This window comes from Triplophysa rosa, linkage group LG6 (genome assembly GCF_024868665.1).
Source record: "Triplophysa rosa linkage group LG6, Trosa_1v2, whole genome shotgun sequence".
NCBI lineage: Eukaryota > Metazoa > Chordata > Actinopteri > Cypriniformes > Nemacheilidae > Triplophysa > Triplophysa rosa.
In genome coordinates, this window is record NC_079895.1 from 24,151,431 (window position 1) to 24,260,547 (window position 109,117).

Sequence of the window (109,117 nt, forward strand, 5' to 3'; positions counted from 1 at the left end):
GTTTGTGATGTCTGTACTCCGAGATCTCCAAACTTAAAACAGTGTGAGGTTTTATGCAGATCAGAACACAGACACTAGGTTTTATTTAACAAACAGAAACAGAACTCAAAAACCCACAAGGGTGTAATCCTGAAAACTGGCTACACTTTAAACAGCAAAAATAACATGACCTATACTGTATATGGCGGTCCCACCTCTGATTGTCTCGGTGCAAATGCAGAAAATGTAATTGATGAGATATGTGTTAGCACAAAGGAAGACGACAGACTGTTAACATCCACAAATGGTAACTTTATTTACAGGTAAGCAAGTAAATAATAAAGGAATCAGTTAAGGAAATTCATAATAGTCCCCGGATTGCAACTTGGCCCGAGTAAAAGAGTTCTTGTTTTTCTTGTAGGTGTTGGCTGACCGGACCTGAAGATGAAGAGAATGAAGATTGAGGATGGATAACCACCCACCCTCCGCCCACAGACCCACTATTTTACACCTTAACTCACAAGTTATCAAACTCCACCCAGGGGTCCCTGGGGTGCCCCAGAAGCTACCCCCATATCCACAGACCACCCCATTTTTCCCCTTAACTTACTATTTTGTTAGACCATGCTCAGGGGACCCCGCCCATAGACCCAATTTTGCTCCCAAACTCACTATTTTGTTCGACTCCGCCCAGGAATACCCAGAGTCCCCTGGACCCCACCCCCCCTTCCACAGCCCCCCTCTTGGGCCACCAACTCATTATTTTATTAGACTCCGCCCAGGGCACCCCAACCCCCCAACCAACAGTTCCCCATTTCACCCCCTAACTCACTATCTGTCAGACTCCTTCCAGGGGTCCCCCGGACCCGCCCCCCATCCACAGACCCCCCCTCATTTTGACCCCAACACATTATTTTGTTAGACTCCGCCCAGAGCACCCCCCTGGTGACCCGAGTGACCGGGCTATGTGAAAGACCTAGGTTCAGGTGATGACTCTGGTCATTCATTTAAATTTCAAGGAACACATATGCTGATAAGGTTATACCTTGAACGAAATGTGTATAATGTACATAATCAGAAAATTTCATTGATGAGATATGTATTAGCACAAAGGAAGAAAACAGACAGAAAGCATCCACAAACTGTAACTTTATTTACAGGTAAGTAAGTAAACAACCAAAGAATCAGGTAAGGAAATGCATAATAGTCTCTAGATTGCAACTTGGCCCGAGTAAAAAAGTTCTTGTTTTCTTGTAGGTGCTAGCCGACTGGATCTGTAGACGAAGAGAATGAAGACTGAGGATGGATCGTGGAGAACACAGGCAAATAGCCAGGTATGAAGCTTGTGAATGATCAACATGTTTATCCACTGCTCCTGTCGTCAGAGTCGTTCTATTAGTTTTTAAAACCACTGTTTTATATATGTCCCATATCTGGAATACAGCTTGTAGGCTCTCTTTACAGCTGATTTCAATTGGTTAAAGTGCAAAATCACTTTATAACCAGATATAAAAATTTGATACACAGAGGAGCAAAAATGGTATCCATCCCAGAATAAGTTTTTCACACACACAAACCACTTCTGTAACTTTTGAATGAACAAAGGAGTCGAGATTAACGTTGTGTGTGATTCAGGCCTAAAGTCAAAAATTGCAATACTCAATGGTGCCATCGTGGATCGTTTCGAGCTTCTGACCAAAATTTCCCCAAAGCTTACTGCTGCCTCTCTCCTGCTGTATGTAGATATTGCCAGGTTAATACTTTAAAATTGTTAGGGTTTGAAGACATTCATTGGTCAGAAAACCTTTTTTCCAATTCAGTATGCCTTTTATATTTTACGGTCTTTTGAATGAAATTCATGTTTACTGTCTCTTAAGAACCTAGCACGAAAACAAGCTCTGTCTGTCCCATCTCCGGATCTTACTAAGGAGAGGATGCAGCAAATTCAATACATTCCATAGAAATCATCCTGCTTTTAATTTAAAAATTAAAGGAACAATGCCTTGGGATAGGCTACTACTTAATATGGTTAGGATAAAAGATTCAATCATCCCTAAAACCTCCCGGAGTAACCGTGGAGATACAGCATCCAAAGAACAGGAGGAGGAAAGATTCATCTTTTTGTAAAACTTCAGAAAGAAAGAGAGGGGAAGACAGGTTCAAATTTAGCCAAAACAAATGGGCATGGATCCATGAAAAACTCACCTAAATCAGATTGCATAATACCTGAACGAATAGAGTCGATTTTATTGACAAAAAAAAACACAAAAAGTTTTCGCAGATTGTAGGTGAGACATCAGGGTATAACAGCATAGAAGGATTTAAAACCTGATCAATAGTGTTAAACAAAATCTTTGTGTTATGAGCATGTTTTGCAATCAGGCTTGAGAAATAACTTTCCCTAGCTGTCTTAACTAAGCGCTGATAGCTAATCATAGTCTCTCTTGATATAATAAGAGACTCTAAGTTTATCCTTCCTCCACTTTCTTTCAGCCTTCCTCCACTCCTGTCTAGATATTCTACTGGCATTATTGAGCCATGGTGTCACATGAAGTTACAGTTTCTTAGTTTTAAAAGGAGCAACAGAATCCAGAATATTGATACAGTGAGTATTAAAATGAGAATACTGTCTCTGAAGAACCTAGCACGAAAACAGGCTCTGTCAGTCCCATCTCCAGATCTTACTGAGGAGAGGATGCAGCAAATTCAATACATTCCATAGAAATCATCCTGGTCAGCTTACCCCAAAGACTAAAAGCTGGGCCAGTGCTCTCAAGGTTTATGGCAGGTTTAGCAGGATCACATGGAAGCAAGCAATCTGGGATGCAACCCTCTGGAACAGGAGGCAAAGAAGATAATAAGAAGTTGGGGAGAGAGCCTGAAAAGCTTGAGAAAAGGAAAGGAAAGCACTTCTGAAAGGGACTTTCTGGTCTGATAATGAAAGTCCATCTGCTCAAGTTATAGCCTACTTATCATTGTCTCCCACTCCAGGAGGGTTGTTGAGGCTCGCGACGAAGTGCTGGAGATGTGCTGCTGTCTGCTGTGTTCTTAGGTGGTCGGTTCGTATTGTGAGGTGTTAGGCACAGCAGAACCTACAGGCAGACAGCAGGATCACACAAAGAGTTTTAATTTACAAGCAGCAAACAACTTCCAAATCCAGTCAAAATTCTTCTGTCCACATCAATATTGTAATAAATAAATAGTTACATTTTTGCTGCTTAGCAAAACATGTTAATCACAAAAGTATATTGAATGTTCTGAGGTAAGACATTAGCAGACTCGTCTCTGCATCTCGGCTGTATAGTCTGTATACCTACACTGTGTATAGACAGTGGTTAACTATTTAAACTGTTTTAAATAAAAACAGCTGTTGCATTGATATTTAAATGAAACTGGCAGCAGACTGACAGTTTAAGGGAAGGAGTTAACGGATGCTCCGGCCAAGCCGTATAGTTTACGTCATTTGAGATGGATAGTCATTTCAGGGCGGAAGTGCATTTTCAGATTTTAACTGAAGATTATGAGGGTACATGAATTTTAAAAAGAAAATGACCCATTGATAAGCTGTTTATAGTAATATAAACGCTGCAATATTTCATGAAAAAATAAGAATTGTCATTTTTAATTTCACTGGGACTTTAATACACGAGTAGTTAACACAAAGTCTGCGTCAACCTTGACACTTAAACATACCAAAGACACTTTCAAAGAAAATAAAATGTATATGTAAATATATAAATATATATAAAAGTTAGACTTTTACCCCGAACGAGTTCCTCAGCGACCCGATCTCAAGCTCGCTTCTCGTTACCCCTTCACCGACATGTTAATTGACAAATAACATTACCCTCACCTACATAGGTGGGTCTAAGCAATTACTCACCCAATCAACAAATTATAATCAAACATGATGGCAGAAACCCACGTTATTACCAAGTGCACATAAACCAAATTTCAACATTGAGAAACTTCTTAAAGGGGACACGCACATATATATATATTTGTATATACTGCTGAACCAAATTAAAGTGTTATGTTAACTTCAAAAATTACCCATTAAGCTTTTAATAGGTGAAAATTATAAAACAAAATATACATAATAAAGAGGCTGACTGTATCCTGTATATATCCTGCATGCTAATTTAATTTATTATCAGATTATCTTCAGTTTTAGATCTTAAAAGTAAAAAGTCAAGCACGTTTCTCTGCCAGCACTTGCTATGACTAGTCACTGATTGACTATAACAACCTCTTTTATTCTTTCCTCTGTTATCCTTTTTATTTAGGTTCGGATTTCTGCTATGTTTAACATTCTTTTCTTATATCCTCGTGAGATAATATTGTATACCTTGTCATTTGTGGATGCAGGTGAGGTCTGAGAGGAGGTAAGAAAGGGCAGAAACCAGAAGTGGGCTAATGGAATGTCATTTCCGTGATTTATTATGGCATTTAGAGGAATGACGCAAAAGAGGCCAAGGCTGTTTTCTTTAATCCACTGTGCGTTTATTCAACCGCCAACCAACCCAGTAACTTCCTCATGACAATTTTCAAGCGTAGGCACAGCCGCCACCTTCTGCTTTTCAGAATCAAATCGAGGTTCTCTCAAAGCCCTGTATTGTGTGGTGTCCAGCCGCTCCTGTGGGCTCTCTCGCTCTCTCTCTCTCTCTCTCTCTCTCTCTCTCTCTCTCTCTCCCTCTTTCTGGGGGGCTGAGTGCATCTAAAAGACTTCATTAAGCACAGCTCTTCCCAGCAGGAGAATGTGGATGCAGGGGGATCTGTGTTCCTCTGCCTGTAAATGTATATTTATATAAATACAAATGTATTAATATAAAATTTTAAATGGATTGTGGAGAGTTAGGTTAATGAGTTGGGGTGGGGTTTGTGGATAGATAATATCATTTGCCCATAAAAAAATAGGAATCAATAGAAAGTCGCCACCAAAGTCGTGTGTGCCTGTGCATTTGTGTGTTTGCTTGTGAAAAGATAACAACTATCTTATGTTCCTCGCTACAGTTTAACAAGACCAGCTCATTTTCTCTCTGCTACTCTTGGTTTCTCATCTATGTTGTTTTTCAACATGTTCAGAACAGGGCTTTTAAACGCTCTAAAAGAGACAAAAAAGACTTATATTGTTATATGTGTTCATATGTTGTTAGTTTGTTATATTTTATTTCTATCCGAAATAGTATCTAACGAATAAATGTAATAATATGAAAATAAATACAGGAATGAATGGTTTGATAAAACAAAATAATTCGTTTTAGCTATTATTGATCTTAGCTTTAACTTTTCTTTTCATTTTTTAAATTGATTTATTATTTTTTGTGTCCATTTTTAATTATTTTTAATTATTATTATTTTTTATTTTTAGATTATTTTATTTATCTTTTCCTTTTATTTTTACATTTATTTATTTATACGTTTATTTATTTTTTTATTATCGCATGTATTTATTTCCACTTTTATTTATTTATTCTTGTATTTATTCTTACTTTTCTGTGTCTTGTATGATAATTAGATGGGTTGGTCTTGCCTACTATTGGTTCAGCGTAGATTGAAGCGTTTGATCTATTACTCTTGACTTGTTTTGGACTAACGTCACGTCACTCACTGATCGTTTGCTTCGTGTATAACGTTAAGTAACTATGTCGGGCGCACAATTAGCTAGAGAGTTACAGCATTTAGCCAATGAAGTCGATAACCATGCATCAAATGACTGTGTGTCATTCAGATTAGATGCATTTATTGATGATTTATTACAGATTGACGGCGAGATAAATGACAAAAGTTCTCCCTCGGTTGTTAGCCTCTTTGCAGCACATTCAAAGTCTGTGCGAGTCAGAGGGTGCTATGCTATGGTGGCGTTACAGTTCAACTGGTGAAAATCATAAAGCACAAAATGTAATAAGGTTTAACTACACAGATGAGCTTGTAAACCGAAGCCGCAAGCTAACGCTTTGTCAAAGTGATAGTTATAAGCAGCCTTTCGGTTAGAAAAAGCGCAAAGATTTAATGTAACATCATGTAAATGAATTGAGACATAGTGAACTTAAGTCACAAGTTAACACGGTAGTAATGAGCATCGTTCTTTCACTACAGGGGCCATCAAATGGAAACCATTCCTTCTAAAAAGACGTGGTTACTAAACGGTACTCGTAAACTACATTCCATAAGAGATAAATAACACAGAGGTCACAAGTTAAAACGGGCATATTCCCTTGATTCATCCAGCTGCATATTGTTGTGTGACATCTTGATATTATTGCAAAGATCCGCAGCAGCTAGCATTGCGAAATAGCTTAGTGTGCTTGTTACCGTAGTGACACGCTGCCTCACTTTATTGTATGGGTACGAATCCCGTGTCAAATCGCTTTATTTATTTTTTCACCTCGCTTCAGCCGTTACGGGCGATCATACCAATAATTTGCAATCTTAACAAGAATGTCAAAATCATGTAACAAGAAAGTCTGTGTTTATTAGACATCTTAATATCAAGTCGTCTTGTGCTTTCAGAATCGACGAATCTGCTGAGGTCGTTCATGCACCTCTTTGGCAGAGGACCTGTAACCGGAACTTGGTCACCACCTTAGCACCCCCTGACTCGCACAGATTTTGAAGAATTTTGTCATTTATCTCTCCGTCAATCTGTAATAAATCCTCAATAAGTGCATCTAATCTGAATGACACATAGTCATTTGATGCATGGTTATCGACTTCATTGGCTAAATGCTGTAACTCTCTAGCTAATTGTGCGCACGCCATAAACGTTATACACGAAGCAAACGATCAGTGAGTGACGTGACGTTAGTCCAAAACAAGTCAAGAGTAATCTATCAAACGCTTCAATCTACGCTGAACCAATAGTAGGCAAGACCAACCCATCTAATTATCATACAAGACACAGAAAAGTAAGAATAAATACAAGAATAAATAAATAAAAGTGGAAATAAATACATGCGATAATAAATAAATATAAAAATAAATAAACGTATAAATAAATAAATGTAAAAATAAAAGGAAAGGATAAATAAAATAATCTAAAAATAAAAAATAATAATTAAAAATAATTAAAAATGGACACAAAAAATAATAAATCAATTTAAAAAATGAAAAGAAAAGTTAAAGCTAAGATCAATAATAGCTAAAACGAATTATTTTGTTTTATCAAACCATTCATTCCTGTATTTATTTTCATATTATTACATTTATTCGTTTATATATTTATTTATTTATACATTCATTTATTTATAATTTTTGCAGGTTTAGTCCTCCATAATTTGTCATGATGCCACTGCCAAAAATGACAAAAAGCAACAGACTGGAAAAGGACATCGGCAAACAAAATAAAGTTTGATGTCTTCTTGGAGGCATACACACATTCCCCAAACCATCCAGTCTAAAAAAACCTAATGGGTTAGGTTGACCACAGTCTGTTCCTGAACAACCATTGCATGTACTTGGCAGTCTAAAACCCGTTATACAAGTGTGGCGTTACAATTTTTGTGTTTAAAGAGAGAGCCACAAGTGTTTCAAATTCAGGAAAGTCTGGCTTCTAAGTTTCCCTGTATTGCTGAGAAAATGCTTTTTTTTTACTTTTCTTTTAGCAAACTGATAATTTGATCAAGAATTTACCTCACAATTGTTGATGAATCGTTGGCAATGTCATTTGATCCAGGTGTTCTTTGGCCAATGACTAACATCAACCACATAACGAATTTGTTAGTGCATTCTTAAACAAATATAACTTTGAGATATTTTTCTAAGATGGAAAGAGATATTGATCTAAAATGATAACTAATTATAAAAAATATTTTTTCAGAATAAAGTTTGTTGAAACATTCAAAAAAACAAACACTAAAGAACTCAAAATTATAAATGACCCATTTTACATTTTGGAAGTTAATTATGAAATGTTATATTGTATGATTTGAAATTGTATGATTCACATATTTAATAATATTTATATCCAAAATATTAAGGAGACATGAGAAAAGAAGACCTACGAGAAGAATGGAGTCAGTACGTCAGAGCAATTGATTTAACAAAGGAGTGTGTCAGCTTGACTTGTGTGGCTCTGGATAATGATCTCAATATAATTTTTCTTCAGATGATTTTGCTCATAGATGGGCAATGACGCAGGAGCCTACGTGAGTAGTTCTGAGGAACCTGCGTGAGCTCTTCACAGCGCATATAATCAGTGTAATGATGCAGTTTAATGGCAGGGAACGCTGGTACCGTCTGTGAGAGTCATTTTCAAGGAATCTCCTCGAGTTGTCAGTGAGACTTTCTGCCTTATTAAACCACGTTGTGTGGGCTGATAAAGTATTGTATGCCTGGTACAGAACATTAGGTCAGTGAATTAATGAAATGTTTATAAAATTGTAATGATGCATGACACCGATACAAAAAAGACGTAACACTTTGACACATTTAATCCATAAGGTCAAAGCTGAATTAAATTGCCTGTGATTTTTCATTCATTTTGCCTTTAATGTCTGCCTGTTTAAACCTGTATGTACAACACCTTCAATTTTAAAGATTAAAAAAAGCTTTTAGTAAAAAAGAAATAAAGTGCGAAACCTAACCTTCAGGCCTACCTGCTGGCAAACAAAAAAACACTACAAATTCGAATACTTTCTATTACAAAAACCATCAAAGTCATTAGCATGTTATTTTATGCAGTGGGGTTTGGGCTCTTTCCCAGTAGATTTTAATGGTGCTTTATTGGTTACCATCTGTAACATCCCAGGAGACAACATTTTACAAGTAGAGACCTACAAAGACTTTTATAGTTTACATTAAAACCAATAAAATTCCCATTATAACCATTAAATCCATTACACTTCCTGTAATGGTTTCTATTGTTATCATGTTCAAAAGTCAATAATTATTATATTAAAGAGTGTTTGAAAAACACATATAACATAGCTGTTTGCATTATAAACACTTTTTTCAACATTTTTATTTGTTTAGTTTCACATGAGGACATTGATTAACACTTAATTGAACAGATGCCATGGAAGTTGTCCATATATTTTAAAAAAAGGATGGAAAAAAGGAAAGGAAAAAGAGGAAAGATGAGCATTATTAAGAGTTTAACATTTTTAGCAGGTCTTTTGATAAATCACCAATAACATCAGACTAACTGAAAAAAACAATAGTAATAGGCAATAGGCCTACAATTATTCAGGATTTATTGTATGGTTTATGACAAATCTGAAAATTAGTTTAAAATTACATTTACAATGTTTTTTTTGGAACCTGATCAAAAAACCTGACAAAATTACTTCAATTTCAGCTATAGCTAATGTTTACATGTTTACAATTCAGGCTGAGTGGGGAAGGTTCCAGTATGACAACAAAGCCAGATTTCCCATAACATGGAGAGGCACAGTGCCAGGAAGCTTCAAAGGAAGAACTAATGACGTTATTGATGGTCAGTGGAAATGGGATGAGGAACTCGACTAGAAGATGAAAAGTTTCCAAAACAGCTTCGACGTGCACTCATGCATACTTGCACATCTCACGCCAGTGTCTTTTTTGTGACAATGTTTTCAGTCGATACAGAACACATTTTACGTTACAGAACTTGGTCAATACCACTGGCCTGTTTTTTTTCATGTTAGACTAATACAACACTACCCCATCAAACTAAGCACGACTTGAAACATAAAGAGATATTACCGCAAAAATAAAAATTCTGGCAAAGTAATTTATCCTTGTGTCATTCAAAACTGGTTTATGATTCTTCTGTGAAACACAAGAAAAAAATATGTTGAGAAATGTCTCAGCAGTTTTGTATCAGAGAGGGTCAATATTGTTACCAATGTTCTTTAAAATAAAATGTATTGTGGTTGGGTGGAAAAATAAGTCATACAGTTAGTTTGGAATGACAGGACAGTGCGTAAATAATGCATTTTTATTTCTGTAAAGCTTCAGAGCACATGGTGTAGAGTTTTTGTTCAATTGTGTAGTAAAAACTGTTTCGGGGTCCATTGATCACAAATGTTCTTTCCTAGCAATTTAAGATACCACTAACAAAACTGTATGCAAAACAAATCTCTAAAATCTAAATTGAACCATTTAGGATTAATGGTTTAATTTTAGGGAAAAAAATCAAATGTGACATGGTACCAAAACATCTTTATAAGAAAGTTATTTTAAGAACATTCTTACATTTTTTAAGTCAACACAAATTTTTATTAAGCAATGACCTGTACAATAAGAAATAATGATATTCAAAATGAACCCTTCATTAAAGCTTCACTAAAACTTTGTTATATAAGAAAATCCATATGCAATCCAGCATGTGTGTCAATTCTTTGACTCAAAGATTAAAGCTTTGCTCTCTACTGGACTCCAGTGGCAAAAAAGACAAACACAACCACTCAGGAAATAAAGCCTTAGTTTATTTGTATCTAGGAATTATTACAGCAATAAATTTAAGAAAACCAAATCAACTGACATAACAGAAGAGACGGACATTCTGAATCGGAGACATCCAGCAGCATGCACATAAGAGTATCCTCACATTCAATAATTCACAAATAACTCCTAAACACAATCATTTTTCACTTACTCCTTAACACATATTCTCTTCACAAGTTTGACTTACAAGAATAAGAATACAAAAAAAGAAAAGAAACGATTTCTGTCTAACACAGAATGGTCTGTTGTAATATCTGGACTGTGACAGGTCCAAAAGCACTTTGTTATTTACACCCCGTTGTATTCTTGAAGTCTTATATACATTAGAATATACGTTTGGTTGGTCAAACTATTGTTATATTTTCTGTCAATTACCAATAATCATGACTGCAAACCTCCTAATATACTACAGACCTATAGTAAATGTGCCAAGAAGAATCAGAACATGATTGGTACAGGCAAAGAAATATTGCTGTTGTAAACTACTGAAGTCACTAGATGGCAATGTAGCCCCAGACTAGACAGGATAGAATCATAAAACTAGGTTCTACTAAACCCAGGGCTATACCACATGCAGAGTTGTTTAAAGAAGGAAATACATTACATTTATAGCATACACAGTCAAAGTTTACTCATCACAAAATGGTTGTTCTTTGACTTTAGATTACTTCATTATGCCAACTCCTTAACAAAAGATATACCAGCTAAACTAAAATGTAAACTCACAAGAATGAAACCAACCGAGAGAGGCAAAAGAAATGCCGGATGACACGTAAAACTGTATTGATAAGCTCTTACTAAAAGGCATAATTCTTAATAAAACCGAGCATGCCACTTGCAGAAATAGTGTGTAAAACAAGCAGCATTTTATCATTCCGTTCTCACATTATTGCAAAAAGAAACCCCTACACATCAGATGTGTGCGTTTTGGTCCTTCACTGGTCTTCAGACAGGGAACATTCAGACATCGAGCGTTCCCTCCTCTCACGAATAGCCACAAAATTCAGCAGATCAATGGCTGTGACAACCCCAAAAACCATCTGCCTCATTGTAGAAGATCCATCGGTCATGTCTGCAAGACAGGCACTGCAATTCAGACTGCTGACACCACCCACTGCAATGACAACATGCCATGCATTTTACTGCACTTTATTTGGTAACACTTTACCATAAGAGTTCAATTTGTTAGCATTATTTAATGCATTAGGTATCACTAACAATTACAGTATTAATTTGTTCATTCATGAATGTTGTTTGTGTCCAAATTATATGTTTTATATATATGTAATTTGTAATTATTAAATTAAGATTGAATAAAGATCATATGCTTTAAAATGATTTTTCACTCATAATTCATGTAAAATAAATGAAATTGAATTGTAAAGTGTTAGCATATTTTGCAAGTCATTGGCAATGTTGAGCAATTAGAAAATACAAGCACAATTAAGATTGAAAAAAAAAATGAAAGCATAACTTTATAATATGCAGAAGCTGGCAACAACACAGATATAAAGCTCAATTTTGCTCATTATGTGATATTTGGCAAGATTATGTAGCAAAGGCAAAGTTCAGTGTGGAGTAACAGCACTTGGCAGAGGATGTCAGGGGGTGTATAATGGCCCTGAACAGGTAAAGAAAGTTTTTCTGTCAGAAAAAGGACAATGATCTAAAGCCCAAGAAAACAAAGAGTCCTGTGTCAGGGCTTAGTGCTGGAACTGATGAATGAATGAAACTATTGTTCCAGAAATGTTGTGCAGAAAGACTTCTGTGTATTTATGAATACAACTTATGATCTTGCTTTTTAATATAATACTTACTAGACCATCTTTTATATTGTTTCAATGATTGGTACTGAACTCTCCATTTTCTTCAGATCCCAAATAAAGTCCAAACCATAACCTGTAACTTATATAGTATGCGTCTTCTCTTTAAAAGTCAAGACTATTCTGCACTTCATTATTTGCATTTCAAGTTTCAAATTGCTGTCCACAATCCTGTTAAAACACATCTGTGTCTATTTATAAATAGCAGCTTCATACTATTACAGATAATTATGGATAACACAGATAGCACAATCTATTTTAAACTTTTTATCATCCAGAATACACAAACTCTGGGTGGTACTATTAACACACAGGGCCAAAATGACACCTGGAAAAGAATATCAAGGACAGCGAAAGGCATGAATTCCAATAAATTCAAAACACATGCAAGAAATGCAGAGGCTGTATCAAGGCGAAAAAGATTGATTAAAAGGAAGCACACCGTTGAGCGATAACTGTTGCGGAGGAGAGGTTCAAGTAACTTTACTTACACTGGATCTGTTCATGAACAACAAGGGCGAAATGGTCCGTCTCAAGAATGCGAGAGAGTTTGCCCAGGTTATCAGTTAGACGCACCTAAGAAGAGAGAGCGAGAAGCTGACTATTAAGGGATTTGATTACCCGTGTTACCACAGTATAAAGGTCAATACAATGTTAATGAATGATATTTAATCACCTGACATCCATTATATAACTACTATTAACGAGTATTTGCTGCTTTTCACAAGCCTCAGTGGAGTCAAGAATATGATAAATGCATTTACTGTATCTATGCAGCTCCAATCTTTATTAAGAGCCAGAGTGGGGAAAGTTTTGATAAGGTTTTCCTCGGTGCGTGTGTGCGTGTTCACCTGTTTAAATTGTTTGTAGAGAACTCTACTGATAGGATCAGATGGTCTGACCTTCCCAGCCAGAACAGATGAGAGCATGTTTCCCAACGTGACCATACCCAGAATCTGCCTACAGAGTGAAAACCAGACACCAGACTGAGCCACACCTTACTTCACTTACCATCTGTTATATCGTTTTGATATTTCTAGCCCAATGCATATATCAAGTTTGGTAGAATATATAAACGTTTGGTAGAAAAACACCTCATTCTTTTGAAACACCTATTTGTAGCAACAAATAAACAAAACTATTCAAATTAATTCAAGCGATACCACTGCAAACTAATCAACTTCTGGAGCAACTGGTTTGTGGACAAATAACCTACCCAGCCTCATCCACCACAGGCGCTTGGTCGAAAGCTTTTACTTTCAGAATCTGAATGGTCTTCTTAATAGACACTGAAGGGAGGACAGTCAGAGGGGCGGAGAGCCGAAGTTCCTGGAGCGTCAGGTTCCACCACCTACAGAGAGAGTGGGGTGGGGAGAAGACCGTAAAATACTTTTTTATAAAAACAGTTTTTTAAATAAAAACAAAATCATATTTCCTAAACCATAACCTTCACACAAACCTGTCCAGATGGGAATCCGCCAAATGCTTTGCTTTAGAAGCCTTTCCAAATATTCGTACAAGTCTTAACAAGTTTAAGACACATCATTCAAAACATTTCACACTCACACCACCTACACATACAGTAATTTAGGAGAGTGGGCATGCATGCCTCTACATTTAGAAACTTTACTGTAGCGGTTTACAGTAATCATTGACACGTGTAAACTACATTTGCTTGTAAATAGCAAGCCTGCTTCCGTGAACAAGTATATGTTGCTGTATGTGCTCACCATGACTTATTGACGACAAGATCTTCCTCTCTTAGAAAGCCCTTTTCACACATCCATTTGTCACTGAGAAATTTAGACCTGGGGACAAACAAAGCATTTAGAGGCAAGTCTAAGGGGATTGTTACACACCCATTTATACGTATATACAGTATATATTGCACATTATTCAACACAGCATCTGATACAGACTAACAGACTACACTACACAATAGGCTCTTGTTGTACACTTCTCACGTTTAGACAAATGTAATTCATCATTCATGCCATAATTCGTACATGACACTGTATAGATATGACATTCAAAACAGGGAATATTAAGTATAACTTTTTATAGTCAATTTCTTTGATTCATGATTAAAGTTGCAGTTCCTGCAAAATCACACCGGCTCACATAGCTCTACTTATGTATCATCATTACTAAAAACTTTGGTTGACTTTAGAGTTGAATGTTGGCTTTAAAAGTGAAAATCCCATTAAAAATGATAGATTTTTAATTATTGTTAACTAAAAACAATCACAGACTGCAGAATGTCACCAAACAGTTAAAAAAAGGATTTTCTAGTGTATTTTAGAACTCTGGTCTTTATATTAAAATATCTGCTTAAAATGCAGCTGTCCCCAAATTTTTAACATATAAATCATGTGGTTCGTGCTGAAATATTCATCAGAAAAATATTGCTCCGATTATAAAAAAATAATCTGACCATTATATATTTATAGAAATATTACACTTATCAATAACTTAGTAGTTTGTAGTGCTTTTCGAAAAGATGACCCAACTAGTTTAACCACTTTAAAAATAGCAAGACGCCAAATGTAGTGTAGAGAAGCTTCAAAAGTAGCGTCACAAATCATGAAGTATGCAATTCTGAACATTCCGGCTGTGTATGTTTAAGTCTATAACAACAAATTAGCATTGTTATGGTTTAATCCACCAGAAAATCACAACACACACACACACAATCACACTAGCTAAGCTAAGTACATTAGGCCGTGTTCATACTTGACTTCATTTTTGAAGCTGCTAGCGTCTGTTCTACATTATAATCCTATGGAGTAAACAGTGTTTTCCAAAAACGTCCTGAGCGCTTTTTTAAACACCAGTGCCGGCATCTTTTCCTGCAGCTCAGAGCGTCTTTTGAGGTTGAAAAAAGTTCAACTTTTCTGGAAAAAAACGCCCTACGTCAAGCTCCTTTTTCACAGCTAACCAATGACAGAGACCTGTCGTTTCCATAACAACATGTGAGGAACGTGATTGGTCAAGAAGGCTCAAGCTCGAAAAAATAAAATGGTGGCCAAAACGCCGTTGGAGCGGTTTTGTATAAATGCAAGTTTAATTTTCACTTTCAACAACTTCTGATTGCATTTCTAGCGAGAAATTAGTATTGTAGTTTTTAAATATGTGATTATTTATTGCGAAGATGCTCTCTGTTTATAATTCAAATAGACTTCCATTACGCTGCCTATCTGCATCTCTGGGGTGCCTTCATGCACAGACGCTGCCCCTGAAGTCATGGCGTTCGGCTGCTATTTGTAACCAAACGCTGCCAGCGTTGTTTTTTTTTTACTAAAAAAAGCACCTGTCAACTTTTTCTTGTCAAAAAAAAAAGTCAAGTCTGAACACAGCCTTAGACTGCTGGGAGTACTGAAACGCACATGTAGTTGCGTATGGAGTCTGGGAGGATCACCACACAGCGCTGGCCTTCCTTCAGCTCTTTAGCTAGATGCACTGCTGCAGACATGGCCGTGCCTGAACTTCCACCTAAAATTAAACGAAAGAAAAATTGTTTAGCCACACACAATATCACACACATAAAGCGTGAGAGATATACCAGCAGTCACATACCGCACAGAAGACCTTCATCTCTGATAAGCATACGAGACATGGCGAAAGACTCTTCGTCTACGGACTTGTACCAACTATCAACCACCTGAGAACGAGCAAAGTCAAGATTGAATATATTTGAAGCTTTTATAGTTTCAGTTTGACATTTTTGTAAAATATTAAAACGCACTGCATCAAGGACTGTTGTGTCTATACAGACTTACAGATCTGTCCAAAACCGTGGGAATGAAGTCATATCCAATGCCCTCCACCTCATACTGAGTTTTATCAGTCTTATTAAGTTCTTCTGGTTCAGCAAGGATGGAGCCTTCAGGATCCACACCAACAATCTGAGGGACAAAAACACAAACAATTGTTACAGAATCCAGGTGTACGAAAGCAAGTGGATTTCTTATGAGTAATGATGAGAAGTATCCAAGCTAAAACGTGTGCGGGACAGAAAAATCTAGTCAGCTTAGAGGAAATTCCTTCTATTGTCTCTGAAATGCCGTTTAGTTCATTCAAGGGAAGGTGAAAGTGCAACCACAGGCAAGTCCTGCTGCTAACCAACTTGCTACACAGTCTATGGATCGTCGGGTACCTTTCAATATCATAAAAAGGCCAAAATATTAAATAAATAAACTGGCAAACAGGAAACTCTCTATTTCTTTGTAAGATTATGTTTTTTTAAGAAATGTTAATATTTTAGAATACTTCACATAGACTTCAGTGTGACATTATTTACCCTCAAGACAATACATGTGTCTGTAGAATTCATGAAAGTGAATCACCTTGATATTAGGGCATTTCTCCTTCAGCTTCCGGGCGATGCCAGTGATTGTGCCACCGGTGCCAGCTCCAGCCACCAGCATGTCTATTTTACCTACAGAAGGCAAACATAAAACACTGCATCAACATGTGATTGGAGCGATCAGGAGAAAGCAACTGACCCAGATATTGTTGTTACCATCACACTGCTCCAAAATCTCCTCTGCAGTGGTGTCATAGTGAGCCAGGGGGTTGCTGGGATTGCGGTACTGGTCCAGAATGTGAGAGTTTGCAATCTCGTTCTTCAAACGCCAAGCCACACCCACATGAGACTCGGGCGAATCAAAGCGGGCTGAGGTAGGGGTTCGAACAATCTCGGCACCAAGAGCACGGAGCACATCCACCTGGTAGCATTAGAAAACATACAAATAAATGAGCATGTATAGAACACACACATCAAATATTAACAAAATCATTACTTTCCATGAAAGTATTCATGAACTCACCTTTTCCATACTCATTTTTTCAGGCATGACAATGATGCAACGATAGCCTTTGACTGCCGCTGCCAGGGCAAGTCCAATACCTGAGCACACACACAAGTTTGTTTTAGTGTTTTAGTGAGGACATCCAATACATTTCCATTGCTTTCATACACATTTGATTACATTATTAAACCCCTAACCCTTACACAACTGATTTGTACAATTTATGTGGAAACTAAATGTTACTATAAATTATTGTTGCTGCCAGACTGGAGGGGTGAGAAGTGGCTTAACTGGTCTTTCAGTATTTTAATCTAAATTATAAAAACAAAATGAAGTAGTGGCATTTTAGCACAGCACAGCATTAAATGCAATCAATAGAAACTTTCGATATTAAATGACAGCGAATAAACACATCTCATTGTGCACATACACACACACCTGTGTTTCCTGAGGTGGGCTCTATGATGGTGTCTCCAGGTTTGAGTAAACCATCTCGCTCGGCATCCTCGATCATGCGCAGACTGATTCTGTCCTTCACACTGCCACCGGCATTGAAGAACTCACATTTACCCACTGAAATAACACATCAGATTGTTGAAATGAACAGTGTAACTACTACAATTCTAAACTTTGCTAAGTGTCCCATTGCTTTTTATGATTAATGGTGGGAGGACACAGCCAGCTGACAGAAAAAAACCAGACTGGTATACAATGCATTAATCTTAAACATTTTTATGAGTATGTGCAGTTTTTTTGGGGATGTGCAACCCCCGACCCATGACCATGATCTGCTAAATGACTAAATGAATGACCTTGCTAGTGCCATGCAAATACTGCAAGTCCCCATTGTAGCGGCAGGGGCAATCCAACCGCACACATCAAATAAACACTTAGTTTATTGAACTGGCCAAAGATGAATCTATTTCACGTGAAATCACTTGACGTATAGAATAAAGCTAATTGAAGCATTTAGATGTAAAATGCTTTACACAATAACTCTTTCAAACAACGCTTATTAAGCCTGTGAGGGGCTTATCTGAAAGCATGCAACACTTTTGACTCAAGACAGCTAAACTCAGCAACCTTCACCAAAACAAAAAGCGGAAAAAAACTTGCCTGCGTTAGTCAAAAAGCATGACTAGGCGACAATAAACCAGGCATTTACAGTTTGTTTCTTTGAGTACATCTCTAATTGTGCGTTTTAACAATTTGACCACATAAAGTATGCACCCACTTTAACGCTAGATACAATAAAAATATCTTTTTTAGTCTACAGTGATAAAGACACTTTTGAGAAAGAACAAAGCTTGACCGGAATAGACCTGGATGATGGCGCCGCTGCTCTCTGAAGAGCTGCTTTGTAGTGGATTCAACGATTTCAAAACTGACACATTTTACAATATCATTGTTATTGAACCAAACAGATTCAACATTTGAACTCTAACTAAATACAATGATTCAAACTAAATACAACATTGTCTATTGGCTTTTAAAAAGATGTGAACATTGAGTGCATAAATGACCAACATTTACGCTACACCTGACTATTTATACAGGTAAAACATAAGGCACTTTCAATAGTAATGACCTTTTCTGTAAAGGTGCTTTATACAATCAATTTGTATAAAGCCCCAATAAAAAAAAGTTAACTAGGGTCATTTTGTAAGCCTTTAGAAACCAAAATAAGATATTAAAATTAATTCTTCCAAGTTTATAATCTGTGGTTCAAAAGAACATGCGACTTAAAAAAAAATTTAATGTCCAGTATATGAAATTTTGCAGCACCTAGCAGCGAAGTTGCGAATTGCAACCAATGGCTCACTAAACCCCTCCCTTTCGAAGCACTACGGTGGCTGACAAAGGACTAAGATGTCATCACAGTTTCACTTCTTTGCCAAAGGAGATAAAGTTTTTCAGAAACCTGTCGAGCAGTTTGTCCGTTTAGGGGGTGCTGTAAAAATAACATAGCGAATTCCATGCTAGGGGACGCACGCGCGTTGTGTGTAGAAAGAAATAGCTCATTCTAAGGTAATAAAAACGTAAGGTCTTTATACACCTCTGAAGACATAGTTATGTATATTAAATTGCCTTTCTGTCAATTAATCCTCGAAAAATTACACATTAGACTTTAAAGACGCTGAATGCACTCAAACGCATGAACTGCAACTCTCTAAGGACAGTCTTGGAACATTCTTCCCACTTTCACGTCCTCACTTGGCTCACACAGACTGAAACCCAACACCTGCATTCCTCAAACCAACCCCTTACTTCCCCTAAACACAGCTCCCCTGCCACACATGGCGACAAATGCAGTTTACTAGTCGCTCTACATGATCACACACTTACGTCCTCATATGACACTTTAGAAAAATATGTTCCATGAAATCAGTGTAAAATGTGTGTGCACCTATACCATACAGATACTCACAGAGCTCACACTTAAGGCCAAACGCTTTGGGAATCTTGTTCATGCGGACCATTGGGGTGTCTCCGATTCTACCAAGAATGTTGGGGAGGATGCTGGGGGGTTTTGTGCTGTGGAAAAAAAGGATACATCAAATTGAGGTGACAAACTACCACAAACAAATTATGGTAAATGTCAACCATAAACCAACCAGTAGTTCATCCCATAACAGAAGTGACTACATGATTGAGTCATCATGACTCTGCGCATTAACCAAGTGATTTACCACACCTTTGTTTTCTCTAATCTTTCCAGGAGTCATTATTCTTCGAAGAACATCTGTTTTTCTTCAGCATGATAGGCAATTCACTTCTTATTTTGATTTGGAATAACAAGGTAATTTAGAGAAGCTGACAACATGGGCATATAAACACTAAACCTATGGGTGTCAATACGAAACCTCTTTTCCTAAATGACAAATAGGATTTCTATGGGTCTGAGCTTACGTTTGAAAGTGGTTGTGGGGCGACTCTGTGGTTGGATCACCGAGTGTCCAGGTGCATCTGCTTGGCAAATCTGGGCGAATCCAATTCCTCTCAATGGTTATTCCCGATCCATTCTCCATATGATCTGTAGTCATACTCTTCGCATGGTGCCCGTTTGTTTCAGTCAGATGGGGTGATTCTTTCATACCTAACTTTTGTCCAGCTTTGCTATTCAAGATGGCTTCATTGTTGACCACAGATTCTTCATTCTCATCGTCCCCATTGGGGAGGACCTTGGCGGCATGTGGGCAGACGGGCACTTCTCCAGCAGACTCTGAACTAGACGGCATGGCTTACCAATGAGAAGAAAAAGAAGTCGGTAAGCACCAGCCTTCTTGTAAATATAATCAAGAAACATTATGTAAAGCCCTGCCCTCCCCATGCATGTAGGTGTATTGATGAATGATATGAAGACCATATTAGAGTTAAAAGTTCAAGTTCTTACGCAATGTTGACGAATCATAACATGCCACAGATGAGCCTGTGTGCCATGAATGTCAAGAACACTTTTATTTGATTTACTCTAACATTTACACAAAACACACAAATGTGCCTTTAAATGTTTACACAGAGAAACAGTAGAGCCTATGGGACAGTAACTTAAATTGGATATTGCTACACACGGACATTATTGCACACTATAGCGCACATGCTTGAAGACAGTAAAAGGAAGAAAACAACCTCCTATCACTTAGAATGTGAACAAAAACACTCGGTTCCTGACAACAATATCTTTTCAAGTAGTTGGGCAGATATCCCAACTTCCTCAATCTGCTCCCGGTGAAAGAGTGGATAAACAGAGATTGGTCCCTAATAAAAAACTATTACTGATCAACAAGACTGGATTGCCCTTTGGGGATATATTAGGTAACGCGTGCTTTATCAATGACTACATTTACATAAAAATATACTAATACAAATCAGAACTTACTATGCAACCTTCATGTACATGCTTAATCTTTATTGCTATTACAAGATTAAGCCAATATTCCAGTTTCTATAAATCTGAATTTGACAGCTGGCCTTGTAATACACAGTGATCAGAATTTTCGAAAAAAAAAGTTTAGCAATTTTTAGGATCCTGAATAAACACTTGTAAAAGATGTAAAGATCTGGTATATTTAATTTCACTGAAAACTACCAACTGGCCTTAAAATCATTGGGTGCACAAACAAATCCAGAGATAGCGAAGTCTCTCTTGGAAACTGAACAGCTGTGTTTGACCACATCCATGTCATACCTCAGCACTGATGCAGTTGCCAAGAAGAGACTTGTGCAATAAACGTATGCTGAAATAAACTCAAACAAATAGTTCAGCCAAAAGGGCAATTTAGGACTGAGTCCAAACATGTGGGGTATTTCATTAAAATCAGGACTAATGATGATCTGTAACTTACCACAGTTAACCATAAAGAAGGAAAAAGATAAACAATGCATAAAGACACACTTCTGCTTTTTACAGACGGATTCAGTCATTTCAAGAACAAGAGGTGATTTCCAGACAGCTAAGAGGATGCAGACTTCGTCTTTTAGTTAGTCTTGACCGTGATTCTGATCCTGAAGCCCCGCAAGCAACTCTAAATGGGTCGTTCGCAAATACACCGTAGCTACATGTGTCCTATGGTGTGACATCACAAATATTTAGAAAACAAACTGTTAATAATATATTATAAAGTAAAATGTCATATGAGAGATTTCTTGTCATACCATAGGATCCATTTACAATGTATTTGTAAATATTCTGAACATACTTTTGCTCATTCTTTTATTGTCAAATTTTGTTATACATAAAGTCTGCAGTTGACCAAAACAATGGATTTTCGGTTTTGGTTATATTCACATGAATTTAGTCCCCAAATAATCCTTTTAATTTTTTGAAGTTACGCGTCAAATATAAGCAAAGTCCTAAGTTTCTTTAAGTTCCATTGTGTTTTCTATCTAACGAACGAGTAAAAGCAGCATGTTTAAATGGCTGTAAAAGTAGTAGCCCGGGTTGGAAGCACGAAAATCATGGTTTGCAAATTCATTCAGTTACTTCTAACTTGAAACCCTCCACCACAACTGATGTAGGTACTGCACGTAAAAAATATTATATTAACGAAGGAACAATTAAGATGACGCAATTTCGGAGGTATTGTGTTCATTGTATTTGCGCGGACCAAGATGCTGTGACGCAGGGGGTCGATTTCATCATGCACGCGATCACCGCATTCCCAATTTTCCCAAAGGCGAGTAAAATGTAACCGCCGTATAAAAAATAAAACTATTTTTCAAAATTATAACGCGCAATACGTATTATTTATTTATATTTAACACGTCATTTTGCTTTAAGGAATCCGGATGTGCTTTTCTCGCACCTTTGAGAAAATATTAATAACAGATTGTTCATGATGGCTTACTGTACAAAACACAAACGGACATCTTTACTCACCTGCGTATCAGATAGATTTGAAGTAACAAGCCGCTGAGGTGCGATTACCCAGACTTGCCTATGCGTAAACGTGAAATAGTCGGCTTGCCAGCTGCTCACATGCGTTAAAGAGCCAAGCATGCGTCCAATCGTGAGACAGTAAACTTTGCGCTGATTGGCTGCTGCTGGGGAGTCTGTTTTGCTCACGGCCAATCATGTGTTAACAATTTAGTCGTGCCCTCGTCTGCGGAAACGTTTAAGCGCAGTGGCGCTGCGCAGACCGATCGGCGTATGACTTCACGGCACCGTCTAGACATGGGAAGACATCTCGCGGTACTTTGATTTCACACCCCGCTCAATCTGCGAAGCGGTGCGTTAACACATTTTTACCCGGTTTCACAGACAAGTCTTAAAGCTAGTCCCAGACTAAAATGAATGTTTGAGCTGTCGAACTGAAAAAAACTCGCCATAAAACATCTTAAAATATGTCAGTGCCATTGTTTCGTGTCAAAATGCACTCCAGTAACGTTTTTAACAAGGGCATTTTTATAAAAGTAACAAATATCCTAATTTAATTAAGGGTTAGTTCTGGCTTAAGATAAACCCGGTCTGTGAAACTGGGCCCTAGTGCCGTTCAGCTATGTATTGAACTAACAATAGCAGACTCTCTTACTCAGATGGACATATCTCGCTTTCTAATGGCGACATTTTTAACGCTTAAGAGAACAGCAATGGTTTACATTTTTTTGCAGAATAAAATTTGTATTACCCCAGGTTTACTTCAAATACCCTGGTTAAACGATATTGTAGTAAAATCACAGTAAATATGTGGTTAATGTACTTACAAATGAACTATGGTTGCTATTGGTTGATTTCATACTGGAATACAGCAGTTTTGTTTTACACAAATTTTACACAATAAAAATACGAAGAAAAATCATGGAAAAATGTTAGAAACTTCCTGTCTTTGACAACTTCACATTAGGAAACATGTGTTCATAATATGTATCTGTTCAAAAATCAAAAGACAAACAAGATCTACAATAAAAAAAACAGACACAATGACAAGTTTACAATCATTACAAAGTAATAACCACTAAAATCACTAAAATGTCTAAGGGGTCTTTTATTGAAAAAGCAAACAGTTCTTGGATAAAGAAATCAGAGGATAAAGAAATCAGGGAATTTCAATTCAACATTTATCACATTTTCATCACGACAGAGTTGGACAGGTCTTGAGGAATGAGTGTAAGCCTCAGAAAGGAAGGAGTTTAAAATCGTCCAGAGCGTTCCCTATCTCTTGACCTCCGCCTCTCCCGGTCTCTTCCACCTCTATTGCGTTCGCGAGAACGAGAGCGCCTCTCACGAGAACGTGAACGAGAGCGATGCCTGTGTAAGAGAGAGAACATTTAACTAGAGCTTTTCAGTTCATGACTTGTTTTTGATCAAGTCTTTAAATTTTACCAGAGATACTATAAACTAAGGCTTTTTCTGTTCGTACTCCATTTCAGATGATAAAGCAAAAAACGGTGGAGCAGCCTTATGCCAGCAATGTGATTATACAAGTTATTAATTCTCAATCTGTAACAAACATTTTTTTTTTAAGTTTTCAGAAAAGACAGACCTCTTTCTTCTGCGGCCATACAGCTCTCTCCTGAGCTCCCTTGAAATTGGCTTCAGATGCATGAAATTGCAGAAGCCACCTCGAGTGCACTCTCTGCAGGAAAACAAATGTACTGCAATCAGCCATAATGAAGCCAGTGGAAATCAAAGTAAACATATTGCACAAAACAGAATATTACTTTCTCACAGTACATTTATTTATGGACATCTAGCATTTTATGTATAGTAGTTATGTATTTTGGCATTTTCTTCCTCCTGATTGTACATGAGAATGTGCACAACGCTCTGCTGGTTATCTGATCACTTACCCCATCTCATACTGTCGACAACAAGCCTCTCTGAAGTCAGTGACAGGAGAGAGCTCAGCATGGATGGGCTGGCCATTAAACCAGCGGTTATTCAAATCAATCACTGCCTTCTCAGCATCTTCTTCACGCCGGAACTACACAGAAAACAGTGAACTTTCAAGTAACTTGCAATACAGTAGTGCTGATATGCTATGAGAAAACCAATGTTTAAAAACACATTTAATAATAATTATTCATAATAATGAACTGGACAAATTCAACCCCAAGTAACATTTCTTTAAAGGGATACTTCAACCAAAAAAGAAAATTCTGTCATCAAGTTGTTCCAAATCTGTATAAATTTCTTTGTTCTGATGAACACAGAGACAGCTATTTGGAAGAATTCATACAACCAGACAGATTTTTCCCCCCATGGACTACCATTGTAGGAAAGAATACAACGGTAGTCAAAAGTGCCCCAGAATTGTTTGCTGTCCTACGTTCTTCAAAATGTCGTCTTTTGTGTTCAACAGAACAAAAAACTGATACAAAGTAATTTTTCCTACTATGGGAGTCAACAGGGGGGCAAGATCTGTTTGGTTATAAGCATTCTTCTGAATATCTTTCTGTGTTCTTCAGAACATAGAGATGTATACAGATTTGGAACAACTCGAAGGTGAGTAAATGACAATTTTAATTTTTGGATGAAATATCCCTTTAACCTAACTGTAAGCTGTTTACAACTTCTATGTGTATTCAGGCATTTAGGCAAGTGTATATCATAATCGCATAAGAACGGTCAGAAGAACTATTAATTTAAAAACATTATATCTGCTGATATGCATCAGAAGTTAGTTCAGTAAATGGACAGTAATGAAAACATTCTCACCTTCACATAGACATTGCCCACCAAGTGATCTCCTAAATTATCACAAACATTCATCTCCTCAACCTCTCCATACTTCTCTTCCATTTCAGTAAACACCTCCTGAAGAATGAATATGTGACATGAGAAAAATAATTTGCAATGTGTTTTAGCATAGAGACAAAACAGTGAAAGTTCAAAGCACAAAATAACGACCAGCATCTATGTGTCCCTTTAACCTGAGAATAGGCAAAATGTTAACAGTGTTTCCCATTCATTGACGAGACTATGGTGGCCCACCATAGTGTACTTTGTTCCCCCACAGTCTTAAAACAAGCCGCATTTTTTTCTTATAACAACAAATATTTCTTTGAATTTCGTTGAATTCTGCACCGTTGATTCGTTGTTGTGCCATTGTTCACAGCTAGACGAAATGCTTCCCCCTCTCTGTTACTTCAGCGCAATGTGGGCAGCGCGTCTACACAACGGAGCTGTACAATATCCTTTTTTAGCGCCAAAAAGCACTCCGTTTAACCCTTTCCACATCGCTCAGATCATGCTTCAAGCTAGAGCCCAGCACGGGCCTCAAATTTAAGCCATGGCCTGAGAAGCTCAGGCCCTAGCCCGGCCCATGTCCGACAGCATATCAGGATTCTCAGATCGAGTCCAACTAAAGCTCGTCATGTTTTTTGTACCTCTGTATTACACAGGCTGTTGCGGCAATTAAAATAGTTCAGTTTCGTTTTTAATGGCAAATTATTTAAATTTCGTTTAGTTTTTTATTAAGTTAATTTAGAAAAATGCTTGGAGTATTTTTTATTTGTGGCTCAGCCAGGTGCAGAAAACTGCGCTGGAGCGCGGATTTGAATTAATGATGTGAATGATACTGTTGAAACTGCTGCAACCATTAAAATAGTTTTGTTTTGTTTTTAATGGCAAATTATTCATATTTCGTTTTAATTTAGAAGAATGTTTGGAGTTTTTTTTAGTATGTGGCTCAGGTGCAGTGTTAATTTTGACAGCAAATTTTGATTTAGTTTTAGTCATAGTCTTTTGACGAAAATGCAATTTAGTTTTAGTCATTTTAGTCAACCCCATCATTTTAGTTTTAGTCTACGAAATATGAAAAACATTTTAGTCGAATAAATATACATTATATTTAGTCTACTAACGATTATTTTGAAGATCGATTAGTTGGGCGCTTGTTTTTCTTCTTCTTCGATTAATCGGATAAAATGTAATTACATCTTTTGCTTATAAGTAAATCAGATATGGGAAAAGTATATACAACTGAACTCATTAGCCTTCTCCCAAAATGTTGTGAATGTCTCCATAATTAACACACCTGGTGAGTTGATTCAGGTGTGTCATATTAGAAGCAACTGACAATAGTCTCTCCCAAACGTGGGAGCGAGGGGAGGGTTGCCAAGGAAATAATTTTTTTGTGCCATGAAAAGTGAGATATTTGTCATTCAAATGTAGTGAAGTACAGTAAAAAGTAAACAGAAAAAGTAATACTTAAGTACAAATACTCAAAAAGTGTACTCAAGTACAGTTCTCAAGTAAATGTACTTCGTTACTTCCCACCTCTGAACTAAATAAACCACCAAATCAGGGTATTTAGCCTATTATGTACTTTGCAAAGTGCAAACGCCACAAATTGGGTTTTACTAATATAATCTTTAATTTTGTCATTTAAAACACCTCTCCCCTTTAAACTTTAAAACTGCGCAGCTTGAAGAGATGCATGCAAAACATGTCTGACTTTAAAACAGCACAACTTGTGCCGCACGGAGAGACGCATCCACGGAGAGACACGTGTGACTTTAAAACTGCGCACCTCGCGCTGCACGGAGAACCACATCTGACTTTAAAACTGCACACCTCGCGCTGCACAAAGAGACACATCTAAAATGGTAATTTTAAAAGGGAAGAAGATGCCCTTGATTTATAACTGCGCAGCTCGCAAGTGACGTCACAGACCAACTAATCGATAATGAAATTCATTGACAACGAATTTCATTATCGATTATTATCGATTAGTTGTTGCAGCCCTAATTTAGTCTACTAAAAATCTAAATGGTTTAAATCATTTACTTGGCGTAATTAAATGTTCCATACAAAGATTCAACTATTTTGACATAATTTACTTCACCTTAGAATTAAATTAAACCAGGTCATTACCTTTACTTTTCAGAAAAGTTCAGTAACTAGATTTGCATTGTTGGGACAGAATATTAGACCATGAATGACATGTTCCAGTTCATTCAATCCCATTTGACTCAATTGACTCGTTAAGTAGGGCGTATTCATTCAACCAATGAAACGCTCTGACAGGGCTCACACTCAAAGGCTATTGGCTCATGGCATGCCTCTTTGAAGAAAGAGCTGCACTGTCTTTGCTTGATACAGCAATGAATGAGAAATAGCTTTCAAAAAGACATATTATATAAATTGTATTACATTTCTTTAATCATGCAAACATGTTACATATTTGGTTCGAATGTACAGTTTGACTCACTTCATCACTTCTATAATCAGTAGAGGACAGCGCTGGTTTCTTTTTGCTGACTTTATGTTACATTTCACGTTATGCAGCAGCTCGTGTTAAGTTAACATAGGCATATAAAAACGTTTGTGCTTCCTTTGTAATGTGTTTCGGGGTGACTCGCCTGCAGTCGCGCTTCAAGTTTGCGGCGTTTTACCGGCGATCGTGAAGGAAAATAAGACGCTTTGTAAACCGCGTGGAGACACAGAATACATGTCTGTGCTTCCCCTTCTCCCAGAGACTTCTCTCTACCGTTTATATGAGATAAGAACATGTGCGCAAACTGATGTCCGCCAGGTGGGACAACAATATTTTCCGTCTCGTTTTTATTAGTCAGAAAATTTTTATTACAGTTTTCGTTATCATGCATTCATTTTTATTTAGTTATCGTCTCGTTTTCGTCAGTGAAAACATGTCGTTAACGAATACTTTTCGTCAACAAAATTAACACTGCTCAGGTGCAAAACGCATAGTTTGATTGCCAACTGCGCAGGAGCACGAATTTGAATTAATAATGTGAATGACACAGTTTAAACTGTTAAAATAGTTTAGAATAAATAAATAGCTAAAAAGTAAAAAAATAGTTTATTTTTTAATGGTGAATTACATTTCGTTTCGTTATAAAAATGGGTATTTTTATATGGGTTTGGGTATTTTGTTTGTTGCTCAGGCACAGAACGCAGTTTGATTGCCAACCGCGCAAATTTTAATGATTTGAATGCATGCTGGGCATGAGTATGCTTAATTTCCTCCTTTAGCTTCGGCTGTCGCCGTAAGATAAAAAATTATACGGGTGCGCGACACGATTACATGCTGCTCTGTGTCACCGTGTCCCAAACGTCAATACATTTGGTTTGTCGGACATCAATCAGCGCTGCTCAGACCGATTGGCATGTACCGCAGCAGAAAGTGCCTGTCATTAATTGCTCTCATGTTACTTTGATATAAACTGATAGGTCTGCGCAACTCGCGCATAAAGTTGAAAACATAATAAATCACAAACTTAACATTACACTGTTGTGCTGAGAGAGTGTACGCTTTTCTTACGGGTTAACTCTAAACAGTCGCCGCATCATAATAATGTATGCATGCTCTGGTCCGGATAGTAAAGTGATACTGCTATGCGGGGGAGTGGGACAATGGCACTGTGAAAAAGGCCCGATGTGCAGCCCGCGTTTTAATATATGGTTATAAATAAATTAGTTCAACTGTTAAACACTTTTTTGCTTAATTTTTTGATGGCTCATGCTCTACATGTTTTGACTGTTTGTGAACTCCCATTTTACCATGTGTTGTCCCCTATTATCCCCATTTATATATGGAGCCAATTATGAAATTACTACTATAGTTATTGTATTCTTATAGATTGAGTCACTTAATTTTGCTCTTAAAATGCACAAGATTGCAGCATTTACCTTTAAAATATGCAAAAATGTATTCGGGGGAGAATGGACCCCCTACAGGAAAATATGTTTATAATTCTTGAGGGATGACCATCTTCCTCAACACTCCCACAATTCAAGGAGAGCAGGACACTTACCTCAAAGAACTCATCGTAATGTTCTTGCATCTCAACATCACTGACAGCATCTAATAAAACAGGTGAACAAAGTCCAGGCACGTTTAAACAAACCCCACATGAATAGAATCAGTGCAAATTAAATAGTCAAGACTTACTTATTCCATCTGCAGACTGTGCTGTGTTTTGTGGGTTTCGGTAGATGTTCAGGAGCGCAATGGTCTGAAACACACATCAAATATCTACAGTTAACATTAACTGTTTGACCAATACAAGACAGACATCTAACGTTTACAGAAATGCATTATTGAAATGTCGGGTTAAAACAGGTAACGTTATGTACCTGGCTGAATGTGGGCTTGTTGTGGAGTCTGGAACACCGGTCTCCGTGGCGACATGCTCCAATTTTAAAGTAGAACGAGCAGTTAACCCTGTACAAAACACAAACACTTCAGGAAAATGCTAACATGGAGGCTAGTTAGTTTTGGCTAATTCTTTCCGAATTTTTAGTCATACGATATACACAATGATTCCAACCAAACACAGACCAATACATGAAAGTAAACTATAAATATACATATTTAGACATGATGGTCTTTATTCTGTGCTAACTGTAGTGCAGCTTACAAATCAGATCGCAACACAATGAATGAGACGCGCTGCACCCACGGCGACGCTATGAGACAAAGAACACAATTTTCTAAACGTTTTTCAATAATACTTAATCGCCGTATAAAACTCCTCATTGTCTAAAACATGTAATACCAGAACTATAATTATGACGAGTACACGCCATGTTAGCAAAAATTAGGTAAGTTAAGCTAATAACCACACGAGGCATTGGCAAAATAAACATAACAGCTTTATATTCTACCAACACGCGGAGATGCAACGATGCTTAAACGATGCTGAAAACGATTGCAAATCATCAAAAGCATGATATATTTTAAGAATAAGCGCTCACTCACTTGTCTTTTTCGGTACCAAAAATCGACGCCAGGTACTCGGCCATTTTGAAATAAAGAAAAACGGTGGGACAGTTTCTTCTGCTGATGAAGCAACAGCGGAGACACTGAAGCTGGATAATCAGAGTACTGCCACCTAGTGTACTGAAGCGAATCAACTGCACAAGAAAACTTGTGCGCGCTGACCACAGTGGACAGTCACAGAGGCGACATGTAGCATTGTATTTAATAGGCAATGCAGAGGCCGTTTTCATTTTGATCTTTTAATTAGATGAATTATTAGAGTATCAGGCTACAGGCTGCAATGTGTTCATTAGATGTGTGACTTTGCTATGGCGCATGCATCAAAGCGGTTACTTGGGTCAATTTTTAATTAATCACTGGAAAGTGCAGTCAGTGGGTAAAGTTTACATAAAAGGGTGCAGTGTGAGCACTTAAAAACATTAATATTCTGCATGAACTTCTACATTTCAGCAACTCTGAAGAACTTAAAACAAGGTGAAGTTTTGTGAAATCATTCTTTAATATTGAGATTCAGCTCATAAATTATGATAACAACAAAAACAAGCTTAAAGTAATATAACATTAAATAGTACAACCTAACAGGAATTAAAAACATTTGAAAATAGCAATTTTTGAATAGTTCTAAAATACACAGGGCTCCAAAAGTCATTGCGCACATTAGAATTAGTTTTTAGAAATGTTTTAAAAATTTTAGCAAAGCTAAATGGAAGTGTAAATTATTGCTGAATTGTGTCTCTGTTGAAGCATACAAAATGAATTTATTTTTCAAATCATGCTGCAGGGATAATGACCCTATAGGTTTTGCACAAATGCGGCATAATTCAAGCCTGAGAACTAACACATTACCAGTAACTTCGTGTTCACTAGTTATTGTGCTGTACATAATTTGTGATATCATATTTTGTAAAGCATTTTATAGTCTTAGAACAGCATATGAATTCATTAATCTCTTGTGGGGAGTGTTAACAAACCATTGAAGTAGACCTACTTCAAATATTTTTAAAGGGAGATGAATCTTCAAATAATACGAGGGACTCAAAGCTCAGAATGGAAACCTCCTAAAAAAAAAAGAGGAAAATTGTAAAAAAAAAAAAAGAGTAAACTGTCACTTCTTTCATCAAAGCGTACCGACTCAAGATTTCTTGGACACTCTAATCTATATCACTGCCATTTCAATAGCAGTTCATCTTCCTGAAAGTAAATAAAAGCATTCACCTTTCTGCCAGTAGAGTGAGCCAGTTCCTATGCCATACTCATTAGAAGCTTCACAGATATACAGGCCATTGAGATCAGATGTTGGTTTCAAGAAGTACAATCTATTGCCCTCTGTTTTAATTGCATTGTTATGGATGGTCTGGTTCATCCTACATGAACAAGAGAAAATGCTGTGTGTCCATGTTTATTACATTCTAAAATCAGTTCAGTGCTAAAATCTCAAATAGACTCTAAAGACGAAAACAAACACAACACAATCCGTCTTTTCTGAACACATCTCTGTGTCTAGTTAAGGACAACACATTTTGTGTCACAGAGTGCACGAAACATAACATAACACTGAAAACCAAGCGAAAAAGCAAACTAATAAGGAAAAAAAATATTAATCATCCCATGCCTCAATAACCATTTAATGTAACATGTAATATACTGTATATAAAAAATAACAAATCATCTGCCACAACATTCATGCTCTTCCTGGTTATTCCACTCTAATTTAGGGAAGCAAAAAGTAGGTGGTTTTATTGCAACAGTTTCCTGATGCATCATTCAACTTATGTTTACATATTGTCATAGACTTGCATACAATTTTCCCCCTTCACAGATTGCTTATTTCGGAGTGTCTATAAACACAGAGTGCAAATAGCCCTGCTATAATAGCAGAGGCTATATTTACACTAACTCTGAAATAGAGGAAATGTAAGAACAGCGATGTGGAAACATCCAGTGGCATAGAAAGTAATGTGCGCGCCAAATAGTCCAAATCCACCTTTTACCAAACTCGCTCTTTTACTGTACCTTTTCACATTAGGCCTACTGTTCTCAATAGACTGTAGAGGCATTCATTTACAATAAAATAAAGAAAATCTTAATATAATAATGAAGTGTCAGGTAAGTTTAGGGATAGGTGTAGGCAGGGATTTATTTTCCCTATAATTTGGCATCAATTTAATAAATGTAATAAATATAATCTTTTACACTTTCTTATTATTGTGTAATGTTCAATGCACAACAACACTGAGATGCAAATAGTATCAATGGCAACTAATTATTATTTACACTTAATGCAAAGAAAACGCTGTTCTTTTCACTTAGTGTATATATATTGGCAAGAAACTTTGCTATTTTCAGTTAGTGTAAACAGTATATCTTGTTATTTCACTTATCCTCAATATTTCGATTTTGATGTGTCTATATCTGTCCCCAATCCTGCTGCTGGAGGGCCAGTGTCCAGGAGACTTTAGCTCCAATCCTAATCAAGGGTTCTCACTTTGTAATTAGATGTTGCTTAAAAACGTCAGCTTACATTTGTGTCTTCACAGTAGGAAGAAAGTAAAATTGAAAGCGGCATCATGAAACTAGAGAATTTTACTGGTAAGTTCCATAGCACAGGCCAAACATTGTATTTTATTTATCAACAATCACAATAAAAAGTTAACACAGTGAACTGTGAACAACAATGTTATTAGTGCTATTAGGAGATATTAATGACTTGGAGTCACATCATCCATTTTAAGTGTTTGTACCTTTTCCATCTGAATAGCATGGCTTTAGGATTAGCATCTGCCTCACATTGAAACCCGTCACCACTGAGTAGAGGTGTAATATAGACCAGCTGAGGTGAATCTTTAACACAAAAAACATATGACTGACAAAATCAGCAATAAATTAATTAACTTATTTGTTTTATTAATGTATTACTGATACTATTGGATAAATAGAAGGGATTAAATATAGAGATTTTCAGAATCACATTAACCACAATACTTATTGTAATAGAAGACTTGCCAATCATGTAACTTACAATGCACCACCATCTTATGATCAATTGCCAGTTCCTCTTTCAGGGAATGATGTCTCGCCACACATTGGACATTTAGCTGATTCATCGCTACAGTTGGGACACCGATCAGACTGCTTGAGACTGTGTACATCTCGTCCTGGTTTTCAACAGTGTTCTTTACTTCTTTAACAGAATCCGACAAAGTGCCTAAATTCCATGACACCTCAGCTGGGGACTGGGATGTGGAAGCTGTGCAGGTTGCCAGGTTGACATCAGACCGTCCAACGACAAGAACAGCATCAGTAGTCACTTTCACATTCAAAGGGTTAACTGTGGTTGGTGAACAGTCAAATTTGTAAACGCTTCAAACATTTTAAGGATAAAACATGTCAGCATTACTAAAACATCCAACCATGATGAATATAAACACAAACATAACAATTCAATGTTTAATAATTGGAAATTTTGCATAACGCACAATCCACAAGATACAATAATAGCTGAATCAATGCAAAAGTGGAAATGTTTATTTATGATTTATGACTTACATACAGTATGTTTATTGTTATCAGAAATATCAAGATTTTCTTATGTGCAAGCAACAAATGTGCACGACCTGGAGGATGTTTCCTGGAGAAAAGTGGACAGTTAAAGTAGCCTATAAAACTATTGATCATCCAGGTAACACCATGTGGACTAAACATCACCTATTCAGGGCAGCACTAAAACAAAGTTATTATTAGATTATTTTAACTTATAATATTTAGCATATTCTGCAAGACGTATGTAAATATATACTTTTTAGGAAGTTGTTGTTTCTTAAATTGTTTTTATTAGAAATTATACCCACAAGCAAAGTTTCAAATAGCCTACAGCAAGAAAACGGCAAAAGAGGACAGGTTGAAAAGAGGCTAAATGAAGTGATCAGGCATACACTTTTTTATTAGTAGTAATATTTTTATCTTCCATGTATGCAGTAATAATTGTGTGGCTGAGACCACAAGACGTGTTTATCTAAATGTGATGATGCAGCAGCTATGGTAGCATACCAGCCAGTGCCAAAATGTATAAATAGCATTAGAATTCATTTTAAACCAAAAACAACATAAAAACATTAAGTAATTAATTTAGTCTAAAACTCGTGACAAAAACTTGGGCGAGCTTGAGTTATCTTTATATCCAAATTGTGCATCGTACAGAAATCAGAAACTTAACTTAAATGAGCAAACTGAAAATTATATTCGGAGAATTGCTTACCTTCACTGCTGCTGATGAAATACGAGATACAAGTTATCGTCAAAATGTGACGGAAAAACATTATTAAATCCGGGGCTATATCAGGAAGAGCTACGAAGCGAGCGCCTTCTCACGCAAATGTCAGATCTTAAAGCGTCAATAGCCTACTTTCGATTCTGGTGTTGTAGACCATTGGTTCCCAAACGTTTTGAAACCCGATTTAACTAAATGTACATGCGTACATACATGTATAAAATTAAATCCAGATGAGCAAACAACATATGAAGTATAAACAGCTGCATGAATTTATTACAAATGCATTACAACGGACATTATATGAGGTGAAACGAATCATTTAAATTGATCTGTCATTTACAACTCGATGACACATGTAAACAAATCTTATAGACTGATATGAACCATTTGCTGTATGTGGGAATCGTTGGAAAAAAACATTAGAATAAAGATTGATACTTAATTCTTTAAATAATAATAAACAACTCTTATTTTTTTCTTATTTGATTCAATTCAATTCAATCTTATTTGCTTTGTTCTAACTTGACCTAAAAAGGAAACTAAAATACCTGTGCATGATGGAACAGTATGGAGTTATTTTGCATAGGCTACTATTAAAAAGGAAATGCAAATTGCATTTGCAAATGCGTTTTCTATTTGTCGTGTCAAAATTGTGACATAATTCAAACGCAAATGCAAACCGTTTTCATTTGCATTTACGCGAACGTACAATGTCTGCCAAATTTCAAAAGGAAAAGCAAAGTCTATTTGCAAATGAATTACCTGTGTTTTACGAGTTACGACCCTGCCAAATTTAAATCGCAATAGCAATTCCCCATATGCCATTTCACTTCCTCTGGCGTCGCGTATTAAGCCTGCCAAAACTCAAATGAAATCGCAAATCCCTTTGCATTTGCGTTTCCTCTGACTTGTACAGAAACCTGTCAATCAATGGCGGGGGTGGACTTATTCAATGGGGCGTGTTTGTATCGGGAAGTGACGTCATTCACAGTCGCAGTGATGGCAGTCAGTCCAACACTAAGGTGACACTGTCAGGGCGACACCGGTTGTGGCTAAAAGGGATTCAGCTACAGGTAAAAGCCAAAATAACAATAATGGAACAAATGAGGATCAGATGCAAAGTTTCATATAGAGAAAATCTTTACAATGAATCACAATTGCGGTATTTAACAAGTATAATTTAAAGAAGTTCAACGGGCTCGATAAACAGATGAACACAAACAGTGGTCTGGTGATCTCAATGAGCTACCAATAAAAGTCATATTGAAGCAGTGTGGATTCATCATGATTACATGAATTTCTCAGGTTGGTGCATCAGCTGATGGGCTCATGTACTGCACATGTTGTTGAAAAGGCTGTTCGGAAATTAAATTTTAAATACAGCATTAACTCCATCCAGTAATTTGTAGATGACAGCTACTTCTGTCCAGCAAACTCACTAAAACACTGGAGCACAAGTTAGTCTTTGTCTCACTATGTTATGATACACAAATAAAGAGATGTAGAATTCACATACTCTTGTAATTTATTATTAACTTGTTATATGCATAATGAACAACAATGATAATGCAGGATGCTGTTTATTCATACAAAGTGAACATGTTTTGTTATGGTTTACAACACGTATTAATCATGATGCAAAATACGGTCACAGTGTTGTCAAGAAATGTCATGTCCTCGGAGTACTGTGAAAACGAATATCATAAACAAACATGTTTAGAGGAATGTTGCAGAAGGTGATGATTATCCATCTTGCACCGAAGTTTCACATGCTAAGTGATGCCGCTCTGAGCCCAGACTTCCAGCGCGAGTTATTTCCAAACAAAAAAACCCTGAAAACTGCACCGTTTTCAACGCCGATTGTGAGTGCACTTGTAACTTCACTCCTAATGTGTTTAGCTGTATCACATGTATGTATCTACTTAAGTTCCAGTCGACGGTGAATGACGTCACTTCCCGATACAAACACACCCCGTTGAATAAGCCCACCCCCGCCATTGATTGACAGGTTTCTGTACAAGTCAGAGGAAACGCAAATGCAAAGGAATTTGCGATTTCATTTCATTTGTTTTGGCAGGCTAATACGCGACGCCAGAGGAAGTGAAATAGCATATGGGGAATTGCTATTGCGATTTAAATATGGCAGGGTCGTAACTCGTAAGACACAGGTAATTCATTTGCAAATAGACTTTGCTTTTCCTTTTGAAATTTGGCAGACATCGTACGTTCGCGTAAATGCAAATGCAAACGGTTTGCAATTGCGTTTGAATTATGTCACAATTTTGACACGAACAAATAGAAAATGCATTTGCAATTGCAGTTTGCAATTCCTTTTTAATATAGTCCGCAGAATCATTCCATAGTATGTCATTCCATAGGGAACTGTGTTATGGGTATTTTAATGGGATAAATGTTCCTGCTTTTGGGAGCACAGTCTCTTGATACAGGGGTAGATTGTGGTTCGTGCTCCACTGACAGGCGCTGCCTTTTTTTGTTTCTCACGTAGGCTACGCCAGGGATGAGAACGCTAGCTCACACAAGTTGAAATCGGCAACAGCACACTGACGGCGCATTCTGGCGGTTTCACATTAGCACTTTTGGTGCGCACCCAGGTTCGATTAACGTCAGAGTTTGGTTCGTTTGGGTGATGTGAACGCTGTCTTCTGAACCCGGGTGAGCACCCGCGAACTGTACCCGACTGTAGGTCTGGGGTGCGGTTCATGTGAACTCCAGTACGCTTCGCTGATGATATGAAGTATGACCGCAATCGTACCAAATCGCGGAAATGAACCGCTATTAAAGACGTATTATTTGATAAAAATGTGTGCTTGTGTGTGTGTTTCACTCACTTTTCTGACGAGCGTGACTGACACGCTCCAAGCAGAGAGCTATAGGCCTACATCTCATTTCTGTTCGCCATCAGCGATCTTAAGAGCATTGGCAGTACATTCATAGACGAAAGAGCCGTTATGTACTGAAGCTTTGGAAACAAAACTCGTGGTTCAAAAACAAAAATGTATAAAAGTGAAGCGAGCAATTTTGCCGCCTTCTCCTGCGTTGTCGTTAAGCGACAGGGTAAACAGCTGCAGGCTTGATGACGCAAACGACCCGCGGTTCGGTACTGACCCAAAAATAATTAAAGCTGCAAGCAGCATTTATCGGGTTCGAGCAGTTTAAGGCCTCTTAGTCACTTTTGCAGACGCCGACTAGGCTCAGGACTCAACCCTTACACGTCCACGATGTATAATAGTCCTCCACATGCAAAATAATGCAAGGGTTTGTCAGTAACACTTAATAGACACAACGTATGCTTGCATACATATGCACACATAAGTGTCACTGCAGTGCAGCAGACCGCAACACCCTACAGTGGACAGCGAACACAGCCGAGAAGATCATCCATGTCTCTCTCCCCTTTATTCTAGATATATTTATCTATGTTGCTATGGGCGTGACTTGGCACCTGTCAATTGATAATTCACTAAGCCACGAGAAAAACGAACCAACTCCCATGCCTCTACTATGTTCTAACGCAGAGATATAGGTCTGGCTACACGGTTGCTAAACTAATCTGTTTGGTTGCTATGGGAGTGGAATGACACCTGTCAATTGATAATCCACTAAGCCACGAGGAAAACGAACCAAGTCCCGTGCCTCTACGATGTTCTACTACAGAGATATTGCTGTAATAAAGTCCACAAGCAGGGAAAAACCAGCACCAGGAATCAGGGAGGCCATGGAGGTGCCGGGAGCTCTGGCAACCATGGGGGTGCCGGCAGTTCAGGGGACCAGGGTGGTGCCGCACCCACATGAAGCCAGGCTATAGTGTCGCGTGCACAGGAAGCCAGAGTGGAACACTGGAACACCGAACAACTCTGGGAACTTTGGAGCGGCCGGCTCGGGGAACTCTGGACCGCCGGACGGGACCGGCTGGAACTCTGGTAACTTTGGAGTGGCTGGCTCGGGGAACTCTGTAACACCGGACTGGACCGGTTGGAACCCGGGATTACAGCGGGCTGCTGGGTCAGTGGAGGACTTCGGAGTGATGGTGAGGTGAGCCGGGTCACCCAACGAGTGTTCGGACGGGATCGGATGATCGATCCTATCCGGGGTGGTCTCGCTAACACCTAGGCGAGAGCCACTTATCCACCGGATAAGATCAATGAACTCAACCATGGGTCTGTCCCTGAACTCAGGAGCCAGACACCGATGGGAGTCATCATCCAACCCCATCACAAAACACGCGTTCAGCGAGCGATCGTCCCAACTCACCTGAGAGCTCAATTCGAGGAAGTCTTCCATGCATCTCTCCAAAGGACGACAGTCTTGACTAAGATGGTACCTGAGATTGTCCTCTGGAGAGATGTTGAGCCGCAAGTAATCCATTTTTTCCGGTCTGGTCTTCTGTAATGGATCACTCCCAGACAAGATGCTTTTAAACAATAATCCGTTTAAAGTCCACAAGCAGGGAAAAACCAAAGAACAAAAGATCTTCAATGGAGTAAACACACAGGAGTTACATTTTACACAAGACATAGAACTAAGGAACAGTCAGAGTATTAATAGTGTCCGGGTGATGAGTCTGATGACGGGCATGTGCGTGGATAATTGACGAGGGACAGGTGGGAGCGTGGAGAAATTAAGTCCTTGGGGAAAACACGGGGAAAACAGGCTGGGGACCGACAGGATTGTTACAATTGCAGAGCTCTCTAAATCAATTGTTAAAGCCAAACTTACTAGTTACTACTAGTGACTAGTACTAGTAGTGACTAGTAGTTTTGAGCCAAAAAATCCTCAGAACCTTATATACCTGCACAGTTGACTTGTGTCATGACTTGCAAAGCCTACAAACAGCATTATTTTATATAACTCATTACTCCATTACTTATTTTGAAAACCAAAGCACACCCACACATCAGCTCTGAGAGCTCCAAGCGTTATATTTTTCGCCATGTTCGCTTCCACTTACTTTTGGATATGCATCCTTTGTTTACCCTTTGTATATATACCCCTGTTTGCGCTCATGTCACGGTCAGTTCTTGTTTGGTCTATTAGTTTGAGTTTAGTGTGTGGTGGTCACGTGTGTTCTCATTGTCTCGAAGTGTTCTCAATGTCTAAAAAACTGGTTTGTCCGGTTTTATTCGAGTGTTGCGTTTGGTTGTGGATGTTCCTGGTATTTCTCTCTGTTGTTTCCTTAAAGACATTTGGAATTCTACGCTTTCGCCGTGCATGTTTTATATACACGCCAAATCCCGGTACAGTAGTCACTTCATTTTTTTAATATTTCATTTTTAATTTCATTTTTTTTCCTAATAAGACCCATGGCTTGAAATGGAAAGAAAGATTATAAAACAGTTTCATAATATTTTTGTAAAACCATGCCAACCATGTTACTTTTAAAATGTTTCAGGGTTTAACTTTATGTTACTTTATTTGTTTACACTGATGTCAGGGCAAATAATGTTCAAGCAGCCTTCCCATAACTTAGCTATTATAGGCCTGTAGGTTTTTCACCATATAAAGCATACATTACTAGTCCCGGGGGGTATAACAGAGCTTGAGTCAAACCACTTCCTCTGACCTCTTAGTTCCACACAGCAAGCCAGACACACTTAGCCTGCTAAGAAATTATATATGGGCTCTAAACATGTGGATGACTAAGAGGTTGCAAATAGAAATGCAATCTATAAAAGCACAACTATCTGATACTCTCAAAATGCTATGGATGCATTAGGAAATAAATCAATAAAGTATGTAGTTGTCATTTTGTGAAGAAATTGATAAACTGAAACAAGAAACACGTTGAGAAGTTAGCAAGAAGTAAATGAGGCTATTATCTAAAACTAGCTAGTAGCCTGCATGTTCTTTCTTATTACAAGTGAGAGAATCTTTCAGTGCTGCTGCAAAGGGATCGTTCAGCATATTTCCTCTTTCATTCACTTTGACTCCCTTGTTATTGCTCTTATTAGGAAATCAAGTGTTGAAATGTTCAAATAAAGTGAATATGTGGTGAGCTTTTACTAAATATTAATTTCACTCGGGCAACCCGTTTAAATTTATATTAATAAAGGCCTTCTGTGCTTAAGGAATATTTTCTTTTTGTGTATTATGCAAAAACAAAAAACAAGTCAGCCCCAGAGAAAAAAAGGTTGTTTTGTCCAAAAGCTTGTGCTCATAAAAGCTCATAAAAAGTACAGATAAACGGCAGACAAGCAAACAAAGCAGGATGTACAGCGTAGGTAAAGGAAATGGAAACCACAAGTAAAAAATAGTACCTCATTGAAGAAAACAATACAGTATGAGAAAAGTGTGTTAAACAATGTGTTAAACAATGTGACCGGATGAATTTTCTATAGATTTTGAGAACAGCTTGTGTTTAAAATGGATTGGCTGTACTTGAAGAATACTGAGGCTTTCCTGACCCTTTTCATGGCTTTCATCCTCCATGTGAGCATTGATGCACAAGGTGTGTTTTTCTTTATCTCTTTATATCAAAGAATGAAAAGACTGCTGATGCAGTGATTTTTTCTTAACAAATTCTAAAAAGTCTAAACTTAACTCAATGAACTTACAGCATTTCAAAATATGCATTTTTAAGAATAATCTAAGTGCATTTGAAGCACAGATGGTTTAATGGTATAATTTTTGGTTGAGTGCATGGGAGAGTGGAGTCTTAAAATATTGTTTTGCCAATATATTTTTGTAAGCAAAAATTGTAGATTTGAACCATAACAATATATTTACAAATCACAAGCATTTTTATACTGATTTCGATTGGAACCACTGTATTAACAATAAATAAAACTGAAGCTTCCCACTCCCCATATAATCTTATTTAAACCTGATTGTTATTTTCAAATACATAACTGTTTACTGCTATTTTCATCTGTTATAATGTTATGTTTTAGGTCAAGGCCAGGGCAGACAATGTCCAGTGTTTAAAGTTACCAGAGGGACTGTGCATAAAGTCTGTTTGAAAAAATCTTTAAAGATCTCCTGCAGTCTAAAGTATTGTGATGATCAGCCAATCAATATTATATTATGGACTAAATCTGATTACTTGGGCAAATGGATTCCAGTAAATACCAGACATCACATTTCATCATCACAGAAGCATTTTGATTTACTGAACTTAACTTCATATTTAACTTTTACAAATATATCAAAGCATCACGAAGGCTCCTACAGATGTGAATTTAATCTTCCACACATATCAACCGTCAGCCATCAAATAAATGTTTTTGTCACAGGTAACTATTTGCTCTTTATTGTCAAGTACGCAATTAAAATTAATAACATTTTACATTGTACTCAAACAATCAAATCAGCTGTAGCTGTATAGTTATTGACTTAACTAAAACTATTTTAAATCCCACAGATAACAGCACTGGGACTGAAATCTCTTGTACTGAAAGTAAGAGCAGATTCAATATTATTTACATAATTTGTCAAATGTTCCACTCTGAGCTATTAATATAGCCTATACATGAAAAATCCCCAAAAGTAACTATCAGTTTTATGTTTATAAAAAAATGTACATTTCCCACTTTGTATTATATTTTTCTCCATTTCGCTTAATGTCAAAACCACAAGGCAGTGATTCAGGTCCATGGTGGCTGCCTTATTTATCCATCTGTATGGGTGTAGTGATGCTGATTTTCCTCACAACAGTCATCACTTTCCTTTCTGCCAGTGGGTTTAAATGTGAGTAGCTTTATCTGTCCTTTTTGGATTTTCAGTTGTTTAAAGCGTTAGTTAATCAAGAAAATACTTTCTACTCACCCATGTTGTTTCAAATTTGTGTGATTTGCTTTCATATCTTTTTCAAACCATAAAAGGCAGATTGTTCATATTTACTATGATAAGAAAATTATGACCAGAATGGTCAATAAAAATGACATATATAAAAATAATATATCACTATATCATATGACCTTTAAAATCACAATAACTATATGAAAAACAGAACAAAACATTATTTAAGATTTACTAAAATCCTACCCTTTCGTTTGCTCTCAAATCTCTTTAATGTGAATCTTAACATACACACATGGCAGATAGCAAACAGTTACAAGACATAGAAACAATGACCTGATTGAACCTGATGTGATACATTTGGCCGTGCGATATTTGAATGTACGTGAGTGATGTAAGTGCTAACTGAGAAGATTGTCTGTGTATAACAGCATCAATAAGTTTCAGATTTTATGTGCCTTTTGTCAATTTTAAAGCTCAAAGGGCCTCTGGTCATAAAACACTTTCTTTATTAGGAAAGAAATGTTATGAACATTCAGAATTGTGCATTATGTGTTCAAAATCATTCAGGTTTTTGATGACATGAGGTCCAGTAAATGATTATTAAAAGTTATTTTTGGGTAAACTAACTCTCAGTTAATGTCTGGCCTGATCCTTACTTATGAAAATTTTTTAGGTTCAAGGAAAAAGGTCAACCAAAGAGCACAGGTACAGTTTGTGATTTACATTTCTGCATGTGACAAAAACTTTTATACAATGCAATAAACAGTACATTCAAGTAGGGCTGGGTGATAGACCTGAAATTAGATATCTCAATGTCTTTCCAAAGTTTGACCATATCTCAATATTTTTGCTGTTGCTCTAATTAAAAAAAGATTACTTTCTTTTACCGAATTTAAAAGGAATTGTTTAAATAGAAGATTTAAAATTGCAGTTTAAAACCCCAGTAAAAAGTAGGCCTACACTTTTTCAATAAACACCTGTAAATGCTGTGTAAGGTGATGAAAGGGACTGATTGTGCTAAAACTGTCATGACTCTGCCTCATCTTGTCATGTCTTTCTTGGTCTTGTGGCAGAGTCATGGCAAAGCCTTAGGTTTTATGTGGAGAGAGGCATTTTGGCCCACTTGGCTTTCCACATGCTCTCTCTGGTGGCGTCTCTGTTCCCGCCCTCTCGTTCCTCGTTTAGCTCTCCATCAGTGTTTCATCCCCGACACCTGTCCCCTGTTAATTATCCTTTGTTAGTCTCCCTATATAGTGCCCTCGTGTCTATTGTCCTGTGCTCGTTTGTTTTGTTGGATCTTGCCTTGTGCTTGTTCATGTTTTGGATCTTGTGAGTGTTTGCCACGTACCTTACATCGTGTGTTAAGACGTTGTGTCTTTGTTTAGATCTAGTTTTTGTTCCTGTTTTCCCTAGTCTTAGTTATTCTGTTCCATTGTTTTATCCCCCCCGTGGGAAGTATTATTTTGGCTGTGTTTTAGTTTATCCTGTATCTGTTACCCCATTGTGGGTTTTTGTTTTGTCCACCCATTAAAGTTGTCTATCTCGTCATCGCTGCCTGCGCTTGGGTTCTTCCCCTGACTTCCGTGACAAAAACTCTCTGTTGTGAATGTCTTTTTGAACAAACGATGGTGTGTTTTGTTTGTTTGTTATATTAATTTTGTTAGTCAAAGAATACATTTTGCATCAACTTGAGCGAGTGAAAATTAGTATTTGAGCCATTTTTGGCACAATACTCATAATCTTCAACAATATTTAGTATTCTTAATTATCTGTCATTTTAAATCTTCAACACAGTTCTCGATAATATCTTGTATTCAATATATCGTAAGTATACATTTTATTAATTTGTTGTTCTCTGGGTTCAGCTACTGGAAAATGTTCTGATTCTGAAAACTTATGTATTATACCATTACATTTTTTTATACTAGATTACCAATTCTCAAATTATGTATACAGTATACACCAACATTCATCCCAACATCACTTTGCCTAAATGATAATGTGACATGATGAATTTGTCTGTTTCCAGAATTCAGAAGAAACACTGCAGCACAATCATGAGCTCCTAACATTACCGTGTGAACAGTCTACAGTGTATGAGTCAGATGCGGTTTGTGATTCATTGTCAAACACAAAAGATAACCAACCACGCCAGGTTGTCTATGCATCTCTAAAGGACTTCACACCTAAAAAGTCATCGACCACATCATGTAGTAGGACAAGTGAGGAGTTTACAATATATGCATCGATCCGGGTCTCATGATATACTATCTGCAGATTTAGACAAAGTAAATACAAAATTGTCTCCAAGTCTCAGCCAGAGATAGTTTTGTTTAACTTTATAATTATGTTGTCATGCTATACTGCCAAACAGGAAGCATGTGATGTATGCTTCATGTTTTGACAACCCACAGTGCAAATGATCACACAATCCATTATTGCATCATGGCAAACTGTTGTTAAGTTCACTGTGGTTTCTATAAGTGAAACTCGTACTGAAAACCACTAATCATTTTAGTAGCTTATGCAACACCTGAAATGCAATACTTACAGCTTGTTAAAATAGTAACAGCTAATGTATATGTATAACAGATGTATTTTCCATTTTATATATATTATTTTTGTCATTTCTGGATTTTCTGTCAGATTTGTGGTTATGATTAAAGTGTTATTAATAGAGTGCTATTATTCGTTATTACTCGTTTATTTTTAACTTAGCCTATCAGGAGATAATTTTTTTGCTTCAGTCATGATCAGAACAACATGACAATTTCAACTTTAATTTCTTGCAAAAATGGCTAATAGTGACTTAAATAGCAAATAAAGATGTTATACAGTTTAAGAGCAACAATATCAAAGCCAAAGTCTGCTTTATTGTCAATTCTGCCACATATAGTATATAGAGGATTGAAACTGCGTTACTCTCAGATGTAATATGTAAACTGAAAAAAAAAATTGAAAGTTGGTAACCGAACAGCACTGGCACCCATTCACGTCTATTGTATGGACATAAAACCAATGCAAGTGAATGGGGGCCAGTTAACAACATTCTTCAAAATATCTAGAAACTGAGTTGTGTGTTATAATAGTACCTTAACACTGTGTCCAGGGGTTCGAAATCTTTTTACATCCAAAGAATCAGCCATAACCCCCTCTGACCAGATGCTGCCGCTCTTGCTCCTTTTACTGTCATGATCCCAGTCTGTGTTCCCCTATTATTTTGGATTTTTATGTTATTTCCTGTTGTGTGCCATGTTTGTAGTCCTTTGTAGTTTTTTGTGTTAATTATTGTCAGGTGTTCCTTGTTTGCCCGCTTGTTATGCCAGTGTATTTAAGAACTTGTGTTTCAGTTGTTGGTTGTCAGTCATGCATGTTGCCTTTGGTATCTGGTCTCAGTTTGTGGATTGCTTTGAGTTATTAAATCCTATGCTGCACATGGATCCGCTTCCTGCCTGGATTACTCCTTTGTTACAGTTACCTAGTAGGCCTACACGTTTTCCTCATTCTAAAAGTCAAAAAAGCTTTAATGCCAAGTATGTGTGCACATACAGGGAATTTGTTTTGGTGAAAGAAACTTTCAGGACACAGTAACAACAGCAATAGTAGGCTTCACAGAACTCATTACTATCAGTTTAAATAAATACAGTCCTTGCAAAATCCTGTTTATCGTGTGCAGACCGAGCTTTTGTGATTTTTGTTTACTCTATGTTTGATCATTGCCTGTATCTCTGGTTTTGCTTTTGCCCTGAGATTCCGGTTACTGTTTGAACCACCCTTTACTTTGTTATTGAGCCATGTTTGCTTCCCTTATCCAGAGTGAAATGTCACTCAGTCAGGCTGAGATGCAAGCAGAAACAGTTGAATCATCTAGGGTGAAATTAAAAGTAAATTGTGTGTCATCCGCATAGCAGTGATAGGAAAAGCCACGTTTCCGAATGACAGATCCTGGGGATTCCATGTATATGGAAAAAGGATGTGGTCCACACACTGGGCCCCGAGGTACCCCAGTAGTGAGTTGTTGAGGCTCAGAGATCTCACCCCTCCAGGATACCCAGAATGACCTACCCGAGAGGTATGATTTGAACCTTTGGAGCACCGTTGCAGAGACACCCATAGCCCTTTGGGTTGACAGGAGGATGTGGTGATTAACGTTCTCAAAGGCGGAAGATCGATCCTGCAGGATGAGTGCGTGTTCTGAATCATAAGTTCTAACACAAGACATTCAAATTCTAGCGAAGATCTCTCGGTTTCCTTCACTGTTTTTACTGCTTTTGTGGTACAGTGCTTACCACTGTTAGTCAATAGTAGTAATTTAAGTGTTAATATTTTTATGTGGTATGTGTATGTGGTGAGTTTATCTTTAAAATTATTTCTAGTCTAGATTTTGAAGATAAAAAACCTTATTTAATAATAAATAATCGTGTCAGGACTGCCACAGACTCGAGAGACGCGGAGAATGCAAAACAATACTTTTAATAAGAATAACCAAGATTCACTGAATGAACATAACACTGATGAGAATGGACAGTAAAGGGGCAAACATGGTTAGTATAAATAGAGTCTATGTGTTATCTACAGTGTTCGACACTGTCAATCACCAGATACTGCTAGCAACCCTGTAATCACTAAGAATCTCAGGCACCCCTCTCCGCTGGTTCCGCTGGGGTCCCTCAGGGATTGGTGCTTGGACCACTCCTTTTCTCCATCTACACTACATCCTTGGGACCCATCATACGGGCACACGGCTTCTCCTATCACTGTTATGCTGACGACACCCAGATTTACATCTCATTTCACCCAGACGATACTACTGGAGCAGCTCACATTACAGCCTGCCTAGAAGACATCTCAGCTTGGATGAAAGAGCATCACCTCCAGCTGAACCCTGCCAAGACAGAACTACTTGTATTTCCGGCACACCCCACAATACAATACGATCTCACCATCCAACTTGGCAATGCCACAATCACTCCTTCCAAAACAGCCAGGAACCTTGGAGTCATGTTTAATGACCAGCTGTCCTTCACAGTTGTAAAGACAACACGGTCATGCCGATTTGCCTTATTTAACATTAGAAAGGTTAGAGCCTATCTCACTGAGCATGTGGCACAACTCCTTGTCCAGGCCCTTGTAATCTCAAGGTTGGACTACTGCAATGTTTTCCTTGCTGGTCTTCCTGCAAAGGCTATCAAACCACTCCAGCTGGTTCAGAATGCAGCAGCATGCCTCGTCTTCCAAAAGCCCAAAAGGGCTCATGTGACACCCGTTTTTATCTCTCTCCACTGGCTACCGGTTGAAGCCCGTATCAGATTCAAGTCACTAATGCTTGCCTACATGACTATAACTGGATCTGCACCGGTATACTTTCACACCCTCCTACACTCCATCAAGAACCCTGCATTCAGCAAACGAGCGGTGTCTTGTATTGCCTTCTCAAAAGGGCAGTAAATTGCTTTCCCGCTCATTCTCAACTCCTTCCTTGTGCAACATTCTCCCAACTCAGTTCGGTCAACCACATCTCTCACAACATTCAAAAAACTACTTAAAACCCATCTCTTCTGTGAATACTTGACAGGCAATTGAAAGAAAAAACACTAACCCTCTCTCTTTCTCTCAGCAGGTATTGTTCTGGCTTTTGTGGAAACTAGTAACTTGGTATTAGCACCTATTGTATTGTTGCTCCTGTATGATATATCGGTTTATTGCTCCCTGAACTCTCTGTAAGTTGCTTTGGATAAAAGCATCTGCTAAATGACTAAATGTGATGAGGATATTACTGACAGCTGAGTGATGGTGGACGAAACTGCGGGAGGGGAGCGGAGATAATGTAGTCCGAGGGCGAGGGGGAAACACGGGGAGAGACAGAAGGGGAACCCAGTGATGTATAAAAGCAATACTTGAGTAAAAGTACAAATATCCTGCCAGAAAATTACTTTGGTAGAAGTGAAAGTAACCTTTTAGAATATGACTTGAGTAAAAGTTTTAAAGTAACAGATACATTTTGTAATAAGTATTGTATTGTAATAAAAATGACTTTTTATATTAAATCTACTTAAGTATATAAAGTAAAGTTGAATCTGAAAAATCTGCTGTTTATCTTTAAAAGAAGCAGTACATTAAAACCTTGTGTTGAAATTAACCGCTGAGAGCAACTTTTTGTACTTGCACATTGAGCTTAACCAATGATTACACTGTAAAACTTTGCTGTAGTTTTGTAGCAGGTTTGCCAGTAACTTACTGTGGATTTAATTTACAATTTTGTTTTAAACATAAACTTACCTATTTCATATATTTTCTTTAATGAAACAAGACTAAATATCTTTAGTCTAATAGTTTTAAATATTTTTACTATAAAACCAGAGAAAAATATTTAGGAAGAATGTCATTTTTGCAGTGTTGCTGTGCTAATGCCAGTTATTACTCCAGTCTCTTCTTGCTTATTTTAAATCTCAAAAGTGTTTTAATTTTGGTTAACGTAAAGTTGAATCAGAATCAGAAAGAGCTTTATTGCCAAGTATGTTTGCACATACAAGGAATTTGTTTTGGTGACAAGAGCATCCAGAACACAGAAACAGCAACAACAATACACAGAGACCATAACACAATAGAATACACAGATGATTTAAATAAGGGCCTATGGGTATAAAAAATTAAGAAATACAATACAATAAACATAAGATAAAGACATAGAGAGTAAAGCTATGTGTGTATGTAAATATGTACAAGTAAAAAATAAGAATAGACTATTGTAGTACAAGGTATATATACAGCATAATGAAATATAATTTACAGAAAAAGTTGTATAAAAAATAGTGTATTATCTGAAGGATATAATTAATATTGCACTTAATTATTAATTGCACGGTGGGTAAAAAACATTTAACTGTTCAAGAGGTATGGCCTGAGGAAGAAGCTGTTTTTGTGTCTGGTTGTTTTGGTGCTCAGTGCTCTGTAGCTCCGACCAGACGGCAGCAGTGTGAAGAGATGATGGCTTGGATCGGATGTGAGAGGTCCAGGGTGATTTTCTGAGCCCTTTTCCTCACTCTGGATGTATACAGTTCTTGGAGGGTGGGCAGGGGAGCACCAATGATCTTCTCATCAGTCCGAACCGTCCTCTGTAGTCTTCTGATGTCTGACTTTGTGGCTGAGTTGTCATATGGCGCGAATACATGTTTTTCTGTGTCTTTGGTATGTTATAAGTTGCCCGTGCATGTATTAGACACTTAAAATTGCAATAAGTTGCCCATGCATGTATTAGACACGTAAAATTGCAAAAATTAAAGTGTCGGAACAAAAGATGCATTCTATCTAAAAGTGAATGCTCACCCAGACCTGCCTGAAATGCCTCGCGTAACCACACCCCCACAAATCTACGTCAGTTCTTGGTATGATTTGTCTATCACCGCCCAAATGTGTACGCAAGTAAGGTGGCTTAAGAAGCTGATGTTCCAAATATGGTAAGAGGCGTTACATTTTCGTCACACGCTTGCAGTATTTGACCAATCTCTATGCACTGGTTAACTGGCCAATGAGCTTTGTAAAAAAATCTGCGCGTTTCAGAGAGGCGGGGCAAAGAGGAGATACAAACATGCACGGTATGTAGAAAATACAGCATTTTTGAACCTTAAATCGTATATAAACATTGTATTATATATGATGCAATGCATTTTTTTCCCGCAGGCTATACTCAGCCTGAACAATTAAAAGCTCTTACAGCACACTGTCCATCACATTGCACACTTGCACATTGCACATAGCATCTGGAAACTGTACATTGTAAGAAACAATAGGTTAAACCTGTAAATAACACATCTGTACACTCTTTTAAAAAAATTATATGGTGTTTTTGTCTATATATTTTTTCCACTTTTTGCATATAGTGCATTATTGTTTTTATTTAATTTTCTCATTTTTTCTATCTTAATGTATACAGTATTTGCACTATGTTTGCACCATGTGTACACTTTCTTCTGCCCTAAGCTCCTGTCGCCAAGTCAAATTCCTTGTGTGTGTGTAAACATACTTGGCAATAAAGCTCCTTCTGATTCTGATTCATTACATCTAAAACAAACCATAATATTCGTTTTAGCCATGTCATATCACCCCTTTAACTCAAATTGAAAACAGTACTATAGGAAAGTAATTAAATCTACAGTAAGTTACTGACAAACCTGCTGCAAAACTACAGCAAAGTTTTACAGTGTAGTTCAGCACTGTCATGGTGATCGGATCGCCGACTTGTCTATTTCAGTTCTGTTTCTATGCTTTTATTTTGTAGTAACGAACATGCTTAGGGGAAATGTATCAGAGTAAAATTATACATTTTGTTCAGGAAATGTAGTGGAGTAAAAGTAAAATTCATCAGAAATATAAAGACTCAAGTTAAGTACAGATACTCCAAAAGTTTCAAAAGTACTTAAGTTCCAAAAGTACTTAAGTACTGTAGTATTTTTACTTCATTACGTTACAACACTGGGGGAACCGTGACAGTCTTTGCTTCAAGCAGCTTGTATTTATTTATTTTTTGTTAGTTTTTAATTTTAGCCATAAATCATTATTATTATTCACCCTGTATGTTTGTCAGGTTTTGCAAATATCTAACCAATAAAAAGTATTAAAAAGTCCTTGTCAACTTTGACAACACAGTATTAAATCATTTTAAAATGTTTCATTTCCTGAAAACAGCAAATTTGGACACCCGAGGTTTCGGAAGGACAGCAACAATATGCAATAACTGCATGAAACATGAAAAAGGAAGACAGCCACAGAGCAACATGTTCTTTTGTCCAGAAGCGTGTGATCTCGGTATAAGTGCAAAATTTGCAGACATGCGGGCAAAGCATTAACACATACAGTGCAGGTAAACGAAATGGAAACCACAAGTATGAAATATACCTCATTGAAGAGTACAAGAGAGCCTGAGTAATGTATGTTTAACAGTGTGACTTTAAAGATCTGATGAATGTCTTTAGATTTTGAGAATAGTTTGTACTGAGATGGCTTGGTTATGCATGAGGAATACTGCGACTTTTCTGACCCTGTTCATAGTTTTCATCCTGCATGTGTGCATTAATGCACAAGGTGAGTTTTCTTCATATTTTTTTAGCATGTGTGATCTCAAAGACGGAATAGACTGTTCTGATTTTTAGATGCTCTGATTTTTACTAACAAATTCTGTACTGTAAAATCAAAACTTGATTCATTACTTAAGCATCAAAGTACTGTACGTATACCCAACATGTTTAATAATTATAATACTGTAAGTGTGTAAAATGCATTAGAATAAACATATTAAGTGCAAAAGATAAATTACTTAAATTTAATAACTAAAAATGATTACATAAAAAATACATTTACATTTACATTTGGCAGACGCTTTTATCCAAAGCTACTTACATTGTATCGTATAATACATTTGTTTCTGACTATGTGTAATCCCCTGGGATCGAACCCATAACCCTGGCATTGCTAGTGCCATGCTCTAACCACTGAGCCACAGGAAAGCAAATATATAATTATATATTTTTATTAAAATTAAGGTGCATATCTTTGGTTTGCAATGCAATTTTAGTGCACACGGGAGACTGTATAGTACTGTTAAAATACTACTTTGTTTAGATATTTTAATATTTTTGTCAAATTTGATGGATTAAGGAAAAAGAGGAGGGGCTAATTAACCATAACAAGAATTGATAATTATTTTAACAAAGAATACAAGTGAATCAATTAATGGAACAGACAATGAATTTAACCTTGACTTATTAGTCTTATTATGTATCACTATTTGCCCGATATGCTGATTAATATATAAGATTTTTAATTTCTTACCAAAGAACATGCTAAAACTACTGTTTTAGTTTATTTGTATTGTTGAACTTTTTCTGTTTATAATTTTCAAATTCTTAACTGTTTACTGCTATTTTCATCTAAATATGTTATAATGTTATGTTTTAGGTCAAGGCCAGTATGGACAATGTCCAGTGTTTAAAGTTATGAGGGGGTCTGTTCATAAAGACTGTTTAAACAAACCTTTGAAGATCTCCTGCAGTCTGAAGCATTGTGATGGTCAACCAATCAATATTATATGGACTAAGTCTGATGACTTAGGCAAATGGACTCCAGTAAATACAACAGAGTTTCATTTTCACAGAAGAATTTTGATTCACAGAACTTAACTTCAGATTTAACTTTTACAATTATATCAAAGCTTCATGAGGGGGCCTACAGATGTGAATTTAAGCTTTTACACATATCATCAGTTAGCCATCATATACGTGTCTCTGTCACAGGTTTTTGCACCTTTTTTATACAGTATATATAACAGTTAAGAATATTTTTTTAGCAGATTAAGAAATATTTTTTATCTAACAATTTTATCTAATCACTGTAGTGATTAAATACAGCCTTTAGAAATCAATTATATTAACAGTTAACTAAGATTATTTTGAACTCACACAGATGACTGCACAGGAACTGACATTTCTTATACTGAGAGCAGATTCAAAATAATTACTGGTTTGTCAAATCAATGCTCCACACAAAGATACCTCACTAATACATTCAGCAAATATGTGACCCTGCCTGGGAAAAGTTTAAATCCTTTGGGCGGATTTACTGTTTTCTACATAAAATCATTCTACATAATTAAAAAAACATTAAGTGAAACCTTTTTTTTTTACTTTTATAGGCCATGTCAAAGATTGAAATCATAATGAAATTAATCGAAATCAAACTTTGATGCTTGTTGTCTCTTTGATGCTTGAGAAAATTGTCATTAAACCATTTACATATATATTTAAATTAAAGACAACTATCATCAAATGTATTATATTTTTGTTTATTATTCACACAAGTCTATCAAATGGCTTCCGAAGATCGTATTGCTTTTGATTTTTGGAATTTGGCAAACCCTGGTCACAATTAACTTTTAGAAAAAAGACCTACTAATTTAAAGTGTTCCTGCAGAGGATAGAAAATCATACAGGTTTCCAAATTCATATAGGATATCAAATTGACTTATGTTTACTTATATTTAAAAAGCTATGTAGCTACATCCAAATTTTACAAGATAAATCACTGTAATGTAACCTGTTGTTAGTATTTGTTTGTCAGGTGAAAACCTTTGCTAATATTAAGTAAGAACGACTTGATTTGAGACATGAATTAAGTGTTTTGATTTTAGTACATTTTGAATGTGAAATTAACTGCTGCAGTGCAAAGTTGAAAGTTGGTCAGGAGAACTGTGTGGGGAGTTAATAAATGACTAAGAAGTGTGTCCTAACTGTGTGTCCTAAAAAACTGTTGCATGATCCCTACTTAGACTTATTAATGGTTATTTTCAAGGTTTGAGAAGAAGAGAAGCCAAGAAAGCACAGGTACAGGCACTTTATTTTGAATATTAAAAATTACCTTTCTACTTCATATGTGACCCTGGATCACAAAACCAGTCTTAAGTAGCACGGGAACATTTTTAGTAAAAGACAAAAATACATTGTGTGGGTCAAAATTATCGATTTTTCTTTTATGCCAAAAATCATTAGGATATTAAGTAAAGATCATGTTCCATGAAGATATTTTGTAAATTTCCTACCTTAAATATATAAAAACTTTATTTTTGTGAGTGGATGGTCTGCCACAGTGCCCCTGATTAACAATTTCAAAGGCAATTTTCTCAATATTTTGATTTTTTTGTGCACTCAGATTCCTGAGTTTTAAACGGTTGTATCTCAGCCAGATATTGTCCTATTCTAACAACTCATATATCTATAGAAAGTTTATTTATTCAGCTTTCAGATTATGTAAAAATCTCAATTTCGAAAAATTGACCTATAAGACTGGTTTTGTTGTCCAGGGTCACATATATTAATTACACTACCAATTGTCTCATTATGTTTACAGCATAGAGCCCAATTCATGTGGACGACACCTGTCCCAAATGTTCTGAAACGTGAAGAATTTTTCTGTGTTCAGTACTCATCTGTCCAAGATTAAATTGTGATTCAACACAGATTGTTTGTTACACTGTACAAAACATTAGCGTAACGAGGAAGGCGGGACGAGAGCCGTGAGGGAACGGTGCGAGGCAGCTGACACTCATTATCACTCGAGTCACCAGCCTCGCACCGTTCCCTCACGGCTCTCGTCCCGCCTTCCTCGTTACAATTAGTTATTTGTTTATTTAGTTTTTTATTATTAGTTGTTGTTTGTTCCTTTTTATTAAATCTTTGTTTTTATCACAGTTAGTTTGTTGTCTTCAGTTTCCTTTGTTCTGTTTTTTCACCACTCATTTGCGATCATGGTTATTCATTTGATTTGCACAGATGTTTATTTTACCTTCATTTGCTTTTGTATTTATTTGCTCTGCTTTTCTGCCTTTATCTGTCTGGTGTGGCTTGTGTTATTCACACTGTTTTGCACTACCAGTGCTTTTTTAATACAGTTTTAAAATAAACCTTTTTTTTAATCTTTGTGGAATTCATCTTCAGACCCTGAGCGTAACAGTTTTTATAAAAAATTATACAACAGTTCTTTCTGGTTCTTGAATCTGCAATTCACAGTTGGACACGTGGCGGTATGCACCCGAACAAGTTGATTGCAACATGCCTTATAAACAGAGAGAGTGAGAACTTGCTACTGTAAACAAGTGCATGTTTACATTAAAAAACTATATAAAAACAATAGAAACTGCACAATGGAAATAATGCATTCTTGGTGAGTGTCCTTTTACAATCTTTCTTTCATTCCCACGCACGTCGTGCCTCATTATTTCTCACTTATAACTTCACTGAAGCAGCACAGCGCAAATTTAAAAGACGTGACAGTTTGAAAGTAGTAACGGAAGTTGTTCTACTGTTATGCTGGGCTGGAATTCGTGGCAGAAGAAAGTAGTTCCCCATTTCGACACTTCGATGTTGTTTCTGATTTATCTACACACTTGTGCCGCAGAACTGTTGTATAAATGCAATATCGCTCTCGTAGTCGTGTGATAGTGCTCTGCATCAGCGGCTGTGATTGCCTAGTAGCCTACACTGCGAACAAAGCAGCTCTGATGCGCAGAGGCATAGATTTCACAAGACATGAAGAACATCTTTTGAATCTGACACCAAGATATATGCACCAGGACTTTTTAGTCATGCAAATTGCCCCATATATGGATCAATGTGTTTTGACAACTTTCTATACTGGGCAGCATTTGGTTGTTCAGCAATTTGAACTATAGCTCTTCTTAGCATCAGTGCACCTTGGGTACCCTTGACCTTCTTGATGCATGTTCACTGGTTGTCCTTCTCTGCACTTTAGGTAGATACCAACCACTGCAAATACCGGGAACACCCCACTCTCCATTCTCACCTAGTCATTCTAGTCATTGTCCATCTTTCCTGCTTTCAACATGAAATTCAAGAACTGACGGTTTAACATTCACCTCACAAAATAGTTTTAAATTGCTTGTTCACTTGCATAATGTAATGCCGTCAGTGGCTTTAATGTTATGGTTGATCAGTGAATAAGGAAAACACTAGTAGATGGAGCCATGACATAATCACTTTAGCCTGTCAAGCAGCATAAATCCGTTTTCAACATTGACTATGCATGTTAGAAGGCCATTGTATCTGAAGAAATACAATTATTGAATGGGCCTACTCTAGAAAATAAGATATACAGGATTAAGTGACTCACTTCATTCCAGTCACAATCCCCCATTTCTACACTTTCTCAATTTTTATATTTTTATTGTTGTAAGCTCTGTAAACTCAGAATCGAACGTATCCATAATAAATGAGCACAACAAATCGGTTACCCTGATGGCATTGTGGAATCAATATACTGTGCAAATACAAAAATACTAAAAATACTGTACTAATATTTCTTATAAAAGAGGAGTGTCTTCACAAAAAAACAGATTGTCATTTGTAACTGCAGTTGCAGCATTACGCCACAATATAGGCGCTGTTTCGTTACCACCGCATTGAGACGCTGAAGAGTTCAGTAAAATAGCTATAGCTATTAGGAGCTGTATTAGCTGTGTTTCACGGTTGTTCAGATTTTTTACATTCAATTTTTTGAAAAGGTGTTCTTAATTAACTTGCTGTACATCATTCTAATGTTTTTAGGTGTGAAGTTGGCTCGTTGAATCAGCGTTATTCTGTACACAGCGAGTTCGCCAGTATGAACGCACATTGCGATCAGAAAGACTCGCAAACAAATGACTCCTTTGAACCAATTCGTTTACACATAATGTAAGAGATCAGTGAATCGTTCAAAGCTCAGTGAACTACAAGGAACGTATGGTGTAAATGAGCTTTGCTCCTTTAGTTATACTGGTTACTTATGGGCTAAAAAGTCTTATAAAAAAGGCTCATATTATAATTTTCAACTTTTCTGTTTGATTGAATAAATGTAATGCTTTATATAACTTTATAAGTGGGTTGCACAACCTCCGCCTCATTTTTAGCCAGGAAAAACCCTGCAGATGTATTCTATGGGTTTTCCTATGTTTTCATTTGGGAATTTATCTTTGTTTATTAAGTTTAGTTTTCCCCTGTCACTTTGGGGGTGAAAAGTTTTGTGCTTTGAGGAGGAAGAAAAATAAGGGTTGCAGTAACGTAAAATGGCGCATAGTTGGGTCCCCCATACATGGATTTGCCTAGGGCCCCCAAATCACTAAATCCGCCCCTGGGTAGGCAATATGCATGTGAAATGGACACGGGCAGCGGCAGCATGCCGTTTTTCCCCTCCTCTAGCCTCCTCCACTACTTTGAAATAAAGCTCTTTTGCCATATAAAATATATAGAACTCCCGCTGTTTTGAAAACTCCGCCTACTTTGCTCTGGCCAGCGCAGCGCAAATTGAAGGGCTACCCTGAACCCAGTGGCCAGCGCAGCGCATTCCGCGTCCGATGTGAAAGCCGCATAACCTAACAAGTATTTTTTCAGTATAAAATAAGTTTGATTTTAGTCTTGCAATTTTGACTTCTATACACATGTCAACACAGCTGTACATAAACGAATAAAATAAAAATGACTGAATTAATTAGGGTAATAATTTAATCCTAATCCAAAATAATTGTTTGTTATGAAATACAGAAAACAAACAACTGGAACATTCCATCCAAAGTTTATTTTTTGTACACATTAGGACCTGAATTTTGAAGACAATTTTACTTTGTGATCATTATGTACAATGCTAACATGGATTCCTTCTGCAACCTTCATGTTAGTTACACCTTTTGAATTTAAAATGTGACATGTTTTCATATTTAAAGTGTCACTGGACGTCTTTGGTTGGAAAAGCAAAGAACATGAGGACACTTTGTTTAGGTGAGATGTTTTTCAGTGCATCCTGAAGCATGTCAATCTGTGGACACATGACGGAGCACAGATTAAAAATACATTACACTGCCAGGTTTGTTAGAACAATAAAAACGTGTCAAAAAATATGAACATTTTATATAAAAAGCTTTCTTTGTTCAAAACATCTTTGGATATATTACAAAGAAAACTATAAGAATAGAAAAATTTGGGATGAAAGATAGACATTCATTTAGATTATATTAAATTAAGAAAATTCAGTGTATCTGCAAGATTCAGGAAAGTACAGGTCATTGTAGTGAAGCTGAAACAGGTCACAGGAAGAAGCGCTTAGCTCTTCCTGTTCTGAAGAAAACACTTACATTCAGCTGCCTGCTTCTTGTTCTCTTGTGCCTCTTCTTGGTAAGTTGTGTTCTTCATGCTCTGGTTACAAATATACAACACACACACACATGCAGATATATCATGAGAAGCTTAATTTAAATTATATAAAAAATAAATTATTTAACAGTTTGACGTTTTGTAGGACTTAACGAAATACACTGTTAAAGTAAATTGTTTAAAGTAATTAAATGATATTTGTTAGAAAAAAAATCTTGACAAAAAATGATTGACTGATGTTTTTTCATCATTATATAGCCTACAATTATTTTATTATTTTCACCACCAGAGGGCGCAAAATACTAACAAAGACTTGATGAATGAGGGAGCGTGGAATGACGGGAGGTGTGTCTGCTTAACCTTTACTGCCGATTGAAATCAATCCAACGGGACGTACAAATCATGTTCATGGATGACAAAATTAAATTCGATTATGTTACAATGTAAGCCATCAGAGTGGTGTACACAGCCATGACACCATTAAAATGTGACTCAACACTGGTTTAAATTAAAAAATCAATTTTTTTCATATTCAAACATTGTTGGAAATAAAAATTTGGGATAATGTATTTACACAAGTAACCAAAAAGTGCTAGTGTCTTTTGGACATTTTAATGCAAAAATTGAGCCTTTATTTGTAAACTTAATTGTATTGCATAGTTTCACAACAGATTGTTTCCAGTTTTATTCAGAACACCCACCATCCTTACGTAGGACACACTTCCACAAACAGAAACAGAGGCAAAGAACCAGGAGAAAAGCGACAGTCGTCACGGAGATCAGGATAGCGAGTGCTGTGCCAACTGGAACGACACAAAAGGACAAACAAATAACTGTTCATAGAGCAGTAGTATGACACAAACAACTGTTGTATTGAACATCAGCACAGCTGATTTGACTATAGACCAGGGTTTCTCAACTCTGGACATTAATATCCACTTTCCTGCTGAGATTAGCTACAACCTGTATTAAACACGACCTACCTGCATTTTTGTAATAATCCTGGAGACCATATTAATTTGTTCAGGTGTGTTTCATAGGGTTAAATCTGAACTCTGAATCTTGCAAAGGGGATTTGGCAAGGACTAACGATTATTTTCTTGGCTTTAAAGATACTCATTCACTTTCATGTTATCCTGAATTTGGCCCAATATTTCTGTCCAAAAGCAGCTCTCTTGAAGCTGGACGTATACTGAGGGACACTGATGAATGACTGGCCCAGAAAACCTGACCATCTTCGTTCATGTTAATTTCAGCATTTACGAAGACATTTTTTGAAGAAAGTATTGTAACTGGTAACATTAATGCAACATGAGAATTTGTGTTGATTAATATATGCTAAAAACTATTTGCTCATTCTTAGTAGTTAATGTATTTACTAATGTTAACAAATACAACCTTACTGTAAAGTGTTACCCTTTATTCAACTTGTACTAATAAAATAAATGCACGGGATTTTCTAATCAAGTCCTCGATCTTCTTAAGAAAGTTTCAGATGTCTCCCGAATTCAAAACACCTGATGCAACTTATCAGCTCATGTGTTAATTAGGAAGACCTCCAACACATTCTAGAAGGGGGCGGTGCTGAGGGCTTTATTTGAACACTCCTGATAGAAGTGACAAGAGCACTTTGGTACTTTAATTCCCAATTACATAAAAATTTGAAATAAAGTCATTATTACATTGTGTCAAAATGTGCTACTGAAATTGCAGAAAATTTATAAAAGTCAGTTCAAATACTGAAGTACTTTGGAAGAACAGATGATTGCACAGCCAGAAATAACACATAGTTTGGCAAATTTTCTCATGCCTTGTTTTCTTAGTTTTGTCTAATTTCAAGGATGTCTGAACCAAAATAGCACATCATCCCTAGTCTTTTTTATCTTAAATATCACAAATTTCTTATAAAAATGTCTGCATTAAGTAAATTTGTTCCAATCAAGTCGGTGTATGCCATTCATTAGTGTGCAAGTAAATATTTTACACTCACTCTTAGTGTTCATAGAAACAGCAATGGCAGTCTCCAGTCCTTTGTGGTGAACAAGACATTTGACTGAAACATCCTTCAAGAGTCCAGCCTGTACTATCAATGTACTGATGACCAGTGTGGTCCCGTCACTCTGCTGGATAACAGTGGACACAGGTGGACCGATGGTCCTATTATTACCTTCTACATTCCACACTATTTCAGCCTGTGGCCGAGCAACAGCGGTACAGTTTGCCTCGATCACTCCTGGAGATGTGGTCTTGTAGCTTACTTGAGGTTTGGGCAGTACTGTAAAGATACACAATACATAAACTGATGTTAAACTGGTGGCTGCTCTTTATTTGTTATTCATGCAGTTTGTACAGGAATGTGTGCTGTAATACAGTACAAGAGGAAATGTATCATCCCAATGAAAAAACAAGTATTGACTACTGAATAAAACCCTTTGTGTTGACTTGAAAAGCAAGAACTGTCTTTGTAAATCAATAGATCTGCATGCCATCGCTAAGCCCACATAGCTTTGCCTTTAGCTCAGAGCTACAGAGATGCCTATCAAACCACAGCGCTTAAACACTTTTCATTCGGACAGCAAATAAGCCATTTGCATTCTTGCAAAAGCATGACCCTTTCAGAACAAAACAGAATTGATATGAATAAAAGATGAATGATTAAAGGGATAGTTCACCCAAAATAGGAATTTCTTTCATTATTCACCCATTATGTTGCTTCAAACTTGTATTGTGTCGTATTTTCCTCTCCAAAAATTACAAACACTGTGAAAAACATAGAATAAGAATAAGAAACAGATGGTCATTTTCACTAATAATTGTGTCATTAATGTCTTGTGCTGTACCAAATGGGATTTTGACCTTTCTGGAGCTTGACATCCCATGGACAAAATGATTGTTCTTTGGCAATAGCTACGTAACAAATAGTAAAAAAAATCCTACATACGAGATAAACACAGCTGAGGTTTGGAACAACATGAGGGAGAGAAATTCAATATAGTTTCCCCCATAACTGTCAGTTGTCGTTGGTTGTGTCAAACACAAGAAGTTTTAACAAATGCAAAAGTACAGCACAAAAAGAAAGCAATGAACATCCATCTGAGAGAGAAATAGAGGAGCACTGTGTTTGTGGAACAGTGTCACAGTCATGCACTTTAGCAATCTGAATGAATCATAGATCCCACAGACACAATCCGTTTCATTTACTCTCTCTCTCTCTCTCTCTCTCTCTCTCTCTCTCTCTCTCTCTCTCTCTCTCTCTCGCTCTCTCTCTCTCCCTCTGTTGTCTTCATTTTCTTGTCCTCAGTGTTTAGCCTTGTTTTGCCCTCTGTGCTGTAGTACAGTCCTACCAGTTGCACACACTTGATTTGAGTTTCTTAATCTAAATAATAATCAAATATCAGCAGTTTAAAGTCCCCGTGAACCTCAAGTTGCGATCGTTTTTACTTCCGTATTCGGACGCATTTTTGAGTGAAAAGGAATTTCAAAAGAGAAAATCAGTGGGCGTGGCTTGTGTTTTTCACTGCGAATTGATTGGATGTATAAAAGAAATTAGCAGCAGACTGACAGTTGAAGGGGAGGAGTTAACGGATGCTCCGCCCAAGCCGTCTAATTTACGTCATTTGAAATGGATAGTCATTTCTGGGCGGACGTGCATTTTCAGATTTTAATTGAAGATTATGAGGGTACATGAATTTGAAAAGAAAATGACTCACATTGATAAGCGATTTATTATAAACGCTGCAATATTTTATGAAAAAATAAGAATTGTCATTTTTAATTTCAATTGTACTTTAAACTTGAATATCTGTATCTTGTTGAAAAGACCACTTGAAGAGGACTACTACTGTGATGCTGGTTGTCGTGATCCCGTTCACGTCTTGGTTGTATCTAGCACTGTGTATGTTGTTTTTTGTGGAGCGCATGTGCTCGTTGATTTGACAGTTCGCCATGTGTTCGGTGTCTACGTCATTTGCCCCGCCCTCATGTCTCTCCGCCAGGCTTTCCCCTCACTGGTTTCTCATCACCTCTTCACACTGTTCACCTAGATTATCCCGGCCATCAGTTTATCCATTATTCCGTATCCCGTTCACCTGTAACTCTTTAGGTTTCCCTATTTAGTTCCTCTTGTCCTATGTCAGACCGTTGCTCTTTAGCCAGCTTTGACTTCTCGTACTGCCTTTTGGCCAGTTTCCTCTTAGCGGATATTACCTGTTCTCTAGTCTTTGTCATAGTTGTAGTCGTAGTCGTAGTCGTAGTCATAGTCATAGTCATAGTCTCAGTCATAGTCTTTGTTATTTTTCGTAGTTCTCTTAGTCTACTCTAGCCTTTGCCAAGTCTTGCTTCCCTCTGGTACCCTTCTTAGTTTGGTTTTTGCCCGCTCTCGTTATTTTCTCTGCCCTCTCCTCAGTACCCTTTGGCGTCCCGGACTCGCTCACTCATCACCACCAGACTTCACCCTCTAGACACTGGATTTCCCCGGACGGGGTTGGACTCTTTGATTCTTGCACATCGTGTGTCGCCGGGTCGAGTATTCTCCCCGCCTCTGGATCTCTGCTGAAGCAGTTCTCTCTCTCTCCGAGTGTCATCGGGTCGAGCATTCTCCCCGCTCCAGGATTTCTGTGGTTCGAGTTCTCTCCCGTACGAGGGTGCTTGCTGTTCGGCGGGTCGAGTCTCTCCCCGCCAATCTCCGTGCTACTGGTGGTGTCACTATTGACTGTCTTGTCTATCTACCGTGTTAATAAACTTCTGTTTTCTCCCCGCAACTGACTCTGTCGCCTGGTAACTCATGACAGCTGGTACTGAAAACTATACTTCATAACAAATGGGATATGCTTTGAGAAAAAATTCTGCCAGAAATGTAAATGTAATCTGTATAATCCATATACAGTATGAGAGCTTTCCTTATTCTCAACTGTGAATTAGCAGATCTTACCATATATAGTGAGGCAACCTGTAGCGGTCTTGATGCCTTCTGGGTACGTGTGGAACTCGCAGGTATAGCAGCCCTCATCTTCAGTTCTGACCGGCCACAGTGCAAGATGTGTGTCAGATAGCGAAGGGCTCAGACTCGCACGGTCCACATACTCTTCGTCAATTACAGGGTCACTCTGCTTTGCGAAAAACGCGACATCGTGGGATTCTGCCTTATTCACTATCTTCTTCCACAATACCTGCTTGACTTTATCTGGCAGGCCGTACCGACAACCCAGGATTGCTTCTTTACCAGCCACAACAGTCATATTACCGTCTGAGATCACTGTTGCTGCAGAGATAAAAAGAAAGACTTTAAATAAAAAATTATAGAACTGGTAGACTCTATATTTCGTTGTACTATATGTAAGATGTTAATAATCTATACAGTATGTACTAAACTGTGTTATGTTAAATCAAATGTGTTGTTCTGGATGCTGATTGGCTAATACATCATTCTAACGAAAATACACGATAAAGAAATAATAATGAATGAATAATTTTGTTATTGATTGCAGGTCAGCGACTGTATCAGACTAATAGAAGAATTACAATGAATTCAACAGGCTTGGTATTCTGAGCGCCTCTCTAATTTCCAGTCTGGGCTCCTTACGATCGTTTTTCGGGGGATCCCCCTCGGTCAATCCGCGATAGCCTTCCGGGGGTCACAGGTGACACAGACCTCGGCAGGGTCCGAAAAAAGTGGGCAACCTCCCCCCCTTACAGTGCCCCTGTTCATTTCTAGCTATTTCTACCAAATAGATCTCACAGTTCTCACTCTCTCTCTCACATAACATGACTCACCTGTAACAGTAAGGCAGGTCTGTCCCTCCCGTGAGCCCTTGTTATAAATCTCAAAGATGCAGGTGTAACAGCCCTCATCTCTGTAGCTGACTCTCTTGATGGTGATAGCACTCGCATCGCGTGCAGAGGCAGCAAGCTCCACGTGCTGTTGACCACTCACACTGTCCTGCTGACCGGGCTGGTAAGTGATTAAGGTCTGGTTCTGTACGTCCAGCCAGCGGATCTGATGAACCGATTCCCCTCTAGCCTTGACAAGCGTACAGCTCAGAGTGAAGGGTTTGTCAGCTTGAGCCTCCAGACGTGCTGGAGCTGAGACCCTGCCTAAGACACATCGATGCTAAAATCAGCAGAAATACACAGCTTACAACATTAAAATAACTGCAAGGGTGTGTACCTTGCAGTCTGGACACCATTACCAAAGACAGACACATCTGTAGACATCTTGCCAAGGAGACCACAAACATCTTCACCTACAGGAGAAGAAATGTGATGGAATAAATCATTTAACTAACTATAACACCATAATGTATGATAAAGGGAGGGGTCAACAATAAGGATGGCTAGGAGGGTCCAATGTGAGAGACTTGTTATCCAACTTGCTGACACGGAAGCTTTGTCAAAATTGCAAGAATGACTTGTAATAGTCTAAGCATTAGCTATACTGTAAGATGTGTTCAAAATTATAAAAGAGTTGTTGTACCTTTTATAGTGAGAGGACATTTAACAGTCCAGGACAGTCTTGATGGTGATGATCTCTGTCAATCAGGGTTGTTTCCAACATCTTATTAAAGGGCTGCCATCTGGGTCCACATATCACAAACAAAAAGAATACTATGTGTGCATATTCAAAATTAAATAAATATTGAAAATAAAAAGTATACTGACTAAACGTTCAACATTTTAAAATAAAAAAACATTGAAATAAAACCAAGAGATTAATTTAGTTCTTGCCAAACTTTACCTGATCATTTATTAATACTCAAAAGAAAATTACAGACAAATGAAACATTAAATAAGTAAAGTGTGGGAAATTATAAGGCTTAAGTTTAATATTAAAAGTTTTACCAACTATCATTGAATGTCTCACAATACCTCTGGGGTGTAGCTCTCCTCTGGTCACAGCACAACACTCTCTTCTTAGCGAAAAATCAACTGAATGGTAAATGGTCCTTTCTCCGCCTACCACTGACCACTGGATTTTCTGACGTTGACCACAGAGTGACACTGTTTGAACCTAATCAGCTGTCTGTCCAAACAAGACTGTTCATAGACTTATGCATGGACGACATATCACTAGTTAACTCACACACATGCGCACACTTATGCACGGACAACATATCACTAGTCACGCACACACACACAGCATTGTTCCTGTTTTCTACTGGTATCACTATCAGGAACATTTGATGAGCTGTAATCACATCTTGAATTGCTTTGTTGTTATCAGCTTGGTCAGTTTGGTTTCCTGATCAAAACGCAATGCTTAAAATACGTTAAATTATTCTGAAAAAATTGATGAGGTGAGTAAATATGGCAGTAAATATGATTTCAATTTATCTTGATTCTTTCCCAATCAAGCCTGACCTCTAGTGGTTAAATTGGGACAATTTTACTGATATCTGTTAAACATTGAATTTGTGTAGGTTAACGATAACAGATGTTCTTCTCACTGAATATTAATAAGACTCTATTTTCAACCCAGCGTTGGGTCAAAAAACCCAGCCGATAGGTTCAATTAACCAAGAAAATGTTTATATTTGACCAAACAATGGGTTTGCATAGGTTAAATTACAACCCAATGGTCATCTCTGTTTGACCCAACACTGGTTTGAAAATAACCCAGCATTTTTTAGGTTGCAGTAATACCAGTTAAACCCAACGAGGACCCAATGAGGTCAATGATCAAAATGCTTAGGACAGCATTTATAGCTGTACAGAAGATCTCGTTTACAAGTGAGGTCCATAGTAACTGAAGAATGCCATTACTTGACCTGTATTTAGAATGAGGTCAGTCAACCAATATACCACAGAGTCACTCTTGCCAGCAGGGTGACATAGATCTGTAAAATGTAAAGATGTTGTGTGTGAGGTAGTTGGGCTTGCATCTGTTTCAGTGAGTGGAAACTTTCATGAAAGGAAACTTTAGAACAATACATTTTCTTTGGCCAGTGAATTAGACATGCTTCTGTATCCAAATGTCAACCTGCAAAGACATGCACACACACAGGTGCTTGGAGGCCGCTGTAACATGAAACACTAACTCAGTCAATACAGTTCATGTTTATGAAGTTTAATTAAATGTATTATAGCATTTTGGGCTGCAACACATTGTGGTTCCTTTCAGAGCTGCACAGAAATGACCACCAGAAAAACGTTTTTAATCAAATCAGAATTTAATAAATAAGGAGAACAACAACAAAGAAAACCAATGACCCATTTTCACCACCTGTTCATAAACAAGATTTTCCCCATAAAATAAAATAAAATAAAATTACATTTGACATGCGAGTTCATTTATCTATAATGTGTGAACTTTTTACACGGTCCCTTACCAAATGGTGCCTATTTCAATGTTCAATTAGCAAAATTTGCTTTAATATATATACATTTGGCAGGTGTTTTGCATTCAGTTTATGCATTTTATCAGTATGTGTGGTCCCATGATCTTTGCACTTCCTGGAGTCCGAAAGAGCTCATGTGACACCCCTCTTCATCTCTCTCCACAAGTCGCTTTGGATAACAGCTTCTGCTAAATGTCTAAATGTAATGCACTGTTAACTCAGAGCTCTTAGAGATCGCCAATGTGATGCAGATTAAATCAAACAGTGCATTAAAATTTCAGCTTCTCTGGCATCTCCTGCTGTCGGTTGAAGTGCTAATTTAGTCAACATCCTGTGTCCAGCTACGACCTTTCATTTCCTTGTTTTACGGACAACATCTTTGTTGATGTAGATGGGTTCCTCTGCGAAACACAACAAACGAATACATTGATGTTAAAATTAGGCAATCTAATTAGGCATTTCAAAAATTCTATTGGTTAAATCGAGAAGTACAGTTGTATAGTAAAGACAACAGAAAACAATGAATTACAATCACACTCACTTGAAGTGCAACAACACTTTTTTCTACACCAGAAGATGACAATAATGGCTACAATAAGGATAACTGAGAGCGCTGAGCACACGGGTATTGCGATCAATGATATATCAGGATCATGGGGATCTATGAGGAAAGGATATAAAATATAAATGAGCTTTAAGGAGTTGCATGATGTCAGTAAAGATGTGGAATTCTGGATAGCATATTACTATTTATACTTCTGGCTTCATGAGATGTTTCATAGCTACGGCGTTAAAGTGATAGTTCAACCAAAAATGAAAATTCTGACATCATTTATTCACCTGTGGAACATAAAAATTTCACAGGGTTTTGTGGCCATATGGAAGGCAATGGAGGCTAGTGTCTTCGTTTGTGTTATGCAGAAGAAAATAAGTCATACAGCTTTGGAATGACATGAGTAAATGATGAAAGAATTTTCATTTTGGCTGAACTAGCCCTTCATAACCAAAGCTCACATGCCATGCAAACATACATTGTTATATAAAGAGTGTAATGAAATGTACCTGCTGGTTTAGAAGTTGAGTTTTGCACAGGACTGTGTTGTTCAGGATATTGATCTGGACACATATTAGTTACATTAAGTTACAAAAAATAAATGTAAGCATTAAAAATTAAGGATATTTTGATGATATTACAATACAATGTTTAAAACCATGTAGCACTTGAAGATAAATGTGATGTGTTTGTGTTCTGTGATCCTGGAAAATGATAGTGCAAGAGTAGTTGCCAGAGTCCTCATCTTTAATATCTTCCATGGAAAGTGTACCATTGTCCGTAGTTTGCACGCCAGTTCTTCTACTGTAAATTTTTGACTCTTGACTTTTATTTAGAAAGATCCTGGCCAGCAGTATGGTTTTGTTGCTATAGTATTTCCATTCTATCTCATTAATGGACGTCCCCTCTGGAATCTCTGGTAGAGGAAATGTTAAAGTGCTCCCCCTTTTTATGTTAATGAGTTTACCTGTTTACAAGAGAGAGAAACATGTTATTTATTAGTAGAGGTTTTCCTGTTGCTCACCTGGAAACTCCATCCTATCAACACATTATACGCACATTAAAGGGACAGTTCACCAAAAAATTATGCCATCATTTATTCACCCTCATGTCATTTCAAACCTGTTTGACTTTCTTTCTTCTGCAGAACACAGAGGAAGATATTTTGAAGAATGTTGGTAACCGAACAATGGTTGTACTCATTCGCTGGTATTGTATGGACACAAAACCAGTGCAAGTCAATGGGTACCGCCGTTGTTCGGTTACCAACATTCTTCAAAATATCTTCCTCTGTGTTCTGCAGAAGAAAGTCATACAGGTTCTGGATGGCAAGACAATGAGTAAATGGTCATTTTTGGGTCAACCATCCCTGTAAGCTAAATAGATCTTGGACAAGTTTCAAACCTCTCCACTTCCTACAGTTGTTGAAGGTGAACCCTTCAGTGATCTGTTATTACCTGTATACAAACAAAGCCTCAAACCGAATAGAAATGGTTGTTGTCAGACCACTAAAGTATACCATCCAAAGGACCTATTGTAAAAACATCATCCACATCAAACTTGTAATCAGACTAAAAAATCTGAAGCTAGCTGAAATGACAATGTCATGTTGCATTTCATCATAAAATGACATTTGACTTTCACTACAAAATGTGTTTTTTTTTTACATCGTCCCTTACCCAGTGGTCCCCTTTTTCGATATTCAATTAGCAGAATTTGTAAATAGCTAACTCTGCAACAGGACTTTTCAATAGATGGTCCGTCCTGATTCATACACAACTGCGTAGAAAACACAGCACCAATACAACCTTGAAATGAATCTTGACATGTTCATTTTGTTTTTTACGAAAACACTGTAATAGTAGCCAATCATTGTAATGACAGACTTTTTAGAATGAAATTAATTACTCATTGTTACATGGTTCATTATTACACTGTTTAAGAATTATATAGTCACCAGTGTTGGGTAAGTTACTCTGAAAAAGTAATTAAGTTAAGTAATTACTAGTTACAAATTACATATTCAATAGTGTAATTAGATTACTGTACAAATTACTCTCTCCAAAAAGTATTTAATTACGTATTACTAATTACTTTGTATATACCATATCAACCTTGATTAGAATTAATTCCAAGGATAGACTTGAAACGGCTTATTTAATTCATTCAAATAAATAACAAATAACTACATAAATTATTCTAATAATTGTGAGAAGGATACATTAATGCATACATTTTAAAGTTAGGCTTATAATTTTGATGTCTTTCCACTATTGAATATATAACACAATATTTAGTTAAATTACATCAGAAGTAACTGTAATTAAATTACAGAAAAAATAAGAGTAATACCTTACTTTACTTTTTCAAGGGAAAAGTAATTCAATTACAGTAACTAATTACTTAGTAACTAGTTACACCCAACACTGATAGTCACATGACTTTTTTAATGTGCAACATTTTTTTAAGTGTGAGAACTATGTGAGAACCACACTTTGAATACATCTGCTTTGACCAAGAGAGTATTGTATATGCAAAAGTTTAGTACATGTACAGTAGTAAATATTGTAACGCTTTACAATACGTTTCAACATAAACTGGGTATAATGAACAATGAATATAATTTTAACAACAGTTATTAATGTAGGTTAATGTTAATTTATAAGCATACTATTGATTTTATTTAAAAAAATGTTAAATCGTTTTTAAATAGTTTATTCATGATGCATAATGCATGTTCATTTGGCTTGTACAGTAAATAAATGTAAGTAGTCTATCAATGTATGTACAATTTAAACCTTAAAATGTATAAAAGGTATTCTACATTGCTATTTCATGTTATTTTACTAATAATGCATTCAACCAAACTGAGACAAATCTACCGTACAGTTTCATAAAACAAATGAACACAAATAAAACAATATTTGAGTTCCAAAGTATGCCAATCCCAAATGAGAAATGTAAAGAAAAAAGTCTATACGTCTCACCCAACGACAGCTCCAAGAAAGTGAAAAAGATGAAGAACTGGTATCTATTCATTCCTCCTGAAATCCACAATAAAATTCTATGTGTTCAGTTTTCTAATATTTATTCTCTTTTGACAACTATTAAAACAAAACTTTACTTTATAAAGCATTATCTGCTGGCAGATGCCACACACATGGGACCACACAGGGGGGTTGTACATGCATACACATGTTGTGATAATCACACGGTATATGTATTTTTGTAGGTTTTGTCATACTGCCCCCTATATGTATAATGACGGCACTGCAAAAATGTAATTTTACTACACCAAGCAAACCTCAGTCTCATTACAGTTACCAATGGAGTCAATAGCAAATAATTATTTTATGTTTGCCATTCCCAAACAGTATAAACTGAAAAAGTAGATTTTGACATTACATTATGCTTCAAACATTAGCCTATAAAACACTTCCTCTCATCATAATTCATGGTGGGAGAGTATTGCTTGTCTGGTGTACGCTTGTATCAATGTGGGCTTGAAGGAAATGAACAACTTCCTGTGCCTAGCATGCAGCAACTGCCAGAAACATAAATTTCACCATCAGTACAGTATATCAAAAACATATAGGATTAAGCATTTGAGTTCTTCAACCACATAATGTGGTCTTTGGAACTGCATAGACAGTTATCCTTATGCACACAGACTCTCTGAATTATTGTTACTAACCTGTCAGAGTGTGAAATCATTTTTAGTTTAGCATCTCCTGCATGTGCAATATTTTCCAGCAAGGTCTTTGCATACTAAAACGTAACAAAACATTATGCATACAAATTGAAAGTTTACATGTATAGAAATGGAATATGAGCTTCATTAGGACGACATGCAAATCAGCCAAAATAGTAGAAAGGTTTGTTGTCATGCAATTACAAATTACACTAATGTATGACAGAGGGCACAATGTGAGATGTGTGCAAGCACGCTCATGAAAATTAGCATGTGTCTTGTCAGAGGCAAATGAAAACCACAGAATACAGGAAACACAAATGAAATACAAGCGCTCTGTTGTTTGATCGCTTTATGCTGAATGCTTTCTGCATCTTTCTCCTCTTCTGTATCTCCCGAACTCCTGTATCTTATTGTCTGATTGACGAGTCTGTTCAGGACCATACCGTTTCAGTACTAAACTGCGGTTATAGATTTAGTATTTACACTACTGTTGACAAACAACACCAAGTTTGTTGAAACTATGGGATGTTCTTTAAGCTGCAGTCGAGGGTCATCTACAGAGACTGGGTATGTACTGATGATACATAAAGTCAACAATCATCTTTTTCATTTCTGTTTTATTTCTGTTTTCTGATTTCTTAAAATTCAGAGAATTTTTAAAGTGGTAAATGGCAGGTGCTTTACATTCTATACTTTTTTATCATATCCTCAGCGAAACGAAACATGAGGAAGCTGGTAAGATAAATATCTTCTTTATAAACGTACAGTATATGAACAATTGTAAAGCAACAGCTACCTGATGTGTTTAGGTTTTAGATGTCTAGGATTCCTCTTTATTCATCCATACTTGCAATGTGTGTGTCACATATAGTGCTTCTTTTTCAAGTGTGCACTTCTGTAGCTGATTCTATGTTAAGTTCTTATGTTCTGTAGCTAGAATGTTGAAATGATACAAACTCAGCTATGATTAACATTTTATAAATAGATCCTTACATTGTCTATCATCATTGCTATTCATTGGTAGCAATTGGTAATGTTTTTTTATTCTGTATATAGCTGATAATGACGACCAGAGTGACATGAACAAAAAGGTAAGAATGCTGAACAGTCCTAATATTAAAGAAAGAGTTATCGTTAAAGCAATAAGCCCCAAGAAGCAGTGGGTTACAGTGCATTAGCTTAGTGCATAACAGCCTTAGCTGTTATAAAATGCACTCTAACCCACTGCTTTGCGGGGCTTATTGCTTTTATAAAACGGTTATTCCATATGCGTAGCAAGGTTTCATCAAATAAAGTAAATAAAGTGATATTTAGGCTATGTAATGCGCTCAACAGTTATAAAGTTATCGGGGTATTTTATAACAGCTTAGAACTTGGCTCAACCAATCAGAATCAAGGACCAGAAGTATTGCTTTTTACCTTGATAGGCTGTGAGCTGAGATGAAACAGTTTTTAACTCTTTGTGAAAATAATTAAAGTACTACACAGAAGATATGTGTGAACATATTCACAGTGTGAACATGAAATTAATCTGTAGCTCCGTATCTTACATTCCTTAATACCGGCAAGAAATGTTGGCTTTCAAATGTAAAAACTCTGTAAAACCCTTAACATCATGGTACATACAGTAGTACTTAATGCAGTGTCACGTTCATCACTGTTATTCTGGTTCTTCCGCCTGAACGGGCAACTCAACCGCAGCTGTGCTTACTTGTTTTGCATTTTGGGGCATCAAATCTGCTCAAAATATGTCTGTTGACTGCGATATTCAAATGATGACCTGCCTTTACTGACAGCGTTGTTCCTGTTTGTTTAAATGTCAACATGATATCATAAATAAGGTAACAGTAGAACCCTATTTAAAAGCTTTGTAAACACAAGTTTTATATGTATACAACTTTGCTTATTTACACAGACTTGTATACTGTACTGCATGTGAAAGATAGTGATAAATGTATACATAATGTCTGGGTTACATAAATAGTTTGCCCAGAAATGAAAATTCTGTCATCATTTACTCACTCTCATTCCAAACCTGTATGACTGACTTTCTTCTGCAGAACACAAAAGAAGATATTTTGAAGAATGTTGGTAACCAAACAATGATGGTATTCACATCTATTGTACGAACACAAAATAAATGCAATGGGCCATGGTTAACAACATTCTTCAAAATATCTTCTTTTGTGTTCTGCTGAAGAAAGAAAGAAAGTCATACAGGTTTGAAATAACAAGGGTGAGTAAATGATGATGAATTTTTCATTTTTGGTTGAAATATCCCTTTAACTGCAGTAACAAACATATTTTTAAAAAAGAACAATAAAAATGCATTCATGTACAATAATTTAAAATAACACTATCTTCGTAGGAAAAATACATCCATCCATATACCGTATAACTTTGCTGGGATGGCAGTGAGTGCTTGTGCCTATAAGAAATCAAGAATTGCAGACATGAATCAAAGGTTTACAAAGGATTTTATTTTCACACTGAGAGTCATTTTTGTGGTTTCACAGCAAGGGGCAAAGACCAGTGTGATAGATATCAAAGGTTTCTGCACTTAGCTGCTGGTAAATGTATAATTCCTATGCGTCAGTCTTCTCTTCAACCACAGGGGTCGCCCACTGAAGATGTCCTCTACGCCTCCATTGACCACAACAATCTCAAACCAGAAAGGCAGCCTCGAGAGGATGCGGACAGTGATTGTGATTATGCAGTTGTAAGGATTCCTGAGATGAGGACAGATACAGCCAAACACAAAAGCAGTGAGGACTGTTCAGATGATTATGTGCTCATGGGCTGAAGACAGTGCATTCTACTGGATGGACAATCTGAGATACAATACCTAAACAAAACTTTAAAGGCCTGTTGACCTTTGTAAAAGTTTGAATGACATTAAGCTGTTTTATATTTATTTGTAGGTTTTTAATTTCTTTCAAAAGTCTTTTTAGTTTTTCATAGCTTATTTTCATAAAGTGTGAATTCATTGTTAAACACGTTAAAGACATTTTATACGTTGTAGCATCAAGGCACTTAACACAGAGATGTAAAGTTTTATCAATAATGTGTACAGTGATTAAAAAAATAATATTGTAAATTTTGTCCCATATAGTCTGTCCCAGTCACATTTTTAGTAAAGTAATTTGATTGCATCAGATGGTAAAACCAATATCTAAAAGCTGTTTCTCGCACAAAACACATTTAACTGTACCCGTAACACTATTTTGTACAACATTTAAATGTAAATGTAGGCTGTATAAACTAACTGGACCCCAAACCCCAAAATCAGGGCAGAACAGACCTGGGGCTTGAGGTTCCTCGAGCTGGCATCTACATAAATGTTCTAAATGAAAGACTGAGAGACAAAGCACCGAACAATTAAATAAAACTTTGGTTGACAGGAAAATAAATGATTCTGAAAGTAATTCTCTAGCACCATCTAGTTGTCAGAAAACTACGACACAGCTGAGATGCTTTTCCAATATTTCTTTCCAATATAGTTTACCCAAGAATAGTTAAGTAAATATAAGAAACTACATCAATCATTTTGTGAATATGCAAAGTGTATTAGACTAATAGGCATTATTTTTAAATTACTGACAAGCGTTACAAGCTTGCATGTCTGAACTCTTTAGTCTATTTCTTATAGCTTATGATTATTTAAGTATGTATTTTTATGTATTTTATTTATACATAAATTGTATATGTGAAGAAAAAAAATACAGATCTTAGCTCTTCATGTCTTTCAGAGCAATGAGGCCCCCTAGTGGTAACTACATGTAAATGACTTGACAAAAGGATTCTTGAACAGCATGCTCTGTTAAAGTTTACCTTGAAACTTAAACATTTGAGAAAGATTTCAGGACAACGAGCTCAACCATAAAGACTACTAATATCTGCTAACTGTTTATGAGATGGGCAACATGCTTACAATTAGCTGAACATTTACTTTATATGAACATAGTTTATTTTCACAAGATAACTCCTTTTTTAAAATAATTCAAAAATCATGTTCTTTATTGTGTTTTGTTGTATTTGTTAGCTGTATTTTTTAAGTTATTGTTACTTAATAAAAACAATAAAAAAACAAACAATTTGATTAATATTAATTGGAACGCACAATAAAAACTTGAATTTTGAAAAAAAAGAGTTATCTGTTTTTGTAAATTAACTCTTCATTTGTTGAATTAGTAATTTAGTGTATATTTTATAATCTTAATTTGAATACGGCAATAAATATTAAAACATTTTATTTGAATATGACTACATTTTTGTTTTAAGATCTTAATTTAAATACTGTATGTCAGCATGAGACCTCATACTATAATATTTCTATGATTAAATGACTGACAGAGACCCATCCTCTATAAGCCAATCACTGTGGTCATAATCAGTAAACTGCTGACATCATCCATAGCAACGAGGTCAACCCCGCCCTTTTTCTTAGCTTAACATTTATTTCTGTTCCTTAGTAAAAGTTGCTCTCAGCAGCATTGTGAATAGCTTTTAAGTGGAAACTCTTAACTAAAAACTTTTACTGCTGTTTTGGAGAGCTCTTAGTGTTAAGATAAAATGTTTTGTGAATACGGGCCCTGGGCCCATATTCATGAAAAATCTTAGAGCAAAGAGTTGCTCCTAGTGACAAAATTCTAAGAAAATTCTTAGAAATGTGGGCGTTTCCCCTTAAAATTACAGAAAAGATCCTAGTAAAGAAAAAAAAAATTCATAAAGCATCTTAACCCTTAAAAGTATGGAATGGAAAGATTTTAGGAGTAGCGACTAGCAAGGAGGACTTTTAAGAGACTTAAGAGTTTCTTTAGCAGCAGAGAAAATGGATGAAAAACGAAAAGTGAGAAGAAATGTGTTGCAATGCATGTCAATTTCCATATTACGTTCAAGGTTTTTCTATGAGGGGCCGTACAAGCCAAAATTCATTCTAGCACTCTCACACACTCACATTCTCCTCTCACACACTCACATTCTCCTCTCACACACATACATTTTCCCTCTCACACACTCACATTCTCCTCTCACACACGTACATTTTTCCTCTCACACACGTACATTTTTCCTCTCACACACTCACATTCTCCTCTCACACACGTACATTTTTCCTCTCACACACTCACATTCTCCTTTCACACACGTACATTTTTCCTCTCACACACGTACATTTTTCCTCTCACACACTCACATTCTCCTTTCACACACATACATTCTCCTTTCACACACTCACATTCTCCATTCACACACTCACATTCTCCTTTCACACACATACATTCTCCTTTCGCACACGTACATTTTTCCTCTCGCACACATACATTTTTCTCCTTTCACACTCACATTCTCCTTTCACACACACTCACATTCTCCTTCCACACACATACATTTTTCCTCTTGTGCTCACATATTTTAACGCGCACATTCTAACGTTTTTCTCTTATATTCATATATTTTTACGCACACATTTATACATTTTGCTCTTATGTAAACGTATTCAAAGTATACATTTAGTATTAAAAATTATAAATGTATGTAAGAAGAAAATATATGTATGTAAGAGAAGAATGTATGTATGTGTGAGAGAGTATAGTGAAAACGGAAGGTGTATGATGGAAACGGAAGGCAGGTCATGCAGACGGCGCTTCCGTGTATCAAAGACGCCGTAAAATGCGGCGTTTTCTATAATATTAAAATCAGCAGCGCCTTTTCTACACAGTCCAGCCCCTCCAATGAACAGAAAGACCTGTGTAGTAGAATGTCGATCTGAATAACGTTTCCTGTTTTTAACTTTATTGCGAATCATGTTTAGACTTTCATTGTGTGATATTTCTCCATTGGGCACGTTTTTCCTCCTTTTCGTTTATCATAGGTGCACAAACGGCATATTTTTGAGAGTGTGTACGTTCATGACTCTGTGTACGTTCATATTTGTAAGTTGTCAGCCTCGGTAGCGGAGTGGACCGGAGTATGACAGGAGTTCGACTCCGCGGTCCGACCATATTCTTTGTTCCTTTTGAATTGTTTTATTGGGTCATGTTTTTAAATGTTTTAAATGTCGGAACACTACCCTCTTGCTGACAACTGATTAAATGACAAGAAACGCTTATTAACAAGCCAACCGGTGTAAGGCCTTAATGCATGTAACAGCTGCGGGCTAAATAAATGTCTTTACGATCTGATGTGTGATGGGAAAAAGAGGCAAAGGGGAGGTTCGGACTCACTTACACTTAAACAAAATCACTTACATAATGCTGTTATGCATAAGTCCCAAACTAAAACTGAGATAAGTGAATGCGGCCTCGCCTGCCTCGTCAAAATAACCATCCCAAAATACAAAACGTTTTTAACAAACGTGATCGCTTAGCAACCTCTATAAAAAGAAGGCAGTATTTGGTATAGGCTATTGAAGCAGCGCGCCTCGGAGGAGAGTGTTTCTCCTCATCCGGCCTCAACAGACTGAGAAACAGACTTCATTTCGATATGATTTATTTTACTTAACAAAGCACGTGTTTTTTCTATAAAGAAACTCAGCTCGATGTGGATGGAGCGTATTATAACCTAAATATCCAGTGCTTTTGTGTTGCATATAATGTATACGTTCTGCACAGTTAGCCAACTGTGTGTGAACAATGTTTTTATTTCATTTCAAGTTTAGTTGTAATTGAGAATCCGTAAATGTGCATTAAACAGCCTAATCAATTGCCTTTTATTTTCGTTTGACAATTTAGCTTAAAATGGCTATACGTAGGCTATAGGCTATCCTTTTATCATAAAGGGAAAAACGTTTCGTTGTAATTTGCACCTTTGCTGCTCGTTGCTCTGTATTTACCAATAAATAAGTTATAAAAACAGGCCTATATTTTCCTTTAAAATGCCGTTTTTGTCATCAAAAAAAATCTATATAATAATAACATAAAAATAGTTTTTTGTCAGCATTTCCCTTATTGTTTCTGTATGTGAACAGTCTCCATAATTTTTAGATTTTTGATCGTCAAACGCTTATAGCGTTTTATACTGAATGCAGGCAGCATGTACAGTCTATATGTAAATAGAAAAACAAACACGTTCGTATGGGAAATAATTTTTAATCAATAAAAACATACTCACAACAGCCACTGTAGCCTACAGTAAGCAGACTTAGCCCGCAGCTGTTACATGCATTAAGGCCTTACACCGGTTGGCTTGTTAATAAGCGTTTCTTGTCATTTAATCAGTTGTCAGCAAGAGGGTAGTGTTCCGACATTTAAAAACATGACCCAATAAAACAATTCAAAAGGAACGAAGAATATGGTCGGACCGCGGAGTCGAACTCCTGTCGTTAAAAGCGAGACTGCGCTGCTGCCGCGCACGCGGTCCACTCCGCTACCGAGGCTGACAACTTACAAACATGAACGTACACAGAGTCATGAACGTACACACTCTCAAAAAGATGCCGTTTGTGCACCTATGATAAACGAAAAGGAGGAAAAGCGTGCCCAATGGAGAAATATCACACAATGAAAGTCTAAACATGATTCGCAATAAAGTTAAAAACAGGAAACGTTATTCAGATCGACATTCTACTACACAGGTCTTTCTGTTCATTGGAGGGGCTGGACTGTGTAGAAAAGGCGCTGCTGATTTTAATATTATAGAAAACGCCGCATTTTACGGCGTCTTTGATACACGGAAGCGCCGTCTGCATGACCTGCCTTCCGTTTCCATCATACACCTTCCGTTTTCACTATACTCTCTCACACATACATACATTCTTCTCTTACATACATATATTTTCTTCTTACATACATTTATAATTTTTAATACTAAATGTATACTTTGAATACGTTTACATAAGAGCAAAATGTATAAATGTGTGCGTAAAAATATATGAATATAAGAGAAAAACGTTAGAATGTGCGCGTTAAAATATGTGAGCACAAGAGGAAAAATGTATGTGTGTGGAAGGAGAATGTGAGTGTGTGTGAAAGGAGAATGTGAGTGTGAAAGGAGAAAAATGTATGTGTGCGAGAGGAAAAATGTGTGTGTGCGAAAGGAGAATGTGAGTGTGTGAAAGGAGAATGTGAGTGTGTGAGAGGAAAAATGTACGTGTGTGAGAGGAGAATGTGAGTGTGTGAAAGGAGAATGTGAGTGTGTGAGAGGAGAATGTGAGTGTGTGAGAGTGCTAGAATGAATTTCGGCTTGTACGGCCCCTCATAGTGTTTGTCTGTCTTATCGCCTCCTCGACTTTCGCTTTCTCCTCTTCGTAAGAGTCGTGAATCTTGCTTGTAACAGTGGCTCTCGAAGGTAGTTCATATGTGTAATCGTTAGATGCGATGTGAATAATTTCAAGTAGACCCTCGTCCTCCACTACATTAACTGACCTACATGCTGTAGCCACCCATTTAGCTATCGATGTGGTGAGTCTGTTGCTTGTGAAGTTGTCCATCCGTCTCTGCTGAAAACAATCTAGTGTGGTCTGCCGCGAGGAGGAGGAGAGCTCTCTGCGTCAGTTGTATGCTTCGCCATCAATCAAGTGAAATTTTAAACTCGACGTGCTGCGGTGATAGCTTAATTCACATCGACAATAAATGCAGATCAGTTTAGTCTTGTCGACAGAACCATCAGACATCGTTTTATATATGAATTGTACGTTCAGAAGACCTATTTATTTCTCCATTTCTGTTTGCTGCTGCATCGTTTACTTTCTCAAACTACGGGCAAGGCCAAGGGTCAAACAGAAAATGCGCGCTGCGTTAATCGCACGTTAATAAAATTAGTGCCGTTAAAAGGAATTTGCGTTAACGTGTTATTAACGCGTTAATTTTGACAGCCCTAATATATATATATACATATACATATACGCATACATATATACATATATATACATATACACACATATAAATATACATACATATACCTATACATATATATACATATATAGTGCATGTGTGTGCGTGAGTACTGTAAAACTAAAAAAGTATTTATGCAATTTCAAACTAACGACCCCATACTTAACAGCGCCCTTTTTCCTTCTTGGCCAACCAACCAATCAGTCTTTAAAAGACTGTGTCATACATAGCAACGGGGTCAGCCCCGCCTCCTCACTAAAATAAAAGTTTTTAGGCTTGTTCGACTTGATGCGGCGCCGCAAGATCCGACAGGCGGATGACATCAAAGTACCACGAGAGCGATTCAAAAAACGATAAAAAGTTTGCTTTCGACTCGCTCTCGCGGTACTTTGATGTCATCCGCCTGTCGGATCTTGCGGCGCCGCATCAACTCGAACAAGCCTTTTGTCTTTTCCTTGCTCAGAGTTTCTCTCAGATTGGTCCTGAATCGCCTTAAATTTAAGCTTAGACTCCTACACAGAAGTTTTTAAGCCAAATTAAGAGCTTTCTTAGAGGGCCCTGGGCCCGTATTCATGAAAAATCCTAGCACAAAGAGTTGCTCCTAGTGACAAAATTCTTAGAAATGTGGGCGTTTCCCTTTAAAATTACAGAAAATATCTTAGTAATGTTAGGTAAGAGTAAGAACTCAGATGCAGGAGTGAAGAAAAACAAAGTTTATTCCAATGTCCATGAATATACAATAACAAAAAAATAACCCAGAAGGAAAATAGTTATTCCAGTAACGTCCAGACGGAAATAGTTATTCCAGCAGAGCGCCTCGTAGTCAAATCCACAAGCGTAGAGAGAAGGAATCGCCGTACGAGAAAAAAGGTCCGAACCGGCTCTCTCTGCACCGCCTTACTGTGGGGAAACAAGGAGAATAAACTCTGGTAGCCAAATAACTGTGTAACGAGCACAAACACTGGTAATCCGACCGAAAGAACGAACATTACATCGCCACACCGAGTGAGGGGAGGCAATGGTATATATAGAGAGGCAGAGAAATGAGAAACACGTGTGGGAAATTACTGGCGCTGATGTGAGTAGCTAAACCCGGAACCAGGTGAGAGGGTGTTAAAGGGGAACAAAACCAAAATACATATAAAAAGAAAAAAAACTAGGAACAGGCCTGACAAGTAAAGAAAAAAGTAATTCATAAAGCATCTTAACCCTTAAAAGTATGTTAGCCCGTTTCCGCCAGGCTAGGGAATTTTTTTAGATTTTTTATAAGTCATAATAATGACTTAGTATCTCATAATAATGACTTAAGTATCTTATAATAATGACTTAGTATCTCATAATAATGACTTAAGTATCTTATAATAATGACTTAGTATCTCATAATAATGACTTAAGTATCTTATAATAATGACTTAGTATCTTATAATAATGAGAAACTATGTCGAATTTTCGACTTAGTAACTCATAATAATGACTTAGTATCTCACAATAATAACTTAGTATCTCATAATAATGACTTAAGTATCTCATAATAATGACTTAGTATCTTATAATAATGAGAAACTATGTCGAAATTTCGACTTAGTAACTCATAATAATGACTTAGATATGTCTGTTAATTTCTCCATTTAAAAAGTGATTTATTTGTTTAAATTTTTATGTTGTAATTATTAAATTGATCAATTGATTCGTCATTTTATTTCTAATCGGCACTCCCGGTCCTCCATAGGGGTTAGAGCGTGGCGCTTGCAGTGTAATGCATCTGCCAAATGCATAAAAATGTCAAGGTAAAAATGAACAGTAAAAAACAAACACACGCGAAACAAATATAATTGTAACAGAAATAAATGGCAAATCACTAACACTGTACAGTTTACTTGTACGGTCCTATTTTAATACCTTTTACATTCAGCTTTCCTGAATGTAAAATAAAACAATGTACCTCTCTGAACTGTAGCAACTGCCTATGAAAAATGCACGACACATAAAGTAAAAAGTTAAATGACTTACTTTGCTATTTACGCGGAGATGGCAACCGTGCACAAACTCACAGCCTGGAACTCGCCCCCATCCATATTTATGTAAATACGTCAGTCAAATGTTACTACACAATGTTATGCATTGGGCGTTTTTATTAATCTGGCAACCCTGTGGTCTACTTATTTTAGGACAGTATTTTTGGCCTGCCGTGATGGTTAAGGAATACCTTTAAAACATTTATTTTAAATGCACTAAATGCATTGCATTGAGGAGACGCCAAGCAGCTCACAGCTCAAGAAAGGAAAGAAGGTTTGTGGCGCAGTTTTTCTTGTTATTTATTGTCTGTCGATATATGATTTCCTTGACAACTGACAGCTTTCACTGACAGTTTACGTTTGCGTTTTGTATTCGTAGAGCAGACATACATTAGTGACCTAACATGAGATCGATTTGTTATAGTTCAAGTAACGTTATTGTAAATCTACAAATGGGTCTACCCTTCTTGCACCGCTTTTCAAAACAAAGTTAAACTATAGTACAGATTAGCCTACAAGATAGAACCGTTTATTGTAACAAAGACTTTTAACTTTTTCCTTTTACTTTTTTTAAGTAGACGTCTTTGAAAAAAATATGCCGTACGGGTGATAAGAACACATACCAGCTAACGGGAACCGACGTTTCCTGTAATCGTTTAACTCTGTTTGTACAGTATGACAGAATTTGCGAGCATGCTTGCAAACGGTGCTTTTGGGAAAACACCCGCGGGTTTCATATATTATCTGTTTCACAACAGTTAAAAAACATGGTTAAACCATGGTATAACCACAGAATAACGGGACAGCAGCATAAATATCTCTGTTTTTTAATGTTCATCAAACAAAAGGACTCGATCGCTGCTTTACTGAGTAAGTAATTTTTAAAAGGTTTAATCTATATTTAATTTATACAGTGAAGACTATGGTTTATTTCACATTTGATTATTTAAATTCTGTACCTGCTACTGTTAGACCAACCTGAAACACATTTTTAATTTGTATGTTTGTTAAGTTTTATTTTATTGTTATAGGCCTATTTTATTGTATTTTTATTATTTATTATATTTGTTTGTGCTGTTGCTCATAATTAGATTATTCTTATTTAATTACTTACCGATTAGTTGTCTTTAACAGTATTTGAACAATATATTAGGTAAAAAACAACAACAACAAACAAATAATTTAAATATTTCAAATTTGCCGTTTTTTTCTAAGATTCTTGAGAAAATTGTGTTGACCCAGCTGCAGTCCCATTTGTTGTCAAATAATATTTTTGAAAAATTCCAATCGGGGTTTAAGAGCGTTTTCACACCTAGTTAGTTTGAGCCCTCCAAACGCTCTCGGAGCACTTCCGCGTGTAAATGTGAACAATCCTAGTGATCTCAGACCCCCCTAAAAGGCCCCAAAAGCGAACCGTGGTGGTTCTGAGGTGGTCTGAGTATGGTTCGATTGTGGGTCCGTTTATGGTTCGCTTTATTCCTGACATGTGAAAGCAATGTCCAGGTTCAGTTAGCTTTGGTTTGGTTTTGCATTTTGACATTTGCACCTGGTTGCTTGCCATACCTGCAGTTGTTGATAGTGCATGACTTTTTTCACTGCTATCCTTTTCCTCCTCATTTTTATCAGATGCTTCCCTTTAGTTCTGCGTCAGTCCTTCTCTGTCATTTGTCATTTTAATGTGCCATAGGCATGTGATGACAACATGTAAAGAGGCCATCTTGAATACCCAAAATCCACTGCTGCACGAAAATTCAATTCAATTCAGTTCAATTCAATTTTATTTATATAGCACGTTTCACAATGTGCATTGTTCCAAAGCAGCTTTACATGAGCAAATAAGAAAAACACAGAAAGGTAAAACACAGCACAGTGCATGGTGTTTATAGACCAAGCAAGATCATTCTAATAAATAATATCTAATAAATTAATTAATAAATGAATAAATAAATAAACTGTACAGTTAGGAAAATCTGGGGAGTTCTCATGAAGATGTGAACAGGAAAGGGTCTGAGATCACTTCAATTCCAAAGAGGACCAAAAAAAGGACTGAGTTCTCTTTTGAGTCCTCTGTTGTGAACACCAAAAGGACTGAGATCACATTTGGCTATAGTTCACTTTCTGGATCACTTTAAGTGAACTGGGTTTGGTTCTTTTAAAACAAACTATATGTGAAAACACCCTTAGGCCCGGTTTCACAGACACGGTTTAGCTTAAGCCAGGACTATGCTTTAGTTGAATTAAGATATTTATGTCGCTTTTATGAAAATGCCTTAGAAGAATACATTACTGGTGAGCATCTTGAGACAAAACAATGGCACTGATATATTTTAAGATATTTCTGATATTAGTTATATTCAGTTAAAACAGGTCACACATTCCTTTTAGTCTGAGACTAGCCTTAAGCCTTGTCTGTGAAACCGGGCCTTAGTCTCTTCACATAACAGAAACTGCACTTTTAAAAGTTGTAAATGGTATCTTACTAGAAACAGATAAAGGGAATGCTATGACGCTGGTGCTTTTAGACTTAAGCTCTGCGTTTTACATGGCTGACCACAATATCTTGATTTCCAGGCTAGAGAGCTGTGTTGGGTTACAGGGCAAGGTGCTGAAATTATTATCCTGCCTTATCCTGACTTCATACCAATGCACAAAATAAATTTCGACCATGTAGTATATGATTATAGTGTTTATGAGGGGCAGGGACTAAACTGGTTTAAAGGGAGGAATTAAGAATGAAACAGTTTCAACCGTTTTAATCAGAACTTTAAGAATAACAGTAAGGCATGCAAAACCATAAAACAAATGAAAGTTAAACAATCAACATGTCAGTAAAATAATCTTATTGAAGAAGTTTTGCTCATAAATGTATAAAAAAACATGCAAACTTGTGATTGTTGTATTGGTCATACACATTAGAGCAGCTGTTCAGTCGTGCATTTCATGCTTCACATGCTGCCTGTCTGAAAGGACATAGCCTATATTAATTAGGCCTATAACTGACTGCTAAAAGAATGTAATGTAAATTACTCTGTACCCCTACAACAAAACAGTTAATTAAAAAGTGTCATTCCACATAAGGCCTATAAGCTAAAAATACGAATAAAAGAAAACTGTTGGATTATGATAGGCTACATTGCAAAAAGATTTAAAAAAAAAACATTCAATGCAAGCAATTCTGACTGATGCTGACTGACAACCATATCAGTTCACGTCTCTCCTCCAAACTCCGCCCACAAAAGCTGACTGTTCTCTCAGAAGGTGCGCTCGTGGCCGGGATGCACAGAACATACTTTGACAAGTTGTTTAGTACAGGGAACTGTGTGCACGCGACCACTGTATGATGTCAAAGGATGTCGCGAGCGGCAGGGCTACTGTCAGACCTCCCGCTATGGAGTTTAAATAGACCCAAAACTCCCGCCTCCAAAGTCTCAGAAGTCAACTCAACGAGCGAGCAAGTGTTGAGCAGTTGCGAGAGCATAGAGAGAATCGCGCGCGCGCTCGTCAAAGCCTCTGCTCGCGGACTGAGTTTTTGCTCGCGGAGCAGAAATGCGCCCGCGCGAGGATTCTTTTCCGCTTGCGGATACTGTTCTGCTCGCTCGCGGAGTTTAAATGCGCCCTCGCGGAGCAGCTTTCCGCGCGTGTGTGATGTATGTTGGTTCTTACCACAAGGTGGTGCTCTGTATTCAGATATGCGGGAGCCCTACGGGGAAGACGAATAAGAAACACGGTGTGTGGTAAAAACACTTTGTGTGTGTCGTCTCTTTATTAATATCTTTAGACTCTTAAACTCATAAGCCTAGACAGCTATACAGAGTAGCTAAAAGATATCATATGGTGTCAGAAGTGAAAAGTGGATCAGCTAAAACCTCCAAATGACCTAAGCTTCGAAGGAAATACTGCTGAGAATTGGAGAATCTGGATACAGAAGTTTGAACTATATCTTGTGGCTAGTGGAACATCGGAAAAATCATTGAAGATAAAATGTGCTACATTTCTTCATGTTGCCGGGGATGAAGCATTGAAGGTATTTAATACCATGGATTTTACTGAGGAGGACGTTAATAATTTTGATGTACTGAAAGAAAAGTTCAGAAGTCACTGTGAACCAAGAAAAAATCTTACATATCTTAGACACTTGTTCTTCACTCGGGCACAAGCACCAAACGAATTGATAGATGCATACGTGACTGATTTAAAAAACAAGGCTAAAGAATGTGAATTCGCACAGTTGACAGAATCACTGATCCGAGACCGCATAGTGTGTGGTGTGAGCAATGATCAAATAAGAGCTAGACTCTTGAGAGAACCTGATTTGGATCTGAAAAAAGCCATAGATATCTGCAGAGCGAGTGAAATCACAAAAAAACAGATTAAAGCGCTCCACGAAGAAACTGAAGCTACAGTAAACAAAATAAGTAAAATGAAGTTTACAAAGATTTCACCTGAGAAGAGTGCTACTTCAAGTACAGTGTCGAAGAAAGAAAAGTGTACTAGATGCGGTTACAGCCACGAGCCAAGGAAGTGTCCTGCATTTGGACAAATTTGCAAGGTATGTCGCAGAAAAAATCACTTCGGCAGGATGTGCAAAACACAAAAACAAATAGACAAATCAAAGTATTCGACGAAGAAAGTACATGAGATTGGTCAAGAGGATTTCACAGAGTTGTTCATTGGGGCCATTGAAGAGGAACAGGCTAAAAACAAAGTCAAGATGCAAATCAATGAAGTAAATGATGCCACAGCAGTGAACAAAGACAAATGGACTGAAACGCTAAAAATAAACAAAAGCTCAATTTCTTTTAAATTGGATACCGGAGCAGAGTGCAACGTAATCTCGTACAAAGACTTTCAAGCAGTTGCAGGGAATTCAGTGTCACTGTGCAAATCTAACTGCGTGTTAGTTGCATATTCCGGCCACAAGATGGAGCCAAAGGGTAAAGCAAAGCTCATTTGCCAGTTTAAAGACAATGAAGCTGAGATTGAGTTCCAAGTCCTTGAGAAAGATTCCCCTGCGATCCTTGGAAGACTGGCGTGCACAGAGTTAGGACTGGTCAAAAGAATCTACAAAGTAGACTGTGACGAAAACACACACATCCTGAAGGAGTTTGATGATGTGTTCAACGGCTTGGGGTGCATACCAGGTTCGCATCACATCAAGATTGATCCAGCCGTGGTACCTGTGATACATCCTCCCAGAAGAGTTCCCATAGCCCTAAAAGACAGAATAAAGACAGAACTTAACAGAATGGAAAGCCTTGGAGTAATCGAGAAACAAACCGAACCAACAGATTGGGTCAATAGTTTGGTGACTGTCGTAAAGCCGAACAAACTTCGAATTTGCATTGACCCAAAAGATTTGAACAGAGCCATAAAAAGAGAACACTTTCCACTGAAGACAGTCGAAGAAGTGGTGAGTGAGATGCCAAATGCAAACATTTTCTCAGTGTTGGATGCTAACCATGGATTTTGGCAGATCCAATTAGATGAGGAAAGTTCCAAGCTTTGCACATTCAATACACCTTTCGGAAGATACCGTTTCAAAAGGTTACCTTTCGGTGTATCTTCAGCTCCTGAAGTTTTCCAGAAGTGCATAGCTCAAAGGCTTGAAGACCTGGAAGGGGTCGTAAACATCATGGATGATATACTGGTGTGGGGAGAAAATGTGGAACAGCATGATGCAAGGCTAAGGCGACTTCTAGAAAGAGTAAGGAGCATAAATTTAAAATTAAATCGGGAAAAGTGCAAGATCAGAATGGATGAAATAAAGTACATTGGGCATGTACTGAGTGGAGAAGGTCTGAAGCCAGACCCAGACAAGATCAAAGCAATTGTGGAGATGTACGAACCACAAGACAAATCAGCTTTAATGAGGTTTCTTGGCGTGGTTCAATACCTCGCAAAGTTTATTCCAAACCTGTCAGAGAATAGCGCACCGCTGAGGAAACTTCTGGAAAGTGGTGTGGAGTGGCACTGGGAGTTTTGAAGTACTGAAGTCACAGCTGAGCAGAGCCCCAGTACTCAGATTCTTCGATGTCAACAAGGATGTGACTCTTTCAGTTGATGCAAGTTCGGAGGGTTTGGGAGCTGTTATCCTACAGGAAGGACATCCTGTAGCATATGGCTCACGGTCGCTGACTGACTGCCAGAAAAGGTATGCTCAGATTGAAAAAGAACTCTTAGCCATTGTGTATGGATGTGAGAAATTCAGCCAGTACCTTTATGGGAAGAAAGTTAGAGTACAGTCCGACCACAAACCGCTGGAGACAGTGTTTAAAAAGCCTCTGCAGAAAGCCCCACCACGTCTACAGAGGATGTTGATGAAGCTTCAGCCGTATGACCTGCAAGTCACTTACAAACCTGGTAAAGAGTTGAAAATAGCAGATACACTTAGCAGAGCTTACTTGGAGGAAGAAACAGAACAGCTACTGGACAAGGAATGGGAAGTACATCAGTTGTCATAATGTCTGTCCCTGTCGGAAGAGAAATTACGAGCTGTCAAGGAAGCTACGGTTGAAGATACAGAACTGCAGAGGGTGATGGCAGTAGTTAAGTCGGGATGGCCTAAACAAATCAGAAGTGTTCCACCTGAAATAAGGAAATACTGGACCTTTAAGGAAGAATTGACCCTCTCAGAAGGACTGGTGTTCAAAAATAAGAGACTGGTAGTGCCACAAAGCCTGCGAGCAGAAATGCTGGAGAAAATTCATGAATCTCATTTAGGAGTGGTGAAGTGTAAAGAGAGAGCGAGAGATGTACTGTTTTGGCCAGGAATGGGAAAACAAATTGAAGAATTGGTGTCAAAGTGTGCTGTGTGCAATACGTTCAGACGGAACAACACCAAAGAACCTCTCATCAGTCATGACTTACCAGCCAGAGCGTGGGCAAAGGTATGAGTAGACCTCTTTCACTTCAACCAAGCAGATTACCTGCTGTGTGTAGACTACTTCTCAAAATTTCCTGAAATTGCAAAATTGGAACAAACAACAAGCCAGCATGTGATAACAGCATTGAAGTCTATTTTCGCTAGACATGGAATTCCAGACGAAGTCTTTTCAGACAACGCGGAGCAATTTGTTCAACCTCAAGTCCCAGATATCCGCAGTCGAATGGCCAAACCGAAAGAGCTATACAGACCATTAAGAATTTGCTCAAGAAAGCACAAGAAAGTCAGGGAGACCTGTATATCGCTCTTCTGGAGTACAGGAATACGCCACTTGGTGGAGTGAAGTTATCTCCTGCACAGCTGCTCATGGGCCTTAGGTTGAAAGCCAGATTGCCTACAGCTAGTAAATTGTTACTGCCACAGCTGCACAGAGGAGTGCATACAAGCCTAAAGGAAAGACAGCTAAAGCAAAAGCTCTACTATGATCGTGGAACAAGAGACTTACCCGCTCTGAATGAAGGAGAAAATGTGAGACTGAGATCAGAAAATCGCTGGAAGGCAGCTGTAGTGGTGAAAAAGCATGAAAAACCAAGGTCATATCTGGTACAAACACAGGATGGAGAAGTGTACAGAAGAAATCGAAAACACTTGCTCAAGTCGAAATTCACAGTCAAAATTCACAGAATTCACACCTTCAGGATTCATTTCAGCCAATGATCAATGACTGTGTTCCAGATGAGGTGACTACAAATCCAGTAATGCCACCAATAACAACACCTGAGCTGTTGTCTGCAAAACCTGAAGTTGTGGCGGAAGAGACTGTAAAAGTGACACGTTCTGGCAGAGTGGTTAGGCCACCAAAGCGTTACTCTTATTAAAGTTCATAGGACTTAATATGTAGTAATTTTATTCTTGATGTTATTTTGTTTAGTGACATGGAATTCAATTATTTGAAGTAAGTTGTGAAACCAAGTTTGAAAAAAAAAAAAAGTTAAACTATGTACTGTTTGAATACTGTTATTTTGAAAAAAAAGGGAGATGTGATGTATGTTGGTTCTTACCACTAGGTGGTGCTCTGTATTCAGATATGCGGGAGCCCTACGGGGAAGACGAATAAGAAACACGGTGTGTGGTAAAAACACTTTGGCCCAATCCCAATTCTACCCCTTACCCCTACACTTTCCCCTACCCCTCCGTTTGGCGCGTTCACGTGAAGGGGTAGTGGTGTCTCAATTCTCTTTTGGTTGGAGGGCTAGGGGTAAGGGCCAGATAGTCCTTCAAACGAAGATTTTTCGGGACCTCACTTCAAACGAAGGGCTAAGAGAAATTTCCAACATGGCCGCTCACTCGAGCAAGCAGACCCATAAATGTAAGTAATTTTTGCCATTAATAAGGATTTTTATGACAATTTTTCCTTTTATGTATGTTACATTCAATCTTGTGTTAGTATTTACGGTGATGTTCTTTTAACGTTTGCAAAAAAATCGCTAAAGTTTGCTAGCGGACAGCACTGATTGCACGATACTAGAAAATATATTTTTATGTCATATACCCGGTGCATCGGCACATGTCCTCTGACGTGACGAGCTAGCAACGACGTATATGATGACGTACAACAGTGTAGTATTGGTGTCCCATTTCTTAGCGGAAAATTTGTAGCCCTTCCCCTTGCCACTTTGTTTCAAGAGGCAAGGGGAAGGGCTACAAATTTTCCGCTAAGAAATGGGATTCTCACTCACGCGCGCGCGGATTCAATGCGCGTGAGTTTTAGGTCTATTTAAACTCCATAGCCCGCTTCCGTCTGAAGTAAATTTACCGACCGGTAAAGACGCTTTCATTTGGAAATTTACTTCCGCGCGGCAAGTCCCGTGCTGTATCTTTCTCTGACACTTTAAAATGCTCCACACGCGCACGCACGCACGCACGCACACACGCACGCACACACACGCACAGCCAAAATGTTTGCGGCAGTAATAAAGCGAACGCGTGTGTGTCTCTCTCTCTCTCTCTCTCTCTCTCTCTCTCTCTGCGCTGGTTGCTGCTTGATCGTATCACGAGTCATGTTCGGTAAAATTTATTCGGCCACTTCACATATTCGGCCGAACACCGAACTTGCGTTTTTTGCTATTTTCGGCCGAACATCGGTGCATCCCTACCTAAAATTGTATTTTTTTCTGGGGGGGGCGGGAAAAAAAAGCTCACATGTAAACACACTTTTCTTGCAGTGCAGCAGAGGAAAAGACCTGCATAGAGGAAAAGACCCGCTGACGAAGAAGGAAATGACATGAAAAACATTTATTAATAAAGGTCCTTGAAAGTGACAATTTTGTTACACGTGCCTTTAAAAAATGGAAATTGAAAATCAACAATACAGTAAGTTATTTCAATTTTAATTCACTTCATCTCCTTTGTGTTTGCTATAAATCTGTCTTATTGACCAAAGGTAAAAAAATCTTTCAAACAAATTTAAAGAGAACAGACTTTAAGTTTCTAAGGTCACAAGACAGCGAAACAAGCAGATTTCATTGTAATTGTAACGAGGAGTAACTAGGCAGGATCGGATCCATGTGCAGCATAAAGTTTATTAAACAAAAAGATAAAAGAACAAAGGAAAAAGGAACTAGAATAATCCAAAGTACATTGCGCAATATAACTGGGAACAGATCAAACATTTAATGACTGACAACAGACAAAGGAAACACTGGGGTTTAAATACATAGAAACTAACAAGATAACAAGAGGAACTAATTAACACAAAAAACTACAAAGGACAACAAAACAAGGCACAGAAAGGAAGTAACATAAAAGTTCACAAACACGGACTGGGGTCGTGACAGCAATATTGAATAGGCTATCCCTAAAATATTTATTTTTATGTAATATTAAAAATGTTTTAAGCATTTTATATTCAAAATTTTCACCTTAATCTTCTAACATTACAACTTTAAACTCATTTTTAAGAACAATAAGGTTGTATTTGTTAACATTAGTAACAATGAACAATATATATATTTAGCATCCATTAATCTTTGTGAATGTTCAGTTGATATTAGTTCATGGTGCATTAAGTAATGTTAACAGACACAAAAATGTATTTCAAAAATGCATTAGTAAATGTAGAAATTAACATAAATATTAAATGCTGTAGAAGTATAGCTCATTGGGCGCATTGAACAGTTCTCGTTCCTTAACCATTCCACTCCGTGCCCATCCGGCCCAACCGTTGTTTTATTTTCCGCTGCACGGCTGATAGCTGAACTCTTTAGAACAAACACATCACTTGCTGCCTTGATAATGCAAGAGAAACTATAGAGAAAACTAGCAAACTTTATTTCCTTGTTCAATATCGTGCTATTTTGGCAACAGATAGAAACTGGTATCTAGGCAAACGTGACAAAAATCCCGGGCAGAGAATGGTTTGTAATCTTGCCGTGCCGAGCCAGGCTCACGTGGAAACATAATCGTAACCGTTTTAGAATGTGCTAAGGTATGGCGAGATGGTGGAAAAGCGCTCATTAGCCCCTTTCACACATACAGTCTTTACTGGTAAATTGGCAGCAAATTGCAGTTAACAGATCATGTGTGAACAAGACCTTTCCAGTAAATCAGTACTCCCAATTGCACTGTGCGAGGCACAGTGTCGTTGGGTTAAGAGCAAGTGTATGATCCAAACATCAACAACACATTCGGATATAAAATCACACCCCATCATATTTTCAAATATAACTTGGGTTGTAGCGCAGCAATTTGTAAGGAAACTTCTGCTTAATGCCATCATATTACTGGTATTTTGGGACCGCTGTATGTACGCTGTCGTACCGGTAAAATGACAGAATGCCATTGCTTGTGTGAACAGCATATTTGTGTATTTACCATAAATTTACCAGAATTACTTTACCAGTAATTTACCAGCATAACATGTTAGTTCATGTTAGCTAATGCATTAGCTAATGTTAACAAATACAACTTTATTAAAGTGCTAACAGTTTTCCTCTATATTCTATTTTTATCCATATTTTAAGTTAGTACTTGGTTCTGCTTTTTGTTGATAAATACTAGCGGTGACGTTTCACGTTTCACAACGCGATTAAGTAGTTGCAATGAGCTAGGTTGCTTACCAAAGCCAGAACCCGTGTTCACAAGATACTGGTTCATGACCCAGGGACCTGATTTGTCCTATTTCAGTGACAAATGATTCATTTCACAGTTCACAGGAAAAACCTGTCGTTAAAGATGCTTATTGGGATGTGCCTTGGAATTCTATGTTATCTGGTGAGTCATTCCATCATATCTAGTTGTGACTTATTTACATTGTTTTTTGATGATTTTGATGATGAGTTTTGTATGTATAGTATGCAGGGAGTTTAGGTTGGAGTAAGATTTTCCAGCTTGGAAAACAAAAACCAAAAACGTCTCGGTTACGACTGTAACCTCTGTGTCCTGATGGTTGTGTTGAGAGACATACTGGGGTTTGATCTTGAGAACCTATCATCTCCGAGAGGAATTTAAAACGCCAATGGGCTTGGCAAATGGCACACGCACGCCAGTCCCCGCCCCGTGCATACGGGTATAAAAGGGAGGTGGCGGCGGCCATTCACTCATCTTTTGGGCTGAGGAACCTGAGAGACATCTCCCGGTCGCTGCAGCAGGTCAGCGAAGCGTTGTGTTCCCCTTCAGTTGGTCTCTCGACGTTGTGTTGAGAGACAGACGGGGACCTATCTTAACATGCCACGGCACTGAGCCGTATCACGACCTCAAGCGGAGCAACACTGACTAGGCTAGCGAGTCACAAGTGAGCGCTACCAAGAAACATAATCTTCCAGTGAGAACAGTACTTAGTAGTCTACTGAGAGACTCGTACCGATGGCCGCACAGACGGTGGCGTTCGTCTCTATTAGCGAGACGCCGCCCGGCACCGTGAGGAACACTGGGGAAACACTGCTCTTTTTGATGAAGAGTGTGCTACGGAGGCCACATCCTGCCAAAAGGGGAGGTTACATGTGGAGACACCAACATGGTCTCACCGGTGGGGAGAAAAACATGCGAAAAAATGCGCCAGCCCGAGTAGGGGGGGCAGAACCCAGGTGGGGTAACCCACCGGAGGGAAGGTCAGAGGTTCGCCAACAGGGGAACCAAGAGTGAGGAAATCAACATACGGGACGACCCTGCAGGGGAGCAACAGTCCGAGTATAGGGGTCCACCTGAGCAGGGGTGACTCTAACAGACCGCTCCGCCCAGTTACCGCAATTGCCAATGCTTAGTGATGGATGGAATGCCTGTACTTCGCCCTAAGGGGGAAGTAGGGAGGCTAGAATAGTGTGCTAGACTCGCCCGGGGAGGGGGAGAAGGCGCTTTCGCAGGCATACGCCCAACCCAGTTGCCGGCCTCACACGCCAGTGGCGTGTAAGACACGTGCTGAAACTGGTTCCACGCGGAGGTTGTAAAACCTCGCGAAGGTACTGGGCGTAGCCCAACCCGCAGCACTACATATGTCTGCCAGAGAGGCACCCTGCGCCAGTGCCCACGAGTAGGCCATACCCCGGGTAGAGTGGGCTCTTACTGCAAGCGGGCACGGGCGATCTTGGGACCGGTATGCCAAAGTAATGGCATCCACGATCTAGTGCGCCAATGGAACACAACACGTTGGAGGTTGAGTCTTCCTCCCCAGAGGAAAGCGCCTGCAGGTTCACCCGGAAGGGAGTGGTGGGAACCTTGGGCACGTAACCAGGCCAGGGTCTCAGGACAACGTGAGAACTACCGGGCCCGAATTATAGGCACCCATGGGACATGGAGAATGCCTGGAGGTCCCCCACCCTCTTGATGAAAGCGAGCGCCAGCAAGAGAGCCGTCTTCATCATCAGATGAGGAAGACTGGCGTCTCTGAGGGGCTCGAAAGGGGCCGTACAAGGCCCTGTAGGACCACAATAAGGTCCCAAGAGGGTATGGAGCACGGTCGAGGTGGATTCGCCCTTCTCGCGCCCCTGAGGGACCTGGTGACCAGGTCATGTTGACCGAGGGATTTACCTCCACGAGATTGTGATGAGCAGCAATAGCGGCTACATACACTTTCAGCGTGGATGGGGAGAGGTTGCTCTCGAGTCTCCTCTGTAGAAAGGCCAACGCTGACCTGATCGGGCAACTCCGTGGGTTCTCCCCGTGGGAAGAACACCAGGATGAGAAGAGATGCCACTTATAAGCGTACAAACGTCTAGTGGCGGGGGCTCTAGCCTGCAGGACGGTCTTGTGGACCACCGGCAGCAAGCCACTCAAGGTCGCAATTCTCCGCGGGGCATCCCCTGACGAGAGAGTGCATCGGCTGCCTGATTCAGGTTGCCCGGGATGAAGGTGGCTCGCAGGGATTTGATCACCTGCTGACTCCAGAGGAGGAGGCATCGGGCGAGTTGTGACATCTGCCGTGAGCGTATGCCGCCTTGATGATTAATGTACGCCACGGAATTCGTGCTGTCTGACCGGACTAGCACGTGTTTGTCCTGCACGAGGGGTAGGAATCTTCTCAGTGCCAAAAGGACAGCCAACAACTCTAGGCAGTTGATGTGCCACCACAGCTGGGGACCCGTTCACTGCCCCTATACTGCGTGCCCGTTGCACACGGCACCCCACCCCTGCAGGGAGGCGTCTGCCGTAACCACAAAGCGCCTTGAAACCTGCCCGAGTGGAACCCCCGCTCGGAGAAAGGCCAGATCTGACCAAAGGGTGAGGGTGCGAAGGCACTGAGGCGTCACCTTAATGACGCCTCATTAAGGTGGCCACCTTAATGGCTGCCTTGCTCCCTGAGGGGAGCTAAGGCAGCCTCCACGAGTTTGGTAAAAATCCAGGGAGACAGGGCCAGACCGACGGGCAGGACCTTGTACTGATACGCTCGTCCCTCGAACGCGAACCGTAGGAGCGGCCAGTGTCGAGGGAGGATGACGTGGAAGTACGTGTTGGTGACGAACTGCCCAGGGAAAGTCTGCTGAGAGGGAGAAATCCGCTGCTTCGTGTCGTAAATCCATCAGTCTGGAAGGAGAATTCTCGGAGAGAAGAATCGCTTGACATGTACCGTCATGCAGGTTCCAAAGAACAAAAAGATGAGTGAATGGCCGCCGCCACCTCCCTTTTATACCCGTATGCACGGGGCGGGGACTGGCGTGCGTGTGCCATTCACCAAGCCCATTGGCATTTTAAATTCCTCTCTGAGATGATAGGTTCTCAAGATCAAACCCCAGTCTATCTCTCAATACAACGTCGAGAGACCGACTGAAGGGGAACTTACATTACAAGTGTATTGTGATAGTCAAAACATTTGATTATAATTTCATTCATTAAAATTTTAGGTGAACTGTCCCTTTAAATTTTAGCAGGTCAGATATGGACTTGTCATTCAATGGTTGTGTGCTGCCTAAGAGAAGATTAATTAGGCATATATTTTTTTTTCATTCTTGAAAAGTGTGCTGTATATAGGTCCCGTGCTTTCATGACACTAAAATTATGATGTGTTTGCAGATATATTGGTCTTATATGGAAAGTGAAAGGGAGAGACAACCTCCATACATCTTTTTAGCCCAGCACTTTGCAAAACTTCACGCCATAAACACCTCCACCTCCCCTGCTGAAAATGTCTTAAAAAACAGTTCAATGGAGTCTGATTCACCAAAAAGCTCATTTAATCCCGAATCAGGAATCAATTCAGAAAATGATTTCAAATCACAACAGGCTCGACCAGATGGATTAATCACTAATGTGTCCATGAGTACAAGTCCAGCATACTCCACATTCATCATTCAAAACCTGAAGGACAGCTATCAAATAGGAGAGGAGCTTTGTGTTACTATCCATGCAAGAGATTTTAACAACAAATCCAAATGTTATGGAGGGGACTTCTTTCAAGCCAAGCTGTTCTCATCCAAAAATCCCCAAAAGGTCAATGCATTTAAGTGTGTCTGTGTTTAACACTCTTAAAAAAGGTGCTTCAAAAGGTCCTTCGATGCCACCGAAGAAAAAAGTAAGAAAGAGATGGTTCTTTAAAGAACCTTTGACTGAATGGTTCTTTGTGGAACCAAAAAAGGTTCTTCTATGGCAGCTGTGAAGAACCATTGAAGCACCTCTATTTTTTAAGAGTGTAAGTACCCATCTTTATCACATCTACCCGGTACAGTTGTTTGAGAATTAGGAATGTTTTTCTCACAGGCTAGTGTGTTTGGGGAGGTGATGGACTTGTCAAACGGCTCCTACTCTGTGTGTTTTCTTCTGCCGTGGGTGGGACGGGCACAGGTGGCCGTCCGTCTGATCCATTCCAGTGAAGCTGTGGAGGTCCTCAAGCGTCACAGAGAAACAGATTCTGACAGGGTTTTCTTTAACGGATATTTTGAAGGACCAGCACCAGATGGGGCCAGGTTGCGAGAAACAGTGAAGTGTAATGTGAAGTGGGACAAGAATGGACTGGAGAGGATGGGATCTGGAGATTGTTGCTGTGAATACAAAGATTCTCGTACTGGGGAGGAATGGCAATGTCAAAGACCCAAAATCTTGCCATGCAGTGCTCGCGTTTATCACTCTATGGGCGGCTATATTGACAGACTAACTGGAAAAGAGGCAATTTTATTGTGAGTTTCAAGGATTTTTTGTTAATATATAAATATTTACCCCATTAACTCTGCGATGCGATCTGCTCTATATAGCTGGGAGCCATATTATTTATTGTGGAATGTGTCAGGGAGAGCGTGGCGGAAAGAACCCAATAGCAGACAGGCAAGGGAGACGAGGGCTTAACAGACAAGACTTTAATAACACAAAACAGGGCAAAACAAAAGACCCGCAATGGGGTACAAAACTGGGACGAGAAATTAATAAAGATAAATCACGACACGAAGACTCACTGAACATTAGACTAATAAACACTAGACGGAGACTAAACTAACACTTACTACAAAAGACGAATGGCAACAGGAACAGTCAAAACAGGAAACATCAGAACACAGAAGCACAGGTACAAGGACCGTAATCCACATCGAACGTAATACACGAGCACAGGACAAAGAAACATGAGGGCATTTATAGATAAGACAAATGAAGGATAACGAGCGAGGGCAGGTGTGAAACATAAGACACGGCAGGGAGACAATACAGGAAACGAGAGGGGCGGGGCCAATGATGAGACACTGGAGAGAACGCATGTTATTGTCAAAAGGACAATAATATGTTTCTCTCCACACATAACCAAAGACTTTGTCATGGCTCTGCTACAGGACCAAGAAAAACATGACTAAATGAAGCAGAGCCATGACAGAAGCCCCCCCCCCTTTAATGAGCACCTCCAGGTGCTCACCAAGGGGTAGACGGACGAGACAAGACCGACTGGGTGACAGACAGAACAAGGCAAAACAAGGAAAACAAAATCAACTGTAGACACGACAAAATAACAACAGGGCTTGGGTGAGCCAACAAAAATAACAAACATGGGAGGGGGGGTGGGGTCAAACAAGGGCCCATAGGGGGCAGTCCAAAAGGGTTGGGGGGAATAGTCCTAGTCCCCGGCTGCGCTCGAGGGCGCGGAGTCCTGGGGGACTTACGGCAAGTCCTGGGGGGGACAGTCTTTGACCCTGGGAGTTTCCCAGGGGCCGGCTTGGCTGCTTGGCTGGAAGGCTGGCTGGACAGGGCTTGACGTCGGCTGGAAGGCCGGCTGGACACAGGGCTTGACGCCGGCTGGAAGGCCGGCTGGACAGGGCTTGACGCCGGCTGGAAGGCCGGCTGGACAAGGCTTGACGCCGGCTGGAAGGCCGGCTGGATCACCGGCTGGGACGCCGGCTGCATCGCCGGCTGGATCACTGGACTGGACACCAACTGGATCACCAGACTGGACGCCGACTGGATCACCGGACTGGACACGACACTGGACACCGGACTGGATGCCGGACTGGACGCCGACTGGATCACCGGACTGGATTCCGGCTGCACCGGACTGGATTCCGGCTGCACCGGACTGGATTCCGGCTGCACCGGACTGGATACCGGCTGCACCGGACTGGATACCGGCTACTGCACCGGACTGGACGCCGGCTGGACCACCGGACTGGATGCCGGCTGGACCACCGGACTGGACGCCGGCTGCACTGGACTGGCTGCCGGCTGCACCGGACTAGATGGTGGCTGGATCACCGGACTGGACGCCGGCTGGACACTGGCTGATGCACCGGCTGGGAGGGAAGTCCGCGCTGCCCGCCGCTGCCTCTTTCTCTTCAGCCGAGCCACCCGCCTGGAGGTCGGCTGAAGGAAAGAGGCAAAGGGTGCGGCTGGCTCCGACTGGGACTCCTCAGACGTGGAGCCCCAGGACTCACGTCTCCCCCGCTTCCTGCCGAGGCTCGCTGGCGGCAGAGAGGACAGTGTGGCGACGCCCACAACCCCGATCCGTAAGGGACCGTCCTGGGGATTGCCGCCAGCCCCATGAGAGGCTCCGCCATGGACATTCCCCTGGGCTCCTCACGATTCATCGCGAGTTCGACCTGGTCCACGAAGCCCAGGTGTCTCAACCGGCTCATCTCAGCTGGCTCGAAGGGTTCATCGAGGCAGCTGTTGAATATTACTTTCAACTCTGCCTCGGTGAACCCCGAGTAGCGCGCGGTGGACAGGAAGTCCATGGCGAAGTCTTTCACGGGGGTCCCCCTCTGGCGGAAGCCGAACAGGACGTGGGCCTGGCGGCTCCTGTACGCCTCGTCCGACTCCATGCCGCCCGCTGGGTTCTATGTATGGCTCGTGTATTCTGTCAGGGAGAGCGTGGCGGAAAGAACCCAATAGCAGACAGGCAAGGGAGACGAGGGCTTAACAGACAAGACTTTAATAACACAAAACAGGGCAAAACAAAAGACCCGCGATGGGGTACAAAACTGGGATGAGAAATTAATAAAGATAAATCATGACACGAAGACTCACTGAACACTAGACTAATAAACACTAGACGGAGACTAAACTAACACTTACTACAAAAGACGAATGGCAACAGGAACAGTCAAAACAGGAAACATCAGAACACAGAAGCACAGGTACAAGGACCGTAATCCACATCGAACGTAATACACGAGCACAGGACAAAGCAACATGAGGGCATTTATAGATAAGACAAACGAAGGATAACGAGCGAGGGCAGGTGTGAAACATAAGACACGGCAGGGAGACAATACAGGAAACGAGAGGGGCGGGGCCAATGACGAGACACTGGAGAGAACGCATATTATTGTCAAAAGGACAATAATATGTTTCTCTCCACACATAACCAAAGACTTTGTCATGGCTCTGCTACAGGACCAAGAAAAACATGACTAAATGAAGCAGAGCCATGACAGGAATGTCTCTGTTTAGCCAGGTTTAGCCAACTAGAATGTATAATGATATGCTGTCCTCTACTGCCTAATGTTATAGGAAAACAAACAAAAACTAAAAATGCTGGAGAGCACCAAACCGAGGCGGCTATTGGCAGCACCATGTTGGATTAACTCACGTATTTAGTCATAAACTAGTTTTTAGTTATGATAAAGTTATGTTAAGGCAGAATGACATACATACATTTCCTTTTTTGCAGGTCAAAACCAAACCAAGATATTAACCCAGGTGAAAAAAGCATCATCAACATTGCTCATTCGAAAAGAAATGTCACTGGTATGTAATGGATACTCAGAAGAGCATCCCAAGAGCGTGTTCATTATTTCATACATTTAGATGTTACACTCACCATTTCACATCACCCTGCAGATGAAAGAAAGAAATGTCGTCCTGGTTTGCTTACACCAGTTCCATCTGGCTTTTACCTGGATGACGTGTGGACGTCCTTTGTGTGTAGCACCCGTCATTTTACTCCCCAAACAACAACACAGTGCCTGAAAGACAAACAAATCTACATGATGGGAGACTCTACCATGAGACAGTGGTTTGACTTTTTGTTGAAAACTGTACCAAGTGAGATTAATTTGTAACTGTATTTGCATAACAAATCACATTCAAACATGAGATCATCATTGTTGGTTTTTCTCACTGCAGCGTTGAAGCAGATGGACCTCCATGTACCATATCAGACAGGGCCTCTTCTAGCAGTAGATGTGGAGAACAACATTTTCTTACACTGGAGGTCTCACGGTGTTCCTCTGCGCTGTCTGAAAACAGAAGTCGCTAATCTGCACTACATCAGTAATGAGATTGACGATCTGGCCGGAGGGCCTCGCACAGTTATTGCCTTTAATCTGGGGGTCCATTTCACCACATTCCCTCTGGATATCTTCACCCACAGAGTGTTGAGGATCCGCAAAGCTGTCCTGGATCTTTTACAGCGGGCACCAGAAACTACTGTTATAATCAAGACTGTTAATACTGGATTTAAGGTAAATGTGTTTAAAGGAACAGTTCACCCAAAAATGAAAATTCTGCCATAAATTACTCACCTTCAATAAATGTGTTTGGTTGAACACAAAGAAAGATATTTGGAAAAATGTTAGCAACTGACAGTTCTGGGGCACCATTGACTACCATTGCACTTCCCACTATGATAGTCAATGGTGCCCCAGAAATTTCAGTTGCTAACATTTTTGCAAATATCTCTCTTTGTGTTCAACAGAACAAATACATTTGCCATGGTTTGGAACAACTAGAGGGTGAGTAAATGATGACATAATTTTCATTTTTGGGTAAACTGTCCCTTTAAATAAAAGGCAGCCATTCTGACATTGCTTTTTCATGCAATTTTTTCTGTTTTTGTAATAGGATGCGTTTTCCAGTGACTGGTATTCTTTGCAATTGGACAGAATTCTACGACAGGCTTTTCAGGATGTTGGTGTTTATATTTTGGATGTATGGCAAATGACATCCTGTCACTACAACAAAGACAACATTCATCCAGGTCCCATCATCATTAAAAATGAGATAGACGTATTTCTTTCTTTTATTTGCCCGGACTAAACAGAAGCATTCAGAAAGTGAAACATAACTTTATTGTTTTGAGGTATGCAGGGTGTAGGCGTTGGAACAGGAAATCTCACATCCTCAGCACAGATGTGTTCACTAGCGAACCGTGAAGTTTGAGCCTTGGCCCTCTGCGCATTTATCAGATAAAATGTCATTGTTATGCAAAATATAACAGCAAATATGCACAATATGTTACATTTAAGACTGACCACAGTCAAAATCACTCGTCACAAATAAAGCTAACGTTAAGCAACAAGAACGGTCTTATAAATAATAAATAACTTACAATTTGATGATCAAATTGCTTGATAACAAAGTCTTCCTCCTGTTGTTTTCAACAACGTTTATCAGCTTTTCTCTCTTTTTTCCGAGACTTGATAACAAAGTTCATCCACATGCTTTTTTGAATGATGTTTTCAGCATTTCTTCTTCTTTTGCAGTTTTTTGGCGGTTTGGCTAACCATCTTCCTGTGCTTCTTCTGCTTTACGAGACTGTTGGTAAACAACCCCCCAGATGGCGGAAAGTTAGCAATTTAGAAAAATAATATGATTAGTCAGTTTTACTGTTACTCAAAATGAATCTCTCCTATTGATTTTCTGTACTGTCAGCCAGCGGTATGCTAATAGAAGGCTCCCCAACTCCGTGTAAGCAAACGTTCGACTTCTTGCAGCATGCGCAGACAGCCTATGACATCGCAGAACTGCGACTTTTCCGTGATCTTGAATTACTCTCGTGAGACTTGGAAATCTCACGTGGATAGAGTCCGCATCGATCCAGGAAGTCAAATATACATATCTAATAGGGAAAATCGGCCGACTTTTATTGAAAATAGTATTTTTCAAATAGTTTTTAAATATTATTTTTTACGATAGGTTTTTACATTCGAAAACATCAAAATCAATAAGTAATAGGTTATTTTCTACCCGGGTTTTGAGGCTGTCTCGACAAATGCTCTGTTTTAATGGGCATGCCACATTGAAGACTTGGAAGTAAACGCCCACTGCTATGATTCGATAGCAGTTTGCGTAGTAAACTTACTTGGAGCCTTCTGTGAATTTGGTTAGACATGTAACGTTAGGTTACACATTATCAGGACATATCAAGCGGTCTCTAACAAAGCAATAGTGACGCATAGTCGGATCCAATATTGACTGCACAGCACTGCTATTTAATTTTAGTCTCTCCGCAAATCCAGTGCCTTGTTCACAAAGGAATCCACCATGAAATGAAGCGAACAAATGCTCAATGTTTCACCCACATGAGCAGGAATGTACTCAAACTTCAACCACGCATTCCTAATATCAGAATCTGAAGGAAGCGACTGTGTTCTTCCACAACCAGGCGCTGCACAATGTTGCATGTTTGTTGCTCGGCCGCTCTAAATAAAAATAACAGTGAAAGAAGTCCTCACTTTTGCACATATGACACGGGGCTAGCCTCCCTCGAGAGCCCTTCGCTAAAGTGACAGGGTTGTCAGATCTTCACAGACAAAATAAGCAAATAAAGACGAGACAAAAACAAACCTTAAAATGCAAATTGTTTATATATTTTATAAGACCAAAAATTCTTAAAATCTGCAACAGACCCTTTATTAAGACCTAAGTGCCGAGGCTTTTTGATCTAAGACCAAACAACAAGCATAAAAGTGCTTATTAATAACAAACATGGCAACACAGCAAAAGAGCGCTGTGTGATGTAGCCATCCGAGCAAACACAACACAGCGCAATATCAGCAGTTTAGTTTAAACTGAAGGACAAAACGAATCTTTAGCCGAAAAATATGTCGCTATGGTTACCAGTTTTTCAATCATCACAAATGCGGGAGTGTATACTATAGCTGTGTCTGAATTCACCCCTATCTCCTATATAGTGCACTATATCGTGTGTCCGCCATTTTGTAGTGTTGTCCGAATTCGGAGTAAACAACTCACGAATTCGGAGTAAACAACTCATTCCCTACATTTGTCAACTACTTTTTACCCACATGCATTCAAAATCAGAATGCATTGTGGGTAAAAAGCAGTTGACAAATCTCACTCATATTTCACTCATATTTCCCATGATACAATGCGAATCAACCGTCTGATTAGAATCAGCTGGAGGAGAGTGACCGTTAATGCCACGAATGTACATTTATACACTTGTGTTTGTTCTTGTTGACAGTTATTGTCTACTTTTTGAGAATAAACAGATTAAATGAATGTTATATTTTGCAGTGTTTTATTTTAAATATATTAAGTAATTTTATTAATAAATTTAATAGTAAATAAACGTGGCAAACATTTGTTTTCTTCTCTTTATTAAAAACTAATACAATAAATGTGACAATGTAAAAAAGCCACACAGGTGTAATATAAACGTAATGACGAATGTCCGCGACAGTACTGTCAGACGCAGGATATATTACGTCAGTGTCCGAAATTGTTCACTCATTTTCATTCACTTCTTCCCCATATAGTGGACTATTTAGCATTCGCTATATAGGGAATAGTGAATGAGTGAACAAGTGAGCAAAGTCAGACGCAGCTGAAGTGTGGCTAAAGTCATTTGTGAACCAGTGGGCGGGACTAGAGAAGTAGTCGTTGATATTTTTCTGTGGAGGCGGTGTTCAACCTATCTATGTCATAGACAGGTGCATTCCAGGACCTGGCGTTCGCCGGGTCTGTTGTCAATAACAGTTGTAATTTCAGTTACAAGGGCGTTTTCAGTTCTGATGCTTACAGGATGTTTGCTTGAATACGATTCCCGCTTATATAACAAAAGCTCGGGTTAAAATTGAGGTCTTAATTCATTGCCCCTTTAAATAAATAGAAGGGAGATCACAAGTTCAGTTAAAAGTAGCACAAAATGAGAGATGTTGTCACGACTGAGGCAGAAGAACCCAAATGCAGGCAGGCAGAGGTGAAGGGGTTAACAAAGAGCTTTATTATCAACAAAAGAACACAAAACAAAAACCCACGATGGGGTATAAAATTAAAGACAGGGATAACATAGACTAACTATCAAATAAACTGACATGACACTGGAAAAGAACTAAACTACACACTTACTGGAACAAACACGATCTGGACAGCGGGAACACGAGCACGAGCATAAAAACTGTAATACAGGTAAGGGCACGGGAAGACAAGGCATACACTCCGACAAGCACATACAATATACGAGCACAGGACAAAGAAACATGAGGGTATATAAAGGGAAGACAAATGAGGGATAATTACACGGGGCAGGTGTGGGTAATGAATCACTCAAGGAAAGATAACAAGGAAACGAGAGGAGCGGGGCTAATGACAAGACATGAGAAAACACATGAGATGTCAAAAAAAAAAACATCTCATGGCTTTCTCACAAATAACCTAAGGCTTTGCCATGGCTCTGCTACAGGACCAAGAAAAACATGACTAAGGAAGCAGAGCCATGACAGATGTGTCTAAGCTAAGGATATTTTGTATGTTGGCCCAAAAATGAAACCGATTGTGTTGTTTTAAACACAACTGTTCTAGAGTGTTGGAAAAAAGCATACGTTTGCTATTTTATCAGTTAATAATATTGGTTCTGTTTTTGACTACACTGCAGTCACTCTGGGGCATGATTCAGTAAGTTTGGGAGTTGTATGTCATTTAAAGCATCTGTTGTATGACATTTTTGCTAAGCCTTCCTGTCACACCTATCATCTGTAGTGCCCTTGCGATGTTATCTGTTAACTTCCTCAGTGATTGGCAGAATGTTCGATTCTAAATGGGTTCTTGGCTCATTGTTTCCTGTTTCTGAGTTTCCTGTTTTTAAGCTTTTGCTTTTTATTCAGATTACACATTTGCCTGAGTTTTGCCTACACGTGCTATTGACCCCTTGCCTGTTTATTGGATTACTTACACTTCCTAAATTCTCCTCAAAGCTGAGCTTAAATTCACTCTACAAACACAGCTTATGCATCACACATACAACATTTGTAAGGCATCTTTAATGAAATTCAAGGTTTTGTCAAAGTTGGACATCACTTTTGGTCACTGCTGTATATGTGTGTCACATGCAGTGTATTAAACTGTTAACTTATCCCTATATGTATAGATATGAATGGATACATTTAAGAGCTATTTTCCGTGTTTATTGTTTGTGCTGGAAAATGACTGCCTTGACTATAGTGTTAGTGTCAAGGGTATTTAAAACGTGGAGTCATGTGGCCGGAGTCGCCCATTATCAAGTTAAGGACACCATCTGTAAGAAATCCCTTCACCAGCACAATTTTTTGTTCTAGTTCAGGAAGGATGGTGATTCTACTATGATGAGCTTTAACAACGAATATGACTAATACCGACTTATTTTAAGCTCATTTATAAAAATCTTTTACACTCTAAATGGGAGCGTTTCATTCAGACTGCTGTCCTATTTATGAAACTGAGGTGAAAGATTGTATTTTAAGGTGAGTAACATTGCTAATAAAGGTTCACAGTAGTAAAAATGTTTTGTTCTAGTTGTCTGTTTTTTATTTAATACCATTTAAATCATATTTACATTTACATTTAGTCATTTAGCAGACGCTTTTATCCAAAACGACTTACAGATCAGAATCAGAATCAGAAAGAGCTTTATTGCCAAGTATGTTTGCACATACAAGGAATTTGTTTTGGTGACAGGAGCATCCAGTACACAGAAACAGCAACAACAGTACACAGAGACCATAACACAATAGAATACACAATGATTTAAATAAGGGCCTATGGGTATAAAAAAATTAAGAAATACAATACAATAAACATAAGATAAAGATATAGAGAGTGTAAAGCTTTGTATGTATGTAAATATGTACAAGTAAAAAATAAGAATAGACTATTGTAGTACAAGGTATGTGCTATATACAGCAGAATGAATGAAATATGATTTACAGTAAACGTTGTATAAAAGATGAGGGAAACAATGAAAGCAATTGGAACAACATAAGGACAACAAAAAGCATAAGTGCAAAAAGAAAATTGGTCTCATAGCCTATCACAGTATACAGAGCTAAGGTTTTTTTTTGTGAAAGAGTAGGAAAGAGATAGAAGTCAGGTGTTGACGGAAGAGATGTGTTTTCAGACGGTTTTTAAAGATGGCTACAGAATCTGCTGATCTTGTAGCAGCGGGCAGATCATTCCATAAATGTGGAACCGATCCCGAGAAGGTACGTGAGAGAGATCTTTTACCTTTTTGGGATGGCACCACAAGACGTCTTTCGTTTGCAGAGCGTAGGGATCTGGCGGGTATATAAGTCTTAGCGAGTGAAGGTAAGGGGGTGCCAAATCAGTGGTATAGTCTTGTAGGCCAGGAGCAGAGTCTTGAATTTGATATATTTGATTCATATATTATAGTTTTGTAGAAATTGGCATTTTTTAGAACAAGATTAGTAATGTTCCATTACAAAATTATAAATCCAAGCAATATAAAATTAAAATAATCAATAGACTCAGTAGACACAGGAATTGTTTCTAGATATTTTGGTGGAATGTGTTGGTCAAAGAGTTACCTAAATTCTTTGGATGAAGTGTTGCCTCCACCCAGACCAGTATGTCCAGTGTACAAAGATACTAAGGTGAGAATCAATTTCTCATACACAATTTTTAGATTACAGATATTTTGCACACACTGTCAACTAATTTAATTGTAATTGGTAAGTATTGGTAAATTCTGGTTATGTCATTATGAAGTATGGATTTTATTGGTAATTTCCCTAAGTTTGATGTTGTTTGTATGTGTGTGTAATGTAGGTCAGTGACATGTTTTATCTTAATGGTCAGTGATACAGCTGGCTTGTGTATTAGAGGGGCTCTACCGATGTTACAGAGCCATTATAGTTACCAATTCTTTCTGGCTTTTCCTAATGCAATTATTCAATTAGTAATGCGCTCGTAAATCACATTTTACTCTTGTGTGGTTCTGCCAGGCTGGTTTCAGCAAGCTTGCATCTGATCCCGCACAAAACTCTCACGGCATTTTGTAATGCTGTGCTTAAAACCTGAGTTTGACTTTGCAATTGACTTTTCCTTGATCTCAGAAAGAATTTGGCCATGATTAAATAAATAGTCTGGAATTTAGGTCGATGTGATTTTCCAATTTACAAAATTCAATTCAGTGCACTCAGATCTACCAAAACAAGTGCTGGAGTTGCTTAAATACGTTGTATCTCGTTTAACCTACATGCACATATTATTGACAGCTATGATTTATTGCGGTTTTATTATTCATTCAGATCAATTCAATTTTAGTGACAAAAACTGTGCAACACTCATTCAACACTCGTTTAACGATGTCCAAAACCTCTGGATTCGTGTTATCTCATCATGATTTAAGATTGTTCCAGAGCAAGAGACCATTTGGACAAAAGTTTTCTTTCAGTTAGTTTATTGACAAGAGTGTAAGATTTTTAATATTTCAATGTATTTTTACCTGTACTCTTTTTACACTTTAACGAATGTACATTTGTTTTTTAGTCAAACCTTAAAAAAAACTTTAATTTAAAATCTTGATTAAAATGTAATTTAAAAATAAAGTCAGATTTACAATTCTATTCTGGATGCCGCTGTATTTACCTTCATTTGTTTGTATGTTTATATTGTGGTATAACTGTAATAGACTATGCACGATGGCTTTTGTGTTTTGTCTCACCGTGCGTTGCAAATGGGATATCACCCTCCAAAGTGCACCTCGGAGTGAAAACAATCATGGCCGCCATATTGAAGGGTCGGCCCGATCCGTCCCGGAAACACGATTTGTTCCGCGCATGCGCGAAACTGACGTCACTTCCTGTTATCGCCGACGTTTTACGACAGTCTTCTCGACCTGGGACCAGCTCGGAATCTGGCAGGGGTGCATTTCTCGGCATTACACCTTTTCCGGGCGTCTTCGAATTTTATCATCAAAGGTAATTAAATTTCGTTAAGCGATTTTATAATTAAAAGGAGAACTGACAATCTGTTACAACCTGGGTCATGTGCTTAATTTACAAAGTTATGTTTAAAATGTCGAGCTACATTAACTGTACTTGTTAAATTCCCGTATAGAATAAGAAAACGATAGAACCCTTCACAGAGATGCTAATGGTTTACATTAAAATACTACTATGAACCATTAGCTTTTACCATTAAAACCATTACAAATTTCTTTCTTTGTAGTGTGATTTGTGCATTATTTTATATATTAATTATAAAATCAATTTATATATAAAATTGGTTAAATTTATGTGATGTTTTTATTGACCTTTATGGAGTTTAATTTTAGTCAGATATCAGATAATATGATATTTCTTTTAACTGCAACTTTTTCATGCTTTTTTTCCTCCTTCAAACAGGCGACAGACTCTTCTACACCGGCCCAATTAAACAGTACATGCGGCTAGTTGTCCTGTCCGAGGAAGACAACCTGATGGTTTTGGAGATAAGACTTACAGAACCATATTTAGGTTTAGACTTAAGATAATTTACTGGCCTTGTTCCAGGCATGTTATTTGGTTACAGTTTCCAAAAGGAGCCTCGTTCACAGGCTTCAAGTTCATCAAAGAGCCTAGTTCTCAGGCTGCACACCTGATAATTTAATTGCACGTTATGTAATTTTGTGTTCTCTTTGGAATCCCAGACACATTGCAAGCTTCATTGACCCAGGATCCTGGACTGAAAAAACAGGAAGAGACCTTGAGGTATGTTTTAAATGATGGAATTGTGTCAAATGTAATGTATGTATTGTGGAAATATTTTTCAGTTAAAAGTATGATTTAATTATCAATATAATCAATAAGTGTTTTCTTTCATTAAATCATTAAGCTGTGTGCTTTTATCATGTGCTTGCTATTTTACTCAGTGAAAAGTTACTGTGGCAAGCGGAGTGAGACAGGATAAGTGGGGGTTGGAACCATAAATTTAACTAAGTCAACACACACACACACAC

At 38.2% G+C, this 109,117-nt stretch overlaps 7 protein-coding genes and 1 long non-coding RNA gene across 24 annotated transcripts; 4 read left to right on the forward strand and 4 right to left on the reverse strand.

Moving 5' to 3' along the window:
• Nucleotides 1–10,367: 10,367 nt before the first annotated feature.
• cbsb (cystathionine beta-synthase b) lies at nucleotides 10,368–22,557 on the reverse strand. 2 transcript variants are annotated; one of them, XM_057336711.1, is made up of 15 exons: nucleotides 22,422–22,557; nucleotides 19,952–20,282; nucleotides 19,470–19,576; nucleotides 17,480–17,614; nucleotides 17,060–17,139; nucleotides 16,753–16,957; nucleotides 16,577–16,668; nucleotides 16,010–16,135; nucleotides 15,807–15,891; nucleotides 15,617–15,722; nucleotides 13,961–14,038; nucleotides 13,447–13,581; nucleotides 13,082–13,190; nucleotides 12,722–12,806; nucleotides 10,368–11,479 (listed from the first exon to the last, which is right to left on the reverse strand). In XM_057336711.1, the coding sequence occupies exons 2-15, from the start codon at nucleotides 20,278–20,280 to the stop codon at nucleotides 11,343–11,345; spliced, it is 1,809 nt and encodes a 602-aa protein (XP_057192694.1). In that variant the 5' UTR covers nucleotides 20,281–20,282; nucleotides 22,422–22,557; the 3' UTR covers nucleotides 10,368–11,342. The 2 variants fall into 2 exon arrangements, with proteins under 2 accessions (XP_057192694.1, XP_057192693.1); XM_057336710.1 differs by having other exon boundaries at nucleotides 10,368–11,521.
• Nucleotides 22,558–23,506: 949 nt separating this feature from the next.
• u2af1 (U2 small nuclear RNA auxiliary factor 1) lies at nucleotides 23,507–30,329 on the reverse strand. Of its 2 annotated transcripts, XM_057336899.1 has the most exons (9): nucleotides 30,211–30,270; nucleotides 29,870–29,918; nucleotides 29,586–29,673; nucleotides 29,401–29,464; nucleotides 29,264–29,313; nucleotides 25,200–25,298; nucleotides 24,332–24,465; nucleotides 24,025–24,117; nucleotides 23,507–23,789 (listed from the first exon to the last, which is right to left on the reverse strand). In XM_057336899.1, exons 5-9 carry the CDS (start codon nucleotides 29,291–29,293, stop codon nucleotides 23,672–23,674), a joined length of 474 nt encoding a protein of 157 aa, XP_057192882.1. In that variant the 5' UTR covers nucleotides 29,294–29,313; nucleotides 29,401–29,464; nucleotides 29,586–29,673; nucleotides 29,870–29,918; nucleotides 30,211–30,270; the 3' UTR covers nucleotides 23,507–23,671. The 2 variants fall into 2 exon arrangements, with proteins under 2 accessions (XP_057192882.1, XP_057192881.1); XM_057336898.1 differs by lacking the exon at nucleotides 29,870–29,918 and having other exon boundaries at nucleotides 30,211–30,329.
• Nucleotides 30,330–30,721: 392 nt separating this feature from the next.
• Nucleotides 30,722–35,359, reverse strand: si:ch211-214p13.3 (nectin-3-like protein). Of its 6 annotated transcripts, none has more exons than XM_057336114.1 (5): nucleotides 35,264–35,359; nucleotides 33,251–33,559; nucleotides 32,973–33,072; nucleotides 31,447–31,595; nucleotides 30,722–31,289 (listed from the first exon to the last, which is right to left on the reverse strand). In XM_057336114.1, exons 2-5 carry the CDS (start codon nucleotides 33,378–33,380, stop codon nucleotides 31,267–31,269), a joined length of 402 nt encoding a protein of 133 aa, XP_057192097.1. In that variant the 5' UTR covers nucleotides 33,381–33,559; nucleotides 35,264–35,359; the 3' UTR covers nucleotides 30,722–31,266. The 6 variants fall into 6 exon arrangements, with proteins under 6 accessions (XP_057192097.1, XP_057192098.1, XP_057192096.1 ...); XM_057336115.1 differs by having other exon boundaries at nucleotides 33,251–33,538; nucleotides 35,264–35,357; XM_057336113.1 differs by having other exon boundaries at nucleotides 33,251–33,478; nucleotides 34,487–35,357.
• A 4,291-nt stretch (nucleotides 35,360–39,650) lies between these two features.
• On the forward strand, nucleotides 39,651–44,939 carry si:ch211-214p13.8 (uncharacterized). 2 transcript variants are annotated; one of them, XM_057336218.1, is made up of 7 exons: nucleotides 39,651–39,756; nucleotides 40,858–40,967; nucleotides 41,410–41,751; nucleotides 41,880–41,915; nucleotides 42,095–42,205; nucleotides 42,933–42,964; nucleotides 44,289–44,939. In XM_057336218.1, the coding sequence occupies exons 2-7, from the start codon at nucleotides 40,883–40,885 to the stop codon at nucleotides 44,520–44,522; spliced, it is 840 nt and encodes a 279-aa protein (XP_057192201.1). In that variant the 5' UTR covers nucleotides 39,651–39,756; nucleotides 40,858–40,882; the 3' UTR covers nucleotides 44,523–44,939. The 2 variants fall into 2 exon arrangements, 1 of the variants encoding a protein (XP_057192201.1); XR_008963138.1 differs by lacking the exon at nucleotides 42,933–42,964.
• A 6,073-nt stretch (nucleotides 44,940–51,012) lies between these two features.
• Nucleotides 51,013–54,293, forward strand: LOC130556082 (uncharacterized). 2 transcript variants are annotated; one of them, XR_008963180.1, is made up of 4 exons: nucleotides 51,013–51,119; nucleotides 51,232–51,340; nucleotides 53,603–53,634; nucleotides 54,158–54,293. It is a non-coding gene; the product is annotated as an uncharacterized LOC130556082 (long non-coding RNA). The 2 variants fall into 2 exon arrangements; XR_008963179.1 differs by having other exon boundaries at nucleotides 51,081–51,340.
• Nucleotides 54,294–57,361: 3,068 nt separating this feature from the next.
• zgc:113337 (uncharacterized protein LOC503741 homolog) lies at nucleotides 57,362–64,986 on the reverse strand. The gene is made up of 9 exons (XM_057336014.1): nucleotides 64,813–64,986; nucleotides 64,421–64,520; nucleotides 64,115–64,190; nucleotides 63,721–64,041; nucleotides 62,879–63,208; nucleotides 59,939–60,223; nucleotides 58,650–58,751; nucleotides 57,930–57,990; nucleotides 57,362–57,613 (listed from the first exon to the last, which is right to left on the reverse strand). The coding sequence occupies exons 3-8, from the start codon at nucleotides 64,182–64,184 to the stop codon at nucleotides 57,932–57,934; spliced, it is 1,167 nt and encodes a 388-aa protein (XP_057191997.1). The 5' UTR covers nucleotides 64,185–64,190; nucleotides 64,421–64,520; nucleotides 64,813–64,986; the 3' UTR covers nucleotides 57,362–57,613; nucleotides 57,930–57,931.
• A 5,854-nt stretch (nucleotides 64,987–70,840) lies between these two features.
• si:ch211-214p13.7 (uncharacterized) lies at nucleotides 70,841–74,567 on the forward strand. 2 transcript variants are annotated; one of them, XM_057336157.1, is made up of 4 exons: nucleotides 70,841–71,095; nucleotides 71,241–71,263; nucleotides 71,585–71,619; nucleotides 73,125–74,567. In XM_057336157.1, exons 1-4 carry the CDS (start codon nucleotides 71,049–71,051, stop codon nucleotides 73,329–73,331), a joined length of 312 nt encoding a protein of 103 aa, XP_057192140.1. In that variant the 5' UTR covers nucleotides 70,841–71,048; the 3' UTR covers nucleotides 73,332–74,567. The 2 variants fall into 2 exon arrangements, with proteins under 2 accessions (XP_057192140.1, XP_057192141.1); XM_057336158.1 differs by having other exon boundaries at nucleotides 73,143–74,567.
• Nucleotides 74,568–81,398: 6,831 nt separating this feature from the next.
• LOC130555485 (NXPE family member 3-like) lies at nucleotides 81,399–105,670 on the forward strand. Of its 7 annotated transcripts, none has more exons than XM_057335736.1 (9): nucleotides 81,492–81,648; nucleotides 90,483–90,630; nucleotides 92,465–92,529; nucleotides 95,761–96,177; nucleotides 96,445–96,860; nucleotides 99,830–99,906; nucleotides 100,000–100,203; nucleotides 100,285–100,622; nucleotides 101,002–105,670. In XM_057335736.1, the coding sequence occupies exons 2-9, from the start codon at nucleotides 90,606–90,608 to the stop codon at nucleotides 101,194–101,196; spliced, it is 1,737 nt and encodes a 578-aa protein (XP_057191719.1). In that variant the 5' UTR covers nucleotides 81,492–81,648; nucleotides 90,483–90,605; the 3' UTR covers nucleotides 101,197–105,670. The 7 variants fall into 7 exon arrangements, with proteins under 7 accessions (XP_057191716.1, XP_057191719.1, XP_057191721.1 ...); XM_057335738.1 differs by having other exon boundaries at nucleotides 90,488–90,630; XM_057335737.1 differs by lacking the exon at nucleotides 81,492–81,648 and adding an exon at nucleotides 81,655–82,244.
• Nucleotides 105,671–109,117: the final 3,447 nt, after the last annotated feature.

Excerpts from the sequence above, each read along its gene's own strand:
- cbsb (XM_057336710.1), bottom strand. The coding sequence starts at position 20,280 with ATGCCGTCTAGTTCAGAGTCTGCTGGAGAAGTGCCCGTCTGCCCACAT. Across the intron at positions 17,140-17,479 it reads GCCCACCTCAGGAAACACAG|GTATTGGACTTGCCCTGGCA; the intron begins GTGTGTGTGTAT and ends GTGTGTGCTCAG. Across the intron at positions 16,669-16,752 it reads GATTTTGGAGCAGTGTGATG|GTAAAATAGACATGCTGGTG; the intron begins GTAACAACAATA and ends TGCCTTCTGTAG.
- u2af1 (XM_057336898.1), bottom strand. The coding sequence starts at position 30,254 with ATGGCCGAGTACCTGGCGTCGATTTTTGGTACCGAAAAAGACAA. Across the intron at positions 29,674-30,210 it reads TTTGGTACCGAAAAAGACAA|GGTTAACTGCTCGTTCTACT; the intron begins GTGAGTGAGCGC and ends TGTTTTGTACAG. Across the intron at positions 24,118-24,331 it reads TGTCGACAGTATGAGATGGG|AGAGTGCACTCGAGGTGGCT; the intron begins GTAAGTGATCAG and ends GTTTTCCTGCAG.
- si:ch211-214p13.3 (XM_057336111.1), bottom strand. The coding sequence starts at position 34,547 with ATGTTTTTCCGTCACATTTTGACGATAACTTGTATCTCGTATTTCATC. Across the intron at positions 33,560-34,486 it reads TTTCATCAGCAGCAGTGAAG|TTAACCCTTTGAATGTGAAA; the intron begins GTAAGCAATTCT and ends CACCAACCACAG. Across the intron at positions 33,073-33,250 it reads TCATAAGATGGTGGTGCATT|ATTCACCTCAGCTGGTCTAT; the intron begins GTAAGTTACATG and ends TTTGTGTTAAAG.
- si:ch211-214p13.8 (XM_057336218.1), top strand. The coding sequence starts at position 40,883 with ATGGATTGGCTGTACTTGAAGAATACTGAGGCTTTCCTGACCCTTTTC. Across the intron at positions 42,206-42,932 it reads TTCTGCCAGTGGGTTTAAAT|GTTCAAGGAAAAAGGTCAAC; the intron begins GTGAGTAGCTTT and ends AAAATTTTTTAG. Across the intron at positions 42,965-44,288 it reads AGGTCAACCAAAGAGCACAG|AATTCAGAAGAAACACTGCA; the intron begins GTACAGTTTGTG and ends GTCTGTTTCCAG.
- zgc:113337 (XM_057336014.1), bottom strand. The coding sequence starts at position 64,184 with ATGTTTGTGGTCTCCTTGGCAAGATGTCTACAGATGTGTCTGTCTTTG. Across the intron at positions 63,209-63,720 it reads GACCTGCCTTACTGTTACAG|CAACAGTGATCTCAGACGGT; the intron begins GTGAGTCATGTT and ends TTATCTCTGCAG. Across the intron at positions 57,991-58,649 it reads GTGTGTCCTACGTAAGGATG|AGCATGAAGAACACAACTTA; the intron begins GTGGGTGTTCTG and ends ATTTGTAACCAG.
- si:ch211-214p13.7 (XM_057336157.1), top strand. The coding sequence starts at position 71,049 with ATGGGATGTTCTTTAAGCTGCAGTCGAGGGTCATCTACAGAGACTGG. Across the intron at positions 71,096-71,240 it reads GGGTCATCTACAGAGACTGG|CGAAACGAAACATGAGGAAG; the intron begins GTATGTACTGAT and ends TCATATCCTCAG. Across the intron at positions 71,264-71,584 it reads AACGAAACATGAGGAAGCTG|CTGATAATGACGACCAGAGT; the intron begins GTAAGATAAATA and ends TTCTGTATATAG.
- LOC130555485 (XM_057335733.1), top strand. The coding sequence starts at position 85,411 with ATGGATTTTACTGAGGAGGACGTTAATAATTTTGATGTACTGAAAGAA.